This window comes from Astyanax mexicanus, chromosome 19 (genome assembly GCF_023375975.1).
Source record: "Astyanax mexicanus isolate ESR-SI-001 chromosome 19, AstMex3_surface, whole genome shotgun sequence".
Lineage (NCBI taxonomy): Eukaryota > Metazoa > Chordata > Actinopteri > Characiformes > Acestrorhamphidae > Astyanax > Astyanax mexicanus.
In genome coordinates, this window is record NC_064426.1 from 9,210,108 (window position 1) to 9,354,286 (window position 144,179).

Genomic DNA, 144,179 nt, shown 5'->3' on the forward strand with positions numbered 1-144,179 from the left:
TTATGAAGGTTGTAGCATTACTTTTTACAGTAGAAGACCTTAAACAGGCCTTTGGGATTATTTGAGATTATTTCCCATCATGCACTTGGAGTAAGGCTGGCAATAGTGTGGTAGTGTCTAGCCAAGCAGTTAAACGAACCATTAACTATCCTGCTCTATAAATTTTAGAACTATTGAAGCATTTCTTGTCAGAAGAACAAAAGAATTAGGTGGTGAAGAATTGGTTGATTTTTTAGGTATTTATGCTGTAGGACCACTGGAGCTTTTCTAAATGCCCATCAGTGGCAGCACAGTAAATGTAAGAAAACATGTGCTGCATATACTTGCAATATTTAATTTCCCAGTGTTGTTATATATGTATTATTTGCTTTTTTCTATTTAAGGATAAACAGATCTAGTCTTAACACTTTCATAAATGATTAAAATGACATGCTATATTTATTCCAAACGATATATAAATAACAACTTGTGTGATCTTAAAAGTCATTTAAAATTAGCTTGAAATGAAGGCTTCTGGGTTTTTGTATGATGGGTGCATTAGTGTGTATCACTGTGTGTGTATCTTGCGCAGTAATACACAGCTGTATCTTCAGTCTGCAGATTCTGTCCTTGTAATGTTATTGTGTTAGTTCCAGTGTCTCTGGAGATGCTGAACTTGTTTTTCAGTTTATCACTGTAAAGTGTGCTATCAAAACTATAGATGTGTCCAATCCACTCCAGAGCTTTTCCTGCAGGTTGTCTGATCCAGGCTGTATGCTCACTTGTAACTGAATAAGAAACTTTACAGTTGATGGTCAGACTCTGACCTGGACGAACCACCATAGAACCAGGCTGAGTCAATTCATAACTGTGAACATCTGTAGATCACAAATACATTTATACATTAAAATATTACAATTTGAGATGAAACATAAAAATAATATAATGTAAAAACCTGTTTGATAAATAACTCACAGGATACAGAAACCCACAGGATCAGTAGAGCTGTAGAGAACATGGTTGGTGTTGGAGTTGGATCTGTGGGATCTTCTCTCAGTTCTCAGAGTGTAATAGAGAGTGTATCATCTCCTAAATAGAGGGCAGTTGGTGGGAGTGGTGAGGGGAGCTGGGGGCTTGTATTTACTTATGTAAAGAACTATAGGATGCAAATGTGTAGTGTGTTGACATTATGCATATTTAAATTTTTATGTATACATATATTCTTATTCAAAAAATTGTGCACTTTGGGTTAAATTACACAGTTTGTTACATTTCTAAAGGAAAATAAAGTTAAAAGTATTTTCTGTAGATTATAAAATTAGTTTTATGTGCCATTAGTTTTGCACACAATTTACCACAATTTGTATTTCTTTAATTGTTTGATACATTATGCAAATACAGAATGAACAAAAATATAACACCCAGGAGGATTCAGCAGACAGGAGTAACACTGTGTTTAACACATAGTGATGCCAGACTGTCATGGAGTGACTGTGTGACTGTGTGAATTTCAGTGCACATTTTCAGTGAAAACTTTTTCTTTTGACTCGGTGGAGCCGACCAACACGTCCGTTTGTGGAGAGACATTGTGATCAAAACTAAAATCATTGATTTTTTGTCACGTGTTCAGAAGGCCTGGTGTCATGTTGTGGAATGCAGTTTTGTACGATGTCACCTTTGGTCATGTTCTAGTTACTCCTGTTTCTGGATCAGTGCGCTAAAAATCTGATCAGACAAGTGTTCTCCAAGAAGACTATTCTTTGTCTGTGTGGTAAACTGCAACCTTTAACCAGCTTTTAGTGATTCTTTTTTCTTGAACAGCAGTGTTACGCTGATCATACACCTAACCAATTTCCAGAGTCAGGATAAAATCACGAGAGTCTGGCTAGAGTCAGTTTAAGGAGGTTAGAACTGAAAGTTTTAGTCCTTTTAGTTTCTCATCTTGGTGTTCAGATAAAATCAATCATATTTAATATTATCATAAGTCTTGAGACTTGTCTCATGCAAATAGTGACGTGAACAATGTCAACAACCAATAGGAGAAGAGCTACGGGAAGCAGCAAGGCAAGAATATTTTACATGACTGTTTATAAACGATTTGACAAAGCAAATATTTTGCAGTTACAGTTTTTCTCCATTGGTTTGGCTCATTTCTTGAAACTGAGATGACATTCTCAAAATAACATGGACAAATCCCCAAACTAACTTGCAGTTTCTCATAACAGAATGGCATTTCTCACTGCTTTCATCACATTTCAAATGCTTTGTACTTGTCTCAAGTACTTAGTACATCTTTGCAAATGGTTATGTACAAGTAGCCTACACTTAACACAATCATCCTACATTTAGTACATTTTCCAAAAGAATGCATCTTGTTGATCTATCTTAATTGGTTGGTTCTCAGTGTAATGGTTGTTCTCTCCAAAACATGTCAGCACAATTTCATCGTATAAGTCATCATCTGCAAAACAGTCTGCTCAATTCTGAAAATGAATTACAGTTTTTCTCAATTGGTTTGGCTCATTTCTTGAAACTGAGATGACATTCCTATAACTATAAGGTAAATTGGCCAAACAGACTTACAGTTCTTCACAACACTTCAGATAACCAGCAAAATGTCATATGTCTCCCAAAACGTTCATTCTTGCTTCAAATTGAAGTCCCTCTCTCATATAAATAGTCAGTACCATAAAAATGGTATAGATCCTTCTCAATTGCTTTGGCACATTTTCATTAATTTTGTCCATCTGTCAAAATAAACTGGACGGTGCAGCACAACTACATGGATCCTCATCACTGCTCATATCGCTCCAAAAACAGTTTACCCATGTGTCAAAACTGATTTCCTTTCTCACACAAATCATCAGTGCCCCCAAAATGCATTGTCTCTTTGGCATTGTGTAAGTACTGCATGTCAAAATGATTAGATGTTTTGTCTTTATGGCAGAGGTCTAGCTAAAGGAATACAATGTTCACACCACACACACTGCACTCTTTCTGCTGAGGTAACTATTATTATTTACAAGTACATCTTTACACATTACTGTAGGTAGGAAAGAAAAAAAAATACTAAGGAAAATGTATCAAATATACTATGTATACAAATTACAAAAACCTGCAAAAACAAAACAAAATACATTACAGTAGGTAAAAAATAGTCAAGCATCACAAATGCAATACAGTAACATTCTGACTACTCTGTGTCACTCCCCTCTCTCCATCACCTTCCTGGCCATCCATCCGCTGCAGTCTGTTTGGCCATAAATTCTCATCAACATTGCATCTGATATGTTCTTTAGCAATGCACTGTGGGAAGAATGCCTGAGCCATCCTCTACACTGATCGCCACAGGACTATATAATCATTATATCATCACAGGACTAGCATCAAAGAACTAGCACCAGGCCAAGATGTATACAGTGGATAGAAAAAGTCTACACACCCCTGTTCAAATGGTAGGTTTTTGTGATGTAAAAAAAATTACAATAAGACAAATAATTTCTACCTATAATGTGACCTATAACCTGTACAATGCAATTGAAAAACAAACAGAAATCTTTCAGGGAGGTGAAGTAAAAATAAACAACTGAGATATTGAGGTTGCATAAGTGTGCACACCCTTTTATAACTAGGGGTGTTGCTGTGTTCAGCTTTAACCAATAACCTTCAAACTCACTTTAAATTGGAGTCAGCACACACCTGTCAACAATTAAAGTGCCTCTGATCAACTCCAAATAAAGTTTAACTGTTCTAGTAGGCTTGTCCTGATATTTTTGTAGCCACATCTTTCAGCACAAGCCATGATCCACAAAGAGATACCAGAGCATCAGAGGCATCTCATTATTCATAGATATCAGTCAAGTGAAGGCTACAAAAGTCATTAAATATACCATGGAACACTTTGAAGACTGTCATCATCAAGTGGAGAAAACATGGCACAACAAGACATTACCAAGAACAAGACATTTGACAAAAATTGATGATAAGACAAGAAGAAAATTGGTCAAGGAGGCTGCCAAGAGGCCGACAGCAGCACTGAAGGAGCTGCAAGAATTTCTGGCAAGTACTGGCTGTGTAGTACATGTGACAACAATCTGCCGACTTCTTCATATGTCTGTGCAAAACAAACATCCAGAAAACATCTAAGCTCTACTTAATTTTCCAAAAATTCATCTGATATCTACCAAACGCATGTGGGAAAATGTGTTATGGTTTAATGAAACCAAGGTTAAACGTTTTGGACATAATTCCAAAAGGTATATTAGGCGCAAAAGCAACACTGCTCGTCACCAAAAGAACAGCATACCTACAGTGAAGCATGGTGGTGGCAGAATCATACTTTGGGGCTGTTTTTCTTCAGCTGGAACTGGGGCTTTATTCAGGGTGGACGGAATTTTGAACAGTTCCAAATACCAGTCAGTATTGGCAAAAACCTTCGGCCTTCTGGTAGAAAACTGAAGATGAAGAGGAACTTCATCTTTCAGCACAACAATGACGCAAAGGACACGTCTACATCAACAAAAGAATGGCTTCAGCGGTATAAGATTAAGGCTTTGGAATGGCCCAGCCTGAATCCAGACCTGAATCCCATTGAACATCTGTGGGGTAATCTGAAGAGGGCTGGGCACAGAAGATGCCCTCGCATTTTGTCAGATTTTGAGCAGTTATGCAAAGAAGAGTGGGCAAATTTTGCCACATCAAGATGTGTCACGCTGATAGGTTCCTACCCAAAAAGACTGAGTGCTGTAATAAATGCAAAAGATGTTGCAACAAAGTATTAGTTATATGTATTTAACCAGGTGATTTTAAGTTTTTTGTTTTATATTTTTTCGCTGTAAAGATTTATGTTTGTTTTTCAATTGCATTGTACAGGTTATAGGTCACATTAAATGTGAAAAAAGTTATGAAATTATTTGTCTTGCTTTAATTTTTTTACAACACAAAAACCTGGCATTTGAACAGGGGTGTGTAGACTTTTTATATCCACTGTATATACAGCAATGCCAGCATTCAAAATAATAGACAACAAACTGATGGATTGGTCACCAGTAATGTGGGACACTCATTTTCGTCAAAACCTGCTTTCACCTGTTACCTACTCACCTGATTGTAATGAATTTATGAAATGTTCCAAAATATGTGTTCTGTATTGTATTACAATTTCTTAATTCATTTTGACAGTTGAGCAGACTATTCTGCAGATGATGACTTATATGATGAAATTGTGCTGACATGTTTTGAAGAGAACAACCATTACACTGAGAACCAACCAATTAAGATAGATCAACAAGATGCATTCTTTTGGAAAATGTACTAAATGTAGGATGATTGTGTTAAGTGTAGGCTACTTGTACAAAACCATTTGCAAAGATGTACTAAGTGCTTGAGACATGTACAAAGCATTTGAAATGTGATGAAAGCAGTGAGAAATGCCATTCTGTTATGAGAAACTGCAAGTTAGTTTGGGAATTTGTCCATGTTATTTTGAGAATGTCATCTCAGTTTCAAGAAATGAGCCAAACCAATGGAGAAAAACTGTAAGAAATTGTAATTCAATACAGAACACATGTTTTGGAACATTTCATAAATTCATGACAGTCAGATGAGTAGGTAACAGGTGAAAGCAGGTTTTGACGAGGAGGAGTGTCCCACATTACAGGTGATCAATCTACAGTTTGTTACCTGACAGGTGTTGTCTATGATTTTGAATGCTGGCATTGCTGTATATGTACAGCTTGGCCTGGTGCTAGTACTTTGATGCTAGTCCTGTGATCATATAACAGGTGATCAGTGTAGAGGATGGCTCAGGCATTCACAACGCTTCTTCCCACAGTGCATTGCTAAAGAACACATCAGACGCGATGTTGATGAGAATTTATGGCCAAACAGACTGCAGCGGATGGATGGCCAGGAAGGTGATGGAGAGAGGGGAGTGACACAGAGTAGTCAGAATGTTACTGTATTGCATTTGTGATGCTTGACTATTTTTTTACCTACTGTAATGTATTTTGTTTTGTTTTTGCAGGTTTTTGTAATTTGTATACATAGTATATTTGATACATTTTCCTTAGTATTTTCTTTTCTTTCTACCTACAGTAATGTGTAAAAATGTACTTGTAAATAAAAATAGTTACAATTTCCTCAGCAGAAAGAGTGCAGTGTGTGTGGTGTGAACATTGTATTCCTTTAGCTAGACCTCTGCCATAAAGACAAAACATCTAAGCATTTTGACTTGCAGTACTTACACAATGCCAAAGAGACAATGAATTTTGGGGGCACTGATGATTTGTGTGAGAAAGGAAATCAGTTTTGACACGTGGGTAAACTGTTTTTGGAGCGATATGAGCAGTGATGAGGATCCATGTAGTTTTGCTGCACCGTCCAGTTTATTTTGACAGGAGGACAAAATGAATGAAAATGTGCCAAAGCAATTGAGAAGGATCTATGCCATTTTTATGGTACTGACTATTTATATGAGAGAGGGACTTCAATTTGAAGCAAGAATGAATGTTTTGGGAGACATATGACATTTTGCTGGTTATCTGAAGTGTTGTGAAGAACTGTAAGTCTGTTTGGCCAATTTACCTTATAGTTATAGGAATGTCATCTCAGTTTCAAGAAATGAGCCAAACCAATTGAGAAAAACTGTAATAGACAGAGGTTCCCCCTCTAAAAAAGGGTCCTGTACTGGCTTTTTAAAAAAAATAAATTCAGTTCTTAGTTTTTGTTTTACCCATATTGCATAAATCAGTATAGCATGTCTCTTTTATATAAACTAAAAAAATATTTAAACACAAAGATCCGATCAGGTCTGTATCTGCTATTACAGTTTTTCTCCATTGGTTTGGCTCATTTCTTGAAACTGAGATGACATTCTCAAAATAACATGGACAAATTCCCAAACTAACTTGCAGTTTCTCATAACAGAATGGCATTTCTCATTGCTTTCATCACATTTCAAATGCTTTGTACATGTCTCAAGCACTTAGTACATCTTTGCAAATGGTTTTGTACAAGTAGCCTACACTTAACACAATCATCCTACATTTAGTACATTTTCCAAAAGAATGCATCTTGTTGATCTATCTTAATTGGTTAGTTCTCAGTGTAATGGTTGTTCTCTTCAAAACATGTCAGCACAATTTCATCATATAAGTCATCATCTGCAGAACAGTCTGCTCAATTCTCAAAATGAATTAAGAAATTGTAATACAATACAGAACACATATTTTGGAACATTTCATAAATTCATTACAATCAGGTGAGTAGGTAACAGGTGAAAGCAGGTTTTGACGAAAATGAGTGTCCCACATTACTGGTGACCAATCCATCAGTTTGTTGTCTATTATTTTGAATGCTGGCATTGCTGTATATACAGTGGATATAAAAAGTCTACACACCCCTGTTCAAATGCCAGGTTTTTGTGTTGTAAAAAAATTAAAGCAAGACAAATAATTTCATAACTTTTTTCACATGTAATGTGACCTATAACCTGTACAATGCAATTGAAAAACAAACATAAATCTTTACAGCGAAAAAATATAAAACAAAAAACTTAAAATCACCTGGTTAAATACATATAACTAATACTTTGTTGCAACATCTTTTGCATTTATTACAGCACTCAGTCTTTTTGGGTAGGAACCTATCAGCGTGACACATCTTGATGTGGCAAAATTTGCCCACTCTTCTTTGCATAACTGCTCAAAATCTGACAAAATGCGAGGGCATCTTCTGTGCCCAGCCCTCTTCAGATTACCCCACAGATGTTCAATGGGATTCAGGTCTGGATTCAGGCTGGGCCATTCCAAAGCCTTAATCTTATACCGCTGAAGCCATTCTTTTGTTGATTTAGATGTGTCCTTTGTGTCATTGTTGTGCTGAAAGATGAAGTTCCTTTTCATCTTCAGTTTTCTACCAGAGGCCGAAGGTTTTTGCCAATACTGACTGGTATTTGGAACTGTTCAAAATTCCGTCCACCCTGAATAAAGCCCCAGTTCCAGCTGAAGAAAAACAGCCCCAAAGTATGATTCTGCCACCACCATGCTTCACTGTAGGTATGCTGTTCTTTTGGTGACGAGCAGTGTTGCTTTTGCGCCTAATATACCTTTTGGAATTATGTCCAAAACGTTTAACCTTGGTTTCATTAAACCATAACACATTTTCCCACATGCGTTTGGTAGATATCAGATGAATTTTTGGAAAATTAAGTAGAGCTTAGATGTTTTCTGGATGTTTGTTTTGCACAGACATATGAAGAAGTCGGCAGATTGTTGTCACATGTACTACACAGCCAGTACTTGCCAGAAATTCTTGCAGCTCCTTCAGTGCTGCTGTCGGCCTCTTGGCAGCCTCCTTGACCAATTTTCTTCTTGTCTTATCATCAATTTTTGTCAAATGTCTTGTTCTTGGTAATGTCTTGTTGTGCCATGTTTTCTCCACTTGATGATGACAGTCTTCAAAGTGTTCCATGGTATATTTAATGACTTTTGTAGCCTTCACTTGACTGATATCTATGAATAATGAGATACCTCTGATGCTCTGGTATCTCTTTGTGGACCATGGCTTGTGCTGAAAGATGTGGCTACAAAAATATCAGGACAAGCCTACTAGAACAGTTAAACTTTATTTGGAGTTGATCAGAGGCACTTTAATTGTTGACAGGTGTGTGCTGACTCCAATTTAAAGTGAGTTTGAAGGTTATTGGTTAAAGCTGAACACAGCAACACCCCTAGTTATAAAAGGGTGTGCACACTTATGCAACCTCAATATCTCAGTTGTTTATTTTTACTTCACCTCCCTGAAAGATTTCTGTTTGTTTTTCAATTGCATTGTACAGGTTATAGGTCACATTATAGGTAGAAATTATTTGTCTTATTGTAATTTTTTTTTACATCACAAAAACCTACCATTTGAACAGGGGTGTGTAGACTTTTTCTATCCACTGTATACATCTTGGCCTGGTGCTAGTTCTTTGATGCTAGTCCTGTGATGATATAATGATTATATAGTCCTGTGGCGATCAGTGTAGAGGATGGCTCAGGCATTCTTCCCACAGTGCATTGCTAAAGAACATATCAGATGCAATGTTGATGAGAATTTATGGCCAAACAGACTGCAGCGGAGGGATGGCCAGGAAGGTGATGGAGAGAGGGGAGTGACACAGAGTAGTCAGAATGTTACTGTATTGCATTTGTGATGCTTGACTATTTTTTTACCTACTGTAATGTATTTTGTTTTGTTTTTGCAGGTTTTTGTAATTTGTATACATAGTATATTTGATACATTTTCCTTAGTATTTTCTTTTCTTTCTACCTACAGTAATGTGTAAAGATGTACTTGTAAATAATAATAGTTACCTCAGCAGAAAGAGTGCAGTGTGTGTGGTGTGAACATTGTATTCCTTTAGCTAGACCTCTGCCATAAAGACAAAACATCTAATCATTTTGACTTGCAGTACTTACACAATGCCAAAGGGACAATGCATTTTGGGGGCACTGATGATTTGTGTGAGAAAGGAAATCAGTTTTGACTCATGGGTAAACTGTTTTTGGAGCGATATGAGCATGTGATGAGGATCCATGTAGTTGTGCTGCACCGTCCAGTTTATTTTGACAGATGGACAAAATTAATGAAAATGTGCCAAAGCAAGTGTCTCTGGAGATGCTGAACTTGTTTTTCAGTTTATCGCTGTAAGCTGTGCTACCATCGATATACGTAGATACGTCCAATCCACTCCAGAGCTTTTCCTGCAGGTTGTCTGATCCAGGCTGTCCATTCATTAGTAACTGAATATGAAACTTTACAGTTGATGGTCAGACTCTGACCTGGACGAACCACCATAGAACCAGGCTGAGACAGTTCAATACTGTGAACATCTGTAGATCATAAATAGTCATAGTAATTAGATAAAGTTAAATTAGATAAAATATTACAGTTTGACATTAAATATAAACATTGTCTATTAAATAAAATCTATTGATTAATAAATAACTCACAGGATACAGAAACCCACAGGATCAGTAGAGCTGTACAGAACATGGTTGGTGTTGGAGTTGGATCTGTGGGATCTTCTCTCAGTTCTCAGAGTGTAATAGAGAGTGTATCATCTCCAAAATAGAGGGCAGATGGTGGGAGTGGTGGGGGGGGGGGGCCTGAGGGGCTTGTATGTATATATTCAGTGAACTATGAAATGCAAATGTTTAAGGAAAAGCTTATGAGTTATAGTGTGCTTTTAAAATGACTGCTCAGATTGTTTAAAAAATACAGTACCAGTCAAAGTTTGGACACACCTTAAATTCAGTGTTGTTTCATTATTTAAAATGAAACAAATATTAAACAAAAAACATGTCAAGAGTTTAATTAATTGGATTTCTTGCCTCTTAATGTGTTTGAGAGCATCAGTTGTAAAGTAGTGAAGAGGTAGAGTTACAGGTATACTGAGTAGTGAATATTTGAGTAATGTTCTAATCCAGATTATGGCAAGAAAAACTCAACTAAATAAAGGAAAAAAATACTTTAAGAAGTGAAGGACAGACAATCTGAAACATTTCAAGAACTTTGAAAGTATCCTTAAGTGCAGTGCAGCCCATATAAAATGTAATGATGGAACTGGCTCTCATCAGGACCATCCCAGATGGCAAAAGTTCCCTCTGTTGTACAGGATGAGTTCTTTAGAGTTACCAGCCCCCGAAACAGCTTCCCAGATAAGGGCATCTAAATAATTCACAGAGTATTTTGGTTTGTTTAACACTTTTAGTTACTACATGATTCCTTATGTGTTCCTTCATAGACTAGACAACTCCAGTTGATACAGATATATATATATATATATATATATATATATATATATATATATATATATATATATATATATATTTATTTTTTTTTTTTTAGATAATGTGTCCTTTGACTGGCACTGAACATCATATGCATACACCAAAATAGATAAAAAAAAAAAATTAAATGCTGATTTTTGTTTCTAATATTTTATCTTGGTCAAAACATGCCTCGCTTCCACCACCAAACTGTGCTGTTTTTTTGCTTTACTTTATATCTGTACCCTCGTCCAACTGGAAGGTGAATTTGGACATTTGTACATGGGCTAAAGTTCCATTTTGACCAGTCGCAATTTAACAACAAATGATGGAATAACTCTTTTTGTACTTATTTTACTTTAATTGCATAAGAATAGTACAAAAGTCTTACTTAAATTGTTCTAAGTGTTCTTAACTGTATTAAAATGAAACTATTTTAAATATACTTAAGTAATATTTAAACATACTACATACTACCATGTATATAACAACACATTTTATATATGCTTACAGTAAAATTACATAATTAATTTAATGAGTATTACAACTGTATCACTATTATACACGAGTATATTAGATAAGTACAAAAAATTGATGTTAAATATATTTAGATTAGAGTACATATATGCTTCTTGTTCCTGTCTTTTTTTAAGCAGCACACTTCTAGTATACTTCTTTGGGTAAAAATTTGGGTATATTTTAATATACTGTATACAATTTTTAGCGTGTTACAAATTTACTCAAATGTTTATAAATGTAGTAATTTAATTTACTTTATAAACAGTTACATGATACATTGTACTTTAAGTGAACTACTGTAACAGTTGTTTTTAACACACTTCTGCTAAAAAAGTACAAAAGTATATTTGTAAATAAGTATTTTAGAATATATTTTGTATATACTTTTTAGAATTATATTGAATTACATTAAACTAAAAGTGTACTTCATAGTAGTCTTTTTATTTAAATACACTATATTGTACTTTTTTGATGAAAGAATAATATTAATGTACTTTAATATATTTTAGGTAAGTACAAAAATCTGTTAGTATATTTACAGTACTCTTAGACATTTCTCAATATGGTTTAAGTACAATTAAATATATATATATATATATATATATATTTTTTTTTTTTTCACCAGGGTAGACTATAAACAAGCCAAAGAAAAAGTTTATAAGCAAATTAAACAAAAGCTTAGACCTGCCCACTGCACTGGAAAAAAAAAAAACAGCACTAGAGTCAATAAGCCAAATTATTATTATTTTTTTTTTTACTAATTATATATAATTTAGAACTCTTGTTCTCATGTTTATTTTAGTTTTTAGAGACGGCTTCTGACATAAATTCAATATATATTTTTTTAACAATTACCTATTTTATTTATTTCATTACTGGATTTCATATTAATATAGATTTTATATTATAATATTATTAGAGTCTTCCTTTGTGTGCGTTGCAGGCAGAAAAACAGCATTATTATTATTGTTATTCTTAATTTTTTTTAACACTGGCATATAATTTAGGTCTGAAAAGGTTTAAACAGGAATCTATTAGATATTTCTTTAAATTAAAAGCAATAGGATTTCTTGGGGACAGTAATTAGGAGGGGACAAAATATTATATATAATGGTATTGGTGTCCTGACATAACCATCCCTGCAGTCTTACATATAAATTCTAGAAGCAGAGTGGTCTGGTAGGTGTGTTGGATGTAATTGTTCTCTACATATTGGCATTTTACAGACAGAGAAAACATTTTTTAATGAGGAAAAAAAAAACATAATTTCGAAGCAGCTGTGTTACACTAGCAGTGTAATCTGGCTGGTTGTGCATTGAGCACAAAGAAAGCTGACACTAACACGTGTGTGTGTATGTTTTTGTACAGTGCTCACACTGAGCTGTACTGCTGTGGCAGTCTTGGCACAGTAATACACAGCCGTGTCTCCAGACTCCAGTCTGCTGATGTCTAAGAACAGCACGTTGCTGCTTGTGTCTCTGGATATTGTGAAACGACTCTTAAAAGAAGCTCCAGAGTCTATTTTTCCACCACCCCAGATGATCCCGATCCACTCCAAGCCTTTACCTGGAGGCTGCCGGATCCAGACTGTTCCATAGTCTGTGAGGGAATATCCAGAAATCTGACAGGACAACCTCACAGATTCCCCAGGAGGCTTCACCTGAGCAGGAGACGAGGTCAGACTGATGCTGTGGACGTCTGAGAGGAGGAACAAATTTTAGATATTAAACACAGAGACTATTAAATACAATCACTTTATCTTAAACTGAGTGCAGCAGCACTTAAATCTGATTAAGTCAATTAAATGACTAAAGTTGATCCCCACTTACATGGTAAAGACGCAAACAGGAGAAGAAAAGTCCAGCTCATCTTTACTCCAAATGTATCTGTGTGTGTATGTGTGTATTGTTGTGTTAGGGTGTGTCTAAAGCTGAGTGTACCTAACGTATTTATACTCACAATATAGTGATGGAAATTTACATATTTCCCTTTACATATTTCAGATTCATATTCAGATAGCCTACTAATAAAAAAAAAGCTCTCTGGAATGAGATTCTGGGATTAAAAAGGGAGGTAAACAAAAAAAGCCATGAAACCAAGCTTAACTGCTTGATTTTTTTTGCACCAGGAGTGGTAAAAAGTTATCTAAAAGCAGTGTGTAAGACTGGTGGACTAGAACATTCCAAGATGCATGAAAACTGTGATTAATAAACCAGGGCTATTTCACCAAATATTGATTTCTGACCTCTTGTTTTCTTTGCATTATTTGAGGTCTGAAAGCTCAGCATTTTTTTTTCAGTCTTTTCTCATTTTCTGCAAATAAATGCTTTAAATGACAAAATGTTTATTTGGAATTTGGGAGGAATGTTGTTGGTACAACAATAATATTCATTTTACTCAAACATAGACCTATAAATAGCAAAATCAGAGAAATTGATTTAGAAACTGAAGTGGTCTCTTAATTTTTTCCAGAGCTGTATAAAAATGTTTATATATTTTTTGGATGACCTGCCTACCTTTTTAACTATTAAAAAAAATATAAAGCATACTAAAATAAAATAAAAATTAAACGTAAGCACAAAATAAAACATACCCCTGCTGCAGGCACCCCACCCCACAGAGTCAAACCAGACTCAAGGCATATATCTATTCACACGCTGCAATCTGCAGCAGAGCTGAGGTGAGTTCAGTAACAGTTCTGCATTAGAATTCAGTTATGTATAATAACATTGCACTGCTACATTGGATTAAACAGTGAATTAGACTAGTTTTGTTTGTGAGTAAATAGTGCCCTCTACTGGATTAAAAACGAAATATATCAGTGTCATCATTTCTGATACTCTACATGGCAAAGTCCAGACAGTGTGCTTCCTCTCTTGTGTCCTCCCAGTGTGATGTATGATAAGCAAGATGAATAGATTGTAGCCCAGTTTAGCTTCCAGCCTTGATTGTTAAAAAGTAACAATCCAGTCCTTTCTTTCTGATGTGTGTTTAGCCAGACATAACAAGATGCAAAAATTTATTTCAGGGAGGTACCCCCGGACTTGAACTCTCTGTAAAGGTCAGTTGGATTATTGGGAAAATAACAGGGTTGTAAATTGGCTTGTAAAACCACATCTGAGCATTTTTTGACAAAATACTCAATAAATATATTTGATACCAACTTTAGTTTTTTTTATTTTAGTTTTAAAAATTATTTTAAAAGTCCCGTGTCAAAAGACCAGTTCTCATGTCCAAGACGAAGCATATGTAACATGCTGTGAAAATACAATTGGAGTATTAGCTATGAGCTGATTCCACTGTAGCTTTTAAGTTAGTAAATCACTGTTGTAAAATAATTAATTAAGTATTGTGATATGGGTCTCACCAGTCCACCTTTACTGAGACACTGCCAAGAAAGCAAAGATTTTATTGGAGGCTTGTTGCGTCATCGCAAAGCAATTAATAGAAACCCTAAGAAAAAGTAAATTTGATCACCGACAGGTTCAATAAAAACTTTCAGCTTTTTTTGTGGTGCAGTGACTTAGATACGTTGCAGTATGTTATCCATTTAAAATGTTTGATTTAAAATGTCTTCCCAGATTCATCCTCATCTACACCCTTGCAAACCAAAATCCTCTCCAACCCTGTTTAAATCCTCCGCTGCTCCTTAATTCTAACTTAAAATGTTGTTCCTCAGATATGAATTAGGCAGTCTTGGAGAACATTTTAAATTAAGCATGAGTAATAGATTGAGGTATTTATTTTTCCTACAAAAACGTTTTGCTATCAAATACATTTTACAAAAGACGAGTAATCAACATTTCATATTATAAAACATCATGAAAATTAAAATTCCATGTGTTAAAATATATAAAAAAAAAAATCAAAGACAGGGCATCAATTTTTTTAATTACTCTATGTCTGACTCAAAGCTAACGCCACCCATTCTTAAAAAGTGAAACATGGTGGTGGCAGCATCATGTGTCTGAAATCTTACAAATGTTAAAAGATGGATGGATGGAAGCTTGGGAGAACATTCACACTTCAGCCGGACAGTGAAAGGAAAAAAATAAATAAATCATCTGAGTGGCTGAACAGCAAAATGTGCTCGTAAAATCTCCAGATTTCCAGACTATAAACACAATAAAGCAGAAAAACAATAGTAAATTAAATTCAAATAAAATGTTAAAGAATAGTCTGATTCTTAGTCAAGTCAAGTCAAGTCAAGTAGTTTTATTGTCAATGCTGCATATGTACAGGACATACATAGAATTGAAATTACGTTACTCTCCTTCCCAATTTTACAGCAAGTACAGATAATAGATATAATAAAGGAGGCAATGGGAGACACTATGTGTACAATACAGCAGCAGGGACACAGACATACATGAGACAGAACAAGGTGCAGTAGTGGTGGGGGTGAAATAGATATATAAATAGAAATAAAAAGGAATAAATATATAATCTAAATCTAAATGAGTGGGAGACACTATATGTACAATACAACAAAAACACAATAGACATTTGTGAGACAGAAGATAATAGTGCAATATTAATGGTGATTAAGATCAAGTGACAATATAAATAGAACCCGTATAACAGTAGTGCAATGTTGTATCTAGCTTAAGGCTGGTAAAGTTCTTAAAGTTCCCAGTTCTTGGGGAATTAAAGTGTGTATGACAGTGCAGCGTAACAGTAGTGCAGGTATTGGGTGTGTAGTGCAGGTCCTTTTACAAAAGTTACAGTACTGTGTGTGTTCTAGTGCAGAGTTTCAGTACTGTGTTGGTGGGAGGATGTGGGGTCAGGATGATGAGAGTGTGTGTGCTGTGGGCAGGATTGGGATGGGGGGTAGTGCGGGAAGAGAGTTCAGCATCCTCACAGCCTGATGGATGGGGCTGTCTCGCAGTCTGCTGGTCCTAGACCCGAGACTCCGCAGTCTTCTCCCTGATGGCAGCAGGCTGAAGAAGCTGTGTAGTGGGTGGGAGGGATCTCCTGCCAGACGGAGGGCTTTCCGCGTGAGGCGGGAGTGTGGTGGAAAATAATGACAGGAAGAAAGAAATATTCAGAGTCTCTGAGTCTTGATCAGAATGAGTAACAAGATTTATTGAGAAGCCACACGTAATGAATACAGAGTGAACTCCTGCCTTGCAAGAGTGCCAAGCTCTCTTTATACCCCACCCTTACTATCTTGCTTTCCCAATTATGGGCACAGTGCCACCATTGTGACACGTCAACTTCTTCTGACATGTGATATGACATAATCCCTTAGTGAGCATCTCAGGCTGGTCCTCAAAATACTGCAAGCAGGAGAGGAAGATGGCCCTGGCGCCAGGGCTTGTAGATACGACAGCTGTGACGTGCATTCCTCAACACACATACACACACACATAGACACACACTGCTGGCGCCAGATAGAGAAAACTCTTACTCAGCATTTCAGAAAAGCTCACTGAGGGTAAAATGTTCACAGTACACATTATCATCGCATAGAACAAAAAGTAATATCATTAATAGTCGTCATTGTTTATGAATCATCACACGTCATTGATTATGAATCATTTCAGTAAACACTTTCCATCACACTCCCCCCTTTGATTCTGAATCAATAATGAAATTTTCTTTTTACAGCTAATTTTATTTACCTTCATTAAACAAACGGTCTAGCCCAAATGCAGTATCTAACTCTATTGTATCTACTGTAACTTGCAGGAACTGGCCTTTCTTCTGCATATGGCGGAACAAAAATTAATAGATATATATTAGAAAAGAGTAAAAGTACATCAACAAATAAAATCTCGATAGGTCAACACATTCGCGCGCGAGAGAGAGAGAGAGAGAGAGAGAGAGAGAGAGAGAGAGAGAAAGAAAGAAATAAACTAAAGCCAGTCGAGGGCCAGAGAGAATTCCTCATACTTCATCCAAGCAGTTATACATTTTGCAAATGACATGTGATTGTACAGAACTTATCAATATGATTACGTCAGCAGAGTCCAGTTAACAGCATGTTGTCCAGTTTTAATGACGTGATTAGCTCCAGCCTGTCTGAGCAACAAGTTCTTATCATGATGTTGTTCAGCACTGTGTCCTTCATGAACACAGCAGACAGTCCTTAAGTGTCCTAAAGTCTGTGAGAAGATGAGACAGAGGAAAAGAGTGGATGGAAAGATCTTCTGGCTATCTGAGGAGAGGTTTCCAGCACTTCACTCAGATAACTTGTTGTCTCCTAGTTCATATGCACTGGTCCCAGAACAGCAGAACAGCAGTGAAGCTTCTCTGCCACTCAGGGTCACGTTCTCCTCACAGCTCTCACTGTTGATGAAAACACTCTGACCTTCCTGATTCCTGAAAAAGTAAAAACAACCTCCAAAGCCTTGTCATAGTGACAGTTAAAAAGAGAGCAGAGATCATAAGGTTATTAAGTGAATTATAATGTGAACAGTAAAAATAATAACTGTATATATAAATGTATAAAACATTTAAGAATAAGAGTGTAAAGGTGTGGTTATCTCCAATCATACCCTTCACTCCCCCCTTCTAGACCAAATGGAATCATCCAAGATTCCATGATGGTCTACATAACGCCTAAGAAGCCCCGGGAGTAATGACAAGTGTCCGCATACAGAGTATGAGAACAAGTGTTTCTTCATCTCAGCTGTGGACATGCTGGGGCCTATTGCACACCAGTCCCCACGCCGGACTCTCCCTGCCTCGTCATGCCCACCATGGATCTGAGAAGATTCATAAACAAATTTTACTACATTAACTTTCTCTTTTTTTTTTTTTTTTTTCCAGAATTACAACATGAAGTTTAAAAGTGTTAAAATCAAGTCAATGTTTTTCAACATTGTCACTGTTTTCGCTCTAGACTATAGAATACATAGTCTCAACATTTATTTATCAAATGCCTTCATATTTTCTTTTAACCTTTCACATTGTCTAATTTAATCTTCAACCACAATAATGTATATATTTTTTATACATTAATTAGACATTTTCTTACACTAGATGCTGAGAAGCTGATCTACACCTTTGTTTTGATTAGAGTATTGTAATGCATTATTCTCTGGATTACAATTATTATTCTCTACAATTTACAAATTACATCGTGGTCAAAATGCTGCAGCTACAGTTCTAACTCACACACATAAAAAAGAGAGAAGATTATTTAGATTGGATTTTAATATTCATTTAGTGTAAAAAGTGTAAAAATCTCTTAACTGCTTAGCAGCTAAGTATATATCAGGACTCCTGACAGATCGACAATTCCAGCTCATTTGTTGAGAACATTTAGCGTTGCATTCTGTATTTATGCACCAAAGATTTGTAACTCTCTATCAGTTTATATCCATCAGGGATCACCCAGTTCTTCCTTTGAAGCACATCTAAAACTTATTTGTGCACTTCAGATTAATCTTAGTTTTATTTATTTTAAAATAGTTTGTTATGTGCCAAAATTCTTAATGCCAATCTGTAGACAAACAATCCTCAACTTTACACATACTCAGAAATCCTTAAAGCATTGTTCAGAATATTTAGTCTGATTAGTGCTGTTATTTGAGGGCGAACACACAAAGAGCATAAAACACCCCCTTTTTATTTTAGTTATTGAGTAGAGAGTTCAGTTCTTCCAAAACACTGATGAGTATGATGCAGTCAGTGCATTTCCTCTATATCCTTCGTAAACTTATTTTCCATCTGTTAACTTGAGTCTAAAAACATTTGGCTGATGTTAGAATTTAAATGTGTGTGGAGTTGTGTCCACAAGCTGTTGTAGGCATGGTCCACCTAAGTTTAGACTAACTAGTTCCTATGACAGTGATTTTGAAGCTATGAGCTGCAGTGGTCCTGTTTGAAGTTATTGGCCTAATATTTATTTTCCTTGTTCAGTTCCAATATATATTTTTGCGAACTGTGCTACCTGTAAATTAATTGCAAAAAATAAAAACATATTTAAGTTTCACTTGTTTGGCATAGTTGCAAGACTGTTAGCTGGTGGTTTAGCAAGCTAGTTATTATTATATATATTGAATTAATTTAGCATTAATATTAATGCACATATAAGAGGAAGATTTCTATCTTACCCTATATATATATATATTTTTTTTTAAAAACTTTTGGAGCAAGCAAAGCTCTTTTTGTAGTTGATAGTCTACATTGATGTATTAATAAGATTTTAAATGGTTGATTTTTATTTAAGCCAGCATGCTTGGTTACTTTAGCTAGTTACAACTACATCTGAGTTTATATGTATTAATTTTGTCAAAAGCCAGTAAACAACTTCCCTTACATAAGCTTTAATGGAGATGATTGTTATTAAAAATGTTTTATACAAATCATAGTCATTAGGCAACATAAATTACATAATGTAAACCTAAAAAAAAAAAAACTTTCCAGTGAAAATTGAGGGCCAATGTGTGATAGGCCTCTAATGTATTAATCTGCCAAGCAAGATTACAGTTTGGCTACTGTTTACAATGAAATTAAAGATTTTTTTTTTTCTGAACTAGATATTATTTTTAATTCATCAAAGTTTTTGATGAGAAACACTATTTAAAAGAAAAACAAAAAAAGCTAAAACCTCCCTTTTTTTTTTCTTAAAAAGAAAGGTAAAACAGTCATAATTTGAGTCACCACCAGATTTAAAGTTTAACCAAACATTTTCTACATGAGGCATAAACATCAAAAAATTAAATAAAATCCCTCCTTTTAATGGAAAAAAAGTAAACAGGCATAAAAATAAAAAATCTGGTCTCACATCTCTGTTGCTGGCTCAGGCTGAGGGGTGGATCCACTGGGCTGATTGGCTGCTGGGGGTGGGTGGTGTTGATGGTTGAGCAGGTGCTGTCTGAAGCGGTCTCTGATCGCTCAGTTCTTCCAGATCTGAAACCAGTTTCCTGGACCAGTGCTGTAACATTTCAATCACAGCAGGTCCGGTGAAGACGCAGTCCAGCCATCGACCGACAGCTGGACCAAACACAGTCTCTCATCTGAGACTCTCCTCATGAAGTGCTCTGGTTCAGATGATGTTCACAGTACTGTTGCAGAGTACCCTGTCTCTGAGGGTCAAAACTCCTGTGATGAGCACCACCCCCGCCTTCTCAAACACCCAGAAAACAGCACTGAGCAACAATCAGTCAAAAGAGAAAAATCCCTCCAAAAAAAACCTTAAAAGAAAAAAATAATAATAAAAAAGAAATCCTGAAAGGAATTCTAACATGGTTAAAAATTGTTTAGCCTCATGAAATAACTAAAACAAAAATTATTTCCAGCCAAACGATGCTTGATATTTCTAAACTGTATAAACATTAACATTATATTGTTGTGCTCTGATGGGGACTCAAAATATAGCCAAGAATATGCAAGCAAGTTCTTCATTGCGAGAAATAGAAAACATATGGAAAGCAAAACAAAAAGCTCCATTTTTTTTTTTTTTTTTTTAAAAACATCTGATGTTTCCTTGTTTAAAAGTCAGAAAGAGAGACCCAATTCACTGCAGCTCGTAATAGATACAATATTAAGTTTGTCAAATTAAACCTTTCCAAAGAAAGTAAGGTCTTTTCTTACTGGTTTCTAAAATCTACTATCCTCATTAAGAGAATCAAAAGATCAGCATAGACTGAGATACATGAGAACCACTAGAGAAATTAGATATGTGTATTCTTTAAATCTCATTCAGCTGAGACTGAGCTGAAGTCAGTCTCAATAAGAAAAGAATAAGAATAGAAAAGGCCTAAACCACATGAAGACAGAAGCTGTGTTCAGAATGGCTCACTCATTAACTCTTTCACTATGTAGCATTTTCTATTTACTAAACGAATTATGGAACAACCAAACAATAAAGCATGTTTGTCCTGCTCTGAGGACGTCTAATACAACAGCACTGCATTGCATTATAGTATATTTTGGAATTTCTAAATTTTGTGATGCATTAGGTTTTTCATAGTGAACTATATAGGGAACAGAATGTACTGCTGCGGTTTTAAACAGTATTGCAAAAATGGTTTATACACTATATAGTGCACTATTTCTGGAATAGGGAGCGATTCTGACACAGCCACACACACATTATATTCATCATTAGATTCGCTTACAGAATATCAGAGTTAGACAAATGTTAGAAACATACACACTTACACACACGCACAGACACACACACACACACACACACCAAATGTGATAGAAGATAGCAGAGAAGAGATGTTTTGTCTATCTCTCTCACTGCTTTATTCAACACACGCAGAAACACACACACACACATTGTATCAAAAGCCTGGAATCCTCATCTCTTTTCTGTTTCAATCAGGGATGACTTTCACAATGTGGACATTTGTACATAACTCATCACTACTACTCAAACATGAAGCTGTCTCACATATTCACTAAACTGTCATCCTCAGAATTCTACAGCATTTTCCATAAAGATAATGAAACATGTTACATTGAACAGTTCCAGCATGGCTCAATATTCTGCCCTACTTTAATATATGTATATTGGGTTAATATGCTAATGATTCCAAACCTTTGAACAACACTACATAAACACACACACACACAGACATACACATATAGTCTTGGCTCATTTGATTGAAAAGAGCTGCGTCATGAATTTTTGGATTAAGTTTCAATTCTTTAGTTACTTGGGATCCCATTTTGTTCTCTCATTCGATTTTAATGACTCAGAGTAATTTAGCCCCAATAATCACGTCTCACCTTCCTTCTTCTAACCCTGCTTAATACACAATCAGTACCCTGTACTATTATAGTATTATTTATGCACTCCTCCCCACGGTCCCGGGACCTATACTCTAATGACACGTCTATCAATAGAGGCCTCACGACCAGGCTAGTCTTCTCTTTACTTTAAAGATATATTTACATACATCAATAAAGGCCTCACGACCAGGCTAGTCTTGTACACCGTCATGTAACTATACACTGTCCAGGGCGGAGTGCTGAAGGAAGGATGGAGGGGAGTAAATTAATTTAAGAACAATTGTTTACATTTAAAATTTCCTTAATGAGTAAATTAGTTAACCTGTCACTCACCACCAATGTTTGTTGATGAGGCGTGGATTTGCGAATGAGGGGTGAGAGGCCGCACCTGCCCCCGCGGTACTTCGTCCTTATTCTGTGGAATTTTCCCTTGCTTCTGGGGCCCAGCTGTTTTGCTGGAGAGCGTCCTCGGCAGGTGCTTAGTCTCTCCCCCTCCGCCGCAAGACCATGCTCATCCTGTTCCGTGACGCCAAATTGTGGTGGAAAATAATGACAGGAAGAAAGAAATATTCAGAGTCTCTGAGTCTTGATCAGAATGAGTAACAAGATTTATTGAGAAGCCACACGTAATGAATACAGAGTGAACTCCTGCCTTGCAAGAGTGCCAAGCTCTCTTTATACCCCACCCTTACTATCTTGCTTTCCCAATTATGGGCACAGTGCCACCATTGTGACACGTCAACTTCTTCTGACATGTGATATGACATAATCCCTTAGTGAGCATCTCAGGCTGGTCCTCAAAATACTGCAAGCAGGAGAGGAAGATGGCCCTGGCGCCAGGGCTTGTAGATACGACAGCTGTGACGTGCATTCCTCAACACACATACACACACACATAGACACACACTGCTGGCGCCAGATAGAGAAAACTCTTACTCAGCATTTCAGAAAAGCTCACTGAGGGTAAAATGTTCACAGTACACATTATCATCGCATAGAACAAAAAGTAATATCATTAATAGTCGTCATTGTTTATGAATCATCACACGTCATTGATTATGAATCATTTCAGTAAACACTTTCCATCACAGGAGCTGTACAGGTCCTGAAGGGAGGGGAGAGAGGTGCCAACGATCTTCTCAGCTGCTCTCACGATGCGCTGGAGGGTCCTGCGGCAGGATGCTGTGCAGGCCCCGTACCACACGGTGAAACAGCTGGTCAGGATGCTCTCGATGGCCCCTCTGTAGAAAGTGGTCATGATGGGGGTGGGGGTTCCAGCTCTTCTCAGCTTGCGGAGAAAGTAGAGACGCTGGTTTGCCTTCCTGGCCAGTGATGCTGAGTTGGTGCTCCAGGAGAGGTCCTCTGTGACGTGCACACCCAGGAACTTGGTGCTGCTCACCCTCTCCACAGCAGTTCCGTTGATGGACAGAGGAGTGTGCAGTGTGTGAGTTCTCCTGAAGTCCACAACAATCTCCTTAGTCTTCTCTGTGTTCAGAGAGAGATTGTTGTGTTTGCACCAGGAGGCCAGGCGGCTCACCTCGCTCCTGTAGTGTGACTCATCGTTGTTGCTGATGAGACCCACCACCGTCGTGTCATCCGCAAACTTGACGAAGAGGTTGGAGGTGTGTTCTGGTGTGCAGTCGTGGGTCAGCAGAGTGAACAGGAGGGGGCTCAGTACACATCCTTGGGGAGCCCCAGTGTTCAGTGTGGTGATGCTGGATGTGTTGCTGCCAACCCGCACTGCCTGTGGTCTACCGGTCAGGAAGTCCAACAGCCAGTTGCACAGGGAAGTGCTCAGCCCCAGACTGTCCAGTTTGTGTATGAGCTGTTGGGGGATGATTGTGTTGAATGCTGAACTGAAGTCAACAAACAGCATTCTGACGTAGGTGTCTTTCTTGTCCAGGTGTGTGAGGGCTGAGTGGAGAACAGTGGAGATGGCATCATCGGTTGAGCGATTTGACCGATATGCAAACTGGTAGGGGTCCAGGGAGGAGGGGAGTGAAGACTTGATATGGTGCATGACTAGTCGTTCGAAGCACTTCATGAGGATGGGGGTGAGTGCAACCGGACGATAGTCGTTGAGACAGGATGGCGATGCCTTCTTAGGGACAGGGATGATGGTGGTGGCTTTGAAGCATGTGGGAACCACCGCCTGACTCAGAGAGGTGTTGTAGATGTCCGTATAAACCTCTGCGAGTTCCCAGGCACAGTCCTTCAGCACACGACCAGGAATGTTGTCAGGTCCAGGAGATTTTCGAGCATTGATCCTGCTGAATGCTCTCCTCACACTGTCTTGGGAGAGCGTTAGCACCTGGTCACCAGGAGGAGGGATGGATTTCTGGGCGGGTGTGTTGTTGAGTGGCTCGAACCTTGCGAAGAATCCATTCAGGTCGTTCAGCAGAGATGTGTCGCTGTTGCAGGTCTGTGGATGGGGTTTGTAGCCTGTGATAGACTGAATCCCTTGCCACAGGTTCCGTGTGTCTCTGCTGTCGCTGAGTACTGCCTCTTAGCTTTCCTGATGCCGCGGGACAGGTTGGCCCTGGCTGTCCTCAGGCCTGCCTGGTCTCCAGCTGTGAAGGCTGCATTTCTAGCCTTCAGGAGCTTGTGGACCTCTCCTGTCAGCCATGGTTTCTGATTAGCCCGAACAGTGATGGTCTTGAGGTCGGTTACATCATCAATGCACTTGGTGATGTAGGCAGAGACAGTTTCTGTGTACTCCTGAATGTCCGTGGAGTTGTTGTGGGTGGCAGCCTCTCTAAACATGTTCCAGTCTGTTGTGCTGAAACAGTCCTGAAGTGCCTCTGAGGAACCCTCTGGCCACACTCGTACCTGCTTCAGAACTGGTTTGGAGACTTTAACCAGTGGTCTGTAAGCTGGCATTAGCATAATGGTGAGGTGGTCAGACGCTCCGAGGTGGGGGAGGGGGGAGGCTCTGTAAGCCCCTCTTTTTGTAGTAAAGACCTGGTCCAAAGTGTTGTTTCCCCTGGTTGGAAAGTCTATGTGTTTAAAAAGTCCAGAAAACACACTCTTTGGGTCTGCATGGTTGAAATCTCCAGCCAGAATGAGAAAAGCATCTGGGTGCGCTGTCTGCTGCTCACTGATGTACTGGTACAGTTCATTCAGTGCTTCACTCCTCACGCTGTTGTTGGAGGTCGGAGGGATGTAAACAGCAGCGATCAGCACGGCGGAGAAATCTCTCGGTAGATAGAACGGACGGCATTTGATAATCATCAGTTCCACTACCGGTGAGCAGTGTTTACAGACCACAACAACGTTCCGACACCAAGCATTGCTGATGTAAACACAGAGTCCGCCGCCGCGGCTCTTACCTCCGTCAGTTAGCGCGCGGTCCGCCCGATAGCATGTTAGCCTCTCCAGCTGAACGGCGTGGTCCGGGACGCTGTTGTTGAGCCAAGTTTCCGTGAAAATATAAACACAACAGTCTCTCACGGTCTTCTGAGTTGACTGAAGTAAGCGGATGTAGTCCAGTTTATTGTCCAACGATCTTACATTCGCCAAAAGCATGGTGGGGATAGCTGGCTTGTGTGGGCTAGCTGCTAGCCTCGCTCGGATACCTCCCCGCTTACCGCGCTTCTGCCGTCTCTCCCGCCGCCTGTGGCGCTTCCATTGTGGGCGAGCTGCAGCGGTGGGGGTCGGTGGGGGTGCGGGTGTCCGGAGCACGCCGCAGGCTCGCAGCTCTTCTCGGTCGTAAAGCAAGAGAAAACAGCGGTTAGGAACATCTTTTGAATTGTACCTGAATCTGTGCAAAGAAAAACTGAAAAGAACATCTCTATATTTTAAGGAGTACCCATTGCTGACACAAATGTGCAAATGCACACATACAGCTTGTTTAAAACCTATGAAGAGGTCCTGCCAATAGAATACGACTCTCTTGAGTAGATAAACATGAATCCAGGGATAAGGCCAAATGTTTTATTGGAATAAAAACATTTTACACTTTTTAACAAATAGGCATCTAAAATAGCAAAAATGCTACTCTTACTGAGAACTTATGATGATGATGCGATATACACAGTAACTAACTTACGCACTAACACAATCCTTCGTTTCACTTTGCCATTTTAAACTTTTTCACTGTAAAAATAAATGTATATAAAATGTACTGTGTAGAAGCTTTTTCTCTCAGCAATAAAAGTGATCTGGGTTGTAAAAATCCACATTATTTAGGAAGACTCACTTTAAAGACAGTAGTGAATCATGTCTTGTAAACTAGTGTAAAGCTCCACTAGGTAGGATTGAGATTTTGTGCTCGTGGGCTCCCCCTACAGTTGCAGAGTGTAATAAATGTTTCAGGCGGATTAGTTTCTCTTTCTCGTCTTCTGGCTTTCACAGACATATTCGGTCTCTTTCCAGCTTCTGCCAGAGTGTCTGTATGTTAGTTTGTAAAGACTGAAGCAGTAGTCCTTTTAGAACTGTTAGAACTAAAGGTCGTAAAGCAGGTCGCAGTTCTCGCGAGCGTTGGTCGCGGCCGCCTCGGAAAAAGTCTGGTTTGAGCTCAGAGGAGCTCCGGCACAGACACGAGAGCCCCGCTATTCCTCCTATTACACCTCAATGCAGCGCGGCAGTGAGTTTCAATCTGTAATTTTACTTCTTTAAAAAGTTAAAAAATCAACCTACCTAGTGCTGCTTTAACGCTTCAGTTCCAGACTGCTTCCAGATTTGTTTAATTCCATCAGGAGCTCACCCAATTTACAATCATTACACACTGATTTACCAAAACAGCTGCTGATAATAATTATACCTAATACTAAACTCCAGTGATAAAGGCAATGTAATGTTTTAAGGAAGACAGAATTTATTTTAACATTAGTTTTGTACTGAGAAAATAAACACTCTGACCAGACAAGGATCTTTTTCATAAGATTTTTTTTTTATTTCTACATGTGTCTAAAACATTTGCACAGTACTATTTAATTACTCTGTTCTCATGATGGTTAAATTATAAATACTGGCAATAAAGAAAATCTCAATATTTGTTAAAAAAAAAATACTCAAAAGAAAAAACTTTATTAACCTACATGGGATATGAAACAGTAGATCACTATATTACAGTGATACATGTCTTTTGGCCAGCTCTGGATCATATGTGCTTGGTGGAAGCCTGTCAGAAGGCGGTCCAATACACAGACATCTGTGATGTGATGCCATGTACATAGGATAGTTTTTTTAAGTCTCGTTTGAAGTGTGGCACACAGGTCAGAGAGCTCCTGGCTACGGAATTTTGGAGGCCTTATAATCCACCCAGACACTCTGTCTAAAGTGCCGTCCTCTTCGTCAGACATCAGATCATTGGTGACCCCATTCCAGAATTCAAATTCTTCTTTCTTAAGCAATTCCTCCCTGGTCTCAAGCAGCTGTGAACACAGTGATGACAACAGATTTACTACAGGGTTCTTGCACCATTTTAAAAGTCAAATTAAATGCTTTTTAGGACTATAATGGATATAATTTAAGACCCAAAAATGTAGTGATAATTTCTTTGGTAGAAAATAATTTATTGTATTATTTAATGTTTTATCGGAAATAAAACTTAACATTTCCCGTTTTTAACTTTTTTTTGTTTGTTTGAGAACCGCAGTAAAATGCAGCCTAAAATTATGTTATTTATTATAGTCTTAGTCAAGCCTTATTTTGACCAGTTTGACCATTCCAGTTAGCTAGCTCACCATTAGTTACATGTTAGTTAGCTCGCTGCTAATGTTAGCTAGCTCTACGTTAACCTGGGTTCTCTCCGCATAAACGTAGCTAACTCGCTAGTAAAAGGGAACCAGCTGTGTTCTCTCCTGCCCACAATATACAGAAAACAAAAACACAGATTAAAGTAAGTGTGAGAACTTCTAAACAAACTTAAATGCAATAAAATCTAACCCTCTTTTCTCTGGCGACTGCAGGCCGAACTCTTTAATGCTGCAGCTTGAGACTCCAGCATTGGCTGGCTGTATCTGAAATTCCTCTTTAACAAGACAGGCACCTTATGTATGAAAACAGACCAGAAAATATACGTTCACTGATAGTAAAACTTATAATCGGGTGTGCCTTGTAGTCCGTAAAAAAAAAAAAAGGCAATAGGCAATAATTAGTATATCACAGTAAATGCAGTAAGTGTCACTTACATAGGATTAAGTCTTTATCTTTGCTCTGAAAACCTGGGCTTGCCAGTAAAGCCTCCACCAAATAGAAAGTCACTGCCCTGTTGTGAGGTAAGCCTAGCCTGTATATAAAAAAATAAATGTACATAGGTTATATTCATTATTAAGGGAGGAAAAAAAATTGTGTTTACTTGTGTTGTCTTTGACTAATATTTAAATTTGTTTGATGATCTGAAACATTTGAAGTGACAAACAAAGAAAAGAAAAAAAGATATCATAAAGGAAGGCAGCACGTTCACACCACTGATATATTTTTTTATTTATATATATATATATATATATATATATATATATATATATATATATATATATATATATATATATATATTAACTTACCCCTGCTCGGGTTCATAGCGTTTGGAGTTTACTTCGCTATTGTGAAGTCGCTGAACCTTTTCCGAACCCTATTAATATACAAGTGTTACTTTAAGCAAATATATTCAAGTTTATTTAAATAAAACATCACATGGAAAATATTAATCTATTTTCAACAAACCAACAAAAAAAGACAACAGAACATATACAGACAGTGTTTTATGTTTCTAAACTTTTTTGTTTCTAATTTCTACAGTTAAAAAAAATGTATATATATATATATATATATATATATATATATATATATATATATATATATATATATATATATAAACAAAATAAACAAAATAAGTTCTCAAAGATTTTCTTACCACGATTTTGGGATTGTGCGTGCGCCTTTTCCTATTCTCCTCTACACCGGGATCGTTACTCCGTTTGGACTCCAGAGCAGCTAGTCTTTCCTCGAGGGACCGCAGTCTGGTGTTCACTTCTTCTCTGACTCCTTTCAGCTGCTCAGATAATTGGGTCAACTGGCAAGATACCCTGCTGATAGCAGTCAGCACTTTGTCGTCCACAGTTGTTCCCTAAAATGAACAAATTCTAAATATGAATAAATCCATTTAAGATTAAAATGACCATCATATTTGGGGAATTCTATAGAAACAATCATTTTTGTATAGCTAGTGTTTTCAGGTAAAATACACTTTAAAAGCTTGTTAGGATTAGAAATTAATTATTTTTAAGTTATTTTAACAGAAACATTTTAAGCCCACAATGTAGTATTTTTTAAGGTAATTTAATATTTTCAAGCACCACAGAAGTGCTCAACCCAACAGTAATTTGTGAAAGGTGAGAACCCTATTTTAAGGTATATAATATTTTTCTACAATTTTAAAGTAACAGTCTGTATTATTTTATTCCTAAACTGAAAGCAGAAGCATTTCTGAGTGGAAAGGAATATGGATAAAATATTGTGTTTAATGGTACCAGTGTGCTGGAAGGACCATCCCTTGTGTGAATTCTTCTGGTCATGTCACGTATCTTCACATACTTATGTCACATGTACGGCCTCTAAAAGAGGATCCGGCATGAGCGGCTGGTGGAGCAATGGAGACTTCAAAAGAGGAAACCTCAGAAGCTTGTTCACTCATATTAAAACAAAAGAAGAGTCCGTGCTGCAACAGGATTAATACTGGACTGGCGTTTGAACGGTGGAGAGAGAGAGAGAGCTGTGTGACCTGAAGGGGTTTAAAAGTGATGCTGAGTTTCGTCTTGCTGGACAAGCAAGAGCTATTTCAGTTATTTGGCTTTTGCTACAAGCTGGCTTATAAAACGCTGTGGATTTTGCTGCCTATAACATTGTGCAGCTGCCGTAATTAACTTGGTCGATTTTATATATATTCAAATCAAATCAATTCAAACTGCATTCTAGCTATCTGTTTGTTGGATACAATTGCTCTCTATACTGTCACAGTATTTCATTTAAAATGTATAAAATATGCTTTACTACATGGAATACTATTTCAAACTGCAATTTATTTTCATTAACCTGCATTAAAAATGTGTTTGTCCTAAACTAAACATCACTATATGTATCTGAATAAAAAAATATTTTTGAACTAATATACAGTATTTACACTCTCTCGCTCTCTCTCTCTCAGCTTTTTCTGCAATTACACAAAAGACTACAAAATATATGATTTATATTGCAGAAATAAAATACATTTTTTTTTATAAAAATCTCATGAAAAAAGTCTCATATTTTGAAATTAAAACCAAACTGATGGCATTGTGACTTCTGTTTGTGTATTTTCCAAAGGTCTATAAAGTAGTATAAAGTACAATTTAAGACCACTGTCTCTTTCTCAGTTATCTGAAATGTTCTTAATTAGCTCATGATTTTATAGAAAGACTTGGATTAAAGTCAATGGTGTGACTTTCTTTACTCTCTGGGACCTGACATACAGCAAGAATACAGCAAGAAAAATAACATTTTAGAAGATATTATTATTGACAGAATGTGGTTTGTTGGTTAGTTGCAGCCACTTAGTAAAATGCATTGTTTATAAATTGTTTTTTTTTTTACTGGTGTTAACTTCCTTCATTACCCACACTATTTAAATACCAACACAAAAAAAGCCATTTTAAAAGTGGCCGTTTGTAGAATGAGCCATCTGCACTTTCAACGACTCTCAAACGACTGTGCTCAGTCCATGAATAAAGTACATTTAAAAGTAAAAAGACACATTTACACTTTCACTCTCAGACTACTATACTCATCACATGGCACATTAACACATCCAATGAAGACTGATACTAAGAAAAGCCTGTTTCTAATTTAATTCTAATTTTCTTTAAGCTTAATATCAAATTACTTTTGTTTTTCAAATAGCCCAAAGCTTATCAGATGTATGAAAGAGTTTGGGCACCCCTGATCATTTTCATGATTTTCCTTTATAAATCATTGGTTGTTTGGATCAGCAATTTCAGTTAAATATATCAAAAAGCAGATGAACACAGTGATATTTAAGAAGTGAAATTAACCTCCAAGCCTATTTTTACCTGAAATTATATACCCAAATATACTCAAATTTACTCTATTATGTAATCCAGAAGCAAATTCATTCAAAGCTTTTTTGCTTTTTGCATTTTCCTTTACAAAAATTAATTGAAAACATTTAAAATTATTTAAATGAACCTGTAATGGTCAAAATATGGTTTAAAAAAAAAGACGCTCTTTTCAAAATTTATTTTATTGTTTTAGATTTTAGGGACCACAAACTGAAGAGGTAATGCCCATGAAAGGGACAGTGTACAACAGCTTCTCCAAGTGTCTCCAAATGACTCCAACCTCTCCAAAATGAAAACTATTAAAAGCTAATTTTGCAGGGAATAAAGTGGTTATGTATTACTTACTCTTGATGGCAACATTTTCTATTGTATTTCTTTACAGTCTTTGACAAACTCTCATCCAACCACTCTCCAAGTAGCTTTCTGACTTCTCAAAGTAGTCTTTTACCTTTACCACAGATGACAAACTCTATATGCACTATTATATTAACTTAATTTTTTTTTTCAGTTTTTCTTTATTATAGAGCCAAATCAGAACAATAATAAGTGAAACAAGCCAGAAGATTCATTTCTTTGTTTTACTCTGCAAGATTTACAAACTGTATTATAAAGACAGAAATAATAATGTACAAATAAAACTATTTACATTTCTGCCTTGATACAAGATACAAAGCGCAGTATAAAAAATAGAAAAGTAACTAATAACAGCACCTATTTACATTTCTGCCTTTCTATCAAAAAAAAAAACACGTATTATAAAAGATATAAAAATTTCAATGTACAATAACTATCTACATTTCTGCATGTGTGTGTGTTTTTTTTTTTTTTTTAGAGGTCTTCATGCCACAGCTTGAAGCAGTTGCGTGCTGGTACGAGGCACAAAGGCACGCCACATTTTGCACAGAAAACTGGAGTTTTTGTTTGACGTCCGTCCTTTTTGCAGTGCTCACATTTCTTTCTTCCTGCAGTAGCATCAGTGCCATAGAATGCAGGCATGCACATCTCATCCTGGGCTGTCCGCTTGGATGGGCTTGAAGTTCTAGTGGGCTTTTCCTCTTTTGACTGGCCTTTAGGTCCTGAAACATCTTTTGATTTTCTGACAGTCTTTGTAAGTTCCATCACTAAGGCTTCTCTGAAGGCTTTTTGTGTGAGGGTGGCTTGTCCAGTGACGTCAGCCAGTTGTTGGTGCAGAATGAAGCTGTTAACAATCGCAATATCAATGAAGTGGAAAAAGAATGTCTTGTACCATTTTCTTGACTTGTGGAGGACATGGTAGTAACCAATCAGCGCATCTGAAAGGTCGACGCCACCCATGTGCTTATTGTAATCTTTTACAGCAGCCGGAATTGGTACAGTTGTGATATCCCACACACCTTCTTTGCTTTTTACCTTTCTTTTCACTGTGTCCCCTTTATAGGCCTTGTGCATTGTGGAACACATGGTAACCTCTCTCGTGTCCATCCATTTGACGTAGAGCAGCTTTCCTTGTCTGTACCAGCGGATGTCTCCTCTTTCGGCCCTCTTTGGAAGTTCATTATTTTTTGGGAGTGAAAGTCCTAGTTGATTGGTACGAAGGGTTCCACAAGCAAGAGTGTTTTCCTGCAGCAGATCAGAAAGAAGGGTTGGACTGGTGTAAAAATTGTCCATGTACACCATGTATCCATGGCCGAGTAATGAATAATCCAGGAGTGTTTTGACCGTATCATAGCTTAGTCCTTTTCCTGATGCAAAGGGACTTTTCCCTTCATACACAAAAAAATTCCATGTGTACCCACTTGCTGAATCTGCCAAAATAAACAATTTGAAGCCCCATTTAGTGGGCTTTGCCTTCATGTACTGCTTTAGTCCAGTTCTTGCTTTTGAAGCCACCATTCGTTCATCTATGGACAGTTCTCTCCTGGGTTGGAAAAAACTGTGGCATGCTGAGAGGATGTCGGTGTACAGGGGCTTTATTTTGAACAGTCTGTCATAATCCGGAGTTCCCTTCTTTTTCATGTTTTCTGCATCCTCCTCTGGGTCAGACAAATGGAGATTGCTTGAAATAGCAGTAAATCTCTTGCTGCTCATCACCATGGAGGGGAACTGAAATTGATAGAGTTGTTTCTTGGACCATAAATCCATGATACTCTTCACCTTTACCAAGCCCATGTACACAACAAGTCCAATGAAGGCATAAAACTCTTTTACAGTAACTGGGGTCCACTTTAGCTTCTTTCCACCTGCAGCTGAAATCTTGCCAAACTTGTTTGTGTTGTCCACAAGAGTTTGGACAACAGAAGAGCTGAAAAACAGCTGGAACAACTGCAGAGGTGAGTATGTTTTGCCTGGCAAAAGTTGTGGTCCTGGGGGTCGTTTTGGATGAAATCTGAAGAGACTGGGTTGTTTATCCTCATCAGTAATGTCATTCCACCTTTCCTCTTCACCCAGCTCCAAGACCCGAGATGCACCATTAACTTGCTTTCTTGGTGTTCTTGGTGAGCTGGACCTTCCCTGTGCCTTCTTATTTTTCTTAGTTGGGGTGAGGGTTGAGGTTCTACGCATAGGGGAAGGTGACTGCTGAGATGCAGTTGGAGTCGTGGTGACCGACCTACTCCGTTTAGGAAATGGCTCCCACTCCTTATCAGACCCAGATTCGATCCTATTAGAACATCCAAACAAACAAATATTACAAAAGTGATAAGTTTGTGGCACGAGATCTCGTGAGAAAATCTTAAAACGCTACAATATTTCTCGTCAAGCTTAAACCTGTTTTGCAAGAAGAAAAAAAAATTGGTATGAACTTTTAAAGAGGAATCTGGCAACACAGTAGCAATAGGGACGAGTGCGGCAGCTGAGCATTCGGAACCATAGACATCATATACATAGCTGCCATTTGCCATTAACCATGCACGTTAGTTTACACTGAGGAACGTGTTTAATACAACTATAACAATCACAACTCTACGGTTTGGTTTCTTACAAACGGCAGAGATGTATTTATAGTTTAGTATGCTGTTATACATTACAAATACCTGTTTTTAATGCTGAAATACTTTATAATATGATCTTTAACAAAGACAGACATATGGAATGGCATATTAAGAGTATAAATTAATTAATTCAACTTTTATATGTACAAACACATAAATACACGTACATAAATACACACATATATATGTGTGTGTGTGTATGTGTACAGCTCTGGAAAAAATATTTTCAGTTTCTCTAATTATGCTATTTATAGATGTATGTTTGAGTAAAATGAACATTGCTGTTTTATTCTATAAACTATGGACAACATTTCTCTCAAATAAAAATTCATTCAATTAAAAGTCATTCATTTACAGCAGTTATTTGCAGAAAATAAGAAATGGCTGACATAACAAAAAAGATACAAATCTTTCAGACATACACACACATGCATATATAATGTAATAATATAATAACTAATTTATACATGTATTAATAGGCCATACCATATGGCTGTCTTTGTTAAAGAGCATAATACAGTAATAAGTACTGTGGTAAGTATTTCAGCATAAAAGCACATATTTGTAATGTGTAACAGCGTCCTGAATCATTACTACATCTCTACAGTTTGTACCAAACCAAACGGTGTCAAAATTTACTGTGTAAACTGGTAGAGTTGTGATTTTTATAGGTGTATTTTACACCTTCCTCGGTGAAAATAAATGCAGGGTTGCCTCCTCCAATATGGCGGCCACACAGTCACGCCAGCTCCATTACACACGGCGTCAGTCGACGCAGCGTCTAAGTATATATATAATTTATGGTCGGAGCAGCTCTCAGCAGAAGAGGAAAATTCAGATATACACATAGAAGATGCTGCCGTATGTCTGGCTGCATTTGGATTCCCAGGGAAACCAATAAACCGTAACACAGTGACGGGCAAGACACGAACCATACTGCAAGTACTGTAAGGAAACCGTGCCGTTCACCGCGGCTAATACAAACAATGCTAAAACAATCTGCCCCAAGACCTAGTCTCTGCAGGAGACATAGTTAGTGCCCAAAGCTCTCAATCTCAATATTATTTATCTTTATAGACTCAATTTGTGAGAGAAACCAGTTTGAGCTTGCGTTATATATGATTTTATCAAATAAAAGGTTATTTTTCATTCTTTAAAACATTTTAAAAATCTCGTCTCGTTCTCCTGAACCCAGTAACGTTAACTATCGTGTCTCGTCGGTTTACCACTTAAAAACCTCGATAAAATATATATTTAAGTTTGGGGTTGTAGGTGACAAAATGTGAAAAAGTTCAAGGGGTATGAATACTTTTGCAAGCCACTGTATATGCATACACACACAAACAAACTGAAATATATATAACGTTATACACACACACACATATATATTATACTTATACGTACTGGTCAACAACAGAGTCCTCTCCCCACAGACAGGCCTCCTCTATGGCGGAGTCGAAGCTATCGCTGCTATCGTCGGAGTCTTCGACCTCCTCCTCTTCTTCCTCATCCTCCTCCTCCTCCTCTACGACCTCCTCAGAGTCACTCATCTTTTCCAGCTCTACAATGATCTCTGCCACCCCATCATAATCCTTTGCTTCAATGCACTGAGGGGTTTTAAAATCCATTTTCCTCGTTCTCTTGCAGTCCGCGGTGTGCGTAGTGCTGCTCTCCCGCGTGCTATCCCGAACTAGTCTTCTTTCTAGACCCCGCCTCTCTTGTGCGCGTCAACCTTACTTGGCAACTGATTGGCCGACAGATTTGATTGACGTGTCGTTTGAAAGAGCAGAGTCAGTCCTTTACGCCCATGTACGTTTGAAAGCGTCAGCCCAACAATAACATATGTTATTATCTGTTTTGAAATAGATGTAGTATTTTTTTGCCTTCTTTTTTTTTCAAGAACTCTTGTCACAAAAATGAGTTGATATGAGTTGTTTGTGTTTGAACTGCGGATTTTAAATAAAACTTTAGATAAAACGGTACATTTCGCCCTAAATGTTTATAAACACTGCCAAATATTAATTGTGGCCAGGGCATGTTAAGAGGTTTAAGTATTTACAGTTTTTGCCATTAAACTTTAGCATTAATGGTGTTAATATACACTGTGCATATAGCTTGAACAATGGACCACGACTGCAGAGTCTGATAAAACTTTCTGAAACTTTTTTTGCAGATGGTGAATTGAATTTTTTTTTAAAGTAATTTTACAAGCAGGTCTCTTGGAGCCCCCTTCATTCTTGTACTTTCAATAAATGCTATTTCTTGACTATATTGAAAAACTGGGGAAAAGGTTACTGGAAAGCATATGCTTCAATTTACCTAAACTAAACAAATTAATATTTTACAGTGTACTTATTTACAGTGTAAATATTAGTTGCATGCATGGTATTAAATCCTGTGTTTTCCACTGGTAACATTTTGTTTCTGGTTGTCTCTAGTATGCTTTGCTAAAAGGAGTTCATTCAGTGTATACATGTACCTGTATGTGGGGGGTGGGTTGGTTTTTGTACAGCTGCTTCATCAGCTTCAGTCACTGTGTCTCTTCGAGCGCAGTAATAAACAGCAGTATCTTCTGCTCTCAGACTCTTGGCCTCTAAGAACTGTGTTTCTGAAGGAACGTCCTCAGTCAGTACAAAGTGATCTTTCATGGAATCTGCATATTTAATATCAGAGCTACTGCCAGAGTTTACTCTCCCAATCCACTCCAGAGCTTGTCCTGGTTTCTGTCGTATCCAGTGCATATAAGCGCTGGTCATTGTAAATCCACTGATTTTACAGGAGATCTTCACAGTTTCTCCAGGTTTCTTCACCACAGCAGAAGACTGCTCAAGTCTGATCTCAGCATTTATAATATCTAAAAAACAACAACAACAAGAATCAGACACCAAACAATAATCCTGCACACAATGTATTCCTTACATGACAAAATATTTAAAAAAGCCTACCTTGTGTTAGCATCAGTAAAAGAATGCAGTACTGAAATGCAATATTTAGCCCCATAATGAAACTTTTTGATGGATTAAAATGTGAAAATTCAGTTCTGCAGAATGAAGTGATATGACCAAGCCTTGTATAACCATATATATTTGCATAAATACCCTTGACCAATAGAGCACCAGTGTATTAGCATCCAGTAGTGCAATTTGCATGAGAAAACAATGATGAGGCAGTGATCACCTCCTACTGTTCTAAGACAGTATTTAAATGTGTATAAAATGGGTTTCACTTCTGTTGTTTTAGAGCTGCCCTGCCAAAACAGTGGATTTCAGTTCCAGTAGAATGAGCTGTTAACAGGAGTAAGCAATCAAAATACAATTATTAATATCATACATAAATCTTAATTGAATTAAAGCTGATGTTCGTAAGTTTTAAGTTTTGGGATTTAGGGCCCTCTCTGGTCAGTCAATGTGTAATTGCACAGAGCATGCGGAAGAATCATTTTAACCCTCCTATTATGTTCGTTTTTTGGAACCAGCAGTGGTGTTCCCGGGTCATACTGACCTGTCGCATGTTTAACTATCCAAAATATATCTGAAAAAAATCCTATCAAGCAGTGTGAATATTGCATAACTAACTCCAATACTAGTTATTATCAATATAATTTATATTTAGTGTAATAGTGTTCCTTATCTCTAACAGTTGTTTTTTTATGTTTCCCTACATTATTACTTTTAAAAGACCAACATATAAAACAATAGTTCTAAATAACATTAAAACATAAAATTGTGTTATGTAACATAACATTCATGTTGTTTTAGTTTTAGTTTTTGAAATATGTGAGATGAACCATTTTCATATTATATGTTGATTACACTAATTAAGACAAGAAGAAGAAGTTTCATACTGAAAAAATACTTTTACAATTCTTTCTAGATCTAACTTCAAGACGGGTCAATTTGATCCATTACATAACAGGAGTTTTAAAAAATATGAGAAATATTTATCTATTTTAGCATTTTATAGTCTATTGATTTGTATTTGGAATCATATTCCATTATTTTTTTGTATTCCATTTCTTTTAATGAAAAATCAGATTATAGATGAGAGAGATTACCAAAGAATGGCCAGATTAGTTTGAACTAAGCAAAAGGTTGCAGTAAAACCCAAATAGCCAGTATATGTTATTGTGATGGGAACAAAGGATTTCAGTAGGCATGACATATAAAACAAAATGCATAGAAAATACACAGATTCCATTACTTTCATAGATGCAGGATAAAAAATACACCCTTATAAATTCTGCTTGTGAGCTTTGGTTAGGGGAGGCCGAATGGCAGGTTTACACACAACTGCAAGCTTCTGGCAGATCCCACACCTTGAGGTTTGCGGGACTTCAGAGGCACCATCAGCTTCAAATACCTGTTTGCTGGTTTGTAATGGCCTTTTAGCAGCTCCTCTCTGAATCAGATGAATTAGTCTTGCAGAAACCTTCCTCATTATGCCTTTTAAGCTTTTGGAAAATAAATCATATATTCATACCTTGTCCAAGGCATATTGCTTGAAACCTGTGCCATAATCACAGGGGTCTGGGTTTCAGTGATCTAAAGGGTCCTAAACACAATAACATCTATGAGTTTAAATGAAGAAAAAAATCTTTGTAAGACTATTTTATAATATTCTGTAATGCTGTGTACTTCTACTACAATAACTACTGCTGTTATTACCATATTTACTATAATTACTATTGGTACTATTACTGGTACTATACTAGTACCTCTTCTATTACTAATATTAATACTCCTGAGTCTAGTACTACTATCTAGTACTACTAATAGTTCTACTACTACTACCACCACCACCAACACCAGTTTCACTACTACTACTACAATTATTTGTACAATCACTACTAGTACTACTACAACAAGCTAAATATCATATTTTATATTATAATTAAAAAATCTTACTGTTTGTCATATACAGTACTAATGCTTATCTTTGTATTTTTCTTTATTTAAAATATTGTATTTTATAGTTATATTCTATTAAAATGTTATAGTCCTGCTGCTTGGGGAGGTTTTTGTGCTGCTTTTTGAATACCCTCCATCACTGTGTGTCTCTTGCGCAGTAATACACAGCTGTATCTTCAGTCTGCAGATTCTGTCCTTGTAATGTTATTGTGTTAGTTCCAGTGTCTCTGGAGATGCTGAACTTGTTTTTTAGTTTATTACTGTAGTCTGTGCTACCACCACTATAGATAGTTCCAATCCACTCCATAGATTTTCCTGCAGGTTGTCTGATATAACCTGTGCTCCAGCTTGTAACTGAATATGAAACTTTACAGTTGATGGTCAGACTCTGACCTGGACGCACCATCATGGAGCCAGGTTGGGTCAGTTCATTACAGTGAACACCTGTGGATCAGAGGAACCAGTATGGAAATATTACATACATATGGCTTATTTAAACAGCAATCTGAATGAGTGGAATCGGTTGTTTAAAAAGGAACTCACATAATGCAGTCACCAGCAGGAGCAGTAGAGCTGTAGAGAACATGGTTTGTGTTGAAGCTGGATCTGTAAGATCTTCTTTGTTCTCCAGATCTTAATAGAATAGGTGTCTCCTTTCCTATATATAAATACATTGTAACGTGAGGGGGCAGGGTCTGTATTTGCATTTCCTTATCTAGTGACCATTTAAGCCATTTAAGTCATAGAGAACGCTCTTCAAAATGCGTTTATGTGTTTATGATGACATAGCTTTCACATCTGTGAAGCTCCATTAATGCTGAAAGGTACATACAGGTTGTGGAGCTTCGAGTTGCAGGTATCAAATTCAAAATAAGTAAATATTTGCAAAAAAAAAAAAAAATACAGTTTATTAGTTAGTATTGGACATTTAATATTGTCTTCGTAGTGTATTTAGTTAAATATAGGTTGAAAAGAATTTGCTAATTATTGTGTTCTGTTTCTATTTACTGTATGTTTTACACAATGTCCCAACTTCGTTAGAATTTGGTTTGAACAAAACAAATCATATTGTTTATCTTTTATAGAGGCTTTGTCAGGGCCAGACAGGAATGAGACCAGACATGACAGGCTTATTATTTTTTTTTTTTACACATGGACACACTCGAAGAAGCTTTTGCTTTCTTTAAACTTTGACTGCCATTAAAGCATAAAAAAGCATTTTGATCAAGTGGTCATCAAGTCAAGTCAAGTAGTTTTATTGTCAATACTGCATATGCACAGGACATTGAATTGAAATTACGTTACTCTCCTTCCCAAAAATTACAGCAAGTAGAGAAAATAGATATAATGAAAGAGAGAATGGGAGACACTATATGTTCAATACAGCAGGGACACAAATAGACATACATGAGACAGAAACAAGGTGCAGTAGTGGTGGGGGTGAAATAAGATATATAAATAGAAATAAAAAGAAATAAGATATATAATATAAAAGAGTGGGAGACACTATATGTACAATAAAACAGAACCAAACAGACATACGTAAGACGGAAGACAATAGTGCAATATTGATGGTGATTGAGATGGAATGACAGTATAAATAGAACCTGTATAAACAGTAGTGCAAATATGGTATATAGCTTAAGGCTGGTAAAGTGAATGAGTGCGTAAAGTTCTTAAAGTTCACAGTTTTTGGGGAATTAAAGTGTGTATGACAGTGCAAGTATAGCAGTAGTGGAGGTATTGGGTGTGTAGTGCAGGTCCGTTTTGAAAAGTTCCAGTACTGTGTGTGTGTGTCATCTTCATTCATCCCATATAAAAAACAATCCTGTTTTGACAGATCTGTCCTTGTGCTTAATTATTCATCTTTTCTCTTTAACCCTTTAAAATGCATTGTCCAGTGTAAGGGCTACAGATGTAGCTGATACAAAAAAAACAACAAAATAAAAACCCTTTTTCTGCAGTAAGAAAAAAACTTATTTACATTGTGAAAAATTGAGGGATTTGAAATCTCCTACAGGACACTTGGAGAAGCAGCCTGTTTTCTCTCCACTTAATAATTCCAGATCAGTAACAGGTTTAAAAATAGATGTAAAAACTAGCCAAACATATAACAAAACTAAAGGTTTAGAGGAAATTAGCTGTTGCATTTGTATTCAGGAAAATATTGATTTTAAAAGAGCCAATTTATTATTTTATTCATTTTATTTTAACATTAGCAGATTTACTTAAATATATACTTTTATATTTTCTATTAAAATTACAATTATGCTTTTTAGTAATGTCCCTTTCAAATGTGAAAGCTTTTTATGAAATGCTTGAACAGAAATCCTCAAGATTTAGTGGTGTAATATCAGGCAGACAATTGAAAAAATTGAAAAAAAAAAACTTGCAGGGTTTTTGTACAGCTGTCTGTATGAGTTCCACCACAGTGAGTCTCTAGCACAGTAATACACTGCAGTATCTTCAGGCTTCAGTTGAGTCATTTGCAGGTCGAATTTTGAGTCGTCCTTGCATGCTGTGAATCTGCCCTGCACTGCCTGGGAAAATTTTTTAGTAGAATCAGAATAATAATAAATAATCCATTCCGGTCCTTTACCAGGAGCCTGTCTGATCCAGTGCATGCCATAGTCCCTCACAGTGAATCCACTGCATCTACAGGTGAGTTTGTGGGATCCTCCTGGAGCCACTGCTACTGACTGTTCAGACTGTGTGAGAACAACCTGAGAGTGAACACCTGAACATAAAAAAAAAAACATATATTAAAAAAAAACACATTAAAATAAGTCCACTGTGTTGTTATGAGTCCATACTGGACCTGCTAACAGACGTACATGTTATAGTCAGCAGCTGAATCAGCAGTAATGATATGGAGAACATGGTGCTGGTGTGATCAGTTAAAGATCTGCACATGCGTCTCCAAAATCCACTCTATAAGTAGAGATTTGTCTTGAAATTTGCATAACCATGTTGTAAAAATGATGGAAATACACTGATATAAACAAAGCATTACACGTTTGATTTTTAAGTGAGGGGCGCACCCTGCTGGAACTGAACTGAAACACTTCTGGGGCTTCTTAAGAAAGACCCTCTTTTTAGTGGAACTGCCATAAAGAAGCTACAAAAAATATATGTCTGTTATAATTATTATAAATATCTTTTTGGCATTTAAGATGCTTTACTTTGTTTTACATACAACCCCAAATTAGAAAATGTTAGGACAAGAACATAAGGAAAAAATAAATAAACAAATAAATAGACATATTAAAATAAATTACAATAAATTAATAAAATCATTTCACACAGTATGAGCTCATGTTATATTTTATGTAATGTCTGATTAGTAGTTAATATACATTGATTCCTGAATTCCATCATTTCTTAATTCATTTTAAAATGTCTAGTTGTGTCTCTAGTATAAATGAATGCAATTTTTGTCGTTTTTATGTGAAAAAAAATTGCTCAGGTGTTTCTGTATAACCCTGCTTTAGATCACTGAATTACTGGTCTCTGAAGAAAGAAAGGTTTTGGCTCTTGCTTATGAATATTCATACATGCAAATTTATCACCTCTGATTGGCTTACAGCACTGCAGCAGAGAATGCCTACCTGCCTTCCCACCACAGTCAATTTTACAGCTGTAAAACTCAAAGGACAAAATGTTTTCAGAGATACAGCCTTAGTAGTAAAAATACAGCACTCAGAATATATCGGCCGGGAAATGTTTTCAATATTTGTTGTACTCCAGCTCTGCAGCCCTTCACTGATTAACATTAACACACTCAGAATCTGCTTCTATAGTAGCTATAGCTCTATAGTTTGTGCCCATCACATTTTTATATTCATAAATTAGTACCTGTCATATTACCCATAGTTCTCATTAATCCTCTGTACTGTTTTGTTCTGTTATTTGTTATTTGTTTGTTGTTTGATTGTACTGAGTGGGTCAACCCGAGTAGGATGGGTTCCTCTCATCATCATCATCATCATCATTTATTTATTCACACACACATGTTCAGAACAACAAGACAAACTTCAACATTTATATCATGTGAAAAGGGACACCCTAGGAAGCTCAGGAGCTTTTGAATGGGGCCCAAACACAGAGATACATGTAACCCCCCCAAACCCCACCCCTCCCCCCCAATCCCCACACCCCCCACAAAAAAAAAGGAAATACCCCAAAACAACCCTCCTACTAAATTCCATAGTCTTTCACTTTCCAGTCATATAGTCTAATACAAATACAGAGAAATACAGTGTTAATTCATGATCATATTTGAGCATTTTCCAAAAGTACAGTCTAGTATAGTTCAATTTCAATATGTAGAAAAAATCAATATTAATTCATATTTAAGCATATTTCAACAGTAGTCGTCTCCTTAATCTCCTTTTAAAAACATGTATAGTTTGAGACATTTGTAAATCTATATCAATATCATTCCACACCTGCGGACCTTTACAAACTACACTAAGACTAGTACATTTAAGTTTCCGTTTTTTCCCCATGATGTAGTGCTTTTTCCTAGTCTGGTAAGCATGTGAGGGGAGGTAAATTGGAACTAGATAACAGAGTCTATCATTTAGCTTGTTTACTACGGAATACATAACACAAGCATTATGAAAAATATTAAGCTCAGTAATTTTCAGAAGACCCAGTTTACAAAAAAGTGGATCAGACGGGGCATCAGAACTAGCCCATGAAATTATACGAATAATTTTCTTCTGCAAAATGTGTAGTTGTCTCAAGTGACAAGAAAATGTATTACTCCAAATAATATTACAATAATTCAAATGAGGTTCAAATAATGTCCGGTATAATGTTAAAAGTGCTTCACCGGGTAAAAACTGCCTCAATTTGAGAAATAATCCAACATATTTAGATAATTTCTTTATTAATTCATCAATATGACTCCTGAAATTTAGGAACTCATCCATATGGATCCCCAGGAATCGAGTAGATGACACTCTCGTAATAGGACTACCATTTATTTCTATTTTAATGTGTTCCATGTTACTCTGATTTCTTTGTGAACGAAATATTATAAAATTTGTCTTTTTTATGTTTAAAGATAATTTATTACATTTAAACCATATATCAACTTTGTTTAATTCATCATTTAAAATGTTTACTAAATAATTTATATTTTTATGCGACAGAAATAAATTTGTATCATCTGCAAATAATATTTTGTGTAAAATACTTGAAGAAAATAAAAAGTCATTTATATATAAAATAAAATAAAAAGTAGTGGTCCTAATATAGACCCCTGGGGAACACCATATTCCATTTTTTGGTATTCGGACTTGTGATTGTTTATAGCGACATACTGTTTCCTTCCATATAAGTAGCTTTTAAACCAACTAGCTGCTATACCTCTAATACCATAATATTGCAGTTTTTGTAGTAGAATTTCAAAATCAATGGTATCAAATGCCTTCGAAAGATCTAACTGAGTCTTGGTTCTGTGGTGCTGCTCATAAGAGGCGTGGACCAGTTTTTCCTGTAAAGCGGCTTTGTGGCAACCTTTGTTGTAAAAAGCGCTATATAAATAAAATTGAATTGAATTGAATTGAATTGCGTGTGTGTGTTTGTGTGTGTGTGTGTGTGTAGTTTAGCTTAGTTGTGGTGGTTCCCCTGATGGAGCATTATTCACCCTCTTGGTGTTGGGTTAGAGTTATTGTCTTATGGGAGAATCACTGCTTTTTTGGCAGTTTTTCGTTTTTGATTGTACCTCTTGTTCTAAATAAAGCTTAGATAGTATCAAAAGGTCATTTATTCTGTGGTATAGCTCAAATATTGTAATGTTTTATAAACACTATATAGTATATATACTATAGTGTATAGTTTTTTGGGTGAAAGTCAAAAAATACACAAAAATAAATTCAAACCAATCAACAATTGTTGTTTTACCCAGTTTTACAACCCTACAGTGTTGAATTAACTCTAAAATATTAACACTAATGAGAGTTACATAGGGTTAATATATCATTTCATATGGTGTTGAATTAACTAAAAATTTTAATTCACGTGGTAGAGTTATTTTAACACTATAGTGAGTGGGACCATATGTTATCTAGGACAGTGTTAAATTAAACTCTTACAGAGTTAATTTGACACCGTCAATTTTGCTGTGCAAATGAATGTAAGATATATGATTTTATATATATAGAGAGAGTAGTAGAGATGCCTAATGTAAACTGATATAATACATCTAATACACACTAATCATTTATTAGAATAGAACAGCAATCTGACGCTGGGCGCAGTGTTGATGTGTGTACTCCTCTCCTGGGCTTTCTCTGTGGAGGGTTTTTGTACAGCTGTCTGTATGAGTTCCATCACAGTGAGCCTGCAGCACAGTAATACACTGCAGTATCTTCAGGCTTCAGTTGAGTCATGTGCAGGTAGAAGTTGGAGCTGTCCTTGGATGCTGTGAATCTGCCCTGCACTGCCTGGGCTGAGCTTTTAGAGGAATCAGAATAATAATAAATAATCCATTCCAGTCCTTTCCCAGCAGCCTGTCTGACCCAGTGCATCCTGGTGCTGCTCACAGTGAATCCACTGCAGCTACAGGTGAGTTTGTGGGATCCTCCTGGAGCCACTGCTACTGACTGTTCAGACTGTGTGAGAACAACCTGAGAGTGAACACCTGGTAACAGAAACAAAATAAAGATTTTTAAATTAATTACTAAAATATAATAATGAATTATAATCTTAAATTTATTTTTTTTAAAGTGTGTGGAACTCACGAGACGTTGCTGCAAAGAGCAGCAGTAGAACTGGAGGGAACATCATTGGATCTAAAGTTGGTCAGATGATCTTAGTGGAGTCAACACTTTAAACAGGATGCTCCTCATAAGTCTTCTAGTTTTAAAGGGAAGTGTGTGCATTTAATTTGCATGAGCCTGAGCCGTGCAATTTAATATGTTTTGTTCAGCTGATTTAAAATCACATTAAGGAGAACAACTTAAAGTATTGTTTTTTACAGTGTAGCTGAAATGATTACAGCTGGTCGATTTGATTTGCTCAGTAACAGTTCTCACAGTGATGGTCACTTTAAGATGTCCTATTTAAATATTTTGAATGAGCTGTTAAGCTGTTAAGCTCTGACCTTAATAAAAGTTAAAATGCTGGAGAAGTGGATGACCTTTCACAACATGACAATCTTCTATACATTTCATGTATTTCATCATGTATTTCAATAAATTACAAATGGATAACTGCACACATATTAACCAAGGAAGTCAATTTGTGCTTTGAAAATATGAGCTTTACAGTTTCTCAAGACAACAAATCACCATGATTGACATGTTTGAGGAATGATACACACTGGAGTTTACATGTGGATCAAAAACTTAAACATTAATACAATTTAGAAATTTAGATATTTTTTTTTATATATACCAAGAAAAATGTTGTTTCCTACACATACAACCTCAGTTTCAAAAATGTTAGGATGGTGTTTAAAATGTAAATAAAATTAGAATGCAATGATTTGCAAATCTTTTACACACATTTCCTTCAAAAACACAACATACAACACATATCAAATGTTGAAAGGAAGAATTTAACTGTTTTTTATTGCTTTTATCTTGGTGGCGATGACCAATGATTGGAGGCAACATGGTCAGTGCAAAGATCAGAGGTTGTTCGCAATTTTGCACAATCCCAGATTAACTTTGGTCTTCATTACAGGAACTTTGAAAGCTTTTTTCTCAAGAACTTTTTTGGAGAAAAAGTTACTATGCCATGGCCAGCCACATTGCCATTCACACTCTGTTTTTAAAATATGTATACAAAATCCTCAGGAACTGATTGACGTTAATGCTACATGGGATGGATTATCACAGGACACCATTAGGAACCTCAACAACTCCTTTCCAAGACATCTGACATGTTGTGTTACATGTATTACATACTGTATGTGTAATATACTACTTTTATTATGTGTAGCTTAATAAATATGGCCAAAAGTTGTCTATATCAGTCTGAATATCATTTATTGTTCCTGGTAGCTGTTACACTGCAGAATAGCATTTTAATTGGACACTTACTTCTTGGGGTTATTCTGTCTTTCTTTAAGAGTTTTTTTGTGTCATATGTGGGTTTTTGGTTTACTGGGCTGCAATGTGCCAAAGTTTCTGTTTTCCATTATAGAGCCCATTCTGTTTCATTAAATTAATATTTTTTTTATCTATTATATATTTTGGTCTCATTCTACAAGAAGAGTGTCAGCTTTCAATTAAAAACAATACTGGGTCTTGAATTACCATTCAGATTTTCTTTTTTTATAAAGACATATTTAAGTAGTTGGACGTTTGGGGCCCTTTTTTAGCGACAGTCAAGCCATTAACCACGCACCACACAGCTTAATTTAGGGTATTAGTGTATTTTGTATTATGAGGATACAAATACATGCAAAAGGCATGTAATAGTTCTCTTAATTTATGATGGGTTTGTTTTAAGCATAATGTGTAATAAACCAGTAAATGGTAGATTGCTATTTTAAGTGTGCACTGCTTCTGCACTTCTCAGCAGAGGAAACTGATCTGTCTTATGGGTGACTGTTTACAGGGTTCAAATCAGTCAGTGGTGCACTTGTGTTTAATGTTGCTAAGATAGTAATACTATACTGTACCTGATCAGACCTTACTTCCAGACCACTATGCCCATTAGCACAGATACATATCCATCAGCGTATATGGTATTTATATGGTGCAGGTACAAGGCGTAAAAATTAACTTTTCCCTGAGTGTAAGATAGAAATGAGCAAAGTACTCGTATATGACTAATGTACCTGAAAAATGTATAATGGTAGCAATGAGGTCATAATATTATGCTGTACATAATGGTATGATCTCTTATGGTGAATTAGCGGCAGAAAGGCTTAGTATATTAAGACTTATATTAGTCTACGCACCACAGCGCACTTAATAATCTAAATAAATTATTCAATTTTATTGTCAATTGCACTACCAATAACACATCTACAATAATATATTTGAATGCTGTCTCTGGGTTTTTGTATGATGGGTGCATTAGTGTGTATCACTGTGTGTATCTTGCGCAGTAATACACAGCTGTATCTTCAGTCTGCAGGTTCTGTCCTTGTAATGTTATTGTTTTAGTTCCAGTGTCTCTGGAGATGCTGAACTTGTTTTTCAGTTTATCACTGTAACGTGTGCTCCCACCGCTAAGAATATATCCAATCCACTCCAGAGCTTTTCCTGCAGGTTGTCTGATCCAATTTGTTTCATAGCTTGTAACTGAATATGAAACTTTACAGTTGATGGTCAGACTCTGACCTGGACGAACCGTCATAGAACCAGGCTGAGTCAGTTCATAACTGTGAACATCTGTAGATCAACATAATGATTAGATTTTTACAGACATTGGACATTAAAATATTGTAACTTTAGTTTAAATATAAGGTATCAAGTAAAATCTATTGATTAGAGAATAACGTACAGGATACAGAAACCCACAGGATCAGTAGAGCTGTAGAGAACATGGTTGGTGTTGAAGTTGGATCTGTGGGATCTTCTCTCAGTTCTCCAGAGTTTAAGAGAGAGAGAGAGTTTCTCCTTCTTAATAGAAAGAGCTTGAGGTGGGAGGGGGATGTCTGGGGGATGTATTTGCTTATCTAATGACTCGAGTGAGGTAAACATATTTAAAACATTCAGTAGAGAACAGTAGTTTAACTAATTACATGTTAGAAACCAAGTCTCTGCCTCTTTTCAACAAATACAAGCAAAAACGCTGAATAATAAACATTGTACAGTATACTGTCTGCAGTATCTGCTCAATATGTTGCTTAAATCCTGACTAGAAATTTGAAGGCTCAAGTTTGAACCACTAACTGGTTAGCCCCAAACATGTTAGTTAATTGAAGTTTGTTGTTTTTGATGCATAAATAGTAAGTGTGTGACTTTGGTTGGGTTGATAAAAGTTATGATTAGTTTCCTCAAACATATTTACCACCCTGTTATTTTGTTTTAGCAAGAAACATTATTTTAACCCAAAGATGGTTCCAAAACTCATGAGACATTTACAACGCATGTTTAAAAGCAAGTCATCTAATTCATTTGAGTAGCAGGAATGAGTTTTTAGCATAGAATTAGTAAAAACATGAAAAATAGCTAATAGCATGAGGACACTGAGCACATTCTAGTAATTTTTTTTTTTTTTTTTTTACCAAAATTATATTTTAAAAATAACAAATAAGATCTAAGAATTAATTTAGGCAACAGGAATGAGTGTTGAGATTGACCTCCTCAGTCATCAATAAATTACAATAAGATCAAATATACAGAAAAACAAATGAGGGAACTTAATTTTGGTCTTCATGATCTTCAGAAGAAACAACAGATGTAACATTCTGTTGTAGATGGGACTTTTAGAATGATTTTTTTGACGGGTTCATGTTTTACAATAACAGTAATGAGTGAAACCCAGGGACACAACTAAAATGTGTATTTTAACTTAAATGTTATGGATTTATTATAATTATATATATATATTTTTTTTTTATGGCAGAGATTGAATTTGGACTCACACAACAATGCAAGAATATATATCTCTGAAGGATTTTAATAATTCTATTTCGTGGTAAAGTTTATAGTTAGAGAGTGGGGACAGGTAACAAATGCCATTTTTTCAGTGTTCAACGTAGTTTTTATAATGTTTTATTTACATTACTTACTTTTGCCATTAGGTCAATGTACAAGAAACTATGCTCAGTAATAAAATGTATTTTGAAGTTGTTTTGTGCGCACATTTATACATGTGATTTCCTGGGGACTGAAATGGCACCCATTCAGAGGAATATGACTGACAAGATCCGAGTCTAACTTAGCGTAGCTTTTAACAGTGTAACACGAACATTATTACCATGTCTTTGCAGGTACTGTCACTGTCCCCACAATGTCCTCTCAGTTCACAACCTGATTGTAGCAGGATACATTGGTTAGCTTTTAGCCTAGCACCCTCATTAACCTAACACTCATCCTGCATCCCCACAAGTCCTGCTATTCCCACACAGATACTGGGGCAGGTCAGCATTTTTCCCTTCTCGGATTGGACTATCAGTGTTGAATGTAACATTAATCAATTGTTAATCAAATTAAGTCTGACGCCTGAACAAAGGGCAGTTGACACCTCTTGCTGAGGTGAAGAATCTTTTAAATGCTGGATCTGAAATGTATCTTTTTGATATGAAATGTGAATGTGTTTGTGTTTAGTATCATTTTAATGGTCTCAGTGTGAGAAGTACAATGGCCTCAGTGAAGGAATGTTAAATATAACCTGAATGGAACATTTCTGAACTTTGGGAGAGACACTCCCCTTCCTGCTCCTGATGGGTTTAGGATTGTCCTGTGATGATCTTGGTCATGATGGTCGAAGGTATCCAAATGTAAATAGTGCCAAATTCCAATTTACATGTAAATACAAAGTGTATTGTTCTGGTTGGATATTTTAGGAAAGTACAAGTTGGTACTTTGTACTTTTAACTTTGTTGACAGTTTATTTTCACCTAAATTGTCGTATGAAACAATATTCCTAAAAAAAATCCAAAAGACCATGTCAAACAAGATAACAGTTAAGAATATTGCATTTTATATTTGAAATAGAATACTGCATCATATATTTGAAATAGTGGTTACATTATTTGAGAGCATGATATGTCTTCTAGTTACGGACAAACTTTGGCTACATGCAGAGCATGGGAGTTCTCATCCTACCAGACAAACCAGACAAAAAAGACTATGTTCTTGTACTTTCCTAAAATATCCAACCAGAACAATACATCACAAACTTACATGTAAATTGGAATTTAGCACTATTAACATTTGAATACCTTCGACCATCACGACCATTGATCATCACAGGGCAATCCTAAACCCATCAGGAGCAGGAAGGGGAGTGTCTCTTCAGAGTGGAGACATTTCTCCCAAAGTTCAGAAATGTTACATTTAGGTTATCTTTAACATTCCTTTACTGAGACCATTAAAATGATAATAAACACAAACACATTCACATTTCAGGTCCAGCATTTAAAAGATTCTTCACCCCAGTAGATGTCTTCAAGCAAGAGGCGTCAACTGCCCTTTAGTCAGGCTTCAGACTTAATTTCATTAACAATTGATTGATGCTCATTTAACACAATGTCCAAGGTAAAGAGTGGAGATGTGCAAATACAATTTTGGTTCCCCATTGAATACCCTTACAAGGGGGCCCCCTACTGCAATATATATGAATTTCAGGGATCTTGAGATGATGTGTGTGTGAATTAGTTGTTGGAATTAGTTGATTAACAGGCTGATTATGTGAGGTGTTGCTGAATATATCTTTAAAGTACTTCTAACAGTTCAGGTTTTTTGAGTAAAGGGTGCCACCTACTGCAGTATAGATGAATTTCAGTGATCTTGAGATAAATATGAAGTGTGAAAAAATCAACCTGTTTAAAAATGAGATGAGTTAAGGTGTATGCATTAGGGATGTATATTGGTAGGAATGCAATTATATACAATAAAACACTTCAGCTATTTCAGCTAAACCCAACTAATTACACACAAATTACATCATCATACCAAGAAATGAGTTGAATGTTAAAGTCATAACATTATATAGAACATAGAGTAAGCTCAGCTGCACTGATCATATAGGATCATTTTGTAGTTCAATAATTACAGACTGTAGTTCTATATCTGTTTCTCTGTATAATTTATTATCCTCCTCATCTCACCCCGTTCTTCAATGTTCTGAACCCCACATGATAGAAAATCACTACAGAGCAGCTATTATTATTATTTATTTTTTTTGAGTGGTGGGTCATTATTCTCAGCAGTGCAGAGACTCTGACATGGTGGTTTTGTGCTGATATAAAGGAATCAGATACAGCAGTGCTGAAAATTCCACCTACCAGAAAGACCTACCCTACCTACCTATCCAGGAGCATAGGCGTAGGAACCGGGGGGGATGGGTGGGACATGTCCCACCCAATATTAGAAATAGGTGGATTTGTCCCCCCCAAAAATGAAATCAGTTCGCTCACATCAGCCGTAATATTAATGAGGAGACAGACCGGACCAATCGGAGGAGGAGAGTCAGTTTGCTGTTGGGGAAGCCCCGCCCCCTCGCTGTGAGATTTAGCAGCGGGATCGGGCTGCAGCCGCTTCAGCTGATTTAAAACAGATCTGGATATACGGAGATTTTTCTAACAGAAAGGTAACGATAGGCTAACCACATAAACTGTGATGATATGTTTCTGATAACTGGTTAAAAATACACGTCTCTGAATCAAAACACACAGTTTAAACCCACTGTGATTAATAAACTGCAGCTGTGTTAGTGAGTTAGTTTAACTTAAATTAATTAGATAGGGAGTCAGGGTTAAAGAAAAATATATATATATTAGTAATGTTCAACTTGACCTGTACCTGATCAGCTAATCACTATTTCATTTTCAAACTGTTTATTAATTTAGGTTTGCAGGACTTAGTGTGAGCTATAATGAACGGAAATGAATTTAACTAACTAGTTAACTAGAAGCTGCATGTAGTGGATAGCCAGGATTTAGTACAGTACTTTATGTTTGTAGTTTAAAGCAGTTTCTTAACCCTGATCACTGCCCTAAATCTGTGTTTTCCACCTGATCCACCTGATCAGCTAATAAACAGTCATTTACTGAGTTTACCTGTTAAAATCCTTTAGCCCCCTATGGAGCCTAAATTAATCATGTAAATCCAGCAGTGTATTAGACACATCATACCACCACTTTATTAAATGCCTTTAAAGCAGAGGAAGCTCAAGAACATGCAGAAATGTGTTAATATGCAGTAGAATATGTAAGAACAGGGTTGAGAAATACTGCTGTAACGTGACTTCTGTTCATTTGTATTTCACAGTAAGACCACATGTCCTGACGTTTATAAAAATCTCTATGCAACGTAAAGTTACATTCTTTTACATAAAAGGACACCATCTTAAGAAGAGCTCTCAGTAGAAAAAAAAATAAAAGTGCAGGAGAAAATTTAAATATATGACAGAATTGACATGCCAATACATAATAATAATAATAATAACCAAATCTGTTATATTATTTTAAATATTAGGTGATAACTGATAATTTTTGTTATATGTATATAATTCAGACATTGCATGCATATTTTTTTCTAACAACAGTAACTGTAACGTGGAGTAACATGTTTAGGTTGTAAAATCACCTTATAATAATAATTTACTTTTAATTTAAAGTAATTTCCACAAATGTTGTTCTAGGAAACGATAGGGTGGGCTTGGGTTCATATTGGCAAATTTGTCCCCCCCAATATCAAGCCCGCTCCTACGCGCTTGTCCAGGAGTGTCCTGTGGTCATCACCCATCAGAATGTAGTTCTGTATCTGTTTCTCTGTATACTATATTATCCTCCTCATTTCACCCTGTTCTTTAATACTCAGGACCTCACAGGAGAGAAAATCACTACAGAGCAGCTATTGTTATTATTATGCGGGTGGTGGGTCTTTATTATTATCAGCACTGCAGGGACTCTGACATGGTGGTTTTGTGCTGATATAAAGGAATCAGATACAGCAGTGTTGCTGGAGTTTTTAAACACCTCACTAGTGTCACTGATGGACTGAGAAAATTCCACCAACCAGAAATACCTACCTACCTCTCCAGGAGCGTCATGTGGTCATCATCCATCATTTGATAGTATAATTAAATATAAGGTCCTGTTTTAGTTGTATTTGGCTGAAAGGATTGTTTTAATAGTCAATGTGTTTCTAAAGAGACACACGATCCCTGCATTGTTCCTGTTCTGTGATTCTCTCTGTGTGTAAATACAGTATTTCTGTGCACATTGTAGGTTTAGACTTTTTTTTCTCCTTTAATTATAAAAACCTTCATTTAAAAGCTAAAGAGAAAACTACATGTGTTGTCTTTAACTAGTATTTAAATTAGTTTGATGATCTGAAACATTTAAGAGTAAAAAACATGCAGAAAATAAGAAATCACCGAGGTAAACACTTTTCACACCCCTGTATATGTATTTATTATAGATAATACACTAAATGTAACAATATATGTGGTTAATTTCTTGTTTCTAATAACACCACATACTGTTTTTTTGCAGTTCTATTTGTTATTTGTGTGTATAATATTAATCTGGTCTTTCTTATGTTCATACTTAGTCATACTTAGAAATTTCATTTCAAGTTAATATTCTTTTAGGTTTAAATTCTTTTTATGTTTATTATCTTGACTAAATACAACAGACAAAAGACACCCATGGGTGCTGAATAGAGTCTTCATCCAGGGCACTATACAAGCTAAACTGTATATTAAGTATTTTAATGACAATGAATAATAATGGCAATCAATAGTTATAAAAAAATAAAATATTTATTGCCTGAAATTGAAGCATTTACAGGAATGCTTATTGTTAAAAATAATGTTACTTTTCTTTTACAACATATCAGTGTAAAATTATGAACTGATTATCCAGTTTCATTAGTTGGAGATCAGAATCCAAAGCTTCTGGGTTTTTGTATGATGGGTGCATTAGTGTGTATCACTGTGTGTATCTTGCGCAGTAATACACAGCTGTATCTTCAGTCTGCAGATTCTGTCCTTGTAATGTTATTGTGTTAGTTCCAGTGTCTCTGGAGATGCTGAACTTGTTTTTAAGTTTATCACTGTAAGCTGTGCTCCCACTCCAGCCGATGTATCCAATCCACTCCAGAGCTTTTCCTGCAGGTTGTCTGATCCAGCCTGTAGCATAGTCAGTAAGTGAATATGAAACTTTACAGTTGATGGTCAGACTCTGACCTGGACGAACCATCATAGAACCAGGCTGAGTCAGTTCTTCACAGTGAACATCTGTAGATCAACATCGTGATTAAATACATTAAAACATTGTAACTTTAGTTTAAATATAAGCACAAGGTATTAAATAAAATCTATTGATTAATGAATAACGTACAGGATACAGAAACCCACAGGATCAGTAGAGCTGTAGAGAACATGGTTGGTGTTGAAGTTGGATCTGTGGGATCTTCTCTCAGTTCTCCAGAGCTTAAGAGAGAGAGTTTCTCCTTCTTAATAGAAAGAGCTTGAGGTGGGAGGGGGATGTCTGGGGGATGTATTTGCTTATCTAATGACTCGTGTGAGGTAAACATATTTAAAACATTCAGTAGAGAACAGTAGTTTAACTACATACATGTTAGAAACCAAGTCTCTGCCTCTTTTCAGCAAATACAAGCAAAAACGCTGAATAATAAACATTGTAGAATATACTGTCTGCAGTATCTGCTCAAAATGTTGCTCAAAACCTGACTAGAAATTTAAAGGCTCAAGTTTGAACCACTAAATTGTTAGCCCCAAACATGTTAGTTAATTGAAGTTTGTTGTTTTTGATGCATAAATATTAAGTGTGTGACTTTGTTTGGGTGGATAAAAATTATGATTAGTTTCCTTAAACATATTTACCACCCTGTTATTTTGTTTTAGCAAGAAACACAGTAAATTTTCTTTTTTTAGTGGACATGTGGAAAAACATAGCTCTGCTCAGATTGTAGTTGGTCCATTCCACCAAATAGGTGGCGTTTGCTTGTTGTAACTCTTACAAATTAAACATACTTTAAAAAAAAAAAAGAATTTAATCTCTGAATCTAATAACACACGTATTTAACTATTAAAAACATGTATTGGTCAATCTCAGGCAGCTTGACTATTTTTTTTTACATTATTTTAAGCCAAAGATGGTTCCAAAACTCATGAGAAATTTAAAAGCATTTTTAAAAGCAAGTCAACTAATTCATTTGATTTCCTCTCAAGAAAGTCTTTATTTTAAAGAAATGGTCGACTGCATGTTCAAATAATTAATATTTATGACAAAATAATCACTTCTCTTAATGGCACTCATTCCTGTTATTTATGTTTTGAGTAACAGGAATGAAAGTAGCAGGAATGAGTTTTTAGCATAGAATTAGTAAAAACATGAAAAATAGCTAATAGCATGAGGACACTAAGCACATTCTAGTGATTTTTTTTTTTACCAAAATTATATTTTAAAAATAACAAATAAGATCTAAGAATTAATTTAGGCAACAGGAATGAGTGTTGAGATTGACCTCCTCAGTCATCAATAAATTACAATAAGATCAAATATACAGAAAAACAAATGAGGGAACTTAATTTTGGTCTTCATGATCTTCAGAAGAAACAACTGATGTAACTTTCTGTTGTAGATGGGACTTTTAGAATGATTTTTTGATGGGTTCATGTTTTACAATAACAGTAATGAGTGAAAGCCAGGGACACAACTAAAATGTGTATTTTAACTTAAATGTTATGGATTTATAATAAATAAATAAATATGTATATATATATATATATATATATATATATATATATATATATATATATATATATATATATATATATATCTATATATATATATATATATATATATATCTATATATATATATATATATATATATATTTTTTTTTTTAAAGCAGAGATTAAATTTGGAGTCACACAACAATGCGAAAATATATATCTCTGGAGGATTTTAATAATTCTATTCCGTGGTAAAGTTTATAGTTAGAGAGTGGGGACAGATAACAAATGCTATTTTTTCAGTGTTCAAAGTAGTTTTTATAATGTTTTTATTTACATATCTTACTTTTGCCATTAGATCAATGTACAAGAAACTATGCTCAGTAATAAAATGTATTTTGAAGTTATTTTGTGTGCACATTTATACATGTCATTTCCTGGGGATCCGAGTCTAGCTTAGCGTAGCTTTTAACAGTCTTTGCAGGTACTGTTACTGTTCCCACAGTGTCCTCTCAGTGTCTTCTCATCCTGAGGAGACTGTTGTTAGATGCATTGGTTAGCTTTGAGCCTAGCACCCTCACTAGCCTAACACTCACCCTGCTTTCCCACAAGTCCTGTTATTCCCACACAGATACTGGGGCTGGTCATCAATTTTTCCTTCTCGGATTGGACTATCAGTGTTGAATGTAGCATTAATCAATTGTTAATCAAATTAAGTCTGACGCCTGGCCAAAGGGCAGTTGACACCACTTGCTTAAAGGCGTCAACGGATGTGAAGAATCTTTTAAATGCTGGGACTGAAATGTATCTTGTTAATATGAGATGTGAATGTGTTTGTGTTTAGTCTTATTTTAATGGTCTCAGTGGAATGTTAAAGATAACCTTTCATACATGTAATTTCCTGGGGACTGAAATGGCACCCATTCAGAGGAATATGCCTTACAAGAACGTAGCCTAGCGTAGCTTATAGGTACTGTTACTGTCCTCACAGTGTGTGGTTATTTACCTGAGGAGATTGTTGCTGTATGCGTTGGTTAGCTTTTAGCCTAGCAGCCTGACTAGCCTAACACTCACCCTGCTTCCCCACAAGGTGCTCACTAGTCCTGTTATTCCTAAACTGATACTGGGGCTGGTCAGCAATTTTCCCTTCTCGGATTGGACGATCAGCTTTTAATGTAGCATTAATCAATTGTTAATCAAATTAACAGTTAACAGTTGACACCTCTTGCTTGAAGGCATCTACTGAGGTGAAGAATCTTTTTAAATGCTGGATCTGAAATATATCTTGTTCATATGAAATGTGAATGTGTTTGTGTTTAGTATCATTTTAATGGTCTCAGTGTGAGAAGTACAATAAAAAAAGTCTCAGTAAAGGAATGTTAAAGATAACCTGAATGGAACATTTCTGAACTTTGGGAGAAATGTCTCCACTCTGGAGAGAAACTCCTCTTCCTGCTCCTGATGGGTTTAGGATTGCCCTGTGATGATCATGGTCATGATGGTCGAAGGTATTCAAATGTAAATAGTGCCAAATTCCAATTTACATGTAAATACAAAGTGTATTGTTCTGGTTGGATATTTTAGGAAAACACAAGGTGGTAGTTTGTCTGTACTTTTAACTCAGTTGACTGTTTATTTTCACCTAAATTGTCGTATGAAACAAAATTCCTAAACAATCCACAAGACCATGTCAAACAAGATAACAGTTAAGAATATTGCATGTTATATTTGAAATAGAATATTGCGTGATATATTTGAAATAGTGGTTACATTATTTGAGAGCATGGTATGTCTCCTGGTTACGGACAAACTTTGGCTTTTGGGAGTTCTCATCCTACCAGACAAACTAGACAAAAAAGACTATGTCCTTGTAATTTCCTTAAATATCCAATCAGAACAATACACTTTGTATTTACATGTAAATTGAAATTTGGCACTATTTAGATTTGGATACCTTCGACCATCACGACCATTGATCATCACAGGGCAATCCTAAACCCATCAGGAGCAGGAAGGGGAGTGTCTCTTCAGAGTGGAGACATTTCTCCCAAAGTTCAGAAATGTTCCATTTAGGTTATCTTTAACATTCCTTTATTGAGACCATTAAAATGATACTAAACACAAACACATTCACATTTCAGATCCAGCATTTAAAAAGACTCTTCACCTCAGTAGACGTCTTCAAGCAAGAGGTGTCAACTGCCCTTTAGTCAGGCTTCAGACTTAATTTCATTAACAATTGATTGATGCTCATTTAACACAATGTCCAAGGTGAAGAGCAGAGATGTGCAAAGACAATTATGGTTCCCCATTAAATACCCTTACAGGGGTGCCCCCTACTGCAATATATATGAATTTCAAGGATCTTGAGATGATGTGTGTGTGAAACAGTAGTTGTTACAAATCTATAATCCTCTCAATTTGCTCTCTATTAACAGAAGGAATAGTTGATTAACAGGCTGATTATGTGAGGTGTTGCTGCATATCTCTTTAAAGTACTTCTAACAGTTTGGGTTTTTTGAGTAAAGGGTGCCCCCTACTGCAGTATAGATGAATTTCAGTGATCTTGTGACAAATCTTCAAACAGGTGCAGCCTCTGTCACTGTCAATGATAATAGTAAGCTTTTGTAATTTGAGTTGGTCTGAATTGTTTTTTAACCTTTTTTTTTTTTAAAAAAGAGATGGGCTAAGGTGTATGCACTACGACTGTATATTGATAAGAATCCAATTATATACAATAAAACACTGGTAAATTGTGATACTGTAAGCAAGGTAGCGGAAAAAAAACTTGTTTGCTATTTTAGCTAAACCAGAGACTGTAAAAAAGATGGACGCCGTGTCGCCGTTCCTATTCGTTCACTAAAAATGAAGCCAAAATCTTGAATTACCATTCAGATTTTTTTTGATGAGTAATGATTTAATTTTTTACCAGTCAGACACCAGTCTTTTTTTATAAAGACATATTCAAACAGTTGGACGTTTGGGCCCCCTTTTTTAGTGTCAGTCGAGCCATAAACCATGCACCACACAGCTTAAAAAGCCTTTTAATAGTTCTTTTAATTTATCATGGGTTTGTTTTGGGCACAATGTGCAATAAACCAATCAGCATGTCACTTGCCATTTAAGAGACAGGTGTGCTCTGACTTTGGATTGGTAGATTGCTATTTTAAGTGTGCACTGCTTCTGCACTTCTCAGCAGAGGAAACTGACCTGTCTTACAGGGTTAAAATCAGTCAGTGGTGCACTTGTGTTTAATGTTGCTAAGATTGTATTACTCCAGAAATGTACCTGATCAGACCTCACCTCCAGACCACTATGCCCATCAGCAATGGTACATATTGATAATATATTTCCTACGGTGGATTAGTGGCAGAAAAGCTCAGAAAAGCTTACGAATCGTATATGAAGAATTATATTAGTCTATGCACCACAGCACACTTGATAATGTAAATAAATTATCCAATTTTAATGTCAATTGCACTACCAATAACACATCTAAAATAATGTATTTGTTGGTTTGAATGCTGTCTCTGGGTTTTTGTATGATGGGTGCATTAGTGTGTATCACTGTGAGCCTTTTGCACAGTAATACACAGCTGTATCTTCAGTCTGCAGATTCTGTCCTTGTAATGTTATTGTTTTAGTTCCAGTGTCTCTGGAGATGCTGAACTTGTTTTTCAGTTTATCACTGTAACGTGTGTCACCATCACTATAGATATAACCAATCCACTCCAGAGCTTTTCCTGCAGGTTGTCTGATCCAACCTGTTCCATAGTCAGTAATAGAATATGAAACCTTACAGTTGATGGTCAGACTCTGACCTGGACGAACCATCATAGAACCAGGCTGAGTCAGTTCATAACTGTGAACATCTGTAGATCAAAATAGTGATTAGATACATTAAAATATTGTAACTTTAGTTTAAATATAAGGTATCAAGTAAAATCTATTGATTAATGAATAACATACAGGATACAGAAACCCACAGGATCAGTAGAGCTGTAGAGAACATGGTTTGGGTTGGAGTCGGATCTGTGGGATCTTCTCTCAGTTCTCCAGAGCTTAAGAGAGAGAGAGTTTCTCCTTCTTAATAGAAAGAGCTTGAGGGGGGAGGGGGATGTCTGGGGGATGTATTTGCTTATCTAATGACTCGTGTGAGGTAAACATATTTAAAACATTCAGTAGAGAACAGTAGTTTAACTAATTACATGTTAGAAACCAAGTCTCTGCTTCTTTTCAGCAAATACAAGCAACAAAACTGAGCAATAAACATTGTAGAATATACTGTCTGCAGTATCTGCTCAAAATGTTGCTCAAATCCTGACTAGAAATTTAAAGGATCATGTTTGAACCACTAAATTGTTAGCCCCAAACATGTTAGTTAATTGAAGTTAGTTGTCTTTTAAGCTAAAATAGTAAGTGTGTGACTTTGGTTGGGTTGATAAAAGTTATAATTAATTTCCTCAAACCTTTTTATCACCCTGTTATTTAGTTTTTATTGTGGACATGTGGAAAAACATAGCTCTGCTCAGATTGTAGTTTTACTCACCCTGCTTCCCCCCAAGTCCTGTTATTCCCACACAGATACTGGGGCTGGTCATCAATTTTAAGCCTCATTAGCCTCACTTTCGTTTTGGGTTTATAGTAAACAGGCTAACTGTCAGCTAACTGTACGTGAAATGTAAGTGCATTAAAATGATGTGTCAACAACCTGAGAGTGAACACCTGAACACAGATACAGAGAAATCATTAATAAAGCACATTAAATATGGTTCATTCACATCTAGTGCATTCATATGATTCTTCATTGAAAGTAATTCACGCTCAAATGCTGCAATCAGCAGCAGCAGCAGTTGAAAGAAGAGCTGAGGATCATGATGTATTGTTACAAATCTAAATTCTTTTCTATTTACTCTACAATTATAGAAGGAATATTTGCATAACAGACTGATGTTGTAAGATATTGCTGAATAGATCACAGGAGCACATACAGTTTAATTTGATTTTTTGAGTAAAGGGTGCCCTCTGCTGCAATATAGATGAATTTCAGTAATCTTGAGATAAAAATGAAGTCTCCAAACAGGTCCTCTGTCACTGATAATAGTAAGCTTTTGTAATTTGAGTTGGTTAAAATTATTTTAGCCTGTCTAAAAATAAGAGATGAGTTAATTATATAGAACATACAGTAACATTATGACCTCCTTCCTATTTATTATCTTTTTTTCAGCTGCATTAATCATATAGGATCACTTTGTAGTTCTATACGTTTCTCTGAATTCTTTATTATTCACCTCATTTCACCCTGTTCTTTAATACTCAGGACCTCAAAGCACAGAAAACCACCACAGAGCAGCTATTGTTATTATTATTATTATTATTATTATTATTATTATTATTTGGGTGGTGGGTCATTATTCTCAGCAGTGATGCTGCTGAGAAAAGTCCACTCTTTAGAAATACCTATTCACGAGCATCCTGTGGGCATTGTTTGATAGTATAAGCATAAGGTACTATTTTAGTTGTATTTTGCTCTGGAAAGCTCTGGAAAAAATAAGAGACCACTTAAAAATGATGAGTTTCATTGATTTTACCAAATTTACTAAATTGAAAATATAATCAATAGAAATAATAGAAATTTATTTGAAATTTATTTGAAGGATGGATGATCACAAGCCATCAAACCAAACTGAACTGCTTGAATGTTTTGCACCAGGAGTGGAATAAAGTTATCCAAAATCAGTGTGTAAGACTGGTGGTGGATGCCAAGACACATAAAAAACTGTGATTAAAAAACATTTATTTTTGCATTTATTTGAGGTCTGAAAGCTCTTCTTTTTTGTTAATTCAGCCATTTCTGCTAGTAAATGCTCTAAATAACAATATTTTTATTTGGAATTTGGGAGAAATGTTGTCCATAGTTTATAGCATAAAACAACAATGTTCATTTTACTCAAACATAAACCTATAAATATTTAAGTCAGTCTCTGGGTTTTTGTATGATGGGTGCATTAGTGTGTATCACTGTGTGTATCTTGCGCAGTAATACACAGCTGTATCTTCAGTCTGCAGATTCTGTCCTTGTAATGTTATTGTTTTAGTTCCAGTGTTTCTGGAGATGCTGAACTTGTTTTTCAGTTTATCATTGTAAGATATGTCAGCAGCGTAATTAATATAACCAATCCACTCCAGAGCTTTTCCTGCAGGTTGTCTGATCCAGGCTGTATCTTCACTTGTAATGGAATATAAAACTTTACAGTTGATGTTCAGACTCTGACCTGGTTGAACCGTCATGGAACCAGGCTGAGTCAGTACTTCACTGTGAACATCTGTAGATCATAAATAGTGATTAGAAACATCAAAATATTGTAACTTTAGTTTAAATATAAGGTATCAAGTAAAATCTATTGATTAGAGAATAACGTACAGGATACAGAAACCCACAGGATCAGTAGAGCTGTAGAGAACATGGTTGGTGTTGGAGTTGGATCTGTGGGATCTTCTCTCAGTTCTCCAGAGCTTAAGAGAGACATCTGGGGGATGTATTTGCTTATCTAATGTCTTGAGTGAGGTAAACATATTTAAAACATTCAGTAGAGAACAGTAGTTTAACTAAATACATGTTAGAAACCAAGTCTCTGCCTCTTTTCAGCAAACACAGCTAACAACACTAAACAATAAACATTGTAGAATATACTGTCTGCAGTATCTGCTCAAAATGTTGCTCAAAACCTGACTAGAAATTTATTTGAAGGATCATGTTTAAGCTCTTATCTTTAAATCACTTTATTGGTAGCTAATTGAAGTTAGTAGTAGTTTTATGTATTTAAAGTAAGTGTGTGACTTTGGTTGGGTTAAACAATGCTCAGATTCCTTTCCTCAAACCTGTTTACCACCCTGTTTTATGCCTTAGCATAAACCACAGCTTCCCTTTTATAGCGGACATGTGGATTAAACATAAAAATCTGATCTGAACTGTCTGGGCTGAGCTTTTGACAGTCAGTATTATAGAAATTGATCAGTTCTGGTCTTTTCCCAGGAGCCTTCTGATCCAATACATGTTATATCTCCCGAAAATAAACCCACTGCAGCTACAGGTGAGTTTGTGGGATCCTCCTGATTTGAAACACTATACAGAAACATATCTTCCCCACTCACACTAGCTCTCCTCCACGCTCCGCAAAACCAGCGAGCTGATGGGCTGTTTCTCCTAATAGGCGGGACTTTATCCGTGAACCAGCACCATGATTGCCGTTAAGAGCTTTCCCATTCACACAGCGACCTGTCTCCTGATCAATACTGCTTTTTTTATTTAATATAATACTGGAAATTTACGGGAAAATACTAATACGTGAAATACGGGAAATACAGTAGTTTCCCGGCCAAAACAGGTATGACTTTCACACATACACTTACAAAAAAAAAAAAAAGACAAAAAGACACTTTGGACAGTAAGAGCCACAATCCTCCCCCCCACCCCCCACCCCCTGCACGTGCCTGCTGTGTGAGAACAACCTGAGAGTGATCACAGAGTAATCATTAATTAAGCACATTAATTATGGTTCATTTACATCTAGTCCATTAACAGGATTCTTCATTGAGAGTGATGCACACTCAGATGCTGCAATCAGCAGCAGCAGTTGAAAGAACATGATGTATTATTACAAATCTACATTCTTCTCCATTTACTTTACATTAAAAGAAGGAATATTTACAGAACAGACTGATGAAAGATATTGCTGAATGGATCATACGAGTACTGTATACAGTTTAATTTTTTTTTTTTTTTTTTTTTTGAGTAAAGGGTGCCCCCTACTGCAATATATATCAATTACAGTGTGACAAATCTCCAAACTGGTGCATCTTCTGTCACTGTCAATGATAATAGTAAACTTTTGTAATTCAAGTTGGTCTGAAATGTTAAGAGTTAAGAGTTAAAGTGTATGCACTACAGCTGTATACTGGTAAGAATCCAATTATATACAATAAAATACTGGGTGCAAATTAATATAATATGATAAATTGTGATACTGTAAGCAAGTTAGCAGAAACAAAGTGAGCTAATTTAGCTAAACCAAACTAATTATACACTAATTACATCATCATGCCAATAGTACTTCAAATGTTGAGATCATATTATTATGTAGGGCATACCATTATGACCTCCATTGATAATATAGGATCATTTTGTAGTTCTATAATTACAGAATGTAGTTCTGTATCTGTATACTTCATTATCCTCCTTATTTCACCCTGTTCTTCCATACTCAGAACCTCACATGACCACAAAACCACCACAGAGCAGCTGTTATTATTATGCGGGTTGTGGGTCTTTATTATTATCAGCAGTGCTGAAACTATATGGTGGTTTTGTGTTGGTATAAAGGAATCAGGTACAGCAGTGCTGCTGGAGTTTTTAAACACCTCACTAGTGTCACTGCTGGACCGAGAAAAGTCCACTTATCAGAAATGGCTACCTACCTATCCAGGAGCGTCCTGTGGGCATAGCCCTTAATTTGATAGTATAAGTATACTAAGTATAAGGATAAGGTCCAGTTTAAGGTGTATTTGGCTAAAATATAAATATATATTTTGGTTTTGTTGATTAAACTTAGATTTACAACAATTTTTTAGGGTTTTATATTATATTTATTCCACCATTCAACATAGTCAGAGTAGACTCTGAGTAACAGGTGTGTGTGTGTGTGTGTGTGTATGTTTTTGTACAGTGCTCACACTGAGCTGTACTACTGTGTCTCTCCTGGCACAATAATACACAGCCGTGTCTCCAGACTCCAGGCTGCTGATGTCTAAGAACAGCACGTTGCTGCTCGTGTCTCTGGATATTGTGAAACGACTCTTAAAAGAAGATCCAGAGTCTATAGATCCACCACCCCAGATGATCCCGATCCACTCCAAGCCTTTACCTGGAGGCTGCCGGACCCAAGCTGTTCCATAGCTTGTGAGGGAATATCCAGAAATCTGACAGGACAACCTCACAGATTCTCCAGGAGGCTTCACCTGAGCAGGAGACGAGGTCAGACTGATGCTGTGGACGTCTGAGAGGAGGAAATAGGTCAGATACAGAGACTATTAAACAGAATTCATTTCTAGTAGAAGCTACAGAACCTATCAGAGTTCCGGCATGATACAACAGCTGTCCTTCACACTGTATTTACATTTTATAATGAATGGATCATCAGAGATAATATGGATGATAAAATAACCTGTAATACAATCATATCATCACTTACGGGTTAAAGAGGACAGCAGGAGCAGAACAGACCAGCTCAGGATTGTTTTAATAGTCAGTGAGTTTCTAAAGAGACACACTGATCCCTGCATTGTTCCTATTCTGTGATTCTGTCTGTGTGTAAATACAGTATATATGTGTACATATAGTGTGTGTATGAGTGTGTGTCTGTTTTATATACAGCCTGTTGCAGCCGCTGGTTTCCAGTTGGTGGTTTTGCATTAGAGATTTGCATAATTTACATTTCATGAATAAGGAGGGGCTATAAATTAAAGTTGTTTATGTGACCAAATGCAGTTTATAGAGCAGAGATACACAACCCCAATTCTAAAATCATTGGGATGCTGATTAAAATGTAAATAAATCTAAATTAAAACAGAACACAGTGATTTTCACACCTCACAGCCCCACATTTTATTTAAAATACAACATAGAACACATAAAAACAAAAAAATAAAACAAAATATTGTAATAGGGCAATAAAAGGCTGGAAATGTAAGTGCTGCTAATAATAACAGCTGCAATATGAGTCATTCACAACTATGCCAACTACACAACTTTTTAAGTCGTCAGTCGTTGTGCTGTTCACACTATACGTTAACACTATACGACTGATCAGCATCACAGGGTCACAAATTACAATTTTTTCACTGTGAGAAATCACCAACTCATCTAACAGATCTCCAGAAACACGTTCATCACGAGAACACACCAGAGCTGAACACACGAGAACTTCTAATGGCAGGCCAGAGAATCTCTATAGAGGAGAATACGCACTTAAAGTGAGTCCAACATGAATCGTCTCATATGAAGCAACTGATTTAAGAGTTTATAAATTTCTGATCAGTTTTATACAGAAATATGTACTTATGTCCTCAACACAGAACTATATCAAATGTTTCAGTACAGCAGACATAATTTTGTATTGTTTTAAACTCAAGTTATAAACCTTTTAAACATGCTCTACCTGTATCTTCAGGATCAGCTCTCTAGCCAATCAGCTCACAGTAGCAGTAATGCTAGTGCTTTACAATGTAAAACTGGTTTTCTGTAGATAAACTCTAATATACAGGCATGCTTTCTTTGCTTTTTTACTAAAATACATTATTCTAGTTTCTAAAATTAAAGAATAAGTGGTTCATTATTAATTTTTAATTTAAGGATTTTAGCTTTTAGCTCCATTCAACTCATTCATAGAGGACTTACTCGTGAGCTCTTCTAGAGTTTAATAGTAATTTACTGATATAACAGGGGGACAGAAAGTGAGCAGACTCTCCATAAATGGGTTGCATTTTGGACCCATGTTTCTCTCTTTCTCTGTAATTCCATTGGCTGTAGGTAGCTGCTGCTCCTGACTCACAGTCACTGACTGGATCAGATATCTAGCATGCCAAAAATTTGCCAGGCGTCTGCGACTGGTTGACAATTAATCAGCAATGGATCGGCAAGCTTTTTTCAGTAGTTCACAGTCCGTGACTGAGCAAGCACCAAGAGATACACGAAAATCTGGGCTAAAATCATGTAGCGTGAACCATAACTCATAAGACTGGATATAAAAAGAAAATTTTGGAAAGTCTTTCAGATGCAAAGTTGGGCAAAAATCTGAAATAAATGTGCCTTAAAAATTGTGTGTGACAATTTTAGAAAATGATTTTCAACATTAATGTAATGACTACAGCACTGTTATGTGAGAAGGTGGGGGAATCATGGGTCTGCCTCACACCAGGATAAAAACAGCAGTTTTCTGCCTCTGCATGTTTTTGTACAGGCTCTCCTACAGTTTCAGTCACCGTGTGCCAGTATAGCGTACACAGTAATACACAGCTGTGTCTTCAGGCTGCAGATTCTGTCCTTTTAGAAACACTGTGCTGCTGGACGTGTCTCTGGAGATGCTGAACTTGTTCTTTAATGATTCCTTGTAGTTTGTGCTTCCACTCGCATGGATCATTCCAATGAACTCCAGAGCTTTTCCTTCAGCGTGTCGAATCCATGAAGGAGCCTTAGTGCCATCACTGAGAGAATATCCTGAAATCTTACAGGAGACTGTTAAAGCCTCTCCAGGCCTCACCGTCAGTGAGCTGGGCTGATCGTGGTAAACACTGCAGTAAACACCTGTAAATCAGTAATGAGTATGATTAAGATTCACGCTGAATTTAGCATCATTTCAGTAATATAATAAATAAGGATTATAAAGAGACGTACAGGACACCACAGCAGCGAGCAGAGATAACTGATACATGGTGGTTAATCTAGTCGGGGTCACTGTGATTAGAATGGTTTAGCTACAGCAAGCTGTTTATATACACATGATAGGTTGGGAGAATTTGCATATTTACATGCTATACTGGTTAAGCACTGCTAGATATTATAGCATTTACTCTTTCTGAAGCAGAAACACCTCCAAACACTTTCTTTCATATGGAGGCTGTGAACAGAAGTGCTGAATATATTTATTTATTTATTCATTCATTTATATATTCATTTCCTCAGGTAAAAGTGACATGGTGTATTTATGGTGTAAGTTTTTTTTTTTTTTTTTTACACCTGGTAGCATCTAGTGCTCACTTAATAGTATCTAGTGCTCACCTGATAATATCAGGAGCACATCTGGTAGTATCTAGTACTTACCTCATAGTATCTAGTGCTCAGTTTATAATATCTGGAGCACACTTGATAGAATCTAGAGCACATCTGGTAGTATGTAGTGCTCACCTGATAGTGTCTAGTGCTCACCTGATTGTATCTAGTGCTCAGTTGATAATATCTGGAACAAATCTGATAGAATCTAGAGCACATCTGATAGTAACTAGTACTCACCTAATAGTATTAAATGCTCACCTGATTGTATCTATTGCTCACCTAATAGTATCTAGAGCACATCTGAGAGTACCTAGTGCTTACATTAAAATATCTTGTGCTCACCTGGTAGTATCTGGTGCTCATCTGACAGTTTCTTTTGCTCACCTGATAGTATCTGGTGCTCAGCTGATAATATCTAGAGCACATCTGATAGTATCTAGTGGTCTCTGATAGTATTTAGAGCTCATCTGACAATAACAAGCACTCTCCCAATAGTATCTAGTGCTCTCCTGTTTGGAGCACATCTAATATTACCTAGTGGAATGGAAGTATCTAGTGCTCATGTGATAGTATCTGCAGCACAAGCAGTTATTAGGGTTAGGGGTTAAAGACTTTTTCACACAGGGTCATGTAGGTTTAGATTTTTTTTCTCCTTTAAAAATAAAAACCTTCATTTGAAAGCTGAAGAAAACAATATGTGTTGTCTTTAACTAGTATTTAAATTAGTTTGATGATCTGAAACATTTAACAGTAACAAACATGCAAAAAATAAGAAATCATCAAGAAGGTAAACACTGTATATATATATATAAAAAAAAAAAAAATATATATATATATATATATATATATATATATATATATATATATATATATATATATATATATATATATATATATTTATTATAGATAATATACCAAATGTAACAATATACTGTGGTTAATTTCTTGTTTCTAATAATTCCACATACTGTTTTTTGCATTTTGTTAAATGTTTTTTGTGTGTATAATATTAATCTGGTCTTTTTTATGTTCATACTTAGTCTCAAAAGAAAATTTTTTTTTTCTTCTTTTATTAGGTTTATATTTATTAGGTTTAAATTGTTTTATTTTTTAATATTGTGACTGTATACAACAGCTGTTTTAGGTATGGGTGACATAAGACACCCATGGGTGCTGAATAGGGACTGCATCCAGGGCACTATACAAGCTAAACTGTCTATTAAGTATTTTAAATGACAATGAATGATAATGTCAATCAATAGTTCAATATATGTATTACCTGGAACTGAAGTATTAACAGGAATGCTTATTGTTAAAAAATCATGTTACTGTTACTTTTACAACATATCAGTGTAAAATGATGAACTGATTATCCAGTTTCAAAAGCTCTGGGTTTTTGTATGATGGGTGCATTAGTGTGTATCACTGTGAGCCTTTTGCGCAGTAATACACAGCTGTATCTTCAGTCTGCAGATTCTGTCCTTGTAATGTTATTGTGTTAGTTCCAGTGTCTCTGGAGAAGCTGAACTTGTTTTTCAGTTTATCACTGTAAGCTGTGCTCCCACTCCAGCCGATGTATCCAATCCACTCCAGAGTTTTTCCTGCAGGTTGTTTGATCCAAAATGTAGTATAAGTTGTAATAGAATAGGAAACTTTACAGTTGATGGTCAGACTCTGACCTGGTTGAACCATCATGGAACCAGGCTGAGTCAGTTCTTCACTGTGAACACCTGCTGATAAAAAAATAAGACAAAGAAAATTTAGATATTTTGTATATTTGCATTAAGTACGTAAATATTAAAAATTCAATATAACAATAAAAAATATATATAATCTTTAAAGAGTAACTCACATGTTGCAGCTGCTAGCAGGAGCAGTAGAGTTGTAGAGAACATGATGAGAGATGGAGCTGTGGGATGGATCTTCATAGTTCTTCTCAGAGCTTATTATACACAGCCTCTCCTCCTGATTTAAATTGGGGAGTTTATATTTGCTTATCTGTTGATTCATGAGAGGAAAGTGTATTTATGTTATGTAAAATCTTATTACATGTAGGACAAAATATATTTTCTTGAATAAAGTGACAAGATGAATGTAAAACCCTTATGAATTGTAATGTTTTTCTGCATAAACTTGTTATAAAATCTGATCTGATCTTCATCCTAGTCAATGGCATTGACAAATATAATGCGCCTAAAATAATAACATAAAAAATTATGATCTTGCAGGTCTTTGGTGAACAAACTCATTTAACCCTCAAAGTAGTAGAAGAAAAAGTGAGTGAACCCTCCTCCCCGGCAGCAAAGAGCTTAACCATGCACTTCCTGTATCTGTGGATACGACTTCAGGAGTTTTATCTTTAGCTCTGTTGTGTTCTTTGGACGCCTCGAGTGTACGTCTCTCGTCAATTCAATCCATAGCATCTGAGATCTGGGCTCTCACTTCACCACTCCACGTTTTCTAAAGCCATTCTGTAATGTATACTTCCTCCAGTGTTTTGGGTCATTGTCCTGTTGCATCACCCAACTTCTACAGAGTTTCAGCTAATATGATATAAAGTCATTTTTTTTACTATCCTTTAGTTTGGTTGAGGCTTCCTTCATGGTATTTCTCAAATTGCGTAATGACATTTGAATATTAGATATACATACATATTGGACTCCTACAACTTATTATGCAACTTAATAATAGAAGCTGTATGTAATTACACAATAAACTAATGAATGAAGGTATGTGTATAGTATAAATTACCTTTCAAGAAACCTTTGGACATAATGAACACTCACACAGTGTGTGGTTATTTACCTGAGGAGATTGTTGCTGGATGCATTGGTTAGCTTTTAGCCTAGCAGCCTGACTTTAGCCCACTCACCCTGCTTCCCCACTAGTCCTGATATTTGCACACAGATACTGGGGCTGGTCAGCAATTTTCCCTTCTCAAATTGGACCCCCATTAGCCTAACTTTCATATTGGATTTAGCGTAAACAGGCTGGATGTGAAATGTGAGAGCATTAATAAGATGTGAGTCTAAACTGTAAAGTAACCGAGTTTTAGTTTTAAAATTGGCCTGTTTAACAGTGCTGTTTTGATTGTTGATTTTTAATTTTCCAGGAGCCTGTCAGACCCAGTATGTTATAGCTCCCAAAAATAAACCCACTGCAGCTACAGGTGAGTTTGTGGGATCCTCCTGGAGCCACTGCTACTGACTGTTCAGACTGTGTGAGAACAACCTGAGAGTGAACACCTGAACACAGACACAGAGAAATCATTAATAAAGCACATTAAATATGGTTCATATATTCATATTTAGTGCATTAATAGGATTCTTCATTGAAAGTAATTCACGCTCAAATGCTGCAATCAGCAGCAGCAGCAGTTGAAAGAACAGCTGAGGAACATGATGTATTATTACAAATCTAAATTCTTTTCTATTTACTCTACAATTATAGAAGGAATATTTGCATAACAGACTGATGTTGTAAGATATTGCTGAATAGATCACAGAAGCACTATATACAGTTTCATTTAGTTTTTTTGAGTAAAGGGTGCCCCCTACTGCAATATATATGAATTCCAGTGATCTTGAGATAAAAATGAAGTTTCTCTGTTTCTTCTGTCACTGTCACTGATAATAGTAAGCTTTTGTAATTTTAGTTGGTCTGAATTATTTTGAACCTGCTAGAAAAAAAAAGATGGGGTAAGGCGTATGCAGTACGTGAGCTAATTTGGCTAAACCAAACTAATTACAAACTATCACTAAAACCAAACTATCACAAACTATCACTATCATCGTGCCAAGGGAACTTCAAATGGTGACATCATAACATTATGACCTCCTTACTACTCATAGTCAATATTTCAGATGCACTGATCATATAGGAGCACTTAATGCACGTAATTATATAATTACAGATTGTAGTTCTGTATCTGTTTCTCTGTATAATTTATTATTATCCTTATCTCAGCCTGTTCTTTAATGTTCAGGACCCCACAGGACAGACCACCACAGCAGTGCTGCTGGAGTTTTTAATCACCTCACCAGTGTCACTGCTGGACTGAGAAAAGTCCACTAATCAGAAATACCTACCTACCTATCCAGGAGCGTCCTGTGGGCACCATCCATAATTTGATACTATAAGTATAAGGACATGTTTTAGGTGTATTTGGCTAATATACAGCTCTGGAAAAAATAAGAGACACTTAAAAATGATGAGTTTCTTTGTTTTGACCTAATTTATCAATTTGAAAACCTCTGGAATATAATCAAAAGGAAGATGGATGATCACAAGCCATCAAACCAAGCTGAAGTGCTTACATTTTTGCACCAGGAGTGGAATAAAGTTATCCAAAAGTAGTGTGTAAGACTGGTGGAGGAGAACATGCGATGATGCATGAAAACTGTGATTAATATTGATTTCTGAACTCTTAAAACTTTATGAATATGAACTTGTTTTCTTTGCATGATTTGATTTCTGGAAGCTCTGCATCTTTTTTGGTATTTCAGCCATTTCTCATTTTCTGCTAATAAAGGCTCCAAATAACAACATTTTTATTTGGAATTTGGGAGAAATGTTGTCTATAGTTTATAGAATAAAACAACAATGTTCATTTTACTCAAACAAAAACCTATAAATATTTCAGTCAGAGAGCTTTTCTGCCACTGTTTTCTCCTCTCTTAGAATTCATGGCTAAATATAACATCACTATCAACAACACATCTAAAATAATGTATTTGTTGGTTTGAATGCTGTCTCTGGGTTTTTGTATGATGGGTGCATTAGTGTGTATCACTGTGTGTGTATCTTGCGCAGTAATACACAGCTGTATCTTCAGTCTGCAGATTCTGTCCTTGTAATGTTATTGTGTTAGTTCCAGTGTCTCTGGAGATGCTGAACTTGTTTTTCAGTTTATCACTGTAACGTGTGCCCCCACCGCTGTTAATAAAACCAATCCACTCCAGAGCTTTTCCTGCAGGTTGTTTGATCCAAAATGTAGTATAGCCAGTAACTGAATAAGAAACTTTACAGTTGATGGTCAGACTCTGACCTGGCTGGACCATCATAGAACTTGGTTGAGTCAGTTCTTCACTGTGAACACCTGCTGATAAAAAAATAAGACAAAGAAAATTTAGATATTTTGTATATTTGCATTAAGTACGTAAATATTAAAAATTCAATATAACAATAAAAAATATATATAATCTTTAAAGAGAAACTCACATGTAGCAGCTGCTAGCAGGAGCAGTAGAGTTGTAGAGAACATGATGAGAGATGGGAAGCTGTGGGATGGATCTTCATAGATCTTCTCAGAGCTTATTATACTCAGCCTCTCCTCCTGATTTAAATTGGGGAGTTTATATTTGCTTATCTGTTGATTCATGAGAGGAAAGTGTATTTATGTTATGGAATATCTTATTACATGTAGGACAAAATATATTTTCTTGAATAAAATGACAAGACGAATGTAAAATCCTTATGAATTTTAATGTTTTTCTGCATAAACTTGTTATAAAATATAATCTGATCTTCATCCTAGTCAATGATCTTGCAGGTCTTTGGTGAACAAACTCATTTAACCCTCAAAGTAGTAGAAGAAAAAGTGAGTGAACCCTCCTCCCCGGCAGCAAAGAGCTTAACCATGCACTTCCTGTATCTGTGGATACGACTTCAAAAGTTCGGGAGAAAGTTTATCTTTAGCTCTGTTGTGTTCCTTGGACGCCTCGAGTGTACGTCTCTCCTCAATTCAATCCATAGCATCTGAGATCTGGGCTCTCTCACTTGGCCACTCTACGTTTTCTAAAGCCATTCTGTAATGTATCCTTCCTCCAGTGTTTTGGGTCATTGTCCTGTTGCATCACCCAACTTCTATAAAGTTTCATCTAATATAAAGTAACTTTCATATTATCCTGTTAATTTTTCCCTCTTAATATTTGTAATAATGGTAATATCTGTTCATAAAACATTTTGCCTGTACCGCTGTGGAGTGTCCATGTGCTCTTTTGCAAACTTCAGGTGTGCAACAATGTTCTTTTGGTAAGCAGAGGCTTCCTTCATAGTATTCTGCCATAGATACTTTGCTTGTTTAGGATTTTACGGATTGTTGAATCATAAACAAAGATGTTACACCTTTAAATCCTTGTCTGTAACTCATGGTTCACCTCATTGATGAGTCTCTGTTGTGCTCTTGGGGTAATTTTGACTGGGGGTCCACTTGTTGGCAGAAAAGCCACAGTCCCGAATTAAAGCTATTTTTTGCCTTCTAGTAAACTGGTGATATAAAGTTATTAAGTCTTTAAAATCACCACATTTTTGCCTGTATGAAAATCAGTAATTTTTGATTGTAGATCCTCTGATAGTTTTTTTTTTTTGGTGAGGCATGGCTCCCAAAAAAGTCAGTCAGAGTAGCTTTAGTCCACACCTCCAAACTAGCAAGACTGCATTGAGCAATAAGGTCACTGATCCAGTACAGAGTATCACAAAACCCTTTTGGAAACTCAACTCAGATAGGAACTCAAACCTCTAATGCTAGGAGGAGTTGTGGTATTACAATATGCCACTACACATTATGTAATAAGCTTTATTTATATATACCAGTACATAATTCATTTTTTAAACAGCAATAATTAATTAATAACACCCTATATATAAAATAACTTTTTAATCTACAGTACACAGACAACAATGCAAATAATCTGACTTTTTGTTAAGGTGTAGAAGTGTATAAATATGTATAAATAATGTTATATGTCTCTCTGTCTTTATGAACTTTAGCCATCAAAAGTTTTAGGCTAGTTTTATTGCTGGAACTTACAATGGTTGCTGTCAGCCGCAACCACAGCTAGCAAACTAACAAGCTAACAGGATAAACCCAGCACTTAGGCTGAACACACACAAACTCACACAGCGAGCCCCCAATCTCTCCACCCCACACACACACTCACACTAAAACAATGACTTTGTAGTTATCAGTTATAGATGATCAGTATCAAGGTTGGTTGCTCACTCTGTCGGCAGGTGTTGGTGGCAGTTGCTGAATGTAACCAATAAAGTAATTTGAAAGTATTTTAGGTACTTTTAAAATCAAGTAATCCATAAAGTATCTTAGTATCTTACTTTTTAAAGGAGTAATCAGTAATCAGATTACTTTTTCAAAGTAACTGTCAGGTCTGGTGCTGATAGCACCTGTTTTCTGTCTCTCCCACACTCAGTGCTCCCTGCGATCTCCAGTCTCCGAACTACACTACCCAGAATGCTCCACACACTGACATCACACATTCACCTGATCTCAGTACACCCCCTGGAAGTCTGGGATACTAATTTTTCACAGTGTAAATAGCCCTTTCACACGCATACCTTTGCTGAGTATTGATTGGTTTTCTACTTTACAATGCATTTCTATTTCTGCATCTGCACGTGTCTGAGTACTGGCTAGCCTTGACAGTAACTATGCCATCACTGGGACCTATACATTATTAGGCAAGTGGTTAGAATGTTATGGCAGTTGGGTGTAAGAAATTGTTTTCAGCTGTGAATTTATGTGTTAACTTGTACAAACAGTATGTTTTACATGCTGTATATGACTGTATGTGTTAATAATCAGTTTTTGTACAGCTCCTCCTGAGGGCTGCATCACTGTGTGTGGTCTTCTGGCGCAGTAATACACAGCTGTGTCCTCAGTCTGCAGATTCTGTCCAGACAGTGTAACAGTACTGCTGGAGGAGTCTCTAGCAATGCTGAACTTGCTCCTCAGGGAACTTTTGGTGTCTGTTGCGCCGTTACCACATATAGTGGTAATCCACTCCAGAGCTTTTCCTGCAGGCTGTCGTATCCAGTCTGTACAGTAGCTGCTATCAGTTACTGAATATCCTGATACCTTACAGGTTAATGATAAAGACTGACCAGGGGTACTGACCATGGATCCAGGCTGGGTCAGTTCAATACAGTGAATACCTAAATGAAAAACAGTAATAAAAAAAGATAAATTAGCACTAAAATTAAATTTGAACCATTCTCTCATTAATAAAATTTAATCTTCTTAATTAGACTCACATGATGCTGATGCAAGAAGCAAAACTATTGTTGCACAAAACATTTTTGCAGTCTGAAGCTTCTTTAAGAATCTCTTGAATCTTGACTTTAAGGTGGTTCAGGTATTTTCTACACTGTTTTATATATGATGATGATGGTGATGATGATGATGAAAAAAGCATCTTATTTGTATGAGGAAATGTCATCATGGGAGTGACATCATCTTAAACTTTTCTGTATAAAAGCACCCTCTCACGGCTTCTGAAAGCATTGCTTTTCTTTGCTTCTTCATTGACAATTCAATATTATTTATATTTATTTGCATGACCTACTGGCCTTTATTCTACGTTCTCCATATTTACTATTTAAATGTAACTTAAGTTGAATCTTGAATGAAGTGGTACTAAAGTGGTAATAAAGGTCTTATGGTCAGGTAAGTATGGTGAGATAAGTTTGTCCGAAATATTAAGTGGTACAGTATGTTTAGAAAAGTAATGCACCACTGTTAAGCATGGTGGTGGTAGCTTTATGCTCTGCGTATGTTTTGCTGCCACTGAAACTGAAGTATTACACTGAATGTATGGAATAATAAAGAAGGATGACTACCTCTGATATTCTGTAGCATGACCTCAAGCCAGCAGCTGGATGACTAACTGGTCTTTATTTTCTTTTCTCTCCATATTTACTATTTTATTGTTAGTGGAGTTGAGTTGAAATCTTCAGTCTTGACTAAAGTTTGCAGCTGACCACGTGGACAATAAATAAACGTTTTGTGTTCAAGTGAGTATGGTGAGATAAGTTTGTCCAAATTATTAAGTGATATGTTCAGAAAAAAAAATGGTGAGGCACTGCAACGCAATAGAACACTGTAGCTAGCAACTGTTAAGCATGGTGGTGGTAGCTTTACGTTCTGCAGCGTTTTTGCTGCCACTTGAAATGGAGTACTGAACAAAGAAATAATGGAGAAGGATGGAGAAGCAGCTAGATGGTTCAAATTTGAACAGAATTGAGTTTGTCAACAAGACATTGACCCCAAATACACCTTAAAATGGAAAAGCAGGATATTTACAAGGGCCCTATTAAGGATATGTGGACTGTGCTGCATCCTTGCTAAGAAATCAATAGCTTTCTACAAGAGTTCTACCTATTCTGCCAAGAAGAATAACCAGTTATTCAACCAGAATTTAGCCAGTAGCTTTATGATGGTTTCCAAAAGCTTTTTTTGCCAAGGTAGGAGGCATTTAACCAAATAACAGATTAATAGATATAATATTATAACTTATACAGTAAAAGTAAAACTTACAAGCAAATGAATGATGTATGATGTCCATTTATTCTGCTCCAGAAAAACATAATAACTTAATGAAATTATTAAAACAATACACAATACTGCCATTATTATTTAGGTCCATGTCGAAAGCAATTAATCAATATTTACATCATTGCAAGTCATAAGTAGTCCTATGTGACATTTATTCCTGAATATGAATAACCTAATAACATGTAAAGGGGGGCTTGATGCTGGTAGTTTGTGAAATCTTGGTAGTTTGGATCTTCTATTCCTATATTAAATATAGTATAATTTATATGCAATGATTCTTATTGGGTTTTGGGTTCCACAGAAGGTTTCTCTTAATTCTAATATTTAAAAAATATGTAAATAATTTGAAACTCAGTATTTACATCATACATCTGGTGCAGGATGTTTAATTTTATGGTCTTTAGCTCCACCTGTTGTTTGATTAAATGGTAGTGTGCATAAACTAAAACCTAAACCTAAAATGAACCTGTCTATTGAACAAACATGCCAGTTGCCTGTGTGATATTTATTCATCTTTAAATTATGACAAAATCACTTTCAAATGCCAATAAACAATAAACACATTAATAAGAATGTATTATGTGCTTATTTCCTCTCCTTTACCTCTTTAAACAAATAGCTTTAGAGATTCTAGATAATCCTTGATGTTTTAATGGGATTTTACAATACAATTAATTATATTAATAAATCATTGCTCTTCTATTTTAAATCATAAAATGTTATTATTCTTGATATATAGGTTGCAAATAGATTGACCCATCTGTGTCCTCCTCAATTCATTTCACTGGTGTTGCATGTGCTGGAAGATCCAGTGGAGGAGTAAAAATATGTTCTGAAATTAATTTTTTTACTACAATTATGTAACTTTCAACTTTTTTTCATATTTAAGCTATCTTAAGTAAAGCATAGCCTATCAATAAAGCTCATAAAGTTCTTATTTCAGTATCATATTTAGAATAGTTTGGAACAGTGTAAAAATATTTATATGTTTAATATTTTGTCTGCTCAGCTTCATATTGTCTGCAATGAAATTAAAATCTAAGCAAATATCCAAAAAAAGTTAGAAATTGTATAAATGTTTGGGGTTGTAATGTTTTCATGTATATTTTTGTAAGGATTTATTATATATTGTATTATATATTGACCAAATAGGACAATACAATCTGGGTCTCCTCAGATAAATAAAGGTGAATTTAAAGTTTGTTATAAAACATTATTAATTCTTGTTTTTGAACACTTCAATGTTCCAATGTAATTGGCCATAACACAACCCCAATACATAATACATCCTCCCCCTTTTTCACAGTTCGCACAATTTCTGATTGTGGCCAAAAAGTTATATTTTTGATTCATTAACTTGTAGCCAAAAGACATGTTGCATGAACTGTTAATGATTTTGTTGTTGTTGTTGTTACTATGAAACACATAGGGCCCTATTTTAGTGATCTACAGTATAGGCGAGCCGTCAACCGTACAAAGTGCAGTTTGATTTGGGGTGTGTCAGTGTCTTTGCTATCGTAGCGATGGGAAAAGTACACCTTGTACAGCTCGTAATGTGCAAAAGGCATGTGCTAAGTCTAACTATATACTTCTTTTTGCATAGCATAGAATAAACCAGTCAGCGTGTCACTTGTTATTCCCTAAGAACCAGATGCACTCTGACTTTGGCACAGAGGAATACGCTGCCACGCTGTTATTTCATTGTGTATTCTGTTTATTGTTGATATAAATGTTGGATTTGCCTGAACACACCTCATTCACTTTCAGACCACAATGCCCATCCGCACGGTGATGTCAGTAACTTGTTACTTAGTAGTGCATTACTCTACTCTAACCAGTTTTCAGTAAAAAAAAAGTGTAATCTAATGTGTAACTATTTACAATCCAGTAATCAGATTAAAGTTACTTATCTAAGTCAGTTTTTTGTCATTTTCCTTAATGAAAAGATCTATTTTTGCTTTTTTTTTCTTGCGTCTCAGGGAGTGACGTCTGGACTACGTAAAAATTAAGTCACGTTTTCAGCATGAGGACAACTCACGTGTACTCCATAAAGTAACTAACTTACTTTTTAAAAGAGTATATATTCCTAAACTCCATCACTATTTTAATGGCGCAATGCAAGGTGTGAAAATAGACTGTTTATGAGGGGGGTAAGATAGCAGTGAGAATCGTGACATGCTTTCTTATTTGCTGAAAATACTGTTTTATGTTTGCTTAACGTTTGATTAGCTACAGAAACTGTGTTTATTGCTTCTCATAAAAGCCCAAACTTTTGAAAAATACTGTATATACCTGGAAAGAAAAGATATTTTTTGTTATTATTCCTTTCTTTTTTAATGTAAAAATGTATTGATTGATATATTCATACTCAAGGCAAGCAGGAGATATAGTATGTGATAATGAACTACAGTGAAACTACAGCACATTTCTCTTATGCTGAGAGGAGCACTGAGGGCAGCAGTGAGTTGTGGAGGAGGTTTTTGTACAGCTGTTCTGCATGGTTGTATCATTGTGTGTGTGTGGCGCAGTAATACACAGCTGTGTCCTCAGTCTGAGAGTTCTGGCCTCGTAAATACACTGTGTTGATGGAAGTGTCCTGACTGAGGCTGATCTTGCTCTTCACTGAGTCTTTAATATTAGTCCTATCATCATTACACAGATATCCCAGCCATTCCGGAGCTTTCCCAGCAGGCTGCCGGATCCAGTGTATACAGTAGCTTGATTGTGAAATTTTACAGGAGATGGAGAACGATTCTCCAGGTTTAACAACCAAAGAGCCGGGCTGAGTGAGTTCCAGACAGTCTACACCACCTGAGAACAACAGTGAGAGAACACAGTGTTTCAGACCCTTTTCATAAACATGTAGAAATTCATACACCGTTATACTTACCATATACTGCTGTTATGATCAGCAGCAGCAACACTGAGGAGATCATTGTTCACCTGAATGAAGATGCTCTTCTTCTATCTAACATCTCATCCAGCAGATCATCTTTATATGAGGGAGGCTGGTAGAGCAATTTGCATTTAGAGTAGTGCATGTTCACCAAATACAATAAATGTGCAAAAGTATTGGAACAGCTCATCAGATCAATCATTGTTTATTTTGTATAAATATTGTTTAAAAAGAGTTTATTCTGCTTTTGTTTTTGAACATTTTAAGATCTTAATCATTTTCTCACATATCGGATGAAAAACTTGAGATCATCTGCTCATCTTTGCTCCTCAAAGACCCAACCTTTCATAGATCCTGTTTTTTTTTTACCAAATCATAATTACAAGAACTTCTTAAAATCACCTACTTTAAATCACATCATTTAGGTTTTCTCTTTTTTCATACTGTCCCATTTTTTTATTTGGTCTTGTACAATGTTTTTTGTTGGTTTGCTGGTTAGGACATCTTAGGACATCACTCAATAAACTCTTTGAAACAGTCTTGTATTTTTTTTTTTTTTTTTTGGTGTGGATAATAATGAGGCTAGCCTTCAGATTCTAATAGTTTGATGTATCCAGGCAGTACTCATGTGAGCAGGTTGATTTTATCAGCTTGTTTTATGGAGCTTGTTGCACTTTTCTCCATTTGTTGAACTTTAGCTCCACCCGCTGTTACATTATGACAATATGCTTTACAAATATGATCATGAACTTTTTTTTTGCATGTTTTGAAATGATATTTGATTCAGTGATATTTGCTTAATTTTAGGTTATGAGTATAAGAGGGGTTTCCACATACTTGATTATATAATGTACAATTCAACATCAAATCATTTGTCCTCTGCATTCTACAGTGCAGTAACTAGGTTCCTAACAATTATTTTTAAATATCATGTTCTATGTTTACTAAAATCGTAATTTATATATACAGTACAGGCCAAAAGTTTGGACACACCTTCTCTTTTTCAATGCGTTTTCTTTATTTTCATGACTACAATTTACATTGTAGATTCTCACTGAAGCATCAAAACTATGAATGAACACATGTGGAGTTTTATGTACTTAACAAAAAAAGGTAAAATAACAAAAAAAAAAATGATATTCTAGTTTCTTCAAAAATAGCCCCCCTTTGCTCTGATTACTGCTTTGCACACTCTTGTCATCATTCTCTCAATGAGCTTCAAGAGGTGGCCACCTGAAATGAAAAGTTTTCCAACAGTCTTGAAGGAAGGAGTTCCCAGAGGTGTTTATTAGCACTTGTTGGCTCTTTGCTTTCTTCACTCTGTGCTCCAGCTCACCCCACCCCAAACCATCTGTTTTGATGCTTCAGTGAGAATCTACAATGTAAATAGTCATGAAAATAAAGAAAACGCTGCATTGAATGAGAAGGTGAGAATGAGAACTTTTGGCCTGTACTGTATAGCAATCTAGAAAATTGTTTACTGTATTTTTCAGTTTACATACAATATATATTACATATTAAGTTACACATAATGTGTATACAAATACTTTGATTTATCAGAGTATTTATAACTTTTGACCCCATCAACAGTTTTTTTTCTGCCACACTGTTAGTTGCCTATAAGCTTCTTTCCCCCCCTTTTTGCTACAACCTTGTATAGTAAAGAATTACAGATTCACTGCTGTACATTTGCCCTTTAAATAGAATTAATGCAATAAAGAACATCATTCTTGCCAAACGTGTTTTTATTAAACGTGTTTGTATTAAAAATAACACTGCATAATAAGACAAAATAGTGCAAAATAAAATAACTTTAAATATAATGACTTTAAAGTGCTACCTGTTTTTAAATACTGTACATATTAAAGTAAGAACCATTCAAGGCGTATTACCTGCCAAATGTGTTCTTTTTAAAATCATTTGTAAATAATCACGTGAAATATATTCTTGCCTCTTCCCGTAGCTCTTCTCCTATTGGTTGTTGACATCACTATTGTTAACGTCACTATTTGCGTGAGCCGAGTCTCAAGACTTGCGATACTATTAAACACGGTTGATTTTATCGGAGCGCCTTATAATATAATCCGGTGCGCCTTGTTTATGAAAATTGACCAGAAAATAGACATTTATTGATAGTGCATCTTATAATCCAGTGCGCTTTATGGTCCGAAAAATGCATTCTTTATTCCATACTTTAGGCCCTGTTGGAAAATGTTTTGGCTACAAGCATTGTGGTCATCAGTGAGCTGTTGGAGTTTTTGTTCAGCTGTTCTGCATATTTGAATCACTGTGTGAATCTGGCGCAGTAATACACAGCTGTGTCTTCAGTCTGCAGATTTTGTCCTTGTATTGTTACTGTGCTAGTTCCAAGGTCACTAGACATTTTGAACTTGTTTTTTAGTTTGTCATTGTAAGCTGGAGGACTTGCTGTCTCATCACTGGCAGTGTATCCAATCCACTCCAGATCTTTTCCTGCAGGTTGTCTGATCCAGGCTGTATAATAGCTATAAACTGAATATGAAACTTTACATTTGATGGTCAGACTCTGACCTGGCTGGACGGTCATAATCAGGCTGGGTCAGTTCTTCACAGTGAACCCCTGCGGATCATAAATACACATTTACAAGGTTAAATTTAGTAATGATATTATGAAAGGATTCAGTCTGAGATAAAGCTGTTATTTACAGAGTAAGTAACTCACAGGAAGCAGCTGCCAGCAGGAGCAGCAGAGCTGTAGAGAACATGGTTTGAGTTGATGTTGGACCTGCAGGATCTTTTCTGCCCTCCAGAGGTTCAGAGAGACTGTCTCACCTCTGATTATAAGTCAACAAGTAATAGTTTACATACATAATTAATTATTCATACAGAGGCGTTGCATATTCTAGAAGTGTAAAGAACCCCCAACTGTTTTTAACCTCAGTGCTTTCACTGTTAGATAGGCTGATAATGGATGTTCTTCATGTTTCATTTCATAAAAATCTTTGATCATTCATCAGCAATTTAGTTGTTAGAAATGATCTGGATTTCTGCATTGATTTCTCATAAAATGTAATGTAATTATCATTAATGGGCAAACCATATTCTGTGAGTGTTTGTTAATGTGCTCAATAATAGTGTGTTATTGGTTTACTTGGATTTGTATTGGATCATTCATTACATTTCCTAGCAACTCTAAATTAAACAGCTTGTCTTCTAGCAGAAGCTTTTCTTTCTGGACTTTGGGCTGTTTCTTTTCGACTAGACAACTTGCAGCAATATAAGGTAACAGGAGTTTTGCATTTATTGTATTACCTAAAAGACTTAACACTGACAGATTGACAACCTTTTTTGAATGGAGTATAAAGCCATGGCATGTGCTTTGTGATCTTATTCTGTTTGGTTAAATTCCATTGAATTTATTTTCATTAGTAGTTAGTGTTCTCCTCCAAGCATGTTAAGGTGTTAAGCTGACCAATGATGTTGCATTATCAGGAGTTTAAAGCTGATGTCTGTAAGTTTTGGAATTTGGGGGATTTAGAGACCTTTCTGGTGAGAACTGGTAAGTGCACAGTATGCGGAAGAATAAATAAACTGGGCGGGTGTGACGTGGTCTCCTTTCAAAGCGGATGAATCCGTTGGCAGGTTATATACAGCTCTCAGTTTTGTTAGTGTAATTACTGTATTACTGTAAGTTTTAAATGTTTGTAATGCAGTTTTGACACATATTGTGAGATGCTGAGATGATGAAAGTCATCTGAGCATCACCTTTAAGGAAAGTTTAGTCTAGGACTAGGCTTAATCCCCATCTGGGACAATGCTCCTGAGTGTGTTTACATGCTCTCAATAATCCAATCATAATCAGATTTCTATAGTAAACACCTGACTATATAAGTAATTATGTAAACAGCATAATCCAGTTTCTCCAGTCAGGTTCAAATCTAACCAGAGAAATCTGATCAGATTTCTCACAGTATGTATGTGGGTTTCTCAGTAGGTGCATGCACATACATTTATCAAAATAAAAAAAATAAAAATAAAAGGCACAGACACAAAAAAAACAGCTTGCAGCAATATAGAGAAAGCAGTTAAAAGGGCATCAATATTAACTACTAGAAACGATTAAAAAGTAAAATAAAAAACAAGATCCATATAGACCGAATTAGTAAGTAATTCAGTAATGATTACACAAATTATTTCAAAAAGATGCAACAGAAAGTATGAAGTTTACATTACATTCTTCTGTGAGATTACCTGGTTACCTGGATGCATAGTAGAAATCCAAGTATTGTCTGACCTAGGATGTTCCATTATCTGATCACCCAAATTAATTTAAATGTGTTAATAGATTTACTCACACAACCTGATTACACTGACAAATGCCATTTTCAGGTTTGCTTACTTTTAAAAAACTGGTTTTGTAATTTTGTGTGATCAAATGATATCATTCTAGCAAACAGTATGATTATATAATTATAACAAACCATATAAAATTACACTTGTTTGTGTTTTATTTATTTATTTATTTATTTGTTCTTGACTCCAAACCAGCAAAAAGAAAACAATTGTATAACTTAAAAAGCACAAAGCTTACTTAAAACATAATATATATGAAACAAAATCAGTTACATCATATATCACACAAAAAGTCCAAACATACTGACAAAGTCTAACATGAAATCATCCACAATATACACCATTTTTATCAGTAAATATTACAAAAATGAAAATAGCATTATTGTCTAGGATTTACGTAATTAGTGAATAATTGAGTGAACATGTGTTCATTATATTTTGTGAATAACTCAAACTCTACATGCCAAAGGGTTTTTGTATGATGGGTGCATTAGTGTGTATCACTGTGTGTATCTTGCGCAGTAATACACAGCTGTATCTTCAGTCTGCAGATTCTGTCCTTGTAATGTTACTGTGTTAGTTCCACTGTCAACAGACATGCTGAACTTGTTTTTCAGTTTATCACTGTAAAGTGTGCCACCGCTACTGATAAGTCCAATCCACTCCAGAGCTTTTCCTGCAGGTTGTCTGATCCAGGCTGTATCATAGCTAGAAACTGAATAAGAAACTTTACAGTTGATGGTCAGACTCTGACCTGGACGGATGATCATAGAATCAGGCTGAGTCAGTTCTTCACAGTTAACACCTGTAGATCATATTGCACAGTATATGAAATACATACATTATAATATTATAATATCATATTATTGAGATTATTGTAACATTCAGTCTGAGATAAAGCTGTTATTTACAGAGTAACTCACAGGAAGCAGCTGCCAGCAGGAGCAGCAGAGCTGTAGAGAACATGGTTTGTGTTGATGTTGGACCTGCAGGATCTTTTCTGCCCTCCAGAGGTTCAGAGAGAGGGTCTCACCTTCACATTTATATCCGGAGGGAATGCTTACATTTGCATACATTATAATTATTCATTAGGGGAGTTGCATATTCTAGAACGTTACTGTCAGTGTGCATTTACTTTATGTTTAATTGCTTTATTTACTTTATGTTTAATTGAATATTATCATGTTTTTAATTCAAGAAGTGCATGATTAGTCAGCAGCAATTCAAAATGTCAAAGTTTAATTAATTAATTAATTGTAATAAACTATATTATTAACCAGTGATCGGAACACAGCCGCTCCACACAGTGTCCTGATTGGTGATTGGTTCCCCCGAAACCCCTCGCTCTGAACCTCACACAGCTGATTCACACAGCAGCTCCTCCTCTTTCTCTTACTGAGTAAACATCATTTATAGGAAAAGTTCAGCTGTGCTACCATGGAAATTTGATCAGTAGCTAAGGTGTTTCAGATATACTGGCCACAAACGTCCTTCTTCCTCGTGCTGCGAGACACAATTCATACAGCCTTCACTGCATTTTACTTACTATTAAACTAATGGGTAATATTAGCCGTGTAAATACATTTTATTTATAAATTAACATTACTCCAGCACGAACGAATAATGGATTAGTAAACACACAGTTTAAAATCTCACTGTTTCTGTAAGAAAACCATGAAGGCAAAATTCTCCTCTGTCTCTGTTTATACAGCGATTACTTTGAGTTTTAAGTTTCTAACAGCTAGAGGGTTTGTTGTGCTGGATATTTTTCAACATACATCAAGATATTATTTGACTAAATCGTTCAATAGGTTCACTTACTTTTTCTAGCCTGCACTGGGGAGGCTTACTCAATTAAGTCCTCAATAAAAGACATGAATAGTAGATCTGCAGAATATTATTTATGTGTTATTACACTAGTTAGATAGTTAATCTTTGTCAATAGTATATAATGTGACTAAATTATAATGAGACAATATTTTATTAGTAACATTTTTGCTACAGTACATAATCATTTGCTTAAATGCAAACACCTTTGTTCTTTTCACTTGAAAGAGGTGAATGATGATATGATGTAACAGGTCTAGATAAAGGTGATTATAATTTTCTTATGATTATAAAGACTTTAGACTGACAGCACTTCTTCGAATACATTTAAAAACGTGTCATATACAACAAATGCATTTATTTCTGGGTTTATTGTCATGCAGTAGTGGCCCAAAGCAGAGTGGAACTCTGTGGTGCTGAGTGAAATTGAGCAGTGTGGGCGTGGCTGTGCTTGTTTGTGCTGAATTTTCACCTTTGTTTAAATGACAGTATTCACTTTTTATATTTCCACACGCAAAATTTGCATACACCCCGCCCACTAGTGAAAACCCAGGTTGAAGGTGCTGGAACAGTGAAATGAGACGTTGATTTTAGAAGAATATGGTGTGGTTCATAATAGAGAGCAGCTGATTATCTATATACTCTGTTAGTTATAGATATATGGATTTGTTATAACACCTTTTCTTATGTCAGTATCCTTAGAAAAGGGCTTAAATTTGAAATTTTAAGAAGAGAAATCTAAAAAGAGCTAACAAAAGGAACCCATGCTAGACCAGAAGCGAATGCTAGCTGAACCTAACATTTACTCTCTCATAAATTCTTACAAAAATAAACTGGACTACCCTGTGGAGAACTCGCCCACACTGAAGCACTGGAGTCAAAGTGGACGATTGGTTATTTGTTAAGGTGAAGCAAGCTGACTACATTTCTTGGAAATTATTACTGTATATAAAAAGCAGGCTTGGCAATGTTAAAGTGTTAATGCATGCGATTAATTTGCAACCAGTAATGCGTTATTATTTTTTTTATTACAAATTAATTACGCAACCAAGTTTGACCCCAACAAACCCACAAATGCTCTGTTAAGTCTACCTGGCGCTCATAGACCTGCTGCACTGCTTCAATAATTTAAGATACATAAACATAAGACATATAAAAAGGGCACTGAATGACATCATACATCACACAAAAGTCCAACATGCTAACTCTAGTCTAACATAAACATAATCCACAATATACAACATTTCATCAATAAATATTATAAAAATAAAAATAGCATTATTATTTAGGCTTTATGTAATTAGTATATTAATAAGGATAATTGAATGAACATGTGTTCATTATATTTAGTGAATAACTCAAACTCTACATTCCAAAGGGTTTTTGTATGATGGGTGCATTAGTGTGTATCACTGTGTGTATTTTGCGCAGTAATACACAGCTGTATCTTCAGTCTGCAGATTCTGTCCTTGTAATGTTATTGTGTTAGTTCCAGTGTCAACAGACATGCTGAACTTGTTTTTCAGTTTATCACTGTAAGCTGTGTCACCACTATAGATGCTTCCAATCCACTCCAGAGCTTTTCCTGCAGGTTGTCTGATCCAGGCTGTATAATAGCTAGAAACTGAATAAGAAACTTTACAGTTGATGGTCAGACTCTGACCTGGACGAACCATCATAGATCCAGGCTGAGTCAGTTCTTCACTGTGAACACCTGTAGATCATAAATACATGATTATATATTGCACAGTATATATACAACTCAAACATCACAAACTTACATTTCTTAAGGTAAATTTAATCATATTATTTAGATTATTGTAACATTCAGTCTGAGATAAAAGTGTTATTTACAGAGTAACTCACAGGAAGCAGCTGCCAGCAGGAGCAGCAGAGCTGTAGAGAACATGGTTTGTGTTGATGTTGGACCTGCAGGATCTTTTCTGCCCTCCAGAGGTTCAGAGAGAGGGTCTCACCTTCACATTTATATCAGGAGGTATTACATACATTTGCATACATTATAATTATTCATTAGGGAATTGCATATTCTAGAACATAACTGTCAGTGTGCATTTACTTTATGTTTAATTGAATATTATCATGTTTTTAAATCATGAAGATCTGCATGATTAGTCAGCAGCAATTCAAAATTGTAATATGGCTGGAAAAACAGAATGTGAAGCCTTCAGAATCAATAGACACGAATAGTAGATCTGCCGAATAGTATTTATGTGTTACAGTCATATGAAAAAGTTTGGGCACTCCTATTAATCTTAATCATTTTTAGTTCTAAATATTTGGGTGTTTGCAACAGCCATTTCAGTTTGATATATCTAATAACTGATGGACACAGTAATATTTCAGGATTGAAATTAGTTTTATTGTACTGACAGAAAAATGTGACCGGTGCAAAAGTATGGGCACCCTTATCATTTTATTGATTTGAATACTCCTAACTACTTTTTACTGACTTACTGAAACACAAAATTGGTTTGGTAATAAGCTCATTGAGCTTTGAACTTCATAGCCAGGTGTATCCAATCATGAGACAAGGTATTTAAGGTGGCCAATTGCAAGTTGTTCTCCTATTTGAATCTCCTCTGAAGAGTGGCATCATGGGCTCATCAAAAACAACTCTCAAATGATCTAAAAACAAAGATTGTTCAACGTAGTTGTTCAGGGGAAGGATACAAAAAGTTGTCTCAGAGATTTAACCTGTCAGTTTCCACTGTGAGGAACATAGTAAGGAAATGGAAGACCACAGGGACAGTTCTTGTTAAGCCCAGAAGTGGCAGGCCAAGAAAAATATCAGAAAGGCAGAGAAGAAGAATGGTGAGAACAGTCAAGGACAATCCACAGACCACCTTCAAAGAGCTGCAGCATCATCTTGCTGCAGATGGTGTCACTGTGCATCGGTCAACAATAGAGTGCACTTTGCACAAGGAGAAGCTGTATGGGAGAGTGATGCGAAAGAAGCATGGCGTTAGGAGTATTCAAATCAATAAAATGATAAGGGTGCCCATACTTTTGCACCGGTCAAATTTTGGTTTAATGCATATTGCACATTTCTGTTAATACAATAAACCTAATTTCAATTCTAAAATATTACTGTGTCCATCAGTTATTAGATATATCAAACTGAAATGGCTGTTACAAACACCCAAATATTTAGAACTAAAAATTATTAAGATTAATAAGAGTGCCCAAACTTTTTCATATGACTGTATTACATTAGTTAGATATTAGTTAGATTGTTTGTGGATAGTATAGAACGTACAGACTTAAATTAGAATCAGACAATATTTTATTAGTAATAATTTTGCAATTGTATAAAATGATTTGCTTAAATGCACACCTTTGTTTTTTTTTACTTTACATTTTCAAGCTAAAAAAAAAGTAGTTGAGGTTTTAATGATTTTAGTTCACATGAATCAAGTCTGGTTGAGGTACGTACTGAATGAATCTGCTTGGCAGATTTTGCTGCATTTGATGAACTTTGGCTCCATCTTTTGTCACATTAATGGAAGTGCACGTCCAGCAGATTAACATGGAATGATGAAAAAGTGTTATTTGTTGCTACACAAGTAAAAAAATTAGTAGTACATCATTAACATCTGAATAATCAGATCTGGACTGAGTAAGTTTCACACAGTTTACACCACTTCAGAATAACAGTGGTAGAACATGGTATCAGATAATTAAAAGATCAATGTTTAATTATACAGTAATTCACTAAACACCTAAAGGGAACATATTATTTAAAACTCACTTTTTGCATGATTTAGTATATGTATTTGGGTCTCGCCTGCCCCTATAAACACTCACAAACACAAAAACAAGCTCGAAATAAAAAATCCATCCAGTGACTTAAAATATTTTGGTACCAGAAATCACGAGCTGTTTATTCTTTATTCAAATATGCATAGAACCACCCCTCACCCGTCAACCCCCACCAGAGCCCCACCACTAGATCAGTTAAAGATCCTCCATTTAGGTTATTTAGGTTGAGGAACTCGGACAGTACACAGCAGGATTAGCTGGTGGACTTCGTCTGACTGAGGAATCTATACCTACTTTCCGTGGTAAGTCAGCAGATGAGGAAGCTCAGCTACTGACTTACCACTTCAGATCAGTAACAATCAATCAGGAATTAACCCAAATTCTGCAAGATTGAAACAGATGTAAAAACTAGACAAACAAAACAAAACTGAAGGTTTGAAGGACATGAACTGTTTGATTTGTATTCAAGATAATACTGATTTTAAAATGAAGTTTTGAAAAGTGCCAATTTTATTTTTGTTATTCATTATATTTTTAAAGTTGCAGATTTACTTACATATTTTAAAATAACTTCTATTACAATTACAATTCGAATTTGTAGTATTTTTTACTATCAAACATGAAATCTTTTTATGGAATGCTTGAATAGAAATCCTCAAGATTTAGGTGTGTAATATTAGAAAATTAACAAAAATGCTGGCCTGTTAAGGGTTATGATTCCTCCATATTTCACAATGGGCAAGTTGGACTTTTATTAAAATACAGTTCTTCTATTTCCTGAACATATCTTTACTGATTGTATATTTATCTGTATCATAAAATGTTATGTTGCATTGTGAGATGAGGTTGTGCACAAGGTTTCCTTCTTGTGGCAGTTTAATAGATTAAGCTATCTGTGTCATAATGTTCAATTTAACAGTCTAAATTTTGAAATTCTAAAATTTGCAGAAAATACTGTCATTCAATAGTTGAAAAAAATGCTATTTTAATTTTATTAAAAAAATGTATAGTGCATGGTAATAAAAGTAAAAGACAAAATAATATTACACTCACATGGTTATTTTAAGACAATACTATTATTATGAGTAATTTGCTACAGTTAAAACCACAAAATATTCAGTATTTATTGAAGATTTGTCATTTTTAAGACATGTATGAAAAGAAAAAATCATTTTTAATAAAATATCATAGTTTGTTGTAAAATATTTAGTACTTTAAACAATAAAAACTATAAAATAATGACATGATTCATTGTATTTAAAAGATAACTCAAGCTCCAAGGTTTTTGTACAGTGAATGCATTAGTGTGTATCACTGTGAGCCTCGTGCGCAGTAATACACAGCTGTATCTTCAGTCTGCAGGTTCTGTCCTTGTAATGTTATTGTGTTAGTTTCAGGACTGGAGATGGTGAACTTGTTTTTCAGTTCATTACTGTATTCTATGCTACCAGGTATGCGGATGCGCCCAATCCACTCCAGAGCTTTTCCTGCAGGTTGTCTGATCCAGGCTGTATAATCACTTCTAACTGTATATGAAATTTTACAGTTGATGATCAGAGCCTGACCTGTTCGGACTATCATGGATCCAGGCTGAGTCAGTTCAATACAGTGAACACCTGTAGGTCACAAATACAATATTATATATTTCACAGTATATACACAACTCAAACATCAAAAACTTACATTTCTGAGGGTAAATTTAATCATATTATTGTAACATTCAGTCTGAGATAAAGCTGTTATTTACAGAGTAACTCACAGGAAGCAGCTGCCAGCAGGAGCAGCAGAGCTGTAGAGAACATGGTTTGTGTTGATGTTGGACCTGCAGGATCTTTTCTGCCCTCCAGAGGTTCAGAGAGAGGGTCTCACCTTCAAATTTATATCAGGGGGTATCATATAAAAGTTTGCATACATAATTCATTATTCATACATGGGTGTTGCAAATAAGTTTTTGTGTTTCTTTGTAAAAAAGTTTCATCTCCATTTCACACTTTCATGCTTAACCCTTGTGTGGTGTTCGGGTCTGTGGGACCCGTTTACATTTTTCATCAAATGATACTAAAAAAAGTTTTTTTTTCTAACTCAAACTCATTGGCATTGGCTCTTTTTTTGTGAAAAACATATATCAAAAAACATTTTCGATAAACACACACTGTACAGCCCCCCCCCCCCCCCCCCCCTTACACCTTTATATTACATACAGTATGTTTGGCCAAGGTCTAATAAACATTGCTTCATTTGTTAATTTGAAACTAAACAAATTTTCTACTCATATCTTGAGTTTAATTCATTTTCTTTTACATTTTATTAAAAAACTAATAAAACAAAAGGGTGGCACTTTTTGAAAGAAATGTAACATAAGAAAGGTAAAGGGCAAATATTAACCATGTAAGCTGTTTATATTGCTTGCAATTTAGGTGAAGCGAGCATGTGTAAAGCATTTTAATGTAAATTTGCTTAATTTTGCTGAATTAAATACAAGTAACAAAGTAAACGAGTAACAAAAATATGAACACCACACAAGGGTTAAAGAATTAAATGTACATCGCTAAGATCTAATTCATAAATAGTGAACTGTTGCACGGTTGTGGAGTTTTCTCATTTGCACTGTAGTGAATGAGGAAGTTTTTGTACAGCTCTGTCGTTGCATTGAAGCACTGTGTCTCTCTGGTACAGTAATACACAGCAGTGTCTTCACTCTTCAGATTGTTCATCTGTAAATACAGCTGACTGCTGGAGTCAGATCTGGAGATTGTGAATCTTCCCGTAACTGACTGAGAATAGTAGATGTAAGAGCTGCTTGTTGAAATTGTAGCAACCCATTCCAGTCCTTTTCCAGGAACCTGTCTGATCACAGCTGCCCAGGAGCTGCTGAATGTGAATCCAGATGCTGTACAGATCAGTTTATGAGATTCTCCAGGTTTTATAACCACAGATTCAGACTGAGTGAAAGTTTGGCCCAGAATGCCTGTGGGAAAATATGCATGTTAAATATTGTAATATAATAGAAATTGTTAAAAATGTATTGTTTTTATTGATTGAGTCGTATTCTCACCCTGCAGAAATATTACTATTAAAAATAAATCCACAATAATCCCCATAGTTCCTTATTTCACAGCTGTGCTGTCAGGTAATGCAGCACCTCTCAAACATCCAGCTTCACATTTAAGAAGCAGCAGGAATTTGCATTGATCCCTCCTCACTGACCTCAAACACCAATAGAAAACTAGAGAAGACCTGATGATGATTTTAAATGAATTATGATATGACCTGTGATGTTTTAATAGGATGTCATAACATTCAAAAATTGATATTCAATGCTATGTATACAGAGCCAAATGTAAGATTATAAAGATACATTTTAATAAAATAAGAATCAATTTTAGAATTAGAATAAGTAAAACACATACAAGACTATTTTTCAAGTAGAGAGAAAATGTCACAATATCATATCAGATTTGCTCACTATTTGTAGAAAAATAAAATGTAAAATATATTCTAAAGGGACAAGTGCAATAATTCTGAATTAGTTGCACATACAGTGTGGAGTACACTAACCAATCTATTAAATAAATAATTTCTCTTTTTTATTTAGAAAAATATTTTTCATTCAATTTTTAGAATTTTCATTAAATGTCCTACAGCCAACATGTAATATGAAATAAGTTAAGATGTGTTGCCTGGATGTTTTCCTTTGCCAAGAAAAGAGTAAGAAATTTTTTCCTTAAAATTATATTTATAATAAAGAGTAAAAAATACAGTCATCACTGTTACATTGTTGTTGTTACCAGCTGAATACTTCCTGAAACTATTTTGTAAGTATTAGTCTTAATAAATTAAAAGTTAAAAAGATGTAATAATAATAATAATAATAATAATAATAGTAGTAGTAGTAGTATTAATAATAATAATAATAATAATAATAATAATAATAATAATAATAGTAGTTGTAGTAGTAATAATATAATAATAATAATAATAATAATAATAATAATAATAATAATTATAATAATTATAATAATAATAAGAAGAAGAATGCTTACAATACCAATGCATGTTTAGCTTTATTTGTTTCATTTTAAATATATTGAGGATGATTTTATTAGAATAGTCAGTTTGAATTATTACCTCATTTCTCACAATTGATTCAGTAGTTATAAATATGATGGATATAAATAATGATGGAAAAGACTTTTTAAAACTTATTTTAATTATTGTTTTATTTATTTTACACTTGGAGATCATAGTAAATTAAGTTTGTTAATTAGTTTTAGTAAATTAGTAATGTTTATATATTAATGTTCATTACAATAGTTAGACGATTTTACAGATTTAAAAGTTATTTAACTGTAACTACAACATCCATGATAGACACATGTCCTCCCAGTGTCCAGTGTTTTTTTTATGTGGTTACCCCATGGTATGACAGGACAGGACGTGAAATACGGACATGTTCCGGGAAATACAGACGTTTGGTCACCCTACATTAGCTAACCTAGGTAGTTAATCACAACATTACACTGTGGCGCTCACCACTTAATATCTGGTGCTCACCACTTAGTATGTGGTGCTCATTACTTAGTAAATGGTGCTCCCCACGTAGTATGTGGTGCTTACCACTTTTTACATAAAAAAATACACCACATCCCTTTAGGAGCTCCGTAGAATCCTACCAGTGAAGTGTGGAGCTATTTTGAGTTTGTTAATAGTGTAAAAATAGTGATAATCATTATAATGTTTAAAACACCCCAATTGTCTCACCCCTATTTTCTCCTTTAAGGTAGAGGTTGTTTTCCAGTTCAAAGCTTCTGAACAGTCACGTATTTGTTGCTAAAAAGTGCTTCTTCTATGCATCACTTAGTTAACCCTTTGAAACACACGTCCAGATGCTGTACAGGTCAGTTTATGAGATTCTCCAGGTCTTTTAACCACAGCTTCAGACTGGATGAAAGAATGCCTGTGGGAAAGATGCATGTAAATAAAAGTCAAACAATGCAACGTAATTACACTAATGACTCCAATTTATTAAAGATTGTAGATTATTAATTATTCTCACCATGTAGAAACATTATCATCAAGATCAGATTCAACATTAGCCTCATATTTGAAAGATTCGTCTTTATTGTGGCATTAGGTAATCTGACATACCTCAAAAGCTTCCCATAATATAGTCTAAATAGAACACGGATTTGAATGAATCCCACCTGACTTTCACCGAACACCAATAGAAAACAAGAACTTTAGACCATTACACAGAGATCATTAACCACGCCCACCTCTAGAGACTCATGCTTGTTAAAAACCTTTTTTGAAATCAATATTTTTTTCAAGCAAAAAAAAAAAAGAATGATAAAATAAGTGTACTAAATTTGTATTTGTTTCCAGTAAAAAAAAAAACAACAACAAATATTATTAATAACAAGTTATTAAATGATACATTGCTACCTAAATACATTGATCTGTAAATCTGTGAAGACATTTGTTGTTTGGTTGTTTTTATTGTTCTTTTATCCAGCAATTGATCATAGTTCTAAGGGTAGTCAGTACATTAAAAATACAACACATTCAGACACTAATGTTGCGTTTTTATTTTATTTGAGTTTTTTTTCTACATTTTCTCCCCAATTTACAGGGCTAATTACCCAACCCACTTATTAGGACTCAGGACTCCCCCTACTAGTGATGCCCCAACACCAGGAGGGTAGAAGACTAGCACACGCCTCCTCCGATACATGTGAAGACATACTCCCCCTCTTTTTGAACTGCTGCTGATGCAGCATCACAGTGCTAATGCTCGCAGGAAAAAGCGCAGCGAATCGGTTCTGATACATCAGCTCACAGACGCAGCCTTGTGCTGATCGACATCACCCTAGGAGTAATGTGGAAGAGAGCACCATCTACTGTACCCACCCAGAGAGAGCAAGGCCAGTTGTGATCTCTCAGGGCTCTGGTAGCTGATGGCCAACTATATGAACAGGATTTGAGTCGGCAATTTTCTGATCACAGCATGATCATGATCTTAGACCAGAAATTTATAGTGCGAAAGATTTGGTAATCCCTGTCCAAGGAAAAAGTGTGTTTACAGGCTCCATATAATCAAATCATAATCATATTTCTACAGTTAACAACATCACCAAATGTCTTCAAGTACTTTTACAGTAAATACTGCATATGTGCAGGATATTCAGGTTAAAGCCGGTTAAATCTGGTTAAATCAGGTTAAATCAGGTTAAAGCCTAGAGGTTAAATTTGAAAATGCATGCCCACAAACATAGCTGAATAGCTATGAAAAAAATAAAAAAACATGCACCAATATAGAGAAAGTTGTTAGAATGGCATCAATTTTAACTATTAGAAACCATAAAAAAGATCCATATTTACCAAATTCAAATCAAATCAAATGTATTTGTAAAGCGCTTTTTACAACAGAAACATGATCACAGCACAAATAATTAGGCAAAACATCAAACATAGAAAATACAGAATACAGGACCCCCAGTGAAAAACTCCCTCAGAGCTGCAGGAGGAGGAAGAAACCTTGGGAGGACCAAGACTCACATATAAGGGGGGACAATCCTACCACTGGTCAAACGGCTTTTAAATTAAAATGTAAAAAGTCTTTTATACATCCACATAGGTTTTATATACTCAGGAGTATAGCAGCACCACTAATGGAAGCAGTTAGAGTTCGTGTAAGCTTGGATGTATTTAGTAGAGTAAGATGGATGATGAGCAGCTGATCTGTGGTGGGTAAAGTTTGTCCATGTTTACAAAAAGATGCAACAGCAAGTATTAGGTTTCCATTACATTCTTCTGTGAGGTTGTTACCTTAAATTCATTTTAAATGTGTTAATAGGATTACTGACAAAATCTGCTATTTTTTTTAGGTTTGCTCACTTTTAAAGAACTGGTTATCTTATTTTCACTAAACTAAATAAGATGTATTTTTTTGTGATCAAATTATATAATTATAGCAAACAGTATGATATGATGCAGTATATTATTTATTTTATACTCATAGTGTACTTAATTATTTAATTAATTAATACATTTATTCTACACTCATAACCAACAAACCTTTACTTAACTATTTGTTACACATTACAGTACAATAACAGCAGTATCTCGAATATAATGGTGCAATAATTTCATGAGCTTAAAGTGATATTATCATTTACAGTTTTTCTCAATTGGTTTGGCTCATTTCTTGAAACTGAGATGACATTCCTATAACTAAAAGGTAAATTGGCCAAACAGACTTACAATTCTTCACAACACTTCAGATAACCAGCAAAATGTCATATGTCTCCCAAAACGTTCATTCTTGCTTCAAAATGAAGTCTTTCTCCCATATAAATAGTCAGTACCATAAAAATGGCATAGATCCTTCTCAATTGCTTTGGCACATTTTCATTAATTTTGTCCATCTGTCAAAATAAACTGGACGGTGCAGCAAAACTACATGGATCCTCATCACTGCTCATATCGCTCCAAAAACAGTTTACCCACGTGTCAAAACTGATTTCCTTTCTCACACAAATCATCAGTGCCCCCAAAATGCATTGTCCCTTTGGCATTGTGTAAGTACTGCAAGTCAAAATGCTTAGATGTTTTGTCTTTATGGCAGAGGTCTAGCTAAAGGAATACAATGTTCACACCACACACACTGCACTCTTTCTGCTGAGGAAATTGTAACTATTTTTATTTACAAGTACATTTTTGAAAAACAAACAGAAATCTTTCAGGGAGGTGAAGTAAAAATAAACAACTGAGATATTGAGGTTGCATAAGTGTGCACACCCTTTTATAACTAGGGGTGTTGCTGTGTTCAAATTTAACCAATAACCTTCAAACTCACTTTAAATTGGAGTCAGCACACACCTGTCAACAATTAAAGTGCCTCTGATCAACTCCAAATAAAGTTTAACTGTTCTAGTAGGCTTGTCCTGATATTTTTGTAGCCACATCTTTCAGCACAAGCCATGGTCCACAAAGAGATGCCAGAGCATCAGAGGTATCTCATTATTCATAGATATCAGTCAGGTGAAGGCTACAAAAGTCATTAAATATACCATGGAACGCTTTGAAGACTGTCATCATCAAGTGGAGAAAACATGGCACAACAAGACATTACCAAGAACAAGACATTTGACAAAAATTGATGATAAGACAAGAGGAAAATTGGTCAAGGAGGCTGCCAAGAGGCCGACAGCAGCACTGAAGGAGCTGCAAGAATTTCTGGCAAGTACTGGCTGTGTAGTACATGTGACAACAATCTGCCGACTTCTTCATATGTCTGTGCAAAACAAACATCCAGAAAAAATCTAAGCTCTACTTAATTTTCCAAAAATTCATCTGATATCTACCAAACGCATGTGGGAAAATGTGTTATGGTTTAATGAAACCAAGGTTAAACGTTTTGGACATAATTCCAAAAGGTATATTAGGCGCAAAAGCAACACTGCTCGTCACCAAAAGAACAGCATACCTACAGTGAAGCATGGTGGTGGCAGCATCACACTTTGGGGCTGTTTTTCTTCAGCTGGAACTGGGGCTTTATTCAGGGTGGACGGAATTTTGAACAGTTCCAAATACCAGTCAGTATTGGCAAAAACCTTCGGCCTCTGGTAGAAAACTGAAGATGAAAAGGAACTTCATCTTTCAGCACAACAATGACACAAAGGACACATCTAAATCAACTAAAGAATGGCTTCAGCGGTATAAGATTAAGGCTTTGGAATGGCCCAGCCTGAATCCAGACCTGAATCCCATTGAACATCTGTGGGGTAATCTGAAGAGGGCTGGGCACAGGAGATGCCCTCACATTTTGTCAGATTTTGAGCAGTTATGCAAAGAAGAGTGGGCTGTAGAAGAGTGCTGTAATAAATGCAAAAGATGTTGCAACAAAGTATTAGTTATATGTATTTAACCAGGTGATTTTAAGTTTTTTGTTTTATATTTTTTTGCTGTAAAGATTTATGTTTGTTTTTCAATTGCATTGTACAGGTTATAGGTCACATTAAATGTGAAAAAAGTTATGAAATTATTTGTCTTGCTTTAATTTTTTTACAACACAAAAACCTGGCATTTGAACAGGGGTGTGTAGACTTTTTATATCCACTGTATATAGAGCAATGCCAGCATTCAAAATAATAGACAACAAACTGATGGATTGGTCACCAGTAATGTGGGACACTCATTTTCGTCAAAACCTGCTTTCACCTGTTACCTACTCACCTGATTGTAATGAATTTATGAAATGTTCCAAAATATGTGTTCTGTATTGTATTACAATTTCTTAATTCATTTTGAGAATTGAGCAGACTATTCTGCAGATGATGACTTATATGATGAAATTGTGCTGACATGTTTTGAAGAGAACAACCATTACACTGAGAACTAACCAATTAAGATAGATCAACAAGATGCATTCTTTTGGAAAATGTACTAAATGTAGGATGGTTGTGTTAAGTGTTGGCTACTTGTACAAAACCATTTGCAAAGATGTACTAAGTGCTTGAGACATGTACAAAGCATTTGAAATGTGATGAAAGCAATGAGAAATGCCATTCTGTTATGAGAAACTGCAAGTTAGTTTGGGAATTTGTCCATGTTATTTTGAGAATGTCATCTCAGTTTCAAGAAATGAGCCAAACCAATGGAGAAAAACTGTAAAACACAAACATAAGACAAGATAAGAAAAGGGCATTCAGTTACATCATATATCAAACAAAAATCCAACATACTGACAAAGTCTAACATGAAATAACCCACAATATACAAAATACTTCATTAATAAATATTACAAAAATAAAAATAGCATTATTATTTAGGCTTTATGTAATTAGTATATTAATAAGGATAACTGAGTGAACATGTCTTCATTATATTTAGTGAGTAACTCAAACTCTACCAAAGGGTTTTTGTATGATGGGTGCATTAGTGTGTATCACTGTGTGTCTCGCGCAGTAATACACAGCTGTATCTTCAGTCTGCAGGTTCTGTCCTTGTAATGTTATTGTTTTAGTTCCTGTGTCACTAGACATGCTGAACTTGTGTTTCAGTTTATCATTGTGAGCTGAGTTCCCAGGATTAGCAATATATCCAATCCACTCCAGAGCTTTTCCTGCAGGTTGTCTGATCCAGGCTGTATAATAGCTAGAAACTGTATAAGAAACTTTACAGTTGATGGTCAGACTCTGACCTGGCTGGACCGTCATAGATCCAGGCTGAGTCAGTTCTTCACTGTAAACACCTGTAGATCATAAATACAAGATTATATATTGCACAGTATATGAAATACATACATTATAATATTATAATATCTATAATATATAAAATATTATAATATTATTATTGAGATTAATACAACATTCAGTCTGAGATAAAAGTGTTATTTACAGAGTAAGTAACTCACAGGAAGCAGCTGCCAGCAGGAGCAGCAGAGCTGTAGAGAACATGGTTTGTGTTGATGTTGGACCTGCAGGATCTTTTCTGACCTCCAGAGGTTCAGAGAGAGGGTCTCACCTTCTAATTTATATCCGGAGGGAATGCTTACATTTGCATACATTATAATTATTCATTAGGAGAGTTGCACATTCTAGAATGTAACTGTCAGTGTGCATTTACTTTATGTTTCTTTGTTTTACTCACTTTATGTTTAATTGAATATTATCATGTTTGTTTTTTATTCATGAAGATCTGTAAGATTGGTTAGCATTCAATTAATTTCAAAATTGTAATATGGTTGGTAAAACAGTATGTGAAGCCTTCAGAATCAATAGGATCTCTTCTCTGATTAATAAACAATTACTAATAAAATGTGTAATGATCATCACTGATGGCCAGTGCACCTGTGAAACCATTACATTCACAGTGAAAGAATATGAAGAAGTTTTGTCCTATAGCATATTGAGTTAGTCTTGATTAAGTTAATAATCTGTATTTTATCTTAATCAATGTTTAGCATGATCAATATGATATCTAGTTTTACTTTATGATCTCTGGTTAATTTTTTTTAATTAATTAAACGTAACCATGGGTAAAACTTTGTATGTGCTGTATTTACATTTACTGAGATAGGCTTCATGGCCTCTTCTCGGAGTTGGTATGAAAACCGTACATTTAATCAGTGTTTTTGAAATATCTATATAATCAGTGTATCTGAAATATGTGTGAGATATATATGAGCTTCACAAAGACTGGGGGTGGCTGAGATACGCAGACTGAGACCAAGAAAATACAATCTGTTTTTTTTTATTAGTCAGAACTCTGAAGCCTCACTGATTGGATGTTGTTTTTTCTTTATTTCCATTATTTTTGATTATCCATTACATTCCAAAAACATTGTTTTGTCCAGAATATTCACTGAATAAACTGGCAAAGCTATTTTTGCAATGGGACTTACTTGGTTTATGTTATATCACAGCAGATACAACATACATCAGAATCTTATTTGACTAAATCGTTCAATAGGTTCACTTACTTTTTCTAGCCTGCACTGGGGAGGCTTACTCAATCAAGTCCTCAATAAAAGACATTAGTAGCAGATCTGCAGAATAGTATTTATGTGTTATTACACTAGTTAGATAGTTAATCTTTGTCCATAGTATATAATGTGACTAAAGTTATAATTAGACAATATTTTATTAGTAACATTTTTGCTACAGTACATAATCATTTGCTTAAATGCAAACACCTGTGTTCTTTTCACTTGAAAGAGGTGAATGATGATATGATGTAACAGGTCTAGATAAAGGCGATTATAATTTTCTTATGATTATAAAGACTTAAGACTGACAGCACTTCTCAGAATACAATTAAATACGTGTCATATACAACAAATGCATTTATTTCTGGGTTTATTGTCATGCAGTAGTGGCCCAAAGCAGAGTGGAACTCTGTGATGCTGAGTGAAATTGAGCAGTGTTGGCGTAGCTGTGCTTGTTTATGCTGAATTTTCACCTTTGTTTAAATGAGAGTACTCACTTTTTATATTCCCATACACAAAATGTGCATAGACCTCGCCCACTAGTGAAAACCCAGGTTGAAGGTGCTGGAAAAGTGACTTTAGAAGAATATGATATTGTTCATAATAGAGAGCAGCTGATTATCTATATACTCTGCTAGTTATAGAAATATGGATTTGTTATAACACCTTTTCTTATGTCAGTATCCTTAGAAAAGGGCTTAAATTTGACATTCTAAGAAGAGAAATGTAAAGAGAGCAAAAAAAGGAACCCATGCTAGACCAGAAGCTAATGCTAGCCGACCCTAGCATTTACTCTCTCATAAATTCCTATAAAAATAAACTGGACTACCCTGTGGAGAACTCGCTCACACTGAAGCACTGGAGTCAAAGCGTCATAATGAAGATGATTTGTTATATGTTAAGGTGAAGAAAGCTGACTTCTTTTCATGGAAATTATTACTGTATATAATAAGCAGGGCTGTCAATGTTAAAGTGTTAATGCATGCGATCAATTTGCAACCAGTAACTCGTTATTTTTATTATCACAAATTAATTACGCAACGAAGTTTGAGCCCAAAAAACCAACAAACCCACAAACACACTGTTAAGTCTACCTTTTGCTCATAGACCTGCTGCACTGCTTAAATAATTTAAGATACATGAACATAAGACATATAAAAAGGGCACTGAATGACATCATACATCACACAAAAGTCCAACATGCTAACTCTAGTCTAACATAAACATAATCCACAATATACAACATTTTCATCAATAAATATTATAAAAATAAAAATAGCATTATTATTTAGGCTTTATGTAATTAGTATATTAATAAGGATAATTGAATGAACATGTGTTCATTATATTTAATGAATAACTCAAACTCTACATGCCAAAGGGTTTTTGTATGATGGGTGCATTAGTGTGTATCACTGTGTGTCTCTTGCGCAGTAATACACAGCTGTATCTTCAGTCTGCAGGTTCTGTCCTTGTAATGTTACTGTGTTAGTTCCAGTGTCTCTGGAGATGCTGAACTTGTTTTTCAGTTTATTATTGTAGTCTGTGCTACCACCCCAGTAGAAGCGTCCAATCCACTCCAGAGCTTTTCCTGCAGGTTGTTTGATCCAGGCTGTAGAATAGCTAGAAACTGAATATGAAACTTTACAGTTGATGGTCAGACTCTGACCTGGACGGATGATCATGGATCCAGGCTGAGTCAGTTCTTCACTGTGAACACCTGTAGATCATAAATACATGATTATATATTGCACAGTATATGAAATACATACATTATAATATTATAATATCATATTATTGAGATTATTGTAACATTCAGTCTGAGATAAAAGTGTTATTTACAGAGTAACTCACAGGAAGCAGCTGCCAGCAGGAGCAGCAGAGCTGTAGAGAACATGGTTTGTGTTGATGTTGGACCTGCAGGATCTTTTCTGCCCTCCAGAGGTTCAGAGAGAGGGTCTCACCTTAAAATTTATATCAGGAGGTATTACATACATTTGCATACATAATTAATTATTCATTAGGGGAATTGCATATTCTAGAACGTAACTGTCCGTGTGCATTTACTTCATGTTTAATTAAATATTATCATGTTTTTTTTTTAATCATGAAGATCTGTATGATTAGTCATCAGCAATTCAAAATTGTAGCATAAATACTTGGACTGGGTTTAGACTGGGTGAGGCTGAGATACGCTGAAATTCAGTCTGGTTATTTTGAATTAGTCAAAACTCTGAAGCCTAGCTGTTTGAATGTTGTTTTTTTTCCTTATTTCCTTAAATTTGTATTATCCATTACATTCCAAAACCTTGTTTTGTCCAGAAGAGTCGTTGAATAAACTGCAAAGTTGTTTTGGACTGGGATTTTTTGCTTATGTTGTATCACAGCAGATACAACATACATCAGGATCTTATTTGGCTAAATCTTTTAATAGCCTGGACTGAGGAGGCTAGCTCAATCAAGTCTTCAATCAAAGACATGAAGAGTAGATCTATAGTATATTACATTAGTTATATATTAGTTAGATTGTTTGTCAATAGTACAAAACGTTACTTAAATTATTAGCAGACAATATTTTATTAGTAATAATTTTGCAATGGTATATAATCCTTTGTTTAAATGCACACACCTTTGTTCTTATCACCTCTACATTTTCAAGCTAACAGGAAGATTCTAGTTCACATGAATCAGGTCTGGTTGAGGTATATACTGAATGAATCTGCTTGGCAGATTTTGCTGCATTTGATGAACTTTGGCTCCATCTTTTGTCACATTAATGGAAGTGCACGTCCAGTAGATTAACATGTAATGATGCAAAAGTGTTATGTGTTGCTACACAAGTTAAAAAATTAGAAGTACATCATAAATATCTAAATAATCAGATATGGACTAAGTGAGTTTCACACAGTTTACACCACTTCAGAATAACAGTGGTAGAACGTGGTATCAGATAATTAAAAGATCAATGTTTAACTTATACAGTAATTCACTTAACAGGAACATATTATTTAAAACTCACTTATTGCATGATTTAGTATTTCCATTAGGGTCTCGCCTGCCCCTATAAACACTCACAAACACAAGCTCGAAATAAAAAATCTATTCAGCTGTTTTTTGTAAGTGACTAAAAATATTTTGGTGCCAGAAATCATGAGCTGTTTATTCTTCAGCCAAATATGCGTAGAACCACCCGGGCACCACCCCTCACCCGTCAACCCCCACCAGAGCCCCAACTATCAGTTAAAGATCCTCCATTTAGGTTATTTTGTTTGAGAAACTCAGACAGTACACAGCTGGATTAGCGGGTGGACTTCGTCTGACTGAGGGATCTGTACCTACTTTCCGTGGTAAGTCAGCAGATGAGGGAGCTCAGCTACTGACTTACCACTTACTCTACGCTAATGTCTGAACTAATTATTGTTTGTTGTTTCTGTGATTTGAAAAAGTGAATTTGGAACTACTGTCCACTACAACTACAGAGATCAACCAAAGATCAGCAACACGAAGTGGTGAAAAACCTGAGAAATACTGAACATATTCAGCACCTGAATAGAGGTTTTGTGCTCTTACAATTTTTTTTATTTCTTTTACAATTACAATTAGAATTTGTATTAAAGTTTATTATCAAACATGAAACCTTGTTATGTACTGCTTACATTGAAATCCTCAAGATTTAGGTGTGTAATATCAGAAAATATCACAAAAATGCTGACCTGTTAATTCTGTAAGTTAACTATGTAAGTCACTATATATATATTTTTTTTGTTTGTTTTATGATAATTAAAGAAATTTTTATTCCCCTTTTAAACTTTTCTGATTTCTTTTCTGATTTGTGTGCAAAAGTTTAGCCACTTTACGTAGTCACAGTTTAATAACACCCTCTGTCAGAAATCACTTTTTTTTTTTACTTTTTTTTCCTGCTAGTTAAATATTTGTTCATTGTTTAATAAAATAATAAATGGTTTATACAATAATAAATGGTATATTATTCTGAGATACTCCTGACACAGAGGCCAGAAATGTAGGTCAGGGTACTCACTCTGTGTGATTTAAAGGTTTATTTTGGATCATTAACTTTATATTTAAGGAGTTATTGTCTTCAGCTTTAGCCTTTTCACTGCTGATTTTTTTAGCCGCGTTTTGTTGGTATTTGGTGGAATCTATATGTCCTTCCTTGTGCAGTACTGACAAATTATGAATAAAGTCATGATTCTGCCAAACTTCACAATTTGCAAGTTGGTCTTTTATTAAAATGCAGTTCTTCTTTTTTCCTAAACATATCTTTACTGATTGTATATTTATCTGTGTCGTAAAATGTAAAAACCTTTTCTGCCCTCCAGAGGTTCAGAGAGAGGGTCTCACCTTCAATTTTATATCAGGAGGTATCACTTAAGTTTGCATACATAATTAATTATGCATACAAGGGTGTTGCGTATAAGGTTTTTTGTTTCTGTGTAAAAAGGTTTCAGCTGCATTCTACACTTTTTACCCAGTAAAACACAATAAAAGTACTATTAATTTGGTTAGATTATGTTAGTTTGTCTTGATTACTTACATAATGATACAAAAGCATTTTATTAGTATTCTGTGCAAAACTGTACAAATATGCAAAGCGTTCAGCTATTTTTTTCAGTCTGCGCTGTGGATATTTAATCAGTGTGCTCAGTTAAGGACATGGACATGTTTTTTTTTTCTGTAATTGTCATTTAGATAAGTTTTATACCTCATTTCAGTACTAACCATTCATAAAAACAGGATATTTCAGTTTATTGCAACTGTACATAACATTTTAAAGGACTTCTTAAGGACTTCTTTAAGGATTTCTTATGCAATGTTAATTTTGCACTTTAATGTTTGGAACTAACAGATATGAACTGGGCTGGTTAAGTTAACTCATGTAACAGATGATTAGAATTTGTTTGATTATTTTTATTTCTCAGATGAGATTTTAAGACACATGTATAACTTTTCTTTGTTTGTTCTGGGTTTAATTTCCTACAACAGTTGCAGGAGAGAGTGTGGTACTGAGTTAATTTCAAGTTTTAGTGTTCTCCAAGCGTGATAAGCTTTCCAGTGTCTAGATTAAGACTAAAAGCTAACCTGCCTACAATCCCTTCAGCTAGCTAACAGCACGTCATGCTTAGAAAATACAACCAGAGAGCAGCAATATTTTCTAGTATTTTTTTTTTTTTTACAATGTTTTACAATGTTTTTTTTTTTTTTTTTGTTTTAAATGCTTTGCCAGCAAATATAAGCAGAGTTTAGCATTTTTTAAGTCCACTATAAAGGAAAATCAGAATGTATCATTCTAGTGTAAAATAACAGGGTGGTAAAGAACAATTTTATTGCCACAACTATAGTCATGTAAAGTGTATACTGTGGAACTTAAAATCTTTAATAAATTACATTCTTTGGCACATTTTATAAAACAGTGTACCATTTAATGGGTCACTCCAGACGTTCTATTGCCTCAGCAAATGATAAAATACAAGCACACATGCAGTAGATTAGCTGAAGATATATGCAGAACGATTCTCTGGTGTCTTTTTGTCAACAGGAACGAAGGCTAGTCAGTCTAAAGCTCTATCCGGACGGGATTTGTTTTTCAGGGGGACATCTGTGAAAAATATTTCACACTTTTATTCAGTGATATAAGTCTTTCATCCGGACTGCAATTGAAAAAACAGGAGGACCAGTGAGTTTTTAGGCTTTTTCTCAGTCACAACATTGCATTCAGTAGCTCCTCCATTTCCACACGCTGTTGTGTTTTTTACGTGGATCTCCGTGGAAACGTGTGCCCAAATTGTAATTACGGTGTGCGGCAGTGGACAAATAGCTATTTTATTAAACTCAAGGAGACGAAACTTACTGGAGGACCACAGAGTTTAGAGAAAAACAAAAATAATTCAGCCTGTAATTTTCTCAGAGGACGTCTGAGAAAAACACGTACATGATCGTTCTGGACAGGAATAAAATCACAGAGGATAAAAACCCCCATAAAAGAGATAATTACCCCAGAATCCCTTGAGATACTAATCCTTTCCAGATTGGGCTTAAAATGAGCACTTGATTTAATCAACTTTAGCTCTATCTGTTGTCAAATGAATGGTAGTGCACCTCCACAAGTAGAATTTGATATACATAATTAATTAAATTGGTTTTGGAAAAACCTTTTCTCAACCAAATTTGTTACTATTGTATTGCTTATATCTATCTAACAGACCTAGCATATTTTTATTTTAAATATGTCATTATTATAATTACTATTATTAAGACATATTATAACAATATGGATGTCTGCACTGGTTAAATGTTCACTTATTTACTGAGTGTGTTTAATAAATAGTAAATGTGTTTAAGTGTTTTTAGTTAATGTTACCAAATGATCATCTAATGATGAAACTTGTATATTTCTTTTTGGAAAAGTAATATTTGTTGCTATGCAAGTTTAGAATTAACTATATGTTTTAAACAATTAAATGTACATCACTAAGATCTAATTCATAAACAGTGAACTCTTTTTCATTTGCACTGTAAGTGAATGAGGAAGTTTTTGTACAGCTCTGCTGCTGTGTTTAACCACTGTGTGTGTCTGTCTGGCACAGTAATACACAGCAGTGTCTTCACTCTTCAGACTGTTCATCTGTAAATACAGCTGACTGCTGGAGGCAGATCTGGAGATTGTGAATCTTCCCTGAACTGACTGAGAATAGAAGATATTAAAGTTGCCTGTTGCAATTCTAGCAACCCACTCCAGTCCTTTTCCAGGAGCCTGTCTGATCCAGGCCATAGCATATCTACTGAATGTGAATCCAGATGCTGTACAGGTCAGTTTATGAGATTCTCCAGGCTTTATAATCACAGATTCAGACTGGGTGAAAGTTTGGCCCAGAATGCCTGTGGGAAATATACATGTTAAATATTGTAATATAATAGAAATTAAATAAAAAATAAATTGTTTTTATTGATTAAGTCGTATTCTCACCCTGCAGAAATATTACTATTAAAAATAAATCCACAATAATCCCCATAATTCCTTATTTCACAGCTGTGCTGTCAGGTAATGCAGCACAACTCAAACATCCAGCTTCACATATAAGAAGCAGCAGGAATTTGCATTGATCCCGCCTCACTGACCTCAAACACCAATCAAAAACCTGAGAAGACCTGATGATGATTTTAAAAGGATTGTGGTATGACCTGTGATGTTTTAATAAGATGTCATTACATGTAAGAATTGATACTTAATGTTATGTATACAGAACCAAATTCAAGATTATCAAGATAAAAATCAATAAAATAAGAATCAATTTTAGAATTAGAATAAGTAAAGAGAGAAAAGAGAGAAAATGTCACAATATCATATCAGATTTGCTCAGTATTTCTAGGAAAATAAAATGTAAAAATATATTCTAAAGCGACAAGTGCAATAATTCTTGATTAGCTTCACATACAGTGTGGAGTATGCTAACTCATCTATTAACTTAATAAATTCTGTAGAAAGAAAATAAAAAAAAATATTTAGAAAAAAATAAAATAAGAATTTTCATTAAATGTTCTACAGCAAACATGTAATATGAAAAATAAGATATGTTTCCAAGATGATTTCCTTTGCCAAGAAAAGTCTAAGATATAATATAATATGTAATATAATGTAAAGATGTTATGTAAAATGTATAGTCATTACTGTTACATTGTTGTTGTTACCAGTTGAATACTTCCTGCTACAATTTTTTTAAGTATTAGTCTTAATAAATTAAAAGTAAAACAATAAAAAATAAATAATAATAATAATAATAATAATAATAATAATAATAATAATAATAATAATAATAATAATATATATTTTTATTTTGATAGAATAGTCAGTTTGAATGACTAATTCTCATTCCTCAAACAAAACATCACTTTTTCTGGACTGCCTGCCACAATTTAGTCATGACAAGTAATGTTATCATTAGTTTAGCTAATGTTTAAATTTTTTGTGTTTCTTGAAATATTATTGTTATCATTAGCATTGGAATTATTATATATAAATTATTTTAATGTTTGTTTTATTTATTTTACCTGTAAGACACTTGAAGTGAAATGGAGGTCATAGCGAATTAAGTTTGTTAATTAGTTTTGATAAATAAGTAATGTGTATATAATAATGCTCATTACAATCACCATATTCTGCAATAACAGTTACTGGATGTTATTATACACACTCCACCAACTTTCACAAAGGCACAAACTAAAGCAATCAAAAATTTATTTACAGTACCAGTCAAAACTTAGACCTTAGTGTTAAATTTAAATAGCAAAAAGAAGCAGCATCCAAATAACACAGGATTCTTCCATAATAGGATCTTCCTGTCTCCTTCTTCACCTGTTCTACATATAATGTCTATGATGCTCCATGTCTTCTGGAGACGAGGATAAAACAACAACAACAAAAAGCATTGTTATATGTTACAATATCAGCATTGATATGTTTCATAATAATGCTTTTATACTAAAACTTCATATTTCAAAAATGGAAAATTTATAGCAGAACTTTCAGTGGAAGACAAGGTTTATTTGTTTATTTTATTGTTAAGCATTTTGTAGCATTTCTATTAATCCAATCATTGTCTCATATCTGTTTATTAGATTGTGAATAATGTGGATATACTGCCCCCTAAAGCTCATTTAAAGTAACTTGTTATTATAAAAGAGGCGCTGATGGTGTGAATGAGGGAAGTTGGGGGTTTTTGTACAGCCTCTACAGCAGACTGTATCACTGTGTGATTGCCGAGCGCAGTAATACACAGCGCTGTCCTCAGACTGGAAGTTCTGTCCCTGTAAAAACACTGTGTTGCTGGAAGAATCTCCACTGAAACTGATCTTGCTGTTCAGTGAATCTTTGGTGCCTTTTGATCCGGAACTTAAGAACCATCCAACCCATTCTGGAGCTTTTCCTGATGAGTGTCGTATCCAGTTAGTGTAGCCTCCACCTACAGCTGAATATCCAGTGATCTTACAGGAGATGGAGAAAGATTCTCCAGGTTTAACAACCATGACTGCAGGCTGATCCAGCTCTATACAATCAACCCCTGTAGATCACAGTTATGGAATTATTTAATTATATTAAATATCAAGATAAGAAACTATTTTTTTAAATATTGCCTGTGTGTTGAATACACTTACAGGATGCAGCAGCTGTTAGTAGCAGCAGTAGCTGGATCAGTGTGGAGAACATGGTGTTGGTGGTGGAAGCTGCACTGAGAAGAACTGCTCACTGATCTGTCCTGCAATAGTATATGTAGTTTTATAGGGTGCTGGATTTGCATGAGATTACTTGTACTTTGCATCAGATTCAGTAGAACTGCATACAGTGGTATGAAAAAAAATGGGCACCCCTGATCATTTTTATGATTTTCCTTTATAAATAATTGGTTGTTTGGATCAACAGTTTCAGTTAAATATATCATATAGCAGATAAACACAGTGATATTTGATCAGTTATATTGAACAAAATATAATTCGGTGGGTGCATACATTTGGGCACCCCAAGAGAAAAATTACATACATATTTTTTGGACCATTTTTCTACAAAACATCTCCAGTTCAGTCAAGTTTGATGGTTTCTGAGCATGAACAGCCTGCTTTAAGGTTCCCAGTACCTGCACTGATCACACAGACCCACAGCATGATAGAACCACCATCACATTTTAATGTGGGGAGCAGTAAAATGTGTGTGTCTTGGAATGCTGTGTTCTTTTTCCATCATGCATACCACCCTCCAAATGACTAAATTTTAATTTCATCAGTCCACAGCACTTCATTCTAAAATGAAGCTGGCCTGTTTAAATGTTCTTTAGCATACCTGAAGCGACTCTGTTTGTGGCATGTGCACAGAAAAGGCTTCTTCTGCATTTCTCTCCCATACAGCCTCTCCTTGTGTAAAGTGCGCTGAATAGCTGAATGATGCACAGTGACTCCATCTGCAGCTGGATGATGATGTAGGTCTTTGGAGCTGATCTGTGGGTTGATTATAACTGTTCTCACCATCCTTCTCCTCTGATTATCTGAGATTTTTCTTGACCTGCTACTAGAACTGTGCCTGTGCTCTTCCATTTGCTCACTCTGTTCCTCACAGTGGAAACTGACAGCTGAAATCTATGAGAGATTTTTGTATCCCTCCCCTAAACCATGATGTTGAACAGTCTTTGTTTTCAGGTAATTTGAGTGTTTTGTTCTGAGGCTTCGATGTTGCCGCTCTTCAGAGAAGATGCAAAGAGGAGAAAATCCCGCAATCGGCTCCTTAACCCTTTCTCATAACTGGATTCACCTGTGTATGTAGGTCAAGGGTCAATGAGCTTACCAAACAAATCCTGTGTTCCAATAATTAGTGCTAAAAGTGTTTAAATCAATAAATCGACAAAGGTCCCCAAATACACCTATAAAGAATTATTGCACACTTTCTGTAAATCCTATAAACTCTATTTCACTTCTCTAATATTCAAGGATTCAAGGATTCAAGGAGATTTTATTGTCATTCGCATCTTATGTGGTACATGAGGTGGAACGAAATTGTGATCTCACGATCCAGTTTACACCCAGGAGCTGTTATTAAATAGATATATAGATAAAAGTACAATAAAGGAATACAATAAAAATAGAATATACAAAATAGTTAAAGATAAATACCCCAATGAAATAAATAGAAAGAGTAGACAGGTTGCAACAACAAGTCCAGAGTGCAAATGTGCTATAGCAGCATGAAATGAATTAGAGCAGTAGAAATTAAAGTGTCTCAGTGCGGGTAAAGTGACCTTGTTTGTGCAGTAATTGTCCTTGTGTGTCAGTGCAGTGTGTTGTTAAGTGGAGTTTAAGAGTCTTACAGCTTCCGGAATGAAGCTGTTTCTCAGTCTGGTTGTTTTGCACTTGATGCTCCGCAGCCTCCGTCCTGAGGGAAGCGGGACAAAAAGTGCATGTGCTGGGTGGGTGGGATCCTTCCTGATGCAGGTGGCCCTCTTCCTGCATCTGGAGGTGTAGATGTCCATGGTGCTGGGGAAGCTGACTCCAACAATCCTCTGTGCAGCCTTCACCACCCTCTGCAGAGCTTTCCTGTCTGCAGCAGAGCAGACAGGAAAGATCACTGTGTTCATCTGCTATATTATATATTTAACCGAAATTGCTGATCCTAACAGACATTGATTTATAAAAGAAAATCATGAAAATGATCAGGGGTTGCCAAACTTTTTCAGACCACTGTGTATAATGCTTTTTAACCATTATGTCTCCGGGAGACTAGAAATAAAATAAAAAAGCAAAAAAACAACAGCATTGCACATCTGTTACAATATCAGCATTGATATTTTTTATATTAATGTTTTAAGCTAAAACTTCATATCTCCAAAATTGGATATTTATAGCAGAAGAAAGAAATGCTTAACTTTCAATAGAAGACAAGGTTTATTAGGTTATTTTATTCCTAAGCATTTTGTAGCATTTTTATTAATACAATCACGATGTAAAAATTTGAAAGCGTAAATCAAAAAATCACAACCCAGAAACATTTAAAATGTGTACAAATGCACTTATACATTCTCACAGGCATCTCTGTTAGTTCCAGTCTTATATCTGTTTATTAGATTGTGAATAATGTGGATATACTGCCCCCTAAAGCTCATTTAAAGTAGTTTGTTATTATAGAAGAGGTGCTGATGGTGTGAATGAGGGAAGTTGGGGGTTTTTGTACAGCCTCTACAGCAGACTGTATCACTGTGCATCTCGAGCGCAGTAATACACAGCGCTGTCCTCAGACTGGAAGTTCTGTCCTTTTAGATACGCTGTGTTGCTGGAAGATTCTGCAGTAAAACTGATCTTGCTTTTCAGTGTGTTTTTGGCTCCATTGTCACTTGTGCTGCAAAAATATCCAACCCATTCTGGAGCTTTTCCTGATGAGTGTCGTATCCAGTTAGTACAGCCTCCACTTAAAACTGAATATCCAGTGATCTTACAGGAGATGGAGAAAGATTCTCCAGGTCTAACAACCATGACTGCAGGCTGATCCAGCTCTATACAATCAACCCCTGTAGATCACAATTATTTGGTTATTATACTAAGATATCAAAACTATTATCAGCCTACACATTTTAATGTGTAATGTAGAAACCAGTAACTGCCATTCAATATTTGTTAAAGACACTTACAGGATGCAGCAGCTGTTAGTAGCAGCAGTAGATGGATCAGTGTGGAGAACATGGTGTGTGTGGAAGCTGCACCTTGAGGAGATGCTCACTGATCTGTCATACAATGGCGTAGACAGTTTTATAGGGGGTTTGATTTGCATGAGATTGAATGCACTGTTCCTCAGGTTCAGTATAACACTATATCACCACTGCTGCAACAAAACCTCAAGTCTCTAGAATAGTGTGTTCAGGTTCAGTGATGATATTTTAGGATTATTGGAGACTTCTTTACTTCTTTACTTCTTGTACTGTAAAAAAAAATATAAAGTAAAATGTTATTTTACATATACAGCACTTCATATAAAGGGGTTATAAAATGAAACTGAAACACCTGGTTTTAGACCACAATCATTTATTGTCCCGACGGACAGTTCTGGTGGAAACAGGAGAGTTGAGGTTCACACTGAATCCGTGGTTTTATGTTTTTTGGATACAATCCGGGCACCCGAACATCCCTTTCAGACAGCTTCCTCTTACAGTGTCCACAGTTAATCCTGTTGGATGTGGTTGGTTCTTCTAGGTGGTTTGCTGATGTTACCCTGGACACCAGGCTGCTCCAATTTAGCCATGAAACCTAAAATCCAACATATAGTAACACTCAGCAACGAAAAACATGGCAACTTGCTCTTATAGCCTTCAACACTAAGGTTAAGGCAGTTTACCATTATTATTGGGTTGGGTAATTGGCAGTGTAAATTGGAAGAAAATGGGATAAAAATTAGAAATAAAATTATGAAAAAAAAGTCAGAGCACTCCTGGCTTACAGGGAATGGTAAGTGAAACACTTATTATTATTGTTATTATTATTTTTTATTATTGTTATTAATTATTATTTTTTACATTACGCCCAAAACTCAACCATGATTAATGAAAGAGAATTAGTTTATGTCTTTTGAGCATTTTGAGTTGTGCAAGGTGTCGACACACCAACACACCCTAAATTTAGTTGCACTCTATGTCGGCTCGCCTATAGATCGCTAATGTATCAATAGACAAATATCAAGCCAAACATTTTAAATGTGGATAAATGCACATGTACTGTATATACACATTCCTATAAGACTTCTGTCCAACTTACAATCTTATATACGTTTTTAGTTTGTGAATAATAAGGATACACTGTCAACTGTAGGTCATTCAAGGCTGTTTATACAGAAGTGGGTATGAATGAGGGAAGTTGGGGGTTTTTGTACAGCCTCTACAGCAGACTGTATCACTGTGTGTACCGAGCGCAGTAATACACAGCGCTGTCCTCAGACTGGAAGTTCTGTCCCTGTAAAAACACTGTGTTGCTGGAAGATTCTGCAGTAAAACTGATCTTGCTTTTCAGTGTGTTTTGGGCTCCATTGTCACTTGTGCTGCAGAACCATCCAACCCATTCTGGAGCTTTTCCTGATGAGTGTCGTATCCAGTTAGTACAGCAGTAATTACAGCCACTTATAGCTGAATATCCAGTGATCTTACAGGAGAGGGAGAAAGATTCTCCAGGTTTAACAACCATGACTGCAGGCTGATCCAGCTCAATACAATCAACCCCTGTAGATCACAATTATTTGGTTATTATACTAAGATATCAAAACTATTTTCTACCTACACATTTTAATGTGTAATGTAGATACCAGTAACTACCATTCAATGTTTGTTAAAGACACTTACAGGATGCAGCAGCTGTTAGTAGCAGCAGTAGATGGATCAGTGTGGAGAACATGGTGTTGGTGGTGGAAGCTGCACTCACTGACTCTCTGCTCACTGATCTGTCTCTCTGAGAATAAAGCTTATGTAGTTTAATAGGAAGCTGATTTGCATGAGTTCACTTGTACTTTATCTCAGCTTCAGTAGAACAGTAGATCACCACTGTGTTCACATGCACTCAAAAATCTGTTCATAATCAGATTACTGCATTTTAATTATTAAAGTAGTTCATGTAATCAGCATGCTTTGCTTTCTTAGACTGCAGAATGATCTAGAAATATATTTAAGAAATATGATAGAGCATTAAATTTAATTCATTTCTGAATTACAGCTCAGTATTCATATTTATTTTAATAAATTTACTTTTTATGACGGACAGATGGTCTTGAGTTTTTTTGCGAAATGTCTTGGTAAACTTGGGAATTCATTTTTATATTCATGACGGGAATCTGTCCTGGCCCTGAGGCAGCAAAGCAGCCCCAAACCATGATGCTCCCCTGGGAATACTTAAATGGACTTGACAAACTGTACATTTATAAGGAAATATCATTGTGTGGGAATGATTTACTGGAAGCTGATGTGTCTAAGAATTAAGCTTATATCGTTCAACACCACTTAAACACCAAAATATGGTCACCCTTTGATATAATTTCCAACTCCAGTGATGATATTTTAAGAATCTTTGAGACTTCTTTACTCATCTTGCACTCTAAAAATTATGTATTTAAAACACTCAACATTTTAGTGGAACTTAACTAAAATTTAACATTAACATTATTAACATTATTCTGTGTTGATTTATTTTACATATGCAGCAGCACTGTAAAAAAATATTTTAGTTGGCCTAATTTAGGTTATGTAAAATTGTATTGTTCATTAGAACTGGTCAGAATCTTATATCTGCTCTTTATTAGATTGTGTATAATGTGGAAATCCTAAACCTAGTTTGTTATTATAGAAGAGTTGCTGATGGTGTGAATGAGGGAAGTTGTGGGTTTTTGTACAGCCTCTACAGCAGACTGTATCACTGTGTGTTCCGGACGCAGTAATACACAGCGCTGTCCTCAGACTGAAAGTTCTGCCCCTGTAAAAACACTGTGTTGCTGGAAGATTCTGCAGTGAAACTGATCTTGCTGTTCATTGTGCTTATTGCCCCACTCTTGGATAGGCTGCAGTACCATCCAATCCATTCTGGAGCTTTTCCTGATGAGTGTCGTATCCAGTTAGTACAGCAGTTATCACAGCTTCCTATAGCCTGATATCCAGTGATCTTACAGGAGATGGAGAAAGATTCTCCAGGTTTAACAACCATGACTGCAGGCTGATTCAGCTCTTTACACCAAACCCCTGCAGAAAACACTTTTATCAAGAATTATCAAGCATATATTAATGGTGTTGTTCCAGTTTCTAATATATGTAAAAAAAGCACTGGACAGCCAGTGTGTGTTGGATTCACTTACAGGATGCAGCAGCTGTTAGTAGCAGCAGTAGATGGATCAGTGTGGAGAACATGGTGTTGGTGGTGGAAGCTGCACTGAGAAGAACTGCTCACTGCTGTGTCATGCAATAGTATATGTAGTTTTATAGGGTGCTGGATTTGCATGAGATTGCTTGTACTTTGCATCAGATTCAGTAGAACTGCTTACATTGTATGAAAAAAATTGGGCATCCCTGATCATTTTTATGATTTTCCTATACTTCCTTATTTAATTTATATATGATTCCTCTGGGTGAAATCATGCGTGATTATGGGATATCTGATCACAGCTATGCAGATGACACTCAGATCTATATGGCCCTCTGCCCAAACAACTATGGTCCCATTGACTCAATGTGTAAATGCCTTGAGCAGATAAATAAATGGATGGGACAGAACTTTCTGCAGTTTATAAAGATAAAACAGATTATTTTATTTGGGAATAGTAATGAGAGGCACAGACTAGCTGCCTATCTGGATTCAAGAGGCCTAAAATCTAAAGAACTAGTGCGTAATCTTGGTGTACAAATAGACTCTGATCTCACTTTTAACAGTCATGTCAAAGCCGTCACCAAATCAGCATTTTATCACCTCAAGAACATCAATAAGATCAGAGATTTTCTGCCTAAATCAGACTTGGAGAAACTCAACCACGCCTTTATTTCTAGTAGGATTGATTACTGTAATGGACTCCTAACTGGACTCCCAAAAAAGACCATCAAACAGCTTCAGCTGATTCAGAATTCAGCATCCAGAGATCATCACCCCCATCCTTAAATCCCTACACTGGATACCAGTGTTTTTACAGAATAGACTTTAAGGTACTGTTACTGGTGTATAAATGTCTTAATGGTGCAGGACCAGCATATTTATCTGATGTTCTCCAGCAGTATGAGCCGAGCAGAGCTCTCAGATCATCAGGAACTGCTCAGTTAGAGCTGCCGAACTTAAAAGCTAAACATGGAGAGGCAGCGTTTAGCATTTAGCTGCTACACTGCTCTTAAATGGAACCAAGTGCTAGGTGCTCTGACTGTGAGACTGATGCTGTCTACTGCTCTCACTGAGGCGGCTCAGGGATTATATCACACGCAGCACCGTGCGCAGTGCCCTAGTGCCTGTAAATTTAATGGTCCAATGGAGGTAATTTAAAAACCAGGACATTTCCTCACTTTTGGAAAAAAAAAAAACGGGACGCCCGGGACAGGACGTGAAATACGGACATGTTCCGGGAAATACGGACGTTTGGTCACCCTACATTAGCTAACCTAGCTAGTTAATCACAACATTACACTGTGGCGCTCACCACTTACTATCTGGTGCTCACCACTTAGTATGTGGTGCTCATTACTTAGTAAATGGTGCTCCCCACGTAGTATGTGGTGCTTACCACTTTTTACATAAAAAAATACACCACATCCCTTTAGGAGCTGCGTAGAATCCTACCAGTGAAGTGTGGAGCTATTTTGAGTTTGTTAATAGTGTAAAAATAGTGATAATCATTATAATGTTTAAAACACCCCAATTGTCTCACCCCTATTTTCTCCTTTAAGGTAGAGGTTGTTTTCCAGTTCAAAGCTTCTGAACAGTCACGTATTTGTTGCTAAAAAAGTGCTTCTTCTATGCATCACTTAGTTAACCCTTTGAAACACACGTCCAGATGCTGTACAGGTCAGTTTATGAGATTCTCCAGGTCTTTTAACCACAGCTTCAGACTGGATGAAAGAATGCCTGTGGGAAAGATGCATGTAAATAAAAGTCAAACAATGCAACGTAATTACACTAATGACTGCAATTTATTAAAGATTGTAGATTATTAATTATTCTCACCATGTAGAAACATTATCATCAAGATCAGATTCAACATTAGCCTCATATTTGAAAGATTCCTCTTTATTGTGGCATTAGGTAATCTGACATACCTCAAAAGCTTCCCATAATATAGTCTAAATAGAACATGGATTTGAATGAATCCCACCTGACTTTCACCGAACACCAATAGAAAACAAGAACTTTAGACCATTACACAGAGATCATTAACCACGCACACCTCTAGAGACTCATGCTTGTTAAAACCTTTTTTGAAATCAATATTTTTTTTCAAGCAAAAAAAAAAGAATGATAAAATAAGTGTACTAAATTTGTATTTGTTTCCAGTAAAAAAAAAACAACAACAAATATTATTAATAACAAGTTATTAAATGATACATTGCTACCTAAATACATTGATCTGTATATCTGTGAAGACATTTGTTGTTTGGTTGTTTTTATTGTTCTTTTATCCAGCAATTGATCATAGTTCTAAGGGTAGTCAGTACATTAAAAATACAACACATTCAGACACTAATGTTGCGTTTTTATTTTATTTGAGTTTTTTTCTACATTTTCTCCCCAATTTACAGGGCTAATTACCCAACCCACTTATTAGGACTCAGGACTCCCCCTACTAGTGATGCCCCAACACCAGGAGGGTAGAAGACTAGCACACGCCTCCTCCGATACATGTGAAGACATACTCCCCCTCTTTTTTAGCACTGTGCATCACAGTGCTAATGCTCACAGGAAAAAGCGCAGCGAATCGGTTCTGATACATCAGCTCACAGACGCAGCCTTGTGCTGATCGACATCACCCTAGGAGTAATGTGGAAGAGAGCACCATCTACTGTACCCACCCAGAGAGAGCAAGGCCAGTTGTGATCTCTCAGGGCTCTGGTAGCTGATGGCCAACTATATGAACAGGATTTGAGTCGGCAATTTTCTGATCACAGCATGATCATGATCTTAGACCAGAAATTTATAGTGCGAAAGATTTGGTAATCCCTGTCCAAGGAAAAAGTGTGTTTACAGGCTCCATATAATCAAATCATAATCATATTTCTACAGTTAACAACATCACCAAATGTCTTCAAGTACTTTTACAGTAAATACTGCATATGTGCAGGATATTCAGGTTAAAGCCGGTTAAATCTGGTTAAATCAGGTTAAATCAGGTTAAAGCCTAGAGGTTAAATTTGAAAATGCATGCCCACAAACATAGCTGAATAGCTATGAAAAAAATAAAAAAACATGCACCAATATAGAGAACGTTGTTAGAAGGGCATCAATTTTAACTATTAGAAACCATAAAAAAGATCCATATTTACCAAATTCAAATCAAATCAAATGTATTTGCAAAGCGCTTTTTACAACAGAAACATGATCACAGCACAAATAATTAGGCAAAACATCAAACATAGAAAATACAGAATACAGGACCCCCAGTGAAAAACTCCCTCAGAGCTGCAGGAGGAGGAAGAAACCTTGGGAGGACCAAGACCCACATATAAGGGGGGACAATCCTACCACTGGTCAAACGGCTTTTAAATTAAAATTTAAAAAGTCTTTTATACATCCACATAGGTTTTATATATTCAGGAGTATAGCAGCACCACTAATGGAAGCAGTTAGAGTTCATGTAAGCTTGGATGTATTCAGTAGAGTAAGATAGATGATGAGCAGCTGATCTGTGGTGGGTAAAGTTTGTCCATGTTTACAAAAAGATGCAACAGCAAGTATTAGGTTTCCATTACATTCTTCTGTGAGGTTGTTACCTTAAATTCACTTTAAATGTGTTAATAGGATTACTGACAAAATCTGCTATTTTTTTTAGGTTTGCTCACTTTTAAAGAACTGGTTATCTTATTTTCACTAAACTAAACAAGATGTATTTTTTGTGATCAAATGATATAATTATAGCAAACAGTATGATATGATGCAGTATATTATTTATTTTATACTCATAGTGTACATAATTATTTATTTGTTAATTTGTAATTAATTAAAACATTTATTCTGCACTCTAAACTGACAAACCTTTACTTAACTATTTGTTACACATTACAGAACAATAACAGCAGTATCTCGAATATAATGGTGCAATAATTCCATGAGCTTAAAGTGATATTATCATTTAAAACACACAAACATTAGACATATGAAAAGGGCATTCAGTTACATCATTTATCAAACAAAAGTCCAACATACTGACAAAGTTTAACATGAAATCATACACAATATACAAAATACTTCATCAATTACTTCTGGATATTCAAGAGGACAGTTATCTGAATATGCTCCAACACCACTGGGTCAGGAGTCCATGGTCTTTTTTAAATTTTGCAGATGGGGGTCAGTCATTAATGTCAGCACCTGGGAATGCAGAGAATTGTTGCGGTTGGCCAGAGTTCAGTTTGTTCCCATCCGACTCGTCAGAATCCTTTGAGACCGACATCAATATTTTATCAATACGTATTAAAAAAATTAAATAAAAATAGCATTATTATTTAGGCTTTATGTAATTAGTATATTAATAAGGATAATTGAATGAACATGTGTTCATTATATTTAGTGAATAACTCAAACTCAACATGCCAAAGGGTTTTTGTATGATGGGTGCATTAGTGTGTATCACTGTGTTTCTCTCGCGCAGTAATACACAGCTGTATCTTCAGTCTGCAGGTTCTGTCCTTGTAATGTTATTGTTTTAGTTCCTGTGTCACTAGACATGCTGAACTTGTGTTTCAGTTTATCATTGTGAGCTGAGTCCCCAGGTGCTGCAATGTGTCCAATCCACTCCAGAGCTTTTCCTGCAGGTTGTCTGATCCAGGCTGTATAATAGCTTCTAACTGAATAAGAAACTTTACAGTTGATGGTCAGACTCTGACCTGGACGGACCGTCATAGAACCAGGCTGAGTCAGTTCTTCACTGTGAACACCTGTAGATCATAAATACAAGATTATATATTGCACATAGAGGGTCTCACCTTCTAATTTATATCAGGAGGTAATGCTTACATTTGCATACATAAAATTATTCATTAGGGGAGTTGCACATTCTAGAACGTAACTGTCAGAGTGCATTTACTTTATGTTTAATTGAATATTATCATGTTTTTTAATCATGAAGATCTGTATGATTAGTCAGCAGCAATTCAAAATTGTAATATGGCTGGAAAAACAATATGTGAAGCCTTCAGAATCAATAGGATCTCTTCTCTGATTAATAAACTATTGCTAATAAAATGTGTAATGATCATCACTGATGGCCGGTGCACCTGTGTTTATTTTGTTAATGAAATCCATGATGAAAAATCTTCATTGACAACCTATTTTTAATTAATTAAAAATAAGAACTATGACGAAATTTAGTACAATTTAGTACTTTCCTCAAATAAAAAAAAACTAAATGAAAATGTCAAAGTTTAATTAATTAATTAATTAATTGTAATAAACTATATTATTAACCAGTGATTGGAACACAGCCGCTCCACACAGTGTCCTTATGATTGGTTCCCCCAAAACCCCTCACTCTGAACCCCACACAGCTGATTCAAACAGCAGCTCCTCCTCTTTCTCTTGCTGAATTAAAACATCATTTATAGGAAAAGTTCAGCTGTGCTACCATGGAAATTTGATCATTAGCTAAGGTGTTTCGGATATACTGGCCACAAACGTCCTTCTTCCTTGTGCTGTGAGACACAATTCATACAGCCTTCACTGCATTTTACTTACTATTAAACTAATGGGTAATATTAGCCGTGTAAATGCACTTTATGTATAAATGAACATTACGAACGAGTAATGGATTAGTAAACACTCAGAGGAGCAGCTTTTTCCTCACTCTCACTGTTTCTGTCAGAAAACCCTGAAGGCAAAATTCTCCTCTCTCTCTGTTTATACAGCGATTACTTTGAGTTTTAAGTTTCTAACAGCTAGAGGGTTTGTTGTGCTGGATATCTTTCAACATACATCAGGTTTCATTTGACTAAATCTTTCAATAGGTTCACTTACTTTTTCTAGCCTGCACTGGGGAGGCTGACTCAATCAAGTCATCAATCAAATACATAAACAGTAGATCTGCAGAACAGCAGTTTCGTTTTATTACATTAGCTAGACCAGAAGCTAATGCTAGCTGACCCTAGCATTTACTCTCTTATAAATTCCTACAAAAATAAACTGGACTACCCTGTGGAGAACTCGCTCACACTGAAGCACTGGAGTCAAAGCGCCATAATGGACGATTTATTATATGTTAAGGTGAAGCAAGCTGAATACATTTCTTGGAAATTATTACTGTATATAATAAGCAGGGCTGTCAACGTTAAAGCGTTAATGCACAAGAATAATTTGCAATCAGTAATGCGTTATTTATATATAATTTAGATATATAAATTAATTACCCCCCCATTGTTCCATATTAGGCTCTAACCGTCTCCTTCTTCACCTGTTCTACATATAATGTCTATAATGCTCCATTGTGTCTTCTGGAGACTCCGTAGGAATAAAATAACAAGTAAAAAAAAAAAAAGCAACAGCATCGTGCATTGATATTTTTTGTATTTTTAGATGAAGCTAAAACTTCAAATCTCCAAATTGGAAAATTTATAGCAGTTTACAGCATTACTTTCAATGGAAGACAAGGTTTATTAGGTTATTTTTATTCCTAAGCATTTTGTAGAATTTTTATTAATACAATCATGATGTAAAAATTTGAAAATCACAAAGTCAAAACCCAGGAACATTTAAAATGTGTACAAATGCACTTATATATTCTCACAGGCATCTCTGTTAGTTCCAGTCTTATATCTGTTTATTAGATTGTGAATAATGTGGATACACTGCCCCCTAAAGCTCATTTAAAGTAGTTTGTTATTATAGAAGAGGTGCTGATGGTGTGAATGAGGGAAGTTGGGGGTTTTTGTACAGCCTCTACAGCAGACTGTATAACTGTGTGTATTACGAGCGCAGTAATACACAGCGCTGTCCTCAGACTGGAAGTTCTGCCCCTGTAAAAACACTGTGTTGCTGGAAGATTCTCCAGTAAAACTGATCTTGCTGTTCAGTGAATCTTTGGTGCCTTTTGATCCAGAATTATAGAACCATCCAACCCATTCTGGAGCTTTTCCTGATGAGTGTCGTATCCAGTTAGTGTAGTCTCCTACAGCTGAATATCCAGTGATCTTACAGGAGATGGAGAAAGATTCTCCAGGTTTAACAACCATGACTGCAGGCTGATCCAGCTCAATACAATCAACCCCTGTAGATCACAGTTATAGAATTATTCAATGATATTAAATATCAAGATAACACACTATTTTGAATATTGCCTGTGTGTTGAATACACTTACAGGGTGCAGTAGCTGTTAGTAGCAGCAGTAGATGGATCAGTGTGGAGAACATGGTGTTGGTGGTGGAAGCTGCACTGAGAAGAACTGCTCACTGCTCTGTCCTGCAATAGTATATGTAGTTTTATAGGGTGCTGGATTTGCATGAGATTACTTGTACTTTGCATCAGATTCAGTAGAACTGCTTACATGTTTATGATTTTCCTTTATAAATAATTGCTTGTTCAGATCAGCAATTTTAGTTAAATATATCACGTAGCAGATAAACACAGTGATATTTGATCAATGATATTGAACAAAATTAGGTAGGTGCATAAATAAATTTGGGCACCCCGAGAGAAAAATTACATAAATATTTTTCGGACCAAAACATCTCCAGTTCAGATAGATAGATAGATATATAGACAGACAGACAGACAGACAGACAGACAGACAGACAGACAGACAGACAGACAGACAGATAGATAGATAGATAGATAGATAGATAGATAGATAGATAGAAAGATCCCAGAGGGGAAATTCTAGTTCAGTTAAGTTGGATGGTTTCTGAGCATGAACAGCCTGTTTTAAGATTCCCAGTACATGCACTGATCACACAGACCCACAGCATGATGGAACCACCACCAAATTTTACTGTTGGTAGCAAGTGTTTGTGTTGAAATGCTGTATTCTTTAACCGCCATGCATACCATCTTCCAAGTAACTCAATTTTAGTTTTATCAGTTCACAGCACCTTATTCCAAAATAAAGCTGGCTTGTACAAATGTGCTTTAGCTTTAGCATACCTCAGGCGACTCTGTTTGTGGCGTGTGCTCAGAAAATACTTCTTCTGCATTCCTCTTCCATACAGCCTCTCCTTGTGCAAAGTTCGCTGAATAGTTAAACGATGTACAGTGACTCCATCTGCAGCAAGATGATGATGTAGGTCTTTAGAGCTGATCTGTGGGTTGATTATGACTGTTCTCACCATCCTTCTCCTCTGCTTATCTGAGATTTTTCTTGACCTGCTACTAGAACTGTGCCAGTGCTCTTTCATTTGCCCACCATGTGCCTCACAGTGGAAACTGCAGCTGAAATCTCTGAGAGACCTTTTTGTATCTTCCTCTAAACCATGATGTTGAATAATCTTTGTTTTCATGTTATTTAAGAGTTTTGTTTTGAGGCTCTCATGTTGCCGCTCTTCAGAGAAGATGCAAAGAGGAGAAAAACTTGCAATTGGTTCCTTAACCTTTTCTCATAACTGGTTCACCTGTGTATGTAGGTCAAGGGTCATTAAGCTTACCAAACACATTTTGTGTTCCAATAATTTGTGCTAAAGGTGTTTAAATCAATACATTGACAAAGGTCCCCAAATTTATGCACCTGCCTAATTTTTATAAATGAAGAAATTTTACACACTTTCTGTAAATCCTATAAACTACATTTCATTTCTGAAATATCACTGTGTTCATCTGCTATATGATATATTTACCTGAAATTGCTGATCCAAACAAACATTGATTTATAAAAGAAAATTATGAAAATTATCAGGGGTGCCCAAACTTTTTCAGACCACTGCATATAATGCTTTTTAACCATTATGTCTTCTGGAGACTAGGAATAAAATAACAAGCAAAAAATCAACAGCATCGCACATCTGTTACAATATCAGCATTGATATTTTTTATATTAATCTAATCATCATGTCAAAATTTGAATAAGTAAATCACAAAATCACAAAACAAAAACATTGAAAGTGTGTACAAATTCACGTATACACTCTAACAGGCGTCTCTGTTAGTTCCAGTCTGTTTATTAGATTGTGAATAATGTGGATACACTGCCCCCTAACGCTCATTTAAAGTAACTTGTTATTATAGAAGAGTTGCTGATGGTGTGAATGAGGGAAGTTGTGGGTTTTTGTACAGCCTCTACAGCAGACTGTATCACTGTGCATCTCGAGCGCAGTAATACACAGCGCTGTCCTCAGACTGGAAGTTCTGCCCCTGTAAAAACACTGTGTTGCTGGAAGATTCTCCAGTAAAACTGATCTTGCTGTTCAGTGAATCTTTGGTGCCTTTAGATTCGGAATCATAGAACCATCCAACCCATTCTGGAGCTTTTCCTGATGAGTGTCGTATCCAGTTAGTGTAGCCTCCACCTACAGCTGAATATCCAGTGATCTTACAGGAGATGGAGAAAGATTCTCCAGGTTTAACAACCATGACTGCAGGCTGATCCAGCTCTATACAATCAACCCCTGTAGATCACAGTTATGGAATTGTTTAACTATATTAAATATCAAGATAACACACTTTTTTTAATATTGCCTGTGTGTTGTATTCACTTACAGGATGCAGCAGCTGTTAGTAGCAGCAGTAGATGGATCAGTGTGGAGAACATGGTGTTGGTGGTGGAAGCTGCACTCAGAAGAACTCCTCACTGATCTGTCCTGCAATAGTATATGTAGTTTTATAGGGTGCTGGATTTGCATGAGATTTGTGGTCTGCTCTTGGGCTGAACTGGCTTAAACAGCCTAACCTGGTCATGTTTGCAGTTTTTTTTAAATGTTCTCAACTTCTAAATGATTTTCTGGACAGTGAAACTTCTGATTTCTGATTGTTTAAAAATCTTTATGAATCCTTTCACAGACTCATCTGCAACCTTCTTTCTGAAAGACTCAGTAAGTTCCTTGGATCTGGCCATGATGATCCACTCACTTTAAAAATAAAGATTAAACCAAACTAATATCTGAGGATTAAACAGATCAGGCTCCTGCAAAATCCTCTCTAATGGTGGTATTAGTGTAACTGTACTCTGTAACTCATTCTAATAATGTGTTTTCATTTGTGATAAATATGGGGATGTCCTATTTTTGCATTTTTATCATTTACATTTCGCTACTTTTTTTTTTCCTGCAATTTTATGCAGTTAGTTATATTACCTCCAAATTGATTATTGTTTATATGGAGGTTTATATATATGTCCATATTTTAAAATAAGTACAAAAAAATTAATCATGGCGTAATGTAGTATTTAGTTTTCTTGGTTGTACCAATAATAAAATAGTTCTGGTTTAATTACAACGTATTAATTTTATGATTGTATATAGTAATATAATACACTAATATAATACACTGTAACTTTACTGTATATAAACCATTTAATAATGAAACAGGCAGTAAAAAACAAGATAACATTCGACTACTTAGCATTTAAAAGCTGATATGAACAATAACAAATGTGGTATGATTTAAATTGAATTAATGCAACTTAGTAAATTTTTTTTAGGGTCCCCTTTGCCATTTTTCACAACACAAACTGTGATGTTCAGTTATGTTATGTAACAGACTTTATATGTAACTTTTATGCCGTCAAATCTTACAGAACCCAGTCCACTGGTGAATCTTCTACTGGCGACCTGCACTGATGGCGAGTTAAGAGAATATGCTGTCGTTGATACTGGAGAGCAGATCATCCCCTCCAGACTCTCAGACAGAAGAGAAGCTCAAACTCAGCACACTGCCCTTAAGGGTCATTCAGGTAAGTTGTGTATACAGGTGTAACCCTCATAACTTCTTCCTAAATGTAAATGAGCAGTCATATAGTTCTACTGAAGATTGTAGTTAGAGGATGAATGAGCCTGTTTGGGAAGGGAGAAAAAAATAAGAAACTGGAAAGAAACAATTGAGGATTGAAAATGTTGGAATTTTATTTCATTTGCTTAAAGGAACCTAGAAAATAAAGGAACAGATTTTGTTGATGTATTAAGTGTTTAAAATCCATTCCAATCCAAAAAGGGAAAGAAAGGTATATGTGTTATGTAAGTAGAAAAAGTAACAGGAAATTAAGTAGCTGGAGTAATGGTTAAAATTAATGATAGAGATTAGCTTCATACCGTTTTACTGTTAAGCTTGTGGCTAATATGTTAGCATTAACTTAGAGTCAGAAAAATCGTTGTTGTTTTTTTTTTATTATTTCTCCTGTATTAAGTTTTATGGTATTTACAGGAGAGAAGATATAATTATTTAATTCTATGTTAAATATATAAATACAAAAAGTTCATTAATTATTAACACACTAGGTGGCATGTTATGTTTACTGTGGTGTACTGATTTTGTTGTTATGAAAGAGCTTTGGAAAATATTTATTGTGAATTTCTGATTGTGAATTAAACTTTTAAGAATTAGGTCTTATTATAGATAACATGATATGTTATCTGTTTGTGATTTTTGTATAAATTGTTTTATTTTTGCTCGACTTTATCGAATGATGGTGAGATGGTGAGCCAAGCCCATGAGTTTGGGACATTACATGATTTCATAAAATACACAGTGATATATACAAAGATAGAAAAATATAAAAGAAAGAAAAAAAAGAAAACATCTCTTCTTTTATTTTATTTTTTGCACTAAATAATTTTAGTTTACTTCCCTAGTGAAACAAGTAGATTAAAATATAATAAGCATTATTATGCTATAGTCTACTAAAGTGTTATTGTAGCCACATTATTATTAATCAGTACATTTAAAAAGTGCAAAAATGGAAGAACGTTTTTGTACTTATTATTATTATAATTTAATTGTATAAAAATAGTACAAAAGTCTTACTTAAATTGTGCTAAGTGTACTTAACTGTACTAAAATGGAACTATTTTAAATATATTTAAGTAAAATTTAAACATACTACTTCATGTATGTAACCCCATATTTTAAATATGCTTACAGTAAAATTATAATACATTTAATGAGTATTACAACTGTATCACTATTATACACCGGGTATATTAGAATTGATGTTAAATATATTTAGATTGGAGTACACATATATTTCTTGTTTCTGTCTTTTGTAAGCAGCACACTTCTAGTGTACTTTGTTGGGTATAAAAATATATTTGAATATACTGTACTACAATTTTTTTAGTGTGTTACAAATTTACTTATTTTTTTTATTTGACATTTAAATGTTTTATTTAACACTGTATCTTGTAATTTACTTTTAATTATAATTATCCTAATTATAATTAAAGAGCACTGAAATACATTTGAACTGTTATATTAATGTAAAACCTAATATTATTAATATATTATTAATAATATATTTTTAAAAACATTTTACCAATGTAGTAATTTTATTTACTTTAAAGTTAATTAGTAATCTAATTTACTTTACTTTAAGTTATATGATACATTGTACACTATAGTGAACTATTATAACAGTTGTTTTAACACATTTTGCTAAAAATGTACAAAAGTATATTTGGAAATAAATATTTTAGTATACTCATCTACATTAAACTAAAAGTTTACTTCATAGTAGTCTATTTATTTAAAATACACTGTATTGTACTTTTTTTAAAGTATGATCAAAGTTTACTTTTCAAACATTTGATGAAAGCATAATATTAATGTACTTTTAATATAGTATATATAGTTTAAATATATAGTTAGTATATTTACAGCATGCTTAGACATTTCTCATTATGTTTTAAGTACAATTAGGTATATATATTATATATATATATATTTTTTTTCACCAGGGTTCTTATAGCTTTCTTTTGTAATGTGAAGATATGAAGATATGTTTGGTGTTGGTTTTATATGTGTTTCCCCACTGATTTATTTGACTGTTAAATGTTATATTGAGATGCTAGTGTTGAAAAAAAAAAGTTTGTCACAGTTCCTTATCATTTAATTTTTGTTAACTCAGAAACTTACCTTGTGTGATTACAGCCTCAATAATCCTCCAGCAGTGAATTTAGTATAAAGTATAAAATAAGTATAAAATAATCACAAAAAAGGGCTTAAATATTAACAGCTACACAGAAGAGTTGCTGATGGTGTGAATGAGGGAAGTTGTGGGTTTTTGTACAGCCTCTACAGCAGACTGTATCACTGTGCTTCTCGAACACAGTAATACACAGCGCTGTCCTCAGACTGGAAGTTCTGCCCCTGTAAAAACACTGTGTTGCTGGAAGATTCTGCAGTGAAACTGATCTTGCTTTTCAGTGTGTTTTTGGCTCCAGTGTCACTTGTGCTGCAGAACCATCCAACCCATTCTGGAGCTTTTCCTGATGAGTGTCGTATCCAGTTAGTACAGCCTCCTACAGCTGAATATCCAGTGATCTTACAGGAGAGGGAGAAAGATTCTCCAGGTTTAACAACCATGACTGCAGGCTGATCCAGCTCTATACAATCAACCCCTGTAGATCACAGTTATGGAATTATTGAATTATATTAAATATCAAGATAAGAAACTATTGTAGCCAGCTATTGTGGGTGTGTGTGTGTGTGTGTGTGTGTGCGTGCGTGCAGGTGCAGGGGGCGTGAACGAGTTACGTCATTAACTAGGGCGCCAGCATTAGCGAGTCAGTGTGGTCCTGCAGGCACTTATATACGCACCTATAGGGGGTCCTATTGAAGGTAGCACTGTGTGGCTAAGCTAACGCGAGTAGCAGCGTGGGCTGGAGACGATTCTCTGAGCTAGTGAAGTACTCAGTGAGAACAGGAGTGCCCGAGGCTGAGCGACTGTGAGTGGCTATAAATAGCAACAGTCTGTGTTTGTGCCTGGCGACGTGATATAAGAGGTAGGCTGGCTAATTATATGATATGCTGGGGTTAAGTTACACTGTTTGTTTGTTAACTCTTGGCTAAGCTGCTTGTTAATCACTACTTATTCTGACTAACTTTTTTTTACACTCTGTTTGTTTGTTAGCTCTTGGCTAAGCTGCTTGTTAATTCCTACTTATCCTGACTAACTTTGAAGGTATTTTTGATCAGGTAGGCTTAAACTATTGCACTTTTTAAAGTTCTGTAATAGTTTGATTATTTTAGCTTTGGTTGCTACCACTATATTTAACTGCTACCACTATAGTTAACACTAGTACTCTTTCGAATAGTTATCTGGGGGCTCTAGGTAAGATGTATGTCTCCATATGCTCTGTAATAGTAGGCAAGTGTCTGCTGCATTCTAATTGTACATTATTAGAGACACTATGCTTTTGAGCTGCTTTAGCTCCATGTGCTGTCCTGTAATAGTTTGAGTGTTTTAGCTTTGGTTGCTGCTATTATATTTAACTGCTACTACTACATTTAACACTAGTACCATTTCTAGAATGGTCACTTGGGGACTTTAGGTAAGATATGTCTCTATGTTCTGAACAGAATGCAAAATGGGTTTTATATCATGTTTCAATTGCTTTTGTGTGATCTATTTCTAATAGAGTTTTAAAGCTGCTACCCTGTCCATGGGCGAAGTTAGCATTCCACCTTGAGTTAAGTGGTATGTCTCTTCTGGTAATTGAATGCAAGTTGCACTGTTTTTATGTGATGAATGTATTAATGTGTGTTTTGTGTATTTGCATAGAGAGCCACAGTTCCAGTGGTTGCCAGTTGCTGTTTTCTGCTCTTTTTTTGTATTTCTTTTTTATTTTTTTTGTTTATTCTACCATAAATTTTGTAGCACTAAGTGTATTAACTGCTCAGGTATTTTTAAGTATTGTGGTTTTTAACTATGTGCTCTGTATAGACTCTAGCCTATTTGTAACCATGTGGTACAATTAGTCAATTTTAGCTGTGGCTATAATTGTTACTGGGACTGGGGGTTTGGAGTCAACCATATTCGGCTAAGTCCTGTTCACTAGAAGTGTGATTCTTTTTTTTTGTACTTAGTTTATTTTATTTTTAAGTTTGCTGTGCAGTGATTAAGTAAACTTTATTCACGTGTGTTCTTTTGGTCCTATTGGATTGACTTCATATTTCTCCATACCCTGGACCCAGTGGTCATGGGTAAATTGTGATTTTCTTAAATTTTTATATATATATTTCCTCTCACCCAATAAATGAAACTGACAGTAGATTTGACTTTGGTACGGTTTTAAATAAATCATTGTATTTTGTACTACAGTCAAGTTCTTGTGTCTTATTTGAGAGTTCCCCTTACTCTAAATAAAATAAGTAATTTAAGGGGTGGCGTAGTCTGGTAACCCCTAGTTAGGGGGCGCTACACTATTTTGAATATTGCCTGTGTGTTGTATTCACTTACAGGATGCAGCAGCTGTTAGTAGCAGCAGTAGATGGATCAGTGTGGAGAACATGGTGGTGTTGGTGGTGGAAGCTGCACCTTGAGGAGATGCTCACTGATCTGTCCTACAGTGGCGTAGACAGTTTTATAGGGTGTTGGATTTGCATGAGATTGACTGCATTATTGTTCCTCCTGTTCAGTAAAACACAATATCACCACTGCGGCAACAAAACCTCAAGTCTCTAGAATAGTGTGTTCATGTCCAGTGATGATATTGTAGGATTATTGGAGACTTATTTACACATCTTGCACTGTAAAAAATAAAAAAAGTAAAAAGTTATTTTACATATACAGCACTGCATATACAGGGGTTATAAAATGAAACTGAAACACAATCATTTATTGTCCCGATAGGAAACAGGAGAGTTGAGGTGCACATTGAATCCGTGGTTTTATGTTTTTTGGATACAATCCAGGTTAGCACCCGAACGTCCCTTTCAGACAGCTTCCTCTTACATCGTCCACAGTTAATCCTGTTGGATGTGGTTGGTCCTTCTTGGTGGTATGCTGACATTACCCTGGATACCGTGGCTCTTGATGCATCACAAAGACTTGCTGTCTTGGTCACAGATGCTCCAGCAAGACGTGCACCAACAATTTGTCCTCTTTTGAACTTTGGTATGTCACCCATGTTGTGTGCATTGCAATATTTTGAGCAAATCTGTGCTCTTACTCTGCTAATTGAACCTTCACACTCTGCTCTTACTGGTGCAGTGTGCAATTAATGAAGATTGGCCACCAGGCTGCTCCAATTTAGCCATGAATCCTCCCACACTAAAATGACGGGTGTTTCAGTTTCATTGTCCAACCCCTGTATAATGCAAGAGTAAGCAGCTGGACCTAGCCAACATATAGTAACGCTCAGCAATGAAAAACATGGCAACTTGCTCTTATAGCCTTCAACACTAAGGTTAAGACAGTTTACTATTATATAAAACATATAGGCGCAGATGCAGAACCATCTACAAAATACTTAACATTGGTTTTCTAACTTTGAAGACTAAGAAGGCTTTTTGGAAAAATTTAAGTTGTTCTTAAAGTTTTGTCATTCTTAAAATTCTTCGTAATTCGCTAAGCTTGCTCGCTTTTGGGAAACACCTCTGATCAGGCCATGGTGAAATACTCACTTTAAAAATCATGATTAACCCCTGTGTGGTGTTTGGGTCTGTGGGACCCGTTTTCATTTTTCATCAAATGATACTAAAAGAATATTTTTTCTAACTCAAACTCATTGGCATTGGCTCATTTTTTGTGAAAAACATATATCAAAACACATTTTCAATAAACACACACTGTGCACTGTGCACTGTTTGGCCATTTTATTAAAAAACTAATAAAAAAAAAAGAGTAGCACTTTTTGAAAGAAAGGTAAAGGGCAAATATTAACCATGTAAGCTGTTTATATTGCTTGCAATTTAGGTGAAGCGAGCACGTGTAAAGCATTTTAATGTAAAATTGCTTAATTTTGCTGAATTAAAAACAAGTAACAAAGTAAACGAGTAACAAAAATATGAACACCACACAAGGGTTAAACCAAATTTATTGTGACAACATCTACAGAAGAGCAGCTTGAAACAACCACACAGCTACAGCTGACCACAAGTTTTTTTTTGAAAACCATTTTACATCTTTTACATCAACAATGAACAGATTACAAAATAACATAATGTTGTTGTTCGCGTAAATGACCTGGTCACGCACCCTCACAGCGTGAACAAGCAGTTGAGTTTCCTCGGCTGAGAAACACAGCACAGAAGCGATGCTCCAATAAAATAGCAATCCACAATCGCTGGTTCGAATCCTGTTCATGTAGCTTGCTATTGGCTACCGGAGGCCTGAGAGAGCACAATTGGCCTCTTAGCTCTCTCTCTGGGTGGGTAGATGGAGCTCTTTCCCCTCATTACTCCTGGGGTGATATGGATCAGCATGAGTCATCTGTGAGCTGATGTATCAGAACTAAGTCGCTACATGGCAATGCTGTATCAGCAGCAGTTTGAAAAGAGAGGGTGGCTGACTTCACAGGTGTCGGAGGAGGCCTGTGTGAGTCTTCACACTCCTGGTGTGTTGGGGCATCTCTAGTGATAGGGGGGAGTACAACTGAGTGGGTTGAGTAATTGGCCGTGTAAATTGGGAGAAAATGTGATAAAAATTTGAAATAAAATTATGAAAAAAGTCAGAGCACACCTGGCTTATAGGGAATGGCAAGTGAAACGCTTATTATTATTATTATTATTTATTTATTTTTCACGTTATGCCCAAAACTCAACTATAATTAATTAAAGAGAATTAGTTCATGCCTTCTGTCCCACTTACAATCGTATATATGTTTTTTTTTAGTTTGTGAATAATGTGGATCCACTGTCAACTGTAGCTCATTCAAGGCTGTTTATACAGAAGTGGCTGTGAATGAGGGAAGTTGGGGTTTTTGTACAGCCTCTACAGCAGACTGTATCACTGTGTGTAATACGAGCGCAGTAATACACAGCGCTGTCCTCAGACTGGAAGTTCTGTCCCTGTAAAAACACTGTGTTGCTGGAAGATTCTGCAGTAAAACTGATCTTGCTTTTCAGTGTGTTTTTGGCTCCAGTGTCACTTGAGTGGCAGAACCATCCAATCCATTCTGGAGCTTTTCCTGATGATTGTCGTATCCAGTTAGTACAGAAGTCTCCTGCTGCTGTATATATAGCTCTATATCCAGTTAATATAAGTTAATATTCATATCCCAATGTAAAAATGCGAACTATCCGATATTTAGACTATATTTAAAATAATTTAATTTACTAAACTATGAAAAGGGACACAAAATGTACGTGTAGATTATTAACTTTATCTTGAAAGAGACTTGACACTGAAAAATGAAATTAATTCAGGATTTCAGTAAAAGGTTATGCAAACACTGTCAGGGAAACACAGGGATGAGACAAAAAAATAAAGAGGCTTTATTGTAAAGGGACAATCCGAAACTGTGGACAACAACAGGCAGGGTCAAAACAAAAACTAAAGGCAGCAAATATAACAAGGATGATAAGACAGTCAAGGACCAGGCAAAAACTGTAAAGATAATAAACAAAAAAGTAAATAATAACAAGAGTGAATAAGTGATGTCAGTGTGTGGTGTATTCTGGGCAATGGAGTCCGGAGATGAGAGATCGCTGGTAGACACAGTTCCAGGAGGAATACTGTAGAAGCCCCTTAGATGCCAGGTGTGACAAACTCAATAGAATCATTAAAACATTCACATTATTCTCAAAAACACAGCTGTTAAAGACAATACAAAGACATACAAAGACTGTTCAAATGAATGTCAATATTATATATATAGTACCAGTCAAAAGTTTGGACAGACTTTCTCATTCAATGCTTTTCTTTATTTCTATATTCAATTTCTTTTTACATTGTAAACTAATATTAAAAACATCAATTGTGGGTCACATATGGAATTATGTAGTAAACAAAAGAAATGTCCTTCATAATCTCCTGACCTAAAACCAACTAAGATGGTGATTTGAGGTGATTTAATTGGAAAGAGCTGGAGCTTCACAGCATGAAGGAAAAGCAGCAACTATTGTTCAGCACCTCCAGAAACTCCTTCCTTCAAGACGCTGAGAAAACTATTCCAGGTGACTCTCCCTCATGAAGACACTGAGATAAAAATCACACCAAGAGTGTGCAGATCTGTCCTCAAAGATAAATGTGCCACCTAGGAGAATCTAAACATGTAAAACATATTCTGGTTTGTTTTACAATTATAAATAATGTTTATAGAATATTCCACACCTATTCCCGTACAGCTTTAATATAGTCTTTAATATTACATTTACAATGAAAAAAAATCATAAATATATATATATATATATATATATATATATATATATATATATATATATATATATATATAAAATATTTTGATTGAGCAGTCGCAAAGATCATCAAACATTATGATGAAACTGGCTCTCATCAGGATTGTGTCAGGGAGCGTGTGTAAATTTGTGGTTCAGTTTTTAACTTGTGCTGTCTTTTCAGTTCAGAAGCAGAGCCAACAAAAAAGACTAAGATAGCTTTTGGGTCATGTCCTGGCCTTGTCTCATGTCTCTGTATGTGTCCCACGTGACCTGTGCCCCTGTGTTCTGTCTCAGCACTTTTCCACCTGTGTCTATTGTAGCGCCGCCCCCTAGCCCCAGGTGTTTCCACTTCCCTTGTGTGCTATAAAGCCTTCCTTTGTCTCTTGTCCTTTGTCGGTCTTAATGTAACAATCGGAAGCAGACGGGAGGCGGACGTAAAAGCGGGTAAGACAGACAAATTTATTAAATAACAAATAAACACAAACAAATAAGGAATAAACGAGGAGATATAAATACATAAACAAACAAACAAACAGGGAGTAACATAAAACAGATAACTAAACAGGGCTAGGGAATATATACAAGGGATAAATATGTAAATATATACAGGTAATAAACTAGGAAACAGACAGGAACTAAACGTGACAGAAAATAAGCGTGAAAACAACAAACTAGAAATAAACAAGAGCGTATAAATTCAAATAACCAAGAAACGAGGGATAACAATAACGTAGCGAGACAGACAACACGGGAAGGTGCAAAGACAGACGGATAAACATAGACTAACAGGTACTATATATAGTCACATGAAACACTGAACACCTGGGGAAAGGGCGGAGCTACAAATTAGACACACGTGACGGAAAATTACAGGAGACACACACTAGGAAATGGGGAAAACGCAAGGAAACATAGCGAGGCCGTGACACGTTCTTAAAGTTATTTTGTCGTTAAGGTTGTTGATATATGTGATGGAAATTTTATTATTTAAGGTAATTCATAATCAATAAGGAGGGTAAAATTATTCCTTAATCATGTATGTAATTGTGACTGGAGATATGTGTCAAGCTACAGAGATTATAATGTGCGTACATGACTCACATGGGCGTACAGGACAGGTGACAACACGAACACATCCCTCGGGCATCAACCATAAAACATACATGCCACAAGTTACTGACCAGGGGTGGGTTTCCTAAAACGATCAATCTTAGCGAATAATGAACAAATTAACGAATGACGTGAGTAAAGAACGAGTCAGTTCTGCAGTGTTTCCCGAAGAGCTTCGCAAAGAGAAAATTAACGAAAAAGGTTAAAGAACGTCTTTGTTGACTCCTCCCCCAAAACAACGCACTCAATCTATCCACAAATATCGATTCAACACTGCCAATATGCAGTATTTTTTCACTATTACACCCTAAAAACGTAGAAATGTGTTGTAATCATCAACATTATACATATTCTAAAATTTAAATTACAAAAGGATGTACTCTAGCAATAATAATAAAAAAAAAAAAATATATATATATATATATATATATATATATATATATATATATATATATATATATATATATATATATATATATATATACATACAGAGGCGTGCAGACATAAACACCAACTCTGCCCTTTATCAAACAAAATGCCCTTTTGAAACTTCTTTTATATATATGAAATGAGCTAGCACACACCCGACCTCTCGCTTCCTCTGTAACATGACCCCGCAGCGCAAGGAACACTAGATGAGCTGCAGCAAAACAGTTCAGCGAGTCTTCAGCACAGCACGCACGGCAACAGACAGGCTTCTTCTCCCCCGTGTCCCACCAGCCAGGTAACATACACATCAAAAAAACAAAACAAAAAAAAAAGTGCCCTTTCCCCCCCCTGAGCACTTGCCCCCCTAAATGTCTGTGCACGCCACTGTATACATACATATATATATATACTTATATCTGTCCTCAAAAAAGGCAATACAAGGCAATATGCCTAAGGGGACCTAAAAAAGATACACAGATGTTAGCTTTTCAGGGGGAGAGACTAGAATGCATGCTTTGTATTATATTCTAACTTTTCTCCAATTAAATAATTGCTACTCACTTAATCCAGACATTTTGTGTCTTTTTTTCCACCTCATAAATCGGTAAGATTGCTCGTTATCGGGAAACACGATCCTGATTGTTTTTAAATCCCTTCTCAGGCTCGTCTGCATCTACTTTCTGAATTTCTCAGAGAGCTCTTTGGATCAGGTCATTGTAAAATACTCACTTTAGTAATCAAGATTAAACCAAATTTATTATGACAACATCCACAGAAGAGGAGCTTAAACCAACCACACAAAAAAGTGAAAAAGTTCAACACCACTTAAACACCAAAATATGGTCACCCTCTAATTTCCAACTCCAGTGATGATATTTTAAGAATGTTTGAGACTTTTTTTTTTACTCATCTTGCACTCTAAAAAAAGTATGTAGTCAAAACACTCAACATTTCAGTGCAACTTGTATTATTAACATTATTCTGTGTTGATTTATTTTACATATGCAGCACTGTAAAAAAAAAAGTCATATCATTTTAAAATTTCATTTTATGTTTTTAGTTGGCCTAACTTAGGTTATGTAAAATTGTACAGTGCATTATAACTAGTCACAATCTTGTATCTGCTCTTTATTAGATTGTGTATAATGTGGAAATCCTAAACCTAGTTTGTTATTATAGAAGAGGTGCTGATGGTGTGAATGAGGGAAGTTGTGGGTTTTTGTACAGCCTCTACAGCAGACTGTATCACTGTGTGTTCCGGACGCAGTAATACACAGCGCTGTCCTCAGACTGGAAGTTCTGCCCCTGTAAAAACACTGTGTTGCTGGAAGATTCTGCAGTGAAACTGATCTTGCTGTTCATTGTGCTTATTGCCCCACTCTTGTATTCGCTGCAGAACCATCCAATCCATTCTGGAGCTTTTCCTATTGAGTGTCGTATCCAGTTAGTACAGCAGTTACTACAGCCTCCTTCAGCTGAATATCCAGTGATCTTACAGGCGATGGAGAAAGATTCTCCAGGTTTAACAACCATGACTGCAGGCTGATCCAGCTCAATACAACCAACCCCTGTAGATCACAATTATCGAACTATTAAAAATTAATAAATAGTGTTTTTCCAGTTTCTAATATATGTATAGTAGTAACTGCCATTTAGTGTTTGTTTAACAAACTTACAGGGTGCAGAAGCTGTTAGTAGCAGCAGTAGATGGATCAGTGTGGAGAACATGGTGTTGGTGGTGGAAGCTGCACTCAGAAGAACTGCTCACTGATCTGTCTCTCTGAGAATTTAGCTTATGTAGTTAATGTAATAGGAAGCTGATTTGCATAAGTTCACTTGTACTTTATCTCAGCTTCAGTAGAACAGTAGATCACTACTGTGTTCACATGCACTCAAAAATCTGTTCATAATCAGATTATTGCAAATTGATTATTAAAGAAGTTAATGTAAACAGCATGCTCTGCTTTTTTTTAATTGCAGCAGGGTCTAGAATTCGATTTAATAAATTAGGTAAAGAGCTGGATTACAGCTCAGTTAACATATACCTCAATCTATGAGTGCCTTTTTTATGCACTTCATAATCTGATTACTGCAGAACATTAGAGAAAGTTGAAGAATTAGAGAAAGTCATTGTACGATGATAGCTTTTAAAAATATTTTGTAAAAAATAATTTTACAATTATTGTTCACAAATCCCTTTAATGACTAGTGTTTTTAAATAGTGTATGTTTAAGCAGTAGAACAAGAGAGGGAGTGTGTTATCTCGAATAACATCACTGCTGTGATTTGGTCGTAGATCATCACACCCGTAATATTATTTGGCACACTCTCTCTCTCGTGTTTTCTTTTGCTTTTATACAACTTTTTTTTTTTTTTTTTACAAAATGAATAACAAAATAAAAGACCCTAAAAAAAAATGTATAATGAATATGCTTTCATATGGACTGTGCCTTTAGTCAAAAAGTAGTTCCACAACAAGTGAACTGTAACAAAACTGTAACTACAAAACGGCGTATGGTACGTTAGCATGAAATCAAAACTGGGGATTAAGGGGGTTAGTAATTGTTTGGAGCGTGAAATAACGCTGAAACTCTCCTCTCCTGCTCGGCGGAGTCGTCTTTCTGTGAAAGCTGCGCGTTTGTGTACATTTTTGCCTGTTTGCTGGGTGTTGTTGTTTAGCTAACTGGCTGGACTGTGGTTAGGTTAGTGTAGCTTGCTTTAGCTTAGCATTAGCTTAGCTTAGCCTAGCCTGGCTGGTTATCGCTCCGGCTATCAGTCTGCGGCCGAGGTGACTGATGGATTTACTTTCTCTTTTTTCCATAAAAGACGAGTCAGCATTGCGGGCTGTGGGAGAGCATGCTTTGGCTCTGCGCTAGCCTGTGCTAAGCTAATGCTGCTGCTGCTGGTGGAGGTGATGATTTAAAAGGTCTTGTGTGTATATGTGCCATTATTTGGCAACACGTCGGTGGAGAGAAACAGGTTTAGTGTAAGAATGCCCTGCTCTTATCAAAAATATAAGCACGGTTAAAACACTTCTCACCCAATCAGATTTTGAGGTCAGAACTAACTATTGTATAAAAAAAAAAAAGCTTAGTCCCAGATCCAGAACAGAGTGTGCTGTGTGGGAGAGGAGCAAGAAAAGTGTTCTATATTACAGCAAATCATTATTGTTATTGTTCAATTACTTTATTTTTAATTTACACACACAAAACTGAATTTTTTCCAAGCGTAAAAGAACTAAAATGGAATTTACAAAATGTATCATAACATTGATGAATACAGTTGTGTGCAAAGTATTCATACCCCTTGAATTTTTTTTTCACATAACAACAAACTTAAATATAATTTTTTTGTTTGTTTTTAAGTGAGATACCAACACAGTTATAGTATCACATAATTGTGAAGTAAAAAAAAAATGATGCATGGTTTTCTCATTTGCAAAAGTATTCAGCTCAATACCTAGTAGGTCTACCTGTCCCTGTTTTTTCAGCTGCAAGTTTTTTGGGTTATGCCTCTACCAGCTTTGCGCATCTAGAGACTGAGATTTTAGCCATTTGTTGCAAAAATTGAATACTTTTGCACTTTACACTTTGTTTCACAGATTTTTATTTGATGAAAATGTAAAAAATATATATATTTTTAGATTTTTTCTTTTTAATTATTTTCATTTCACTTCACAGTTATGTGCTACATATAGCGAGAAGATTCTGTGTTCCAGTGCATATATCTGTGCAGAGTGAAGCTGCTTTAACACAGAACGTTGAAAATGTGCAATCAGTACACCCAGCACACACAAACCATGCTCTGTGTGTAAACAACATGGAGCAGCAGAAGAGACATTGTTTGTTCATAGCAGTATATTATCTGCCTAATATATTACTTTAAATTGCACCTCATCGACATATATGTATGCAAACCGGTATTAGATTTAACTGTATTTTTTAACATTACAATCTATCCTTTTTGTAACCTTTTAAAAACACTGCTTTATGTGTTGTGATGTTCTTTGTAAGCTGGGGGTGTTCTGATGGTGTTCTTATTTTCTACCCATTCATTAATACATTTTCTGGGCCAAATAAATAATTGTATACCTTGGTCTCAATAGTTTTTTTTTTATTATTGTTTTGTTTAGTGCTCATGTGGGGCATTCTTGTGTTTGTTTAATTTTTGTTTAATATGTTGTTAGTGGAATATAACATATCTAGTTTATCTGCGTGCATTTGTGTGTGTGTGTGTGTGTGTGTGAAGGGAGTTTTTGTACGGGTCTCTTGGTACTTTACAGCACTGTGCGTCTCGAGCGCAGTAATACACAGCGCTGTCCTCAGACTGGAAGTTCTGCCCCTGTAAAAACACTGTGTTGCTGGAAGATTCTGCAGTAAAACTGATCTTGCTTTTGAGGGAATCTCTGGTCCATGTTTCTTTGGAAGTATAGAAATATCCAACCCATTCTAGAACTTTTCCTGATGAGTGTCGTATCCAGTTAGTATAGTATCCTCCTCCTACAGCTGTGTATCCAGTGATCTTACAGGCGATGGAGAAAGATTCTCCAGGTTTAACAACCATGACTGCAGGCTGATCCAGCTCTATACAATCAACCCCTGTAGATCACAGTTATTAAATGATTGTGATTAATAAAATAAAACTGTTAGTAGTCTGTCTATTAGTGAGTTCCAGCCTTTATTTCTTAGATACACTTACAGGATGCAGCTGTTAGTAGCAGCAGTAGATGGATCAGTGTGGAGAACATGGTGTTGGTGGTGGAAGCTGCACTCAGAAGAACTGTTCACTGATCTGTTTGAGATCTGTCTGTCTTAAAGCTTATATAGTTTAATACGGAGCTCGATTTGCATAACAGAGATAATCAAGAGGAAGATGGATGATCACAAGCCATCAAACCAAACTGAACTGCTTGAATTTCTGCACCAGGAGTAAAGCAGCATAAAGTTATCCAGTGTGTAAGACTGGTGGAGGAGAACATGCCAATATGCATGAAAACTGTGATTAAAAAAACAGGGTTTTTCCACCAAATATTGATTTTTGAACTATTAAAACTTTATGAATATGAACTAAAACATATACCTATAAGTAGCAAAATCAGAGAAACTGATTCAGAAACTGAAGTGGTCTCTTCATTTTTACATCCAGAGCTCTAGTGTATAATATGATGAATATATCTAAAACACTTTGATATTGAACCTGTTTAAAATGAAAGAGCACAGGATAATGTAGTGTGTGCTGGCCAGGTTGTTGTAATATCTTGAACTTTTTATAAATATTTATAATATTTCTGTAAATTAGTATTGAATATGGTCAGTTTGATATTATTGTCTGGAGGTCATGTGTTTATATTCACCCTGCTCTGCTCCACATTTTAACCTGCTTTATGGAGTAAAACCATTAAACATAGACAAAGAGCGCCCCTCAGTGGTGAATGAAATCATTTGTACCAATTAATTATATATTTTAGTTGCAGAATTAACATATATAATATTGATATTTTGGTAAATCTAAGCAAAAATATAATAAAATACAATACATGTTATGTGTCCCACAACGGCTCTATTACAAGTACAGTATCATCAATAACATACACATCACATTATACAAACAAACAAACCAAAAATATACACTCACACACACATTAAACATCAACACCCTGTAACACTGACAGCCTCTGGTGAAAAATGATATACTTAATTGTACTTAAAACATATTGAGAATTGTCTAAGTATGCTTCAAATATACTAACATATTTATGTACTTACCTAAAACATATTAAAAGTACATTAATATTATGCTTTCGTCAAATGTTTGAAAGCAAACTTTGATTATACTTTCTAAAAAGTACAATATATAAAGTGTATTTTAAACAAATAGACTACTATCGGGTATACTTTTAGTTCAATGTATTTCAGTACACTTCTAAAATACCAAAAATTATTTTCCAAATATGTTAAAAACAACTGTTACAGTCGTTTAACTTTAATAAAAGTAAATAAAATTACTACATTGCTAAAATGTTTCTAAAATATATTTAGGTATTACATTAATATAGCAGCTCAAATATATTTCAATGCTTTCAATTTCAATTATAATTAGGAAAACATAAATATAAGTAAATTATAGGACACAGTGTTAAATAACACATATAAATGTCATAAAAAAATTAACGTAAATTTGTAACATGCTAAAAATTGTAGTCCTTCGTCTTGTCCTTCGTCGGTCTTTGCACTAACCCCTGTTGTTTGTCGTACCTCTGTTTCTTGTGTTCATTCCTGCGCTCCTTGGTTACCTGCTCTCTGTTTATCCCGTCTTGTTTTAGTTCCTTGTTTATCTTGTTTATTCTTGGTAATTGTCTCTGCTTTGTTTAGTTCATAGTCTTGTTTCATTATT

The 144,179-nt window shown here is 35.6% G+C and overlaps 1 protein-coding gene, 1 long non-coding RNA gene and 12 gene segments (V, D, J or C); all 14 read right to left on the reverse strand.

Annotated features, from left to right (window-relative positions):
- Nucleotides 1-12,440: 12,440 nt before the first annotated feature.
- LOC111190155 (Ig heavy chain V region MC101-like) lies at nucleotides 12,441-13,291 on the reverse strand. The segment is given in 2 exon segments: nucleotides 12,441-13,013; nucleotides 13,145-13,291. Coding segments are annotated over 2 exon segments (456 nt in total).
- A 17,939-nt stretch (nucleotides 13,292-31,230) lies between these two features.
- Nucleotides 31,231-35,730, reverse strand: LOC103040202 (piggyBac transposable element-derived protein 4). Its single transcript, XM_007242509.4, has 2 exons — nucleotides 35,440-35,730; nucleotides 31,231-33,704 (listed from the first exon to the last, which is right to left on the reverse strand). The coding sequence occupies exons 1-2, from the start codon at nucleotides 35,661-35,663 to the stop codon at nucleotides 31,895-31,897; spliced, it is 2,034 nt and encodes a 677-aa protein (XP_007242571.2). The 5' UTR covers nucleotides 35,664-35,730; the 3' UTR covers nucleotides 31,231-31,894.
- Nucleotides 35,731-36,497: 767 nt separating this feature from the next.
- Nucleotides 36,498-37,074, reverse strand: LOC103041119 (immunoglobulin heavy variable 1-69-2-like). The segment is given in 2 exon segments: nucleotides 36,498-36,889; nucleotides 36,981-37,074. Coding segments are annotated over 2 exon segments (447 nt in total).
- Nucleotides 37,075-39,078: 2,004 nt separating this feature from the next.
- LOC111190154 (Ig heavy chain V region 914-like) lies at nucleotides 39,079-42,813 on the reverse strand. The segment is given in 3 exon segments: nucleotides 39,079-39,386; nucleotides 41,542-41,679; nucleotides 42,798-42,813. Coding segments are annotated over 3 exon segments (462 nt in total).
- A 2,470-nt stretch (nucleotides 42,814-45,283) lies between these two features.
- LOC103040825 (Ig heavy chain V region-like) lies at nucleotides 45,284-45,782 on the reverse strand. The segment is given in 2 exon segments: nucleotides 45,284-45,594; nucleotides 45,695-45,782. Coding segments are annotated over 2 exon segments (357 nt in total).
- A 2,394-nt stretch (nucleotides 45,783-48,176) lies between these two features.
- Nucleotides 48,177-62,801, reverse strand: LOC125784371 (uncharacterized). The gene is made up of 3 exons (XR_007427150.1): nucleotides 62,714-62,801; nucleotides 60,111-60,161; nucleotides 48,177-48,250 (listed from the first exon to the last, which is right to left on the reverse strand). It is a non-coding gene; the product is annotated as an uncharacterized LOC125784371 (long non-coding RNA).
- A 639-nt stretch (nucleotides 62,802-63,440) lies between these two features.
- On the reverse strand, nucleotides 63,441-65,631 carry LOC125784520 (Ig heavy chain V region MC101-like). The segment is given in 3 exon segments: nucleotides 63,441-63,575; nucleotides 65,023-65,345; nucleotides 65,541-65,631. Coding segments are annotated over 3 exon segments (549 nt in total).
- A 1,694-nt stretch (nucleotides 65,632-67,325) lies between these two features.
- Nucleotides 67,326-67,778, reverse strand: LOC111190153 (immunoglobulin heavy variable 3-66-like). The segment is given in 2 exon segments: nucleotides 67,326-67,651; nucleotides 67,742-67,778. Coding segments are annotated over 2 exon segments (363 nt in total).
- Nucleotides 67,779-69,541: 1,763 nt separating this feature from the next.
- Nucleotides 69,542-70,038, reverse strand: LOC125784363 (Ig heavy chain V region 914-like). The segment is given in 2 exon segments: nucleotides 69,542-69,849; nucleotides 69,972-70,038. Coding segments are annotated over 2 exon segments (351 nt in total).
- Nucleotides 70,039-79,974: 9,936 nt separating this feature from the next.
- LOC125784521 (Ig heavy chain V region 3-6-like) lies at nucleotides 79,975-80,431 on the reverse strand. The segment is given in 2 exon segments: nucleotides 79,975-80,279; nucleotides 80,359-80,431. Coding segments are annotated over 2 exon segments (351 nt in total).
- Nucleotides 80,432-91,614: 11,183 nt separating this feature from the next.
- On the reverse strand, nucleotides 91,615-92,105 carry LOC103033165 (Ig heavy chain V region 5A-like). The segment is given in 2 exon segments: nucleotides 91,615-91,919; nucleotides 92,063-92,105. Coding segments are annotated over 2 exon segments (348 nt in total).
- A 10,976-nt stretch (nucleotides 92,106-103,081) lies between these two features.
- LOC103033487 (Ig heavy chain V region PJ14-like) lies at nucleotides 103,082-103,743 on the reverse strand. The segment is given in 2 exon segments: nucleotides 103,082-103,514; nucleotides 103,649-103,743. Coding segments are annotated over 2 exon segments (351 nt in total).
- A 6,724-nt stretch (nucleotides 103,744-110,467) lies between these two features.
- LOC111190151 (Ig heavy chain V region 3-6-like) lies at nucleotides 110,468-111,056 on the reverse strand. The segment is given in 2 exon segments: nucleotides 110,468-110,871; nucleotides 110,966-111,056. Coding segments are annotated over 2 exon segments (456 nt in total).
- A 15,083-nt stretch (nucleotides 111,057-126,139) lies between these two features.
- LOC111190128 (Ig heavy chain V region 3-6-like) lies at nucleotides 126,140-132,467 on the reverse strand. The segment is given in 2 exon segments: nucleotides 126,140-126,583; nucleotides 132,367-132,467. Coding segments are annotated over 2 exon segments (366 nt in total).
- Between the last annotated feature and the right edge of the window lie 11,712 nt (nucleotides 132,468-144,179).

What these genes read in the sequence shown, in the direction of transcription:
- LOC103040202 (XM_007242509.4), bottom strand. Translation starts at nt 35,663, where the DNA reads ATGGATTTTAAAACCCCTCAGTGCATTGAAGCAAAGGATTATGATGGG. An exon ending in GAGGACTCTGTTGTTGACCA is followed by an intron (nt 33,705 to 35,439) that starts GTACGTATAAGT and finishes ATGTTCTAATAG; the next exon opens with GATCGAATCTGGGTCTGATA.